General features: G+C 43.5%; 3 protein-coding genes and 1 long non-coding RNA gene across 4 annotated transcripts; 2 read left to right on the top strand and 2 right to left on the bottom strand.

Moving 5' to 3' along the window:
* Positions 1-27,976: 27,976 nt before the first annotated feature.
* Positions 27,977-110,000, bottom strand: LOC144325690 (uncharacterized). The gene is made up of 3 exons (XM_077919719.1): positions 109,857-110,000; positions 29,542-30,083; positions 27,977-28,130 (listed from the first exon to the last, which is right to left on the bottom strand). Exons 1-3 carry the CDS (start codon positions 109,998-110,000, stop codon positions 27,977-27,979), a joined length of 840 nt encoding a protein of 279 aa, XP_077775845.1.
* Positions 110,001-112,380: 2,380 nt separating this feature from the next.
* Positions 112,381-118,547, top strand: SSTR1 (somatostatin receptor 1). Its single transcript, XM_077925796.1, has one exon. It carries the CDS (start codon positions 113,257-113,259, stop codon positions 114,361-114,363), a length of 1,107 nt encoding a protein of 368 aa, XP_077781922.1. The 5' UTR covers positions 112,381-113,256; the 3' UTR covers positions 114,364-118,547.
* Positions 118,548-132,931: 14,384 nt separating this feature from the next.
* Positions 132,932-139,160, bottom strand: CLEC14A (C-type lectin domain containing 14A). The gene has a single exon (XM_028720283.2). It carries the CDS (start codon positions 138,871-138,873, stop codon positions 137,548-137,550), a length of 1,326 nt encoding a protein of 441 aa, XP_028576116.2. The 5' UTR covers positions 138,874-139,160; the 3' UTR covers positions 132,932-137,547.
* Positions 139,161-140,716: 1,556 nt separating this feature from the next.
* On the top strand, positions 140,717-141,467 carry LOC144327461 (uncharacterized). Its single transcript, XR_013392507.1, has 2 exons — positions 140,717-141,033; positions 141,397-141,467. It is a non-coding gene; the product is annotated as an uncharacterized LOC144327461 (long non-coding RNA).
* The last annotated feature ends 2,712 nt before the right edge of the window (positions 141,468-144,179 follow it).

The raw sequence follows: 144,179 nt of genomic DNA, 5'->3' as shown, positions 1-144,179 counted from the left end.
GGCAGCAGTGTGTTCACTGGGATGGGGCAGGGCAAGGCGGTGATGAGTGTAACCCCTTCCAGAGCAGGCCAAATCCCTCTCATCCAGCCTTGGGAAGCACCCACCGATGGTGCTTCAGTCTTGTCTGGATTAAGCTTCAGTTTACTGGCTCTCATCCAGGCCTGACACCAGTCTAGCACATCCATACCTGCTGATGTAAAGGAGGAGTAAGGCTTTGTGTCCTCAACATATTGGTGACTACGTACAGCAAAACCCCTGATGACCCCATTCAGTGGTTTCATGTCGATGTTGAAAAACACGAGAGGTAAAATCGTACCCTGGGGAAGCCCACACGGAAGGACCAAACCATAATATCCACGTGCCACTCTCTGAGAACAGCCATTCATGTAGGACTGGGACCAGCACAAAGTGCTGCCACCCAGCCCCAACTTAAATAGTTACATCAGCAGAATACAGTGGTACCTCGGGTTAAGTACTTAATTCGTTCCGGAGGTCCGTTCTTAACCTGAAACTGTTCTTAACCTGAAACACCACTTTAGCTAACGGGGCCTTCTGCTGCTGCCGCGCCGCTGGAGCACGATTTCTGTTCTCATCCTGAAGCAAGGTTCTTAACCCGAGGTACTATTTCTGGGTTAGCAGAGTCTGTAACCTGAAGCGTATGTAACCTGAATGAAACCTAAAAGATCAAGGAGAATTAACAGAGACACATTAACTTTGTTTCTCTCCCAACCAATGCCATCATTTCATCAGACAGCATGCTGGGGTCTAAGAGACCTTTGCATTAGCTTCACTGTATTCTGAGATCACCTTCCTGGTGTTTAAGGTTGGGTATCTCAATTCAGCAACAATCTGCGACTGGGCTCTTCCCTGTATTATCATTAGCCATCCATCCTTCAGATCACTAAAAGGGGGGAAAGGAGACCTGATATATATAGAGTGCAAGCCATACAAAAAAAGCCATAACCCATCAGAGCTGGTCACATTTAAATGGACTTCTCACATGCACTACTCCATTCCTGTTATAAGGTTAGCACACCCACCTGAGCTATCCACCAGTGACAGCCTAGCTATAACACATTGATAGCTAAGCTGGCACACATAGTGATTGTACACATTGTACTTTCATAATTTTTAAAATCTTTTTTATTCTTATAATGTTTGTTTCTGATCTGTGTGGTTAGCTGCTCTGAATGGCTCAGCTGTAAGAAGAAGAGTGGAATAGAAATAAAATAAAATAAAACCTTTTACATAATTTATTTATTATTTAAGTGTATCAAACACGGCTAGGCATGCATGGGAAAACATGTACGGGCAGGGGCTTTCTTTGTTGCCCATGGCCTGCCAAAAATGAGGGACAAGGGAGAGCAAAAATGAGCTTCCTTTTTATTCACAGCAGTTGTTTGTCTTACAGAAATTGTCACATTCTGAAGCATTTCAAGTTTCTGGCTGCTTTTGCCGACTGAAAAGTACAGCTGGCTAGGCATGTCTCTTGGTGCAATTCCAGATTCGATAAGATCCCCACTCAAGCACTGGTGTGGGCTCAGGGCCTTCAAAACGATGTGGGTGTTACATAGAATTTATATAGAACTACAGTGGTACCTCAGGTTACATGAGCACAGCCTCATATATGTGTTGTTCCACCTTCTCTACCAATATCTATCTGTCTAAAGTATTTCTACCTCACTCTTCTAATGCATATACATCATTCGAGAGAGCTTACAGCAATCACAATATCATAATAAAAACCCACAAGATCAAGACAAATACAATGGAAAATACAATAGGGGCAGGTGGAACAGATCAAAACAAGCTTCTTTATATATTGGTTTCAGAAGATTACAGACTCAGCACCACTGTGATATCATCAATTTCAAGTCATGAAGTTGGACTACATTTAATTTAAATGCTTTGAGGGGAAAATAATGCTTGAGAAGCCCAGATAGCACTTAAATATATGACCATTTTTTTTCTTTTTCCTGCAACGATCAAAAGGTCTCAAGGAGAGGCAGGTCCTTACATCAACCTTAAGCTCGTTCCACTCTGCAAACACTGTGCACTTACTAATAAATATGGGTGTAAAAGAACCACAACAACACATTCTCCTTTTTGTGGGTAGAGTATGCAAAAGGGCAGAGTATGAAAAAGAAAAGCAGCCCACCTTGATCCTCCAGAGTAACAATCTCCTTAAGGAAGAAAGAGCCTCTCCTTTTGTGATTTCGGCCAATAAACATTCCAGAGTAGAATTCCCACTCCAATACTTAGCAACTTTTAGATTTCAAGCATTCATCTCAGCAACTGATAATCTTGTGTAATATAAGATTTCATAACAATCTCTACTTTTGCCAGCTCCAGCAAGAAAAGCACCAAACCTTGGCACCTTCCTTTGGCAAGACCAGAACCCGTCTATTCCCCGCAACCAGAGATGGGTGGGTTTACCTGGCACCCAGATTCTTTCTAAGGGGGGTTGTAGAAAGGCAACTACATACCTCGAGCACTAATTTCTTCCTTAAAATATTAGAACCTGCACAAATCCAACATATAACAAAGCTCCATCCAACAAGCAAATCAGATTTCTTCACAGTGATGCATCAGGATGTCTTAGATGGCCACAATATTTGTCTTCACCATAAGCTGCAGCTTAGGTGTTGTCCTTGTAGAACTAGTGGAAGTGGGGTGAGGATGGGAACAAAACCAGAATTAGTTAGTTCTGCTTGTCATTGTTCTGGCTCCTCCAACTCTTGGTCTGCTTGTCTTCCTCCCCATGAGTTCCAATGGGCTCCAGCCACCATTGCAGAAGATTAGTCTTCTCTGGAAGTTTCTTCTGCTAGCAAATTGCCTTTTTAAAGAATTGTGTCAGATACATAAAATTGCTGTCAGTTTGAGTTCCTTGTTCAGTCCCTTTATAAATATGCACCCACAAGATGGGCCCAGGAGCTAAAACAGAAGTGGGTAACATTATGTATGGATTACGTATGGGTTCCCACCCCCCGAACTCCAGCATGCACAAGGTTTAGAAGCATTTGAATCTATGCAGCTCTATTTAGATGTTCGTAAACTTGCAAGTGTCTTAGTTAAATTCAGGACCAAGAAAAGTCTAAGAGCAGAAGTTGTATAAATAGAAACACTTGAAACCTTATAGTCAGAGACTGAATGCATGGCAGCAGTGTGATATCACCAATTTCAGACCCCGGGAGATTGCTTTCATTTAAAGATTTTCTTCAGCCAGCTGCACTCTGTGAAAGCCATATGTATTTCTCAGATTTTGAAATGAAACCTTTGCAATTCAAATATTGCCCTACTCAAACTGTAATTTTAATTGTGTTTCCACAGGAACTTCCTATCTACAGATTGATCTGGGAGACCTGTGGAGCTTCCTTTGAGCTAATGACAGACACTGCCAAGGCAGATTTTTCGAAGCAATTCCTGGTCACAATGGTGGACTGAGCCTCCAGTGACAATGTCGAATCCAGGAGTACCCAGAGGCACACACTTGCTCCTTCTCGGAAGTCAACCCCATCTAGAACAGACCTGGTTAAATCGGGATGTTTGCCCTCTTGGACTTAAGAACTCAGAACACTTAACATCTCCATCTTGTCTGGATTCAATTTTGATTTGTTGTCCCACATCCAGTCCATCATTACCTCCAGCCATGAATCTGGCAATTACTGAGAGATAGAGCTGGTTGCCACCTAGTGATGACCTCTCCCAACAGCTTCGTATATAAATGTTAAGTTGTATAGGGAACAGGATGGTTATCTCTCACTTGGACTACTGCAATGCACTCTATGTGGGGCTACCTTTGAAGGTGACCTGGAAACTACAACTAATCCAGAATGCGGCAGCTAGATTGGTGACTGGGAGCAGCCACCGAGACCACATAACACCAGTTTTGAAAGACCTACATTGGCTCCCAGTACGTTTCCGAGCACAATTCAAAGTGTTGGTGTTGACATTTAAAGCCCTAAACGGCTTCGGCCCAGTATACCTGAAGGAGCGTCTCCACCCCCATCGTTCAACCCGGACACTGAGGTCCAACTCCAAGGGCCTTCTGGCGGTTCCCTCACTGAGAGAAGCCAAGTTACAGGGAACCAGGCAGAGGGCCTTCTCAGTAGTGGTGCCCTCCCTGTGGAATGCCCTCCTACCAGATGTCAAAGACAACAACAACTACCAGACTTTTAGAAGACATCTGAAGGCAGCCCTGTTTAGGGAAGCTTTTAATGTTTGATGCATTACTGTATTTTAATATTTTGTTGGAAGACGCCCAGAGTGGCTGTGGAAGCCCAGCCAGATGGACGGGGTATTAATAATAATAATAATAATAATAATAATAATAATAATAATAATAATAAATAATAATAATTCCCTGGATAAAGTAACAGGATCATTCTCAGTGTTCTAAATACTATACCCATCCCAATCAAATTGCTCTCTTTGGAAACAAGTCCAGAGGTTGGCTGTAAAATGGTGCCCCTGACCACCACCTCAGAGACTCAGTTCAGGAGGATACTGTGGCTGATAGTACAAAAAGCCACATGGATATAAAGGAGCAGGGCAGGGTTGTATTCCCTGTGTGTTGATACCGTCAAAGGTCAATCAGGATGACCAAGGCATTTTCGATGCCACAACCAGGCCTGAAACCAGATTGATACAGGTCTAGATGATCAATTCCCTCCACAAAACATCCTTTAGGAAAGGCAAATGAGCTATACACTGATTCTCATGAGAAGACAGTCAATTTCCTACTGTAACTCAGCCTTGGGTGAAGTCAGAAATCCTTTAAGATCTTTCCTCCCCCAAAAGCGGCAGCCTATCATGAATACATTTGGAAACAAACAGGAATTTATACTGCCTCGGTGAATGTTGGTGGTGGGTTGTTGTTTTTTTGTAAAGCGAAAGTTCATGAGCTTGTTTTCTAATGCATGGCAGTTGCTGTAGTAACCTAACACGAGGCTTGGGTCTGAAGTCCTGCTGAAGAGCATAATTGCAGCAGGAGACCTAGAAGCTGGAGTTACGCTTGAAAATTGATCAGGCTTGAAAAAAGCATCCTACTAGTTCTTGCTGCAGCAAAGGTTTATAATAACCTCTGTTGGGGCTGAAAGCCACCAGAGCCTGCACACTCTTCTGAGCAACATTGCCTCCATTTTGAAGTTACACAGAAGCGTGACTGAGGGAATCTTCTCACCAAGGACCTTGTAATTCGGTGACTAAGCCCGTGGCATTTAGAAATGTTTATAGTTTCAAGGCTTGAGGTGAATAGTAAAGAGGACGGCGCATGGGAAATGGATGCAAAGCTCCTGCTGACACAAGCTGTTCTCTCACCCTGCTAACCCCGAGTCTGGGGACAAACACTGTAATTCCCAGCCTGCCAAGAGAACTGAGAAAGAAATTACTATGTTCTTTCCTAATCTCGTTCCCCCTGGCTTTCTCTCGCCGTGCAGGAGCAGCAAATGCTGCAATTGAAAGTTTTAGATATAAAATAATAATAATAACAGCGGATTTCCATTCTCTGAAGATTTGTGCCAGGTTTATAACTAAATAAACAGACGTAGAAGTGAAAACAGCAGCTCTGAGATCTCTAGCTGTTGACTACGGGGGGTTATGACTCAAGCAGTCTTTGAGGAAAAGGAGTTTTAAATCTTAAAACATCAGAGATAACAAAAATATATTTTAAAGGAGCCACCACACGGCACGAGCATGTCGCAGGGCTCATTGTTTGTTGTAGTACTTGTAAAAAAGGTAAAGGTAAAGGACCCCTGGTCGGTTAAGTCCAGTCAAAGGCGACTATTGGGTGTGGCATTCATCTCACTTTTAAGGCCGAGGGAGGTGGCGTTTGTCCACAGACAGCTTTCCGGGTCACGTGGCCAGCCTTTGGCGCAACGGAACACCAAGACGGAAGCCAGAGCTCATGGAAATGCCATTTACCTTCCTGCTGCAGCAGTAGTACTTGTAAGCACTCATAACATGAACACCACCCGATAGGTGCCCATCATACTCATTCTACCATATTCCATAAGGCAGTAGGAACTAATAAGGGACAGGGAAGTGAATGCATGACATTTCCTTCTGTCACATCCTTCATTTCCCCACATGGTTCTGCTAATTACCTGAGCTACACATCAAATGCACCTATCTCTGCACTATACAGTTTCCAACATCACCACCAAACCTTCTTTTCCAAGCAGAAGACACAGGGAGGATTAGGAGGTTGTTTCTGTGCACTTTGTCTTTCTCCATTACTTACATTTTTGGGGAAATGTTGTGCACGCCTTGCTGCAATTGCAAAGAAATGCAGAGGAGATTATGAAGCACAAAACGTCCCCATCTTATTTTCAAGGCAGTAGCTGTAGATGTTTTTCATCAAACTTCCCTTCTCATGCAAAAGAATTTTGATTATTTTGGAACACGCTATCCCTCCTGATATTATGGCAAGGTTCTCCAATAGGAAGACCCCTATTCGCCTCCTAGAGCTACAATTCCCAGAGTGGTTTAAGAGGGGTCAATCCCTCTTCCCAGGGAGCTCTGTAGTTTGGGGTGGAGGGCATAGGGGGTCTCCCATCAACTCTCAGCACCCTTAACAAACCATAGCTTCCAGGATCTTGGGTGGGTGGGGGGAGCCATGACTGCTTAAAGTGGTATCAATAGTGCTTACCGTATTTTTCTGTGTATAAGATGCCCCCATGTATAAGACTAAAATTTTGGGGGACTCACATTTTAGAAAATGGGGGGAGATGACCCAGAGTTGTTGAGCTTTTTTGGGGAGGATTGCCATGGGCTGTTCAACTACTTTTTAGGGGGGTAGGGATGACGAACTCACCTGGCTGACAAACGCTGCAAAATGAACACGTCGCAGAAACAAACAAGCATCTGCCCGCTCGCCACCAGAAGCCGCCAGTTGCTCGCCCAACTGCTGCAACCGCAGCTAATCCACAGCAGCCCTTGCCGCAACCACCAATCACCAACCAAATTGTTGAAGAAAGCCAATTAAAACTAGCCCTTGATGCAGCCACCAACCACTAAACCAATTGCCGCAGCCACGAATCACACACACATTCACCTCTGACAAGCTCCTGCTAGCAGCTGCAACCAATCACCTATCCTCCATCTGCACTATCTGTGTATAAGACACCCCTCCTCCCATTTTGAACATTATTTTACAATAAATAAACCTTTGTCTTATACATGGAAAAGTACTGTGAATGTTGACATGAATGGGTCCCTAGAGGGAGTTCTCTGTTCCGAGGGCTGTCCAGTTCAAGTCCAGTTTAAAGATAAATGATCCTAAGAAGAGAGAGCAGGAACCTTGAAGGAGCTGAACAGGAGACTGAGAAGGCACAAGGCTCACCTGTTCCCAGTCTTACCCACTAAGGTGAGATATACTGTTTATTTTTCCTTTATATAACGGTAGTTATTTCTGTTTGCATCTATGAATCTAAATTTGCATGTGCAAACATCATACAAAATTGTGTCCTGTTTTGTCCTTCTTATAAGCTTTTCAATATATTCCCTCCTTTTGGGTGATGTATAAACGGTCTCCCTATGGTCTCCCCACAACCAGCCATAGAAACACCGAGCAAAGCCTAATTTATCATATAAATAGTTATGTACCTCATACAGAGGTTACTGATTCTTGGATATGTATATATCTTGTACACCTGATAGCATTGCCTGAGGCTGAGGTGCTTCAGTTGCTGAGGGATGCAGGCTTTGAGTAGCTATCGTGTGGCAACAGTCATATGAACAGGTAGTGAAATATCCCCCCACTGCAAGTGCTGGTAGGCTAGAAGGAAATATTTATCACCTGGGTTGACGTTGAAATACTATCCCCCCTCTTCTCGATATCTGAAATATGGGATATGGGAAACGTCTTAGAGACTCCGAGGAGACAGTCCCCGTTCCCTTTCCGAGATCAAAGCAAACAAGGGTTGAACCATGTCACTTTAAAGAAGGGAGTAATCTACTGGATTGTTCCTACATGGTAGAAACGCAGAATCGTTTCAACCCACTGATTGATTGCGCGTCTGCACTTAAAGATGAAGAGCGAATAATTCCACAAACAACAAGCATTGTGGCCAACAGTAAGAGTGCAGTCTCTCCACAGAAGGAGGAACTGGTCCTTGGCACGACCAATCATATGACATTTGAACAGTCCCATTTAATAATCAAAACCTTGCACTGTATATTCAAAAGACTAGATGATCTTTCGTCCCAGCTGCACAGCCTCCAACAAAAGCTAGTTACTACTTCCCCAGCGTCAGCCGGTGTTAAGTCCCTTGAAGAGAGGAAGGGGACGAGGAGTTTGTCCTTAAATAACAAACGTACCGACAAATTTAAATACAGCCTTAACCTTCACTTAGGTCATCAATCCTTGATCTTAACACCAAGGAAAGTGAGCCTAACTATACAAAATGGGGACCCTAGATGGAGAACTCTGTGTGGTGCCAAGGATCTCCTAAAGGTGCTTTTAAATATGGAGGCAACACAAATTGACCTCTGTGCAGTCCTCCCCCTTGTCCATCATCATAAATCCCAGAGAGTCCTGCTTGCGTTCCAATCCACAAAAATTCCCACTATCATACTACGAAAGAAAGCATTTTTGTTTCGCTGTGGGATAGTACCAACAAGAGCCTTTATAGACCCTAAGCCTAAACCCCTACTGTTGGAGGCAACAACCAAAGAGGGCTCAAAATCTGCTAAACCCGATCCACCAGTGGACACCGGAGTGGGTGGTCTACCCCAGGAGAAGAGCTATGTGGTCTCCACTCCCCTAGCAAAGAACAATGACCATCCGGAAAGTGGCCTGACACCACCAGAAGAGATCGAACTCATTGCCTCCTTCGCAGATTTACCAGTGGTGGAACAAAAAGAAATTATTAAAAGACTGGAATCGCTTAAATCCCAACTTATTAGGAAGCTCAACACCAGAATACACACGTACAGCGAATATGTCTCTCTAGAAGAACCAGATCATATGGATCTCTCAATATCTAATGCTAAATGCATGTCGGCAATGGAGGATAAGATACAACCCCAAGAAGCAACAACCAGTCCTCCCCTCCAAGCAGAACAATCCTCTGTGCTCTTAATAGATTTGCATGACCGTCCATCGAAAAACATACCTGAAGAAAGCAGCACACAACAGGAAAAATCCCCTTCTACACATTCTTCGATGCCAGACCTGGAACCTTCTTATAGCACTGACCAATCAAGAGAAGAGGTGCCTTTGCCAACCTCCCCAAATAGTCCTCCCACCCAGCCCCATCCCTCCTTGCGGAGTATCATGGATTCAACAGCAAGATCAGTGACGGAACTGATTGAAGACCCAACAGGCCACATAAATCATGTAGCTCAAAAGACCAGTAGCAGGCTACAGAGAGACCAAACTTCTGACGAGATAGCTGGTCCACCCCGGGTGGCCCACCAAACTCTTTTGGAAAAGGGGTCCGCCCCTGTTCAAGGTCCTACTCCTAGTAGATCGAGTGGCCAAGCTCAACAGTCAGATGACCTTGTAAATCCCACTCAGCCTTTACGAGAGGTTTTTCATCAGAGGAAGATAACTGATTTCTTTATTGGCTCCCCTCTTCCCGTATTAAAGTTGAGCCAATTTTCCGAATGACAGTCAATTGGAGGTACGGGGAAACCCCAGCCTTCAATATTAAGTTGGAACATTGCTGGATGGAAAAGTAAAAAATTAGATCCAGAATTCCAAAAATATATTAATTCATTTCTTATTATACTATTACAAGAAACTTGGGTGGAGGAGGAAATTGAGTTAAATGGCTTTGAGTTTATATGTCTGCCTGCTAGCCCGTCAATGAATGGTGGCCGCCCTAAAGGTGGCCTTACAATTGGTATCTCCCTTAAACTTCGGGCTAAACTTTCACTAGTGCATGCATTTCCGCCTTATGCTATTACCGGACTGATCTCTGGTGGTAACTTCTCTTTATTGGTTACAAATGTCTATTTCCCTCCGGGCGGGTTAGCAGCGGATCTTACTTCTAGATGGGAATCCCTAAAGGATTTTTTACTTTCTTGCTATCTTAAATATCCCAATGTCCCCTCCATTACTGGAGGCGATTTTAATGCTCGGATAGCCTCAAATTGGGAGGCTCTTAAAAAGTCTAAGTGGTGGACTGACCCTGGCGCTCAAACTTACGATCTAGCATACACCCCCACTAGAATATCAAAGGATGTAAAAGTCAACAAGGCGGGAGTGATGCTTTATCAGATGACTCTACGCCTCAATTTAATAATATTAAATGGCAGGTGTCCTCCAGACATACCAGGAGAGTTCACCCACCTGGGGTTAAAATCCAACAGTGTTCTCGACTATGTTTTGGTTTCCCGGGATCTATTTTTGAATGTCACCTCCTTTAAAATTGATAATGCCCAATTTAGTGACCATCTTCCCCTGACAACCAAGTTATGTGTTGACTGGCAGTTGCTCAACCGCTTCCACCCAAGCCCGGTGACTGTGGAGTCGTCCACTAAAGTAAAGGGGACTAGATGGTCCCCTGCCCTCGCTCATAGATATATGGATTTTATCAGAGAAAAGTTTTCTGGTGATCAGCCGGTCGTAGGAATAGTCCCACGTGATCCTATTACCTGTTTGAACTCTTTTTCTTGCCTGATAGAAGTTTTAACTCGCTTTTTTACTTCTCCTACCTATGGAGTTAAAAAAGACTATTTTAAATTTGGCGCCCCTTGGTTCAACTCGGCTTGCAAACTAGCCAGACTCCATCTTCACACAATATACAATGACTATAAACTTTCCGGCGCTTCGGCTTTACCTCCATCTTATTCCCTGGCTAAAAAAGCATACAAACAGGCCCAGAAATCGGCCAAACGGGAATGGCATTCAAATCGTTGGCAGACTATAATTTCTGCCTCGAAATCTCATAACTCCCAGAAATTTTGGTCCTTAATAAAGGGAAGAAACACGAAATATCCCTTAACGGTGATCCCGGCCCCAACATGGGAGCAGTTCCTGAGAAAATATTTCTCAGTGGCAGAAGCTCCGGCCACTCATTGGAGACCTTCTAATCCCCTTCCCGTTTGGCCCAATACCGACCCTGCTGAAATCCTAGAATTGATAGCTGAGCTGAAAACTGGTAAGGCCCCTGGGCCAGATTTGGTCCCAGTTGAGGCCATAAAGCTTCATTCTGCATGGTGGGCAGGGATCTTAGCTAAAACGTTTGACGCAATAAATGCCACGGGCTTAATACCAGGAACGTGGAAGGAGGCCATTATAATTCCTATCTACAAAAAAGGCCCTCCCGGTGATCCAGGGAATTATCGGAATATCAGTCTGCTATCGTCCATTGGGAAAATATATGCCCGTTTCTTGCTGACAAGGTTGATGAAGTGGTCAGATGAGGCTGACCTGATTGGACATGAGCAAGCTGGATTTAGATCAAACCGATCCACAACAGACCAGGCAATTATTCTTTATCACTTAGCCCGGAAATACTCGACACCTCGACGGGGCCAACTTTGCGCAGCTTTCATAGATTTGAAAGCTGCGTTTGATAGTATTCCGAGGAAATTGCTATGGGATAAACTTGCCTGTTGGGGAATAGATAGAAGGCTCCTGTGGCTCATCTCCCAACTTCATGCCGGGTCCGTGGCCAGGGTGAGATTATCCCCTGCTGGAGACCTGACTAACCCAGTGCCAGTAAATAAGGGTGTACGCCAGGGTTGTATTTTAGCGCCGCTTCTTTTTAACTTATTTATCAGTGATATGAGGAACCCATTAGCCGCCGCACAAAAATTTATCCACACCCCTCGCATAGCTGATTACCGTTGTCCTTTACTTCTCTACGCAGATGATGCGGTACTACTCTCTTACTCTAGAGTGGGTTTAAGGAGGGCATTAAAGATTTTTGCGACATATTGCCATTCTAATCATCTGTCTATCAACCACACCAAGTCTAAAGTACTGATATTTTCAAGGAGTCGAAAACTTTATTCTTGGAAGCTGGAGGGCACGAAAATCGAACAAGTACATAAATTTAAATACTTAGGAATTTATTTTCAATATAATTTAGGGTGGAAAGCGCACATTGAATATCTTCAAAACAAGACAAAAGCCCTATCACACTCCCTCCTCCGTTTTTTCTACTCTGAGGGGGCCTTATTCATCCCTGCGGCCTTGAAAGTGTATAGCATCAAAGTGATGGCCACAATGGCCTATGCTGCTCCTTTATGGGCTGCCTTTGCAAACCTCTCACCTTTAGAGACACTTCAAAGCCAATTCTTACGCCGACTTTTAAAATTACCAACATGCGTAAGTAATGCGGCCATTTGCTTAGAAATGAAGATCCCCTCAGTGGAGTTAGTCATATGGAGGAGAGTTTTGATCTATTGGATATCCCTATGGCATAAACTCCCGAACCACTATCTAATTCAATGCATGTGGCGGGATGACTTCACAAATTTGTGGTCAGGAAAAATCCATGCCAAATTGCTGTCCTATGAGATCTCGCCCACTGAATTGCTCAAACTGGATCTAAATGTGGCAAAAAGGTGTATAAATCAAAGGCTGGATGATGCGGAGCTATACCAAAATTTCGTAGCTGGTGGTGGAGCCTGCTCGCCGTTAAATTTCGGCATAACCCCTATCTACCGCGCTCCGTCCTACTTAACATCGCTTATGGCTGCGTCTCACCGTTATGCCTTCATTAGAGCTAGGTTCAATGTTTTTCCAACAAACGTGCTGAGACATAGATTCACTAAGGGCCAAGTCCCTTCAATGTGTGCTTGTGAAATGAAAACATCTGAATCTCTACATCATGTTATGTTTATCTGCCCTTTGTACAGTTCAGCCCGTGCTAGTATTCTAAACCCCATAATCCAGCCTATGGCTGACAAACCAGTAGACCTACAGCTTGCCTGGGTACTTCAAGATGTGGATCCTTATATTACCCTACAGGTTGCTAAATTCCTAACAGCCGTCCTCTCGCACAAGAGACGGAACGGAATGTTAGCTGATTATTGATAGTCACAAGAATTTTCTATAATGACATCAGATATTGTTTTTAGTGTAGTGCCAAAAATTTTTTAATCTTAATCTTAACTTTTTTATGAATGGCTAATATCCGTCCTTGTGAGTTGTGAACTGTGTTATACTACTTGTGGTTTGTATGAGTCCGCTGTTTTATTTGATTTGTTTTGTTGTGTTCTGCTTCATGATGGGCGTAATAGCCGAATAAACATTTGTTGTTGTTGTTGTTGTAATTATCCAGTGGGTCAGGAGGAGGCGCTGCTGTTACCTTTCCGCAGAGCTTCACCCCACCCTCATTTTTGATCTGCCAAAACACAATGTGCAGCTCAGTTTCCAAAGTAAAGAAGCCAGGAGAAACGACTGAATTCCCCTCCACAAATTCACAGGTTTCTTGGCTGGACTAAGCTGTAACTCTTCTGAGAGTAATGCAGGTAAATGTGTTCTCTTTTCCCCCACCTCCCCCCAAGCAAAGATTCATTCGGGGGTATTGATTTTTTTAAAAAAACTATTGTGTTTTTATGGGCAGCATCATTGGACTGTAGTCGCACTGTAGCTCTAAATCAATAATTATCAAAGTTGTCTTTGCTCATTTGAGTGCCCTTGTTTCCTGCCTGTGATACAGTAGAACTTTGAGCATAGCTTTCTTCTTAATTACATGCCTGAGCGGTTACTTCTTGATTGGAATATTTGTTTTAGGCAAGGGAGTTTGCTGCTTGGGAGCGAGTTGCTACAAGAAGAATAACAATAGCTCTGATTCAACTGGATTCTGCTCAGGACTTGTGATGACCGTGGAGCAGATTAGAAAGAGCAAAGATACTGGGCCATGCATCATGTCATGATCGCGCCACCACCTTGCCTTGAGCTTGGGGGAAACCATTACAGCAGAAAACCAATTGTAGGATACCATTCTGATGAGTAGCAAAATGGGGCCATAGCCATGAGTGGACCAGGACATTAATTGGATCTAGTCAGAGGCTGATTGCCTTTGATCCATTCTCCGCGACGGTGCTATGGGCTCGTGGCCACCAGATTAGAAACCTTCCTCTGAGTTGGTGGGGGCTCAGTATTCTGGGGGAGGGTGATACTTTTGTGTACTGCTGCCCACCACAAAATGGAAGGCAAGGGCAAATTGAGTATCATTGAATCATTGAGTTGGAAGGGACCCCAAGCGCCATCTAGTCTAAAAGAGGGGAAATGGCTGCTGTATACAATGGAAGAAGTTTGAGTAAAGCAGGGATGGAGGAACACTGAGAGGAAAATGATGGTTTTAAACAATGGCAGGGGTTGGGAAACCACTGCTTTCCTCTTGCGTTCTCCTCCCTACTCATTCCCATGACACAGCCATGGCTGTAGCTCTACTTGCCTTCTCTTTTGTTCTATAATAATAATAATAATAATAATAAAAAATTTTATTTATATCCCGCCCTCCCCAGCCGAAGCCGGGCTCAGGGCGGCTAACAACAATCAAATAATCAAACAGTCAAATAATCACACATTCTAAAAATATTTCATTATAAAAATTAATTAAAATCAAATTGATGGCAACCGATTAGGCAAAATTCTGTGCAGGTTGCCAGAGGAGGGAGTCAGGCTGCGCCCTGACCAAAGGCCTGGTGGAACAACTCTGTCTTGCAGGCCCTGCGGAAAGATGTCAGGTCCCGCAGGGCCCTAGTCTCTTGTGACAGAGCATTCCACCCTGCCCCTGACTTAGTTCTCCTTCATAAAACCTTTCATCCTCCCTTTTCTTTCTTTTTTTCTGGACCTGTTGTGTCCTTATAGTTGCACTTTGTCCTTTTAGGGTTTCTGCATTCTGGCCCTTCGGATTGGGATTGGGCAGATTTGTCATTTTTGGTTTCTTTAAGTTCTCCATTCTTTCCCCATTCTCCACAAAGTTCTCCACATTCCCACCTCAGTTTGCATTAAAAAAATAATAACAATCCCACAAATATTCACCAGCATTTTAGGTGAATTTCTCCTATTATACATAGGCTTGTATGCATGTTTGTCTAATATACACATTTTTGAAAAGCAGTTCCTTCCAATGTGTCTTATCTTTGCTAATATGTGTAAGTGTATCCATTTTCCAACATGTTACTTGGCTGGAGAACTGCTGCAAAGTCTGGAGATGTGCAAATTTCAAAGGACAGTTGTGCTTCAGTTCACATATTGTTTTGGGAAAAAATGAATTAGGTAAGTTTGCCTTTAAATGGAACCTGAATTGAATTTCCCTAGTCGTGACTAGACTTTCCAAGAGGTTCAGGGATAAAGTGAAAGCAGGGTGGGGGAAAGGAAGAGCGAGAATGACAGAGGCTGTTGCAAAATAAATGATGGACATCTACATTTCCCCTGTGTTTTTTCACCCTGCCCTAGTGAGTCCACCTTGCTATGTACAAGTGGGCAGAGCCTTTGTCCTTTCTTCCACCCAAATGACAGCAAGAAGCTTTGTCTGTGTCCAGTCCTGTGGGGTACAGATCTTCAAGGGTAAACTTCAGGACCTACTCCCAAAGTCAAAATCACACACAGACTCACATTGTGCTGCTAAGACCTTTGAGTTCTCATAGATTTGATAGGAGGAGGGGGGGCAGACAGAGGTTTTATCCGCCTGAGACAGGTGTATTTTCAAATTGTCCTTCACTGGAGTGTTCTTTGTTTAACAATGAAAAACCGCCAGCTTCTTATGGATAGCTCAAAGTGAGATGTTCGCAACCCATGGCTGCTGAACTTTATTATAGGGATGGAAAGCTGCCAGCATACTGCCAGTTTGTGCTAGCTGACATTAGTTGCTTGAAGCATTGGAGTCACCTTCACAGAAGGTTGGGTGGAGGAGGCATGTCTTGGGCTCTAAAAACAGACCGTGTTTCTCTCTGATCAAATCTCTGTAAAGACAGAGTCAATTACTTCCAGCAAAGTTAGTGGGTGATCAGTCATTTTTAATGAACCCAGTTTCTTCTCATCCATGGGGATTTATTTAGGGGTAGCAGGGCCATCGAGACATCCAATTAATGAGAACAGTTTCAGAAAACACTTGCAAGAAGTACAGCACAATCCTATGTAGGCTTACCCAGGTGTAAGTCCCATTGTGTTCAATGAGGCTTACACCCTATAATGTGTTTTGGACTGCAGGTTTAGTATCCTATTATCTGTGCATTGGGGAAGTACAGTGGCTGCTGTTACACATCAGCACATGCATCCATGCAGAACTCTCCAGCTATGCTCATCTTTCCTGGCTGTGTGTGCGCATATGCTGTTCACCACTGATGCTTTTCCTTTCTCTTTTCTTGTGAGCCACTGTGTTGTATATACAGTTATGTGCTCATGCCTCAAAACTCATCAAGGCTAGTTAAAATTCTAACTCGCACAACACATCCATTTAAAACTACTCACAAAGAATAATAGAATTATGCAGATGGAAAGGCCTCAAGGTTCATTCTAGTCCAACCCTCTGCAATGCAGGAATCACTCACCCAACATGGGGTTTGAACCTATGGCTCTGAGATTAAGAGTCACATTCTCTACTGGCTAAGCTATCCAGGTAGAACAGAATCTCAGACATTTTATTGCTCTATATGCCAAAGCCATCAGGCTAAAGCTGCTGCTGAATAAGCAAAGAGTAGTCCCTGCTCGAAAAAGGCTGCATCAGAACAGGCCAGATGTATGAAAACGATGTATCAATGGTACTTATCTGCTGTTAAACTTGCAAAAATGTATAGAACTAGTTCCAATAAGTGCTGGAAGTGTAAAGAAAAAGAAGGTATGTTTTATCATATGTGGTGGAAGTGTAAAGAAATCAAAAAAACTTTTGGGAAATGATATATAATGAATTGAAGAAAATGTTTAAAAAAACTTTTGTTAAAAAACCAGAAGCATTTTTGTTAGGAATAATAGGACAGGAATTACCAAAAGAGCAGAAGAAGTTATTTATGTACGCAACAACGGTGGCTAGGATTCTCCTAGCCCCAAAATGGAAAGACGATAAGATACCAATGAAAGAAGAATGGCAAGTCAAACTTATGGAATATGCAGAAATGGCGAAACTTACAGAAAGAATCAGAAACAATGACAATGAAGATTTTAAAAAAGACCGGGAACCTTTTATGTTGCATTTACAGAAATACTGTAAAGAAATGGACTCACTAGCAGGGTTTGATTAAAGATTTACAAGTAAGAAAACAAGTCTAAAGGTCAAAAAACACTAATATGGAATGTAATTGAGTGTAAGATGTAATTATGAAAGAGATATAAGATCATAAAAACCAGATAACAATTAAGCAGACATAGTAAATATTTAAAGATCCAGAAGGGAAAGTTGAGGGAGGTCGGGGGTGGGGTGTCTTTTTTCTTTTATATGATAAATGTTATTTTGTGTTGTTTGATTAAATATTAAATCGTAAGACCCAATATATACGAAAGAACAGGCCAGATGTAGAAATGAAAAATGCAGGTCACATTTGTTAATTGTTTATATATATTATTGCTGATACGTACTTTTATCCTACATTTGGGGAATTGAGAATAAAAGTGAAGGCTTCCTGTTTCTAGTGAGTCAGGAACTGAGTCTCTCACAGTAGTGCAGGAGAGAGACAGACGGAGATAATCAGGTAATAATGGGGGGATTTCATTATCTGCATTCCTCTTTGGTTGGAAGAGGAACCAGGCTCTCGCCTGCAGTGCCTGGTGGTCTGGCACTCACTTCCCCATGGAATGCAAGGGCAGGCAAAGGCACTGGGTGCCCAGAGCACTCCAGCTGCCCCGACCCCCCCCCATCCTGTTCCTGGAAGCACAGGTTATCTTGTTAACTGGACTTTAATTGGAGTAAACTACAGGAGCGTGCCAGAGAAGATGAGATAGGAAACTGCAAAAACAACCCAGCTACAAGGATGTGAAAGGTTTGGATTGAGAGAGGATTTCATTCGGTGTCCAATTCTGGGCACCATGATTTAAGAAGGGTGGGAATGTGTGCAGAGGAGGGCAAGCAAGATGATCAAGGGTCTGGAAACCTTATGAGGAACACTTGAAGGAGCTGGGTATGTTTAGTCTTGAAAAGAGGAGGCTGAGAAGAGCTATGATAGCCATCTTCAAATATTTTAAGGGCTGCCACATAGAAGAGGGAGCATGCTTGTTTTCTCTGCTCTTGAAGGTAGGACTTGAGGCAATGGCTTCAAGTTACAAGGAAGGAGATTCCGACTAAACATTCGAAAAAACTTTCTGACAGTAAGAGCTGTTCAGCAGTGGAACAGACTTCCATGAGAAGTGGTGGACTGTCCTTCCTTGGAGGTTTTTAAGCAGAGGCCGGATGGCCATCTGTCATGGATGCTTTAGCTGAGATTCCTGCATTGCAGGGGATTGGACTAGATTCTATGAATCTATGATCAGACTAGGCATTGGTGCCTGAGCTTGGGTAAAACAAATGTACTATAGTGGGTATAATTCAGATTGTGTCTTGCTGGTGTATCACTAAGGAAACAACTTCAAGTATTTACTTCAAGTAAGATTATTGAATTTTATTATGCTTGGGTTGGAAATAAGAGGTCCAGGACAGATTTGCACAAACTGACTTAACCAGGGTCCAATATGATCTAGAAGCTACGGTTACAGTTTTCCATTCAGAAAACTTTTCTCTCCCACATTCTTAGCATGCATTAGATGTTCTTCCCAACCTTTGGGATTATTTTATCCCCTATTAATAATTTTCATCTGCGTCTTTGCATATCTTATAGGATATGCCTGCTCCCTGCCCTGCTGTTCATTTGTTACGGACTCTGAGACAGAAATAGAATTACATGCTCAGATGTACATTTCATTAGGTGGACATTTCATTTCCCCCACTACAATGCTTGAGAACATAATAGTTAGCAATTTGCTGCCTTTGAAAAATGCAAGACATGAAATTGAGATAAAACTGGTTTCGGCTCCATTTGGCAACAGCAGCGGATAAAGCCTTATTATTCTGCAATTTGGGTGAGCAGCATGCCCTATAAATCAGCATTATTAGGAAAGAGCTAGTTTTTCATCCCCACAGCAACATTTTCAGTATCATGGACAATAAAGAAGGTCTGCATCCACTTACATCGGAGTAGGTAAAGTTACTTCTGTGTAGCATTGGTCTGCACACACACACACACACACACACACACACACACACAGTTTTATTTTTACTGTGTCCAAAGAGATTTTTTAATAATTTGTTTTAAATCCATGATATCATAACATCATACAAAATTTAATTATACAAAGGAACTTTACCAGCACACCACAGTTTGTTGTTTGTTGTTGTTTAGTCATTTAGTCATGTCTGACTCTTCGTGACCCCATGGACCAGAGCACGCCAGGCACTCCTGTCTTCCACTGCCACCCGCAGCTTGGTCAAACTCATGTTGGTAGCTTTGAGAACACTGTCCAACCATCTTGTCCTCTGTCGTCCCCTTCTCCTTGTGCCCTCCATCTTTCCCAACATCAGGGTCTTTTCCAGGGAGTCTTCTCTTCTCATGAGGTGGCCAAAGTATTGGAGCCTCAGCTTCAGGATTTGATCTTCTTGCAGTCCATGGGACTCTCAAGACTCTCCTCCAGCACCATAATTCAAAAGCATCAATTCTTCGTCAATCAGCCTTCTTTATGGTCCAGCTCTCACTTCCATACATCGCTACTGGGAAAACCATGGCTTTAACTATACGGACCTTTGTTGGCAAGGTGATGTCTCTGCTTTTTAAGATGCTGTCTAGGTTTGCCATCGCCTTTCTCCCAAGGAGCAGGTGTCTTTTAATTTCGTGACTGCTGTCACCACAGTTTACTACATGCTAAAAGAGACCACAGTTTACTACATGCTAAAAGAGAAAATTCACAAGCATGCTAAATGTACCCACTTAGCAATGACTATCCGTGAACCACCCTGAGCTCTTTGGATGAAGGACAATATATGAATTCTATTAATAAATTAACAAGTTAATATCAGGGACTGCTCAGCCAGAAAGGAGTCTCAGTAATAAATCTACAGACTGGAGCACAAATGAGGCGTTACCAAAAAGGATGGTCTAGTAGTTCATCATCTCTTTCCTACAACATTCAGTAAAACTCAGTGTGCAACATGACAACATCACACATCGTTTGTTGTCACTGCCTGGGACAAGAAATGCTAAGCAGGCCAATGTTACAATGTCCCATGAAAAAATGCAATCCAGTATACACTTCCAAAATTGTGAAAATATGTAATCCAGTATACACTAAATACATCACTTCTGGTAAATGAGCCACCATAGTTGTTTGAGGGTTGTGAAAATTTGTGTCCCGGGCTTTTGAGACTTGTCTACCCATGTATTTATCTGAAACCAAAGGGGCACATTGGTTGCCAGATGTGAAATATATTGGCATTATTTTCAGTTTTCCTACTCTGTTATATTACTATCTTAACTTCCAAACAGTAGGTAGTACTGTGTTCACAACACATAATTAAATTTGTCTAGCACTCTCAAGCTTCAGGAGGCTGTTTTTCTTTCAGGATGAGTGTGTGTGTGTGTCTGTGTGTGTGTGTGTGTGTGTGTGTGTCGGGAACTTGAAGAAATAAAATATGAACATCACTGGGAAAGCAAAATACAAGGCTATACGGAAGACTTGTCTGATGTTAGTATTACTGAAATACTGTTCTCCCTACAAATGTTTCATGTGATAATTTTCCTTTGCAAAAGTCAAGCTCCTATGCTTCGCAAATTATATTATCTCACCATTAGTGCTAGACGCTAGAATGGCAACACTTTAATCTTGCCAAAGGAAGTGTCATGACAACATCTGCTAAAGCAGTTTTGACAGAATTAAGCCTTAAGTGCTGCTCCAAATGGAATCTGCAACATATGTTAGCAGGCAGGCAGGCGGGTAGGCAGGCAGGCAGTGGTATTCAAAGGACTTCCTTAAAAACACTTTTAAAGGAGATATTTGTAACAAACTGAGGCAGATTTCCAGAGTTCTGGTGGCTGAAAATCAAATGGTTGGTATAAAATTGTGCAACTCAAAACAACCTGTATGTTGGTATAACATAATTTATTGCAGTGGGGTTGTTGCAAAAAAGCAGGTTAAACCTTAAAAATTGATAATATTTTCTAATTGGAGCAGCTGGAAGATGAATGAATTTGCCCGGGGCAGCTGTAGAATCATAAGAGAGTTTATACAAAATCAGATAGCACATCTCATTTAAAAAACGGTCCAGGTTTATAGGTCCCAGATAGCAGGTCTACTCTCATGATAATGTAATCCTCATCATTCAATGCCATCTAGCCTTTACTAAGTAGAAGCTGGCCTGTCCCATTGTCACAATTTCAGCTTTGTTGTTGTTTAGTTGTTTAGTCGTGTCTGACTCTTCGTGACCCCATGGACCAGAGGACGCCAGGCACTCATGTCTTCCACTGCCTCCCGCAGTTTGGTCAAACTCATGCTGGTAGCTTCGAGAACACTATCCAACCATCTCGTCCTCTGTCGTCCCCTTCTCCTTGTGCCCTCCATCTTTCCCAACATCAAGGTCTTTTCCAGGGAGTCTTCTCTTCTCATGAGGTAGCCAAAGTATTGGAGCCTCAGCTTCAGGATCTGTGCTTCTAGTGAGCACTCAGGGCTGGTTTCCTTCAGAATGGAGAGGTTTGATCTTCTTGCAGTCCATGGGACTCTCAAGAGTCTCCTCCAGCACCATAATTCAAAAGCATCAATTCTTCGGCAATCAGCCTTCTTTATGGTCCAGCTTTCACTTCCATACATCACTACTGGGAAAACCATAGCTTTAACTATACGAACATTTCAGCTTTAGAGAACCTCCATTAGGAAACTAGCTTTATCTGAACCGAGAACTGCAGGAATCTCTGGTTCTGCTGGAAATTGTTATGTTTGTCTTTTACATGAGCAATTTGATTTCTTGAATTTCACATTGGTGTTGGGTGCCTGCTGCAGACATCTTTGGTTTTTGCATCTTTATTAGCCATTACTGCATTAGCCCACAATAAAGGGTATTTTCACCTCACCACTTACTCCACATCCATTGTGCTCCCACATTGTTCCTGTATTTTATTTTTTTAAAAAACCTGCTGTTCAATCCATATCGCCCCCCCCCCCTCAAACTGGCTAAATCCAATTAGAAAGCTGGATGCAGAGTTAGCGGTAATGTGAAACACCCTAACAGCTGTCTTGAAGGTGCAGATGAACACACAAGTCTGCATTGGGAGAAAACATCTCCACCCCTTATCTGAAGTGAACAACTCCATTCAAACACTGCTTGAAACACCGTGTGGGGAAATGAGCTCGCTGTGTTTCAAGCCACTAATGTGGACATACCCTAAGAATATGAATACAGTTCAAATTATCCACTCATACCGGAAAGCTGGCAGAACTGTACCTATTAGCTTCTGATGTTTTTGCTGTGCCGAGCTGGAGACTGAGCCAGTAATTATCGGAATGTGTTGTGGCATTGCATTTGTGAATGGAGCATAAATCACCCAGGCAGAAAAGGATATCGCATGTCAAACCCAACCAATTATACTATTTTAATAGATATTGTTGCTGGCTCAACAGACTAGAAATGATACTTAACCTGTTTCATCTGCAGAATTGAACTTTCAGCTGCATCAAATAATGCGATCGCATCAGATTAAATTGTGACTGCTGTTTGTTTGGCTGCAGTATATCTTGCCACCAGGGCCGTCTTGCCCATAGGGGCTAGGGGTGCATTTTGACTCAGCTCCCTCCTCATCAGTATGTGGTGAGCAGAGCACCAGATAATGTGGTTCTACTACCTTCATCTGGGTTCGCCCCTACAGATACACCTTACGACTGCAGCCTGAGATGGTCCAAAGGGACATGATAAGGTTCCTCTGTCAAAACTAAGGGGCTTAAGCATAGAGAAGTGAGATCACTTAGGAACAATGTGCAAAATGCACTGAGTACCTTTAAGGAAGATTGGAATAGAAAACATTAAAAATGAATCATATTAATAATAATAATATAAGATTAGAAGTTTCATATTTGAAGAAGAGGCTCCTAAATATAGCAGCCTGGCAAATCTTCAGGACCACTTCACAGAACTATCTGGTTATGTAGCGGCCATCTGAGAAGTCATTTCAGGAAAAGCAATAAGCCTAGAATGATAGCGAGCCTCTCATGAACAATATCCAGCCCTCAGCATGCATTTGCAAGAGCCAGAACAATTGTAATTTCAAAAGAAGGTAGGTGGCAGCTTTATGCATCTGTTTTGGCATGGACTGGGTGTACCACGTAAGGTTTCCTAAGTGGCCACCACATGTCCAAGTGGCCCTGTGAAGAATATTCTTTTTTTTCTTTGGATTTAGGCATCCTTTTAAAGCTCTGGAATAAACTTGAGCATCAAGCCCTGACACGTACTGACGAGCAAAAGCTATTTGTGGTCAAATGTTTTCAAGGTTCCTCCTTTTTTTATTCAGCCACATTTGTCATTCCAGGCACATGGTCAGTATCCTGTGTCAAGATGGCCCTGATTCCTTTCATTCAGCGGCTGGCTGCTTAGACACAGCAAAAAAGCATGCAATGTAGATTCCCTGGCCTCCCCATTCCACTTCTCTTTGCAACCCTGTTTGTTTTGCAAAAATAATTAACAATTTCTTAGGTATAATTAAAATGCTTTTAAAGCCAGGTCGCTGAAAGAGAGTCGCAATTCAATGTATGCATCACATTGCAAGTGGCACCTCATTCAGATAAATGCAGCAGAAAGTTTGGAAGTGTTGAGCAGAGTTAAAGAAAAATACATGTCTGTCCGTCTTCATCAATTTGGGTATGTGAATCTCTCTCTGAGATTATTCTGCATTTTTTATGTTTGAGCCTGTGAAGGATGCTGGATGGACTCCATTTAGTGACTTCATGTCCTTATTCCAGTCTTTCCTAACCTCATGTTCTCCAGGTGGTTTGGAATACAGCTCCCAGTCAGCACAGCCATGTGGTCTAAAACATTTGAAGTCTACCAGGTTGGGGGAAGCTGTACTACATGGATTTAAGGACTTTGGATCCAGTGTACATTTCTGGTAATGGAAAAGGAGGGGAAGATTTTGTTGTTGCTGCTGCTGCTGATTTACCGTTCCCCCACATCACGTTTCACCTGGTTCAGAGGATGAACAGCATTCTGGAGTTGGTTGGAGGCAGTGGCACTAGAGGCTGGAGTGGGAAAGGAAATAAGCAAAAACCACATCCCTTATTCTTCTATTATTGGATACATCTGTTGGATCAAAAGCCCTTCTGTGAATACAAGGGCACCATCTGGATTCCACCAAAAGTGACCCATTAACTAGACTATAGAGCAGGGTTGGGGGACATGTCTCTCTCCACATGCTGTTGGACTACAACATTGACCATTCTTCATGGGGCTGATGGGAGCTGGAGTCCAGCAGCAACTGGAAGACCACAGATTCCTCAACCCTGATGTAGAGATTGGATTCTAGGATATCAGTTTTGAATCATGAACTGGGTTGACTCTAAAATCCATAAATAAGTAGGACTTCAAAGTTTAGGCCATAAATACCAATCAGAGCACAACAATCCCATGTTGATAGGGTGATTAATCTGTCTGTAGACGAAACATTTGTAAAATGTTTTGACTAGTGCTTAGTTTGTAAGTGTTGGGTACCATACTAGAAGAGGCAGGAGCTCAAAAGCATGCCAGCACAAGTAGATCAATAGGTACTGCTGTGGCAGGAAGGTAAATGGCATTTCTGTGCGCTCTGGCTTACATCATGGTATCCTGTTGCGCCAGTAGCGGTTTAGTCATGCTGGTCACATGACCCAGAAAGCTGTCTGTGGACAAACGTTGGCTCCCTCAGCCTGAAAGCGAGATGAGCACCGCAACCTCATAGCCATCTTTGACTGGACTTAACTGTCCAGGCATCATTACCTTTACCTTACTGAAAGAGGCATTTTCTCTTATGGGAGGTGTCTCTTTCAGGAAGAGGACTGCTTCAACCACCAAAATATGTGAGGATCCTTTGAAATAGTAAAAATGTGTTTTTTAATAACTATTTTTCTCATGTTTAATTAAGTAATTAGATTTAATCAATTACCGTACATAACCAATTAGTCAACTAAAACCATAGAAGGCTTTAAAAATCAAAACCAACACTTTGAACTGGGCTCAGAAACAAACTGGGAATCAATGAAACTGGTGTTGTACCTATGTAGTATCATCAGAATGCCCAATTCCAATTAGTAATCTGGCCACTGCATAATTGTGATTTCTGAACTATCTTCAATGGATGGTAGCCCCATGTAGAGCACATTATACTAGTCTAACCTGGAGGTAGTCAGAGTGTGATAATGCCGTGTATTTCAATAACAACAAGAACAACAATATTATAGTATTACTAATAGAAGAAATTGTAATAGTACTAATAGTAGGAAATTACACCTATTTTGCTGTTAAATACTACATGCGACAAAAATAATAATTATATACCACAAAAAGGAAAGGATTTTTCTGGAGATGGGAATATAATTTTATTTTTTTGTCATTGAATAGAATTTTTGAACCAACTTAGGATTTCTTTTGCTGACTCTATAATATACCGTGTATATACTTTTCTACCATAACATCTAGTTACTATGACAGTCTCTTTATTAGAATTCATGTGGGAGTTGAGAAAGGTCAAGCATGCCTGTTCAATAAAAGCTGAGGGAGTTGGAAATAAAAAAGCAATAAGGGACTGAATTCTTGAGTATTCCATGGTACCTTTCTCAATATACTGCTCATCAGTGAGAAGGGGACACACACACACACACACAGGGCAAGCAATTCATGTTTCTGAAATCTGAATTATTATGAAAATCCACACTAAGGATGCTGAAATGTGAAGCCAGTTAGTACCACTCAGTAATACTAGACTTCCAGTGGGCTCCAATGGATGTTGCAAGAAGACAGAAAGCAACAATCTGCAATTTGATAGAATCTTAGGTGGAATGTACACACAAATAAAAACCGTTCTGAAAATGATTTTTTAAAAAAAGCGTTTTTAAAAATACATTGAATTTTCCATAAGGCTCGCCATCGCCATCTTGTGTCACATTGTATATTGAACTTAAAACATTTTCTTTGCAGCTGTATAGCTGAGTCCTACGTTACAGATCAGTCATCTGAAAGTGTGGAGAGTCCTTGGTGGTTGTGGTGCCACATCAAATGCCCTGCTTGCAGGATGGGTGTTTCCTCTCCTGCCCCATTCCCTTTAGCCTCCCACCCCGTTCCCTTCCGTTTACACCCAAAGGAGAAAAATTAACATGCACACCATACCTTTAAAGAACATTCAAAGCACATTCTTTCCCTTAATGAATTCTAGGCACCCTTAACAAACGACATTTCTTTAATTGGTTTTTCAGTATTGTCATTTCTGGTGTCTGATGTGTCCATATGCTATTTTGTGAAGAGACTGATCTCTCCTGTGTAGAAGGCAGGTGACGGCATATCTCACCATGGAAGATGAGCAGCAGGTAAATGAGCCTCTGAGGTTGTTAGGCACTCGAGAAACTGTGCTGGAAAAGCTGAAGCTGGAGGCTTTAAAACTGTCAGGGAAGAGAAAATCCGAACAGAGTAATGGATGGCAATTATATATAAAATAGCAAAGGCAAGGCAATAGCATAGGCCACACAAATAAAGGAAGTCAAGGCATGGTTAGGGTGGAAGGGAAGAGATTTGCAAGGGAAGGTCACTGTTGAGTCTAGAGAAAGTACTGTTATGCACCCAAATCTCCAAGTAGTGGCATATTTCAGGTTTGCCAACCAGCAGCAGAGATGTTGGAATGGTGCAAACACACCATTTTGGCTTTGCCGCTGCATTTGCACCATGCTGACTTAAAGCAGTTCTAGAGTACATTCTGGCAAAGCACAAGCACTCAAAGGGATTATGAGGGGTGTGTTTGTGGGGAGACTCTTGAGGTCCAGACAGAGATGATGAAGCCCTGTAATGGCAATTTAAAAAAGAGGCAAAAGCAAAGTACCATCATAAATATTGTAACAGAAGGAAAGTCTGTGGAGAACCCTGTGGACATAAGAAAATGCTTCCATAAGTATTATAAACAACTGTATAAGAAGGAGAAAGAGGATCAGACTAAGATTGAGCAGTTTATTAAAACCAATGGTCTGCAGAACATTCCTGAGGATAAAAAGATCCTACTAAAAGGACTAATTACAAGACAGGAAGTGGAAAATGCAATAAACTTGGCAAGGCCCCGGGACCAGATGGTCTATCAGCAAAATATTATAAGACATTGAAAGACTGGCTTATTCAACCTTTGGTAGAAGTATGTAACATGATTCTAGGAGGGGGCAAACCACCTGAAACCTGGAAGAAAGCTTATATCACTCTGATTCCCAAACAAGACCAAGATAGTAGATCTCTTCATATTTAAACCAATTTTAGGGAGGAAAAGGAATAATTATTGGAAGCTTCAGAGCAGAAATGGGAAAATGTTGTTAGACCCTGCCCCCCAGACTTCCACCAACCCCAGCCAGCATAGTGAATAGTCAGGGCTGATGTGACTGATAGTCCCACAACATCTGTTGAGTTGCTCACTGCTGTTTAGGGCTTCCTCATGGTTGCTGGCTGAAATCTCAGAGCTACCCGCAGAAGAAGGCCAGAAGAAACACTAGGCCAGGGGGAGTGCCCTCCAGTTATGGCTGGACCACAACTCCCAATGTCCTTGATGATTGGCCATGCTGGGTGGCCTGATGGGAGGTGAAGTCCAACCACACCTGGCAGGTGCTACAGTCGCAAGCACAGCACTGGGCTGAGAAGAGGGTCGCTTTTCAAGGAAGACCCACCAAGCCACCAATCAGCTTCTGGGGAGCAAACAGGTGAAGCTGGGTGAATTACCTGTCGAGAGATGACTATAAAAGCAGATCAACTGTCTCTTTGCTACATAAAATTAAAGGGAGAGGCTGAGTCTGCAGCAATATCAAAGCTCCAGGCTACATTCCCAAACACGTTCCAGATGGGCTGACCTGTTACTTGGAGAGTAAGAGCATGTAGGCTGCTGAGTTACCATCTGGACATTTGCAGCTGCTCACTTGTAAGGAAGACAGCAGACTCTGGGATGCTTGGAGGAAGAAAACGTGCTGTCCTTTGCTGCCTTCGTGTTGTTTTCTATCGTTAATTACACTGAAGTAAAGATGCGGTTGATATCACTGGGCAACAATTTTTTACTTTTTGGATGTTGTCTAGATTTCTACAAATGATTTAGAGTATTTTTGCACTGCTGAATCAGGAAATGGCATTCATTTCTCTCCATCAGGTCAGGTTTTTGTGCTATGTTGATTTGAAAAAAATCAGATCTTGTGACAAAATCGACTACATTTTTGTGGCATTATCAGCTGATTTTTGTCAACACATATCATCCTAAATATGTTTTTAACAGAAAAAAATGTCTTTCCAACAACATATATTGATTACCTGATAGAAACATCGATTACTGTAAACTGAATGGTGGGCATTGATAAAAATAAGTACACATAAATTGCATGTTGCTTCACCATTTTTCAAACTTCAGGGCTTGAACTTCTGTTTCTTGGAACTCCTGGAATGCTCAGCGGCAGGGAGGTCTCTCTTCAGAGTTCAACAGTAGTCAGCCATCATGACTGTGTCCCAGCGACCCTGATACCTGGTCTCCATCTCTTTCATGTCCTGATGGAATCTCTCCCCCTGCTTGTCACTCATTGAACCCAGGTTCTCAGGAAACCAGTCCAGATGTGAAAATAGGTAGTGCATTTTGATGCTCATGTTGCAGCCAAGGTTTCTGAAAGCAGTCAGCATGTTGTTGACAAGTTCTGCGTAGTTTCTGGCCTTATAGTTGCCAAGAAAGTGCTTCACTACCAGAACCAATGCCTTCCACGCTTCCAGTTCCACTTCGTTCATTGACTTTCCGAACTCTGGATCTCTGATGAGCTGACAGATCTGAGGACCATCAAAGATGCCAGCTTTCAACTTCTCCATGGTCAATCCTGGAAAAGCCTGGCACAAGTAAGTGAAGCAGTCACCATCCTTGTCCAGAGCCTTGGTGAACTGCTTGATTAAGCCGAGCTTGATGTGCAGTGGTGGGAAGAGTATTCTGTCTCTGTCCACCAGAGGGTCATTGATGACGTTCCTTCCTTTGCAAGGCACCAATTCCTCCCGCACAGGCCAGTCCTTCTTCGTGTAATGCTGAGCACGGTCCCTACTATCCCACATGCACAGAAAACATGGGTACTTGGTGAAGCCAGACTGTTGTCCCCCCAAAAAGTTCACTATCTTCAGGTCAACACAAATAAACCACTTATGCTGATCATAACCAATTTTCTCCAGCACATACTTCACCGCTTCATAGTTCTCCTTCAGTGTAGTCGAGTGAGCCAGGGGTATAGAGGCAAACTGGTTGCCGTTGTGTAGCAGAACACATTTCAGTGATCGCTTGCTGCTGTCAATGAACAGTCTCCAATCTTTGGGTTTGTACTGTGGCACTCCAAGCTTGAGCAGAAGCTGTGCAATATCTGCACAGTACACCAAGTCCTTCTCTTCCGAGAAAATATGGAGGTACTCTTGATGCCTGTTGCGGAAGAAGCTGATGCGAGCACTGTCAGAGAGGAGGCTTTTGTCCTTCAATCTGGATGCCAACAGTTCGGCAGAGTCCTTTGACAAGCTGAGGTCGCGCACTAGATCATTCAACTCCTTTTGGGAAAATGGATGTGGAGCATCATCTTCCAGAACCACTTCTTCTTCTTCATGTCCTTCAACACTGGAGGCATCTTCGTCACTAATGTCAGGAAGTTCTCCAAAGATAGGCACTGGAATTTCATCACAATGAGCTACAGGACGATGTGCTGATTGAAGATCAGGATACTTGAGGCTGCTCCGGTTCTTTCTGTTGATCCCAGTCACATCAACAGCGCAGAAGTAGCAGTCAGTGACATGGTTTGTCGGCTCCCTCCAAACCATGGGAATTCCAAAGTTCAGACTCCTCTTGCCATTGTTCCACCCACGTAGAGTCTCGGTGCATGCCTTGCACACCATGTGTGGCACCCAAGCTTTATCCTGGTCACCAAGTTTAATACCAAAATAAGCGTGGTAAGCAACTTTATGCTTTGCCGCATCAATTTATGGAAGATTTTGAGGTTTTATGACTTCAAACTGATCCCTTTTTGACATAATCACCCAGAACTATCGGACCTGAATACTTCTTGTCATTAAAATAATCATTTCCAATCAAAACAATTATTCGACATGGCATTTTACCCCCACCAACTTCTTCTAAAATGCTCCACACAAGCGTACATGTGAACAAAAACGTAAAAAAACCACGTGTGGCCATAGCTCAAAAACTTGACCTGATTGAGCAAAACCAATGTGATTTTTGGATTCAGCGCATCAGATTCGTCCTAAATCAACTGAAAAAACGCAGACAACAAATTTGTTGTTGACCAGTGTATTCTGTGCTCCAGGTGTGGCAAGTCACTAATACGGGGGGACTTTGCAGTCATGTATCAGTTTGCTTCCCCCACCCTGGCAGTGTCTTTGCATAAACTTGGTTCAGTTCAGTCCAAAGCTTGCAAAATGCATGTCAGCTCCTCCTACTCCCACATTTTGCAAAAATGACATGATTGCCCTTGATTCTCCTTGTGCAATGGATTTTGCTCTTACCTTTGCCAAGTGTCCATTTGCATGTCCTCATTTGCATGGCCATTTCTCTGTCTTGCGGTGTCTTTGTTCTTGTCTTCATGCAAGATTAACAGAGCAAGAGTCATGTGCCTTTTAAATCACACCTGCAAATGTTTCCCCCCTTATTTTGGACTTAGCAATAAATGGTAAAGAGGATCAGAGGGCAAAGGTGGCTGCATTTTTCAGTGACACTTGATTACTGGTAGTATAAAATGTGGAATCCTAACCTATCCGAGAGCAAACACCATTGATTTCAATGGGACTTGCTGCTTAGTAGACATGGTTAGGAATGGATTTCTGGCTAACCTGGTAATGTGCATAAATTGAACTATTTTTATTATCAGATATTTGCGAAAGCAGTAGCACTGCCATCTTGTACTGCGTGGCAAACTGAAAATCAGTTTGTGTGTCTGTGTGTATGACTTTTACTAAAAAAGAAAATTGAGCTGCCCAATTAGTACCATTAAGCATTATTACCTCCACCCACCTCTTGCCAATCATGGAAACAGGGTTAGAAACATAATGACGTGAATGTTAGGCATCTCAGTTAAACAGAGTTCAAGGGATTCACACATTTTAGCAGCACAAGAGATCTGACATCAAAATGGGCTAGGCAGTTATAATGGCCTTGTTCCATAAGTTGCTGGTCAGTTGGTTATTTTTTCACAACTGAAATTTGTATTGCATGAAACCAATTGGCTTGCAAATGGCCATGAGAAAGAGAACAGGGCTCAGGTCCAGTGTAAGCTCGATTGTAGCAGAAATCGAGGCCTTCCCTAGTCACCAGTTAAAATGCTTTCTCTGGGTGGAAGCTTGGGCAAGTGAGGGAAAAAACCTCTGGCAATTCATGAAAACACAAAGCATTTGGACTACAATAGTATGTTTTGATTACATAGTTTGTGACATACTGAAACTTCCTTGCTGCCTCTTGTTAATGCAACAACTTTCGAAGGGACCATCTTGATGGACTTCAAGCATGGGTAGGCAACCTAAGTCCTGGGGGCCGGATCCGGCCCAAGCACCTTCTAAATCTGGCCTGCGGATGGTCCGAGAATCAGTGTGTTTTTACATGAGTAGAATGTGTCCTTTTATTTAACATGCATCTCTAGGTTATTGGTGGGGGCCTGTCTGGTATTTTTACATGAGTAGAATGTGTGCTTTTATTTAAAATGCATCTCTGGGCTATTTGTGGGGCATAGGAATTTGTTCATATCCCCCCCCCAAAAAAAATATATAGTCCGGCCCACCACATGGTCTGAGGGACGGTGGACCGGCCCACAGCTGAAAAAGGTTGCTGACCCCTGGCTATGATGAAAGAGGATGCCTGGAAGCAATAATAAATGCTGGAGTGGAGGCCTGCCTCTTGCAGGGATGGAGAACCTGTGGCTCTCCAGCTGTGGTCAAACTATAGCTCCCATCAGCTCTACCCAGCATAGCCAATGGCTGGGGGGGGGGGTAGCCTGGCAACATTTGGAGGGCTACAAGTTAGCCACCCCTACTCTACTGGGCAGAAAATCACAAACAGGTGGAAAAAAACAGGGCTGCTGCTTGTAGCTTTTTCTCTTTGTCATCTTCTGTTGTTGTTGTTGTTGTTGTTTAGTCGTTTAGTCATGTCCGACTCTTTGTGACTCCATGGACCAGAGCACGCCAGTCACTCCTGTCTTCCACTGCCTCCCACAGTTTGGTCAAACTCATGTTGGTAGCTTCGAGAACACTGTTCAACCATTTTGTCCTCTGTCATCCCCTTCTCCTTGTGCCCTCCATCTTTCCCAACATCAGGGTCTTTTCTAGGCAGTCTTCTCTTCTCATGAGGTGGCCAAAGTATTGGAGCCTCAGCTTCAGGATCTGTCCTTTGAGTGAGCACTCAGGGCTGATTTCCTTCAGAATGGATAGGTTTGATCTTCTTGCAGTCCATAGGACTCTCAAGAGTCTCCTCCAACACCATAATTCAAAAGTATCAATTTTTCGGCGATCAGCCTTCTTTATGGTCCAGCTCTCCCTTCCATACATCACTACTGGGAAAACCATAGCTTTAACTATACGGACCTTTGTTGGCAAGGTGATGTCTCTGCTTTTTAAGATGCTGTCTTCTGTAGGTACAGTCATAAAATTAGGGATAGATCAGCCCATTTGTTGTCCATGCCAGTTTTTCATGTTTTCACTTGTCTTTTCCATATCATGTCCTCAATCTATTTTTAAAAACTGCAAGAAACTCACATTATGTTTTCTGTAAATATTATTGATAAAATATGCATTTTGGTACATTTTTGAGCTCAGAATTGTAACACAAAACTTGGAAAAGAGCAGAAGCCAAAGGATAACAGCATTCCAGGAAGCATGAATAAGGGCAGCTTGTTAACAATGCTGACTAAATGAAACTCCAAACAGATAAAACTATAAGCATCTATGAAACACATTCTCTTAACTGCTGGCTTCCAAAAGCTTAAGAGCACATCGTGTAACTCCAAAGCTGTGCCTCATCTGGCACAATTACCTAGCTAGCTTCTAATAACCACAGTATATCAGCTGCATTACTCTGCAGGGAAAAGGAGCCAGTCAAATGCCAAACATTTTAACTGGGCAGGCTAGACATCTGTATCAGCTCATCACAGAACTGCAGGGATGACAGGACACCTTCTGCACTTCAGAAAATCTAGCCTAATATATGAAGAGATTAAACTCCAGAGCCTAATAACACAGAGAAGAGTGCAACTAGCTAAACGCTTCAGGTGGGTGATGCCCAGTTAGGAGGGTGATGCAGCTTGCGGTAAGTTTTGAACAGAAAAGCACCAAGAGTGAATTTGCTTAAGAGACGTTACAGCCTACTTTTCAACAGCTGTTCTCCAAAGTGAAGTAAAAATAAATTGCCAATTAAATTACAGCAGGGGGGGAAATAAAATATTACAGCAGACCCAAACATGGCTTTTAGGCTCCCTTCCCCCACACTAAATTGCCCTTTTCTGAATCAGCTTTTTAAGAAGATGCGGAGAAGCAGCTGAGTGTAATGTTTAGTTAAGGCCTGAAATCAGCTTTGCAGAAATATTTATAGTGTGTCTGTGCCACGTGAGTTTTCTGTAGCTTAGCCGGCTTACTAGTTTCTCGTGATTGGAGGAAAGGAACGAAACATATTTCAGAGTAATTTCTAACAATTTACCTTGCCAAGAGCTAATTACCCATAATGCTAAATATACTCTGGAACAGGCACATACTTTCTCTGCTCATTAATCTGACATAGGAATGGAGAACGGGGTGCATACAAGTGTTCTGTTTTCACGTGGCTTGAGTGCAAATGATGTCTTCTGAGCTGTGAGGCTACTCAAGTTGTAGGTGGCAGCCCAGAAGGAAGAGGACAGAGATCACTTCCTTTATATCAGGAGAGATTTCAGATATGGAATTAGCAGCACAGAGAATAATTTCCAGTATCAAAATGGAAAGGAGTAATGGAAATCCATTCTGTTGGTTTTTAATTCCACAAGGTGGCAGTGTTTATTGACAGGAAACTGACTCACCCACACGCGGGAAAATGTTCCTCATAATGCAATATGGGTACTTACTGAGAGCGGGTGTGGAGACAAAAGGATAAATTATTTTTGCTGGTGTAAAATATTATGAAAATTGAAATTAACTCACCATAGTGATCAACTTACTTAAATCTCCCTCTCAATATTTATTTTTACCTTTTGGATGAAGTGTTTGAGACCTACTAGGACCACCAACTTTAAATTAAAGAATTTTCAGGTGATTGGCTGATTGCCTTTTAAGCAGCAATGTCTTCTCAGAAATAAATCTCATTGTTTTCAATGGAGCTTTCTCCCAGTTTAATATGTTAATTTGTGGCTTGCATTTAAATGCATTTAGTTGCTTGTATTTTGTATTATTCCTTCCCCCCACCCAAATCAATAGACACCCTTTTAAAATATTGATATCTTTTAAAAACACACACACTACCATTTAATGCAATAATGAATTAAACATGGCATATAGTTGTATTCCAGAACCAAATTAAAAGACCAACAAGACTTGTGCCCTCAACTCACATACCCTTCAATTAAAATGTGTCCTCTTTGATTGCAATCGCCAATGAAGTAGCTGAAGTTTTAGCTGACTGATTTACAGTGCAATATTAACCATGTCTGCTCAGAAGTAAGTGCTACTGAATTCCAGGTAAAATGGGACAGGAAAGCAGCTTTGTTGATTACACTGCAAACTTTCAGCTATAATGCCAACAGCGTACTTCTGCAGTAAATGGTCTCCCAAGGAACATGCCTCACCAATGACTGGTTTTCTTGCTGATAGTCATTAGACTTTTAACTGCATCATATGCAGTTGTTCTCTCCATTATAGGCTACTTACAGAGCTCACTCGCTGCATCTTCCCCTCTATTCATTTGCAGAGGTCAATGAAGTGAATTTCCCCCTGGTCTCATTTCAGTTATGCCACATAACATGGAAAGTGCAAAGCAAACTCTCTTTTTTATTTTATAATCCTTGCTATTTACTTGTGCGTGGAGGGACTGCAACATTTTTTTCTAACAAAGGCTTTTAGCCTCCTCTTGTGACATTCCCACTAATGGCAAAATAAATTATTGCACTTTTCTCGGATAAATTGGCCAAAGATGTTAATTCTCAGCAACCCCGTTCATTCACCAGCTAACCAATAATGGATCGATCCTTGTTATATTTTTATGGGCGTATAAGTAAAGATTAGCCCCTGGACCTCATTTCATTCAATAATGAGAACACTTTTGTACATTATAGGGTTAGATTTGGTCCAGCGCCATTTGCTAACTGTTGACAACAAAGGAACCCCAGAAGCTGGCTTTGACCATTGATCCATCTAGCTCCATACTGTCTCCACGGACTGGCAGCAGCTTTGTAGGAATTCAGGCAGGGGCCTCTCCAACACTGCTTCATAAACAGACACATCTGTCTGCACAGGCAGCATGGAGAGTAACTCCTTTGGGAAGGCTTTAATACTTTAACACTCAGATTTACTGGGAGCATTTAGGGGACTAGCCTAGTCCTCCTAGTCCACTGATAGGGACTCTCAGCTGGGAGGGAAAGGCACCCTTCATATGCCAAAAGACAGCGTGTTCTTGCTTATTACTTCATATTTCCAAGAGATGGACCATAGCCGTGGAGATCAGTTCGAAAACTGAGCCTTGGTGAACCATGACTCTAATTAAGCTCTGCTTCCAACTCCTTTTGAAATCAGTGGCAAATGAGGATATTTAGCACCTGAATGGATCATAACCTAAGTAAATTGCTTCTCCTTTCCATAAATGGAATTTCTCTTTGATATGGACAAAGGGACATGCCGCTTTTCAATTACTAGGTGATCAGGCTGGCAGGGAGAAATTAATGTCAGCTGTAATGGTGGCTGCAGTTCACATACTGCCATCCATCTATTTGTGCCGGACAAGATAAAGGGTAAGTAATTCCGCTTCCATTCACACCCATGTAACCTCCATTGACTCCTGTAAAGTTCACTGGTGCTTTGTAGTTCTGATGGAATACTAAGAACTGTGAAATACCAGCATTGCTGTATCGCTGTTGTCTGGAGCAGTTGTGCATTTCTACAAGCTGCAGTGCGCCCCACATCCTTCCTGTAGTTTGGTGTCCGCAGGTTTAATTTTTGACAGATTCAAGGTGGAAGTTCAAGAATATGTGCATAGCAAAAGCCTGACGACTGCTTTTCCTGGAGGGAACAGCTCTTCATCAAGCATCTCCACTCTTAAATGTGGTGTTGGTGTTGTTTTTAAAAAACCGAATAACCAGTGATGGAGGTCAAATCCTGACTGAGGCCCTATCATGGGGGGAGGGGTAAGTTAGAGGTCGTTTACCCCTTCCTACGGGACACGGGTGGCACTGTGGGTAAATCCTCAGCGCCTAGGACTTGCCGATCAGAAGGTCGGCGGTTTGAATCCCCATGACAGGGTAAGCTCCCGTCGTTCGGTCCCAGCTCCTGCCCACCTAGCAGTTCGAAAGCACCCTTAGGTGCAAGTAGATAAATAGGTACCGCTTTATAGCGGGAAGGTAAAGGGCGTTCCGTGCGCTGCGCTGGTGCTGGCTCGCCAGAGCAGCTTTGTCACGCTGGCCACGTGACCCGGAAGTGTCTCCAGACAGCGCTGGCCCCCGGCCTCTTAAGTGAGATGAGCGCACAACCCTAGAGTCTGTCAAGACTGGCCCGTACGGGCAGGGGTACCTTTACCTTTACCTTTTACCCCTTCCTACAAAGGAGGCTTCCCCAGTAGTGATGTATGGAAGTGAGAGCTGGACCATAAAGAAGGCTGATCGTCGAAGAATTGATGCTTTTGAATTATGGTGCTGGAGGAGACTCTTGGGAGTCCCATGGACTGCAAGAAGATCAAACCTATCCATTCTTAAGGGAATCAGCCCTGAGTGCTCACTGGAAGGACAGATCCTGAAGCTGAGGCTCCAATACTTTGGCCACCTCATGAGAAGAGAAGACTCCCTGGAAAAGACTCTGATGTTGGGAAAGATGGAGGGCACAAGGAGAAGGGGACGACAGAGGACGAGATGGTTGGACAGTGTTCTCGAAGCTACCAGCATGAGTTTGACCAAACTGTGGGAGGCAGTGGAAGACAGGAATGCCTGGCGTGCTCTGGTCCATGGGATCATGAAGAGTCGGACACGACTAAACGACTAAACAACAACAACAACAAAGGAGGCCTGATCCACATAAGACCTGTGCCTCCAGTGCCTGCAATTTGCACTGCCAAGAAGTGTGGCAAACGAGTGAGTTGAAAAGTGGCAGTCTGGGCTTTAACCCATTTCCAGCATGCTGCTTCCATTGCAAACTAGCCAGGGTGTTGGAAGACCCACAAAATGTCCATATTTAAGGGAAAGGGTAGCCAACAAGGTGCCAATAATCAGGTATGATGGCAGTTGCAGTGGGAAACACTGGCCTGTGAGCGCTCCAGTTGGAGAACAGCCTCTACCAAAGGTGTCATGGGCTTTGAAGACACTAAGACTTAGGATGCAAGGGAGAAACATGCCAAGAGGAAGGCACACTTGGCAAATCCACACCGTGATCAACTCCTGCCCGGAAACCAATGTCCCCAATGTGGAAGGACTTGTGGGTCCAGAATTGGCCTCCACAGTCACTTACAGACTCACTGATGAAACCGTGTCTATGGAAGGCAATCTTACTCGGCTAAAAGTGATCGCCAAAGAAGAAGACCCTACAAACAGTTGTTTGTCAATATTTATGCAGCTATAGGAAGATTGTCAGATGGTTACCCTTATTTGAAAATCGGTGTTCAGTCAATTTCTTTCATTCTTTTGTGCTCTCTCTCTTTCCTAGGTACGTATCTGCTGTATTTGCATTCTTAGAACAGTGATGGGGAGTCTGTAGCCCTCCAGATATTCTCAGACTACAATTCCCATCATCCCTGACTTCTGGCCATGCTGATTGGGAGTGATGGGAGCCTGGCTCATCTGGAGGGCTACAGGTTCCACATCTCATCTTAGCAGAAATTCTCATTTGCAGAGCCTGTTTTCAGGGGGAAACAAAGCTCTTCCGTCTCACAGAGGAGATGAACCAAGTAGAATGGGGAAAGAATGTCTGTTTGGGGATACTTATGAGATAGCACAGAATGCATAATACAGTCAACAGAAGAAAATTCTGTCCATGAAAACATCCGAAGTGTTCATCTCCTGAACATATTGCACCTTCAATTTAAATGAAGATAGAATATGCATACTGAGCCAATTCCCGACAGATGCTGAACATCTGTGTTCTTTTTCTCATTATTTACTGAATGTTACGTGTGTCTCAGAACACAATGGACACGTACTCAATATTGCTTTATGCAAATTCTTAATATCTTTAATCACCCATTTGTGCACACAAACTGGTGAAAGGGTTTGGAGGGGGTGGGGAAGAGTAATCCGACTCTTTTACTGATGTTGAATGCAGAACCGAGTCTAAACAGAAGTGTCTTGTTCAATATACACGGCCAGTGTATGTTACAACACACCAGAAGCATATATATATGCAGAGGAAATTTAAGAAGGAATAAGAAACAATGGAGAGGATTACTGATCTATTTACAGGAATATTTATCCTATGACATCATCCTTTGAACTCACTTCATCCTAATCATATTCAATGATTAAATGATGCATTAAGAAGAGCTGAGAATCGAGACCCTCAGAAAAAAAAAATATGAGAGGCTTCTGACTCTCTTGAAGTAGCAAGTTTCTCCCTCCAATATGATGAATCCACAAATCCATTGACCTGTGTGATTTATCAGGTGCTAGAGGCTTGAAAGGAGAGGCCTGTGGATCAATCATGGCTTCCCACAACCTACACTAGGAAGGCTACCAGTTGTAGAGGGGAAGACTAAATTTTTTAAAAAAAATCTTCTGGCCAAGGAAGTCAGGTGACACAGGATGGCCAATCCACTGCCACTGGTGAGAATAGAGACCCTCTAGGCTTGTCAACTTCCTCCATCTGGGCAGCTAGTCCATGGTGGAAGCCACCTGGATCTCCTTCTCTGTACCAGATTGTATCAGTGTAGATGGAACTACCAGCCAGACTGTTCTTGGTCCCTCTGCAGTCTATCAACCTGTTGTTTGTCTATATGCTACATCTGTTCCAAGATACAGGTATGTCTGTCCTTGCGCCTGAGTGCTGTGTTTGATTGACACAAGATAATCAGCAAAGGCATGTGGCTAAAGCACCTTGCAGTTCCTGGCTCATGTACATAGAAGTTGTTATTGCAGGGGAACAATGCTGAGATAACCACCCCTGAATCTTGTAAACAACAAGCCCCATGTGGATCGATAGGGATCCATAGATAGCTCAGATAGCAAAGAAGTTCTGGGAGGAAGCAGCTATGTGAACATTATTGATTTCAAACAGGCTTTTCACAGCACTTGACAGAAAAGGACAGGCAATGAGAAAGTGTGTGGTCCCTGAAGAGCTAGCAAGATTGATTGAAAATACTTGTAATGAATGCTATATGGAGAGACAAGGAGTAGGTGAGATGGCTTCAAACCAGAAGTGAAGTGAGGCCCTATTATATTACATCTTCAATAAAGTTTAAGTGTGCAGGATATGGACTAACAATTCTTCAGAAGAACTGCTAGTGAAATTCAGTAAGGCAGAAGTGTTGCCTGCACTTTTTTCCCTGTGAAAAATCTCATGCTTCACTAAGAAGGCACAAGTTTTCCCCCTTTCCTCAGCTATCAGGATAAAATGTTGTGAGGATTGTATAGACACATTTGTGTGAATTCAGTGCTGTTTTTAAGAAACCAGCAACTCCAGGAGGAGGGAGAGCTTATGTATAGGAAACCTTCCTAGGCTTGGCCTTGGTTTCCTGTCAGCTTTCCTGCCATATAATCTGGGGAAAAACCCGCAAGTAACAATGCAGCTGGCATAATATACATCATGATATACATCATAATATACATCATGTTTGAGGACTGGGACATTTGCAGGGAAACAAAAATGTTTCTTTACAAAGCTATTGTACTACCAACCATACTTTTGCTAGTGAAACATGGACCACTTATAAATGGCATCTCCAACTCCTCGAAAGATTCCATCAACGGTGTCTCTGAAAATATGTGCATATCACTTGGGAAGACAGGCGAACTAATGTCATTAGATCACCAGTGTTCAACATCAACTTTGTTAGACAGGTCATGTTGTTCGGATACCTGATTATCGTCTTCCAAAGCAACTACACTATTCCAAACGTGAAAATGGAAAGTGAAATACCAGTAGACAACAAAGAGGTTTAAAGTTGCTCCCAAGGCAAATCTTAAAAAATGTAGTATAAACACTGACAATAGGGAAGCACTGGCCTGTGAGCGCTCCAGTTGGAGAACAGCCTTTACCAAAGGTGTCATGGACTTCGAAGAAGCACGAACTCAGGGCGAAAAGGAAAAACAAGCTAAGAGGAAGGCACATGCGGCAAACCCTCACTGTGATCAACTCCTGCCTGGAAACCTATGTCCCCACTGTGGAAGGACATGTGGGTCCAGAATTGGCCTCCACAGTCACTTATGGACTCACTGTTAAGACCATGTTTATGGAAGATAATCTTACTCGGCTGCGAGTGATCGTAGAAGAAGAAGAAGAAGAAGAAGAAGAAGAAGAAGAAGAAGAAGAAGAAGAAGTGCTTAACTGCTAGAATTCTCTTGCTTAGTTCTGTGGTAAATATAGCCACAAAACTGCTACAACATGTGTACAGTTCTTTCTCCAACCTAAGACAATCTTACTCGGCTACATGTGATCACTAAAGAAGAGGAAGAACATAATGATAGTTCTGGTTCCCAACTTGCCCATGATCTTCTTCAGGTGAATCGCTAACGCACAGGAGGAGGTGACATTGGTATGTTATATTATGTTGGTAGTATGGGAAAGTGGCAGGATATAAACTGGGAAGGTATGTTATGAAACTTGGATGTATGGGCATTGAATATTTTTTATCCACCTGAAATCTTATTCCACATATCTTGCTGCCCTTCTAACAAAACTGTCACTCTTCACTATTCTTCCTAAGCTCTCTTTTTCTTCACCATTTGGATTGTTTTGTTTCAAGTGTGGTCTACAGTTACAGCAAAATGATGTGAAAGAAATCTCAAGGTGATAAAGCATGTGGTATCACTTCAAACTACAGGTGGGGGTACCCCATTTCTGAATACTGCCCCGCAATCTCATGGCAAGTGAACCTCACCAACCTACTACATTGTGGAGAGATGTTTAGCCCAGTCCACTTCCTGTTGACCTAGTACATTTCTATAATTATTATGGAATTCACTCCCACGGGATGTAGCGAGTGTCAGGATCTCCGCTCGGCCAAGCTGATAAAGCTCATCCTCCAACATTAATTAATGACCTGAGCCTTTGATGAGGCCTCAGGCACAGTCCCGTTCAGCAGAGTTTCCAGCACAGGGAAGTGATGGGATTTATGGCTACATGCCTAAAGAGTTTTATTTCTCGCTAGGCAGACAGCAAAGAAAAATACATCCTCTCTCTGTGAAAGCAGAGAGCAACTGAACAACAAAGGAATAAAGGAACAGGAAACCAGTACGTCACATCCGTCTCCTATCTCCCGTGAGACTTCCAACAGCCTGGACTGTCTCTGGAATGTTTGGAATGTAAACAGAGTCTTGTGACTCCAAAGCACTGCTCAATGGCAAACAGAAACTAACATCGAGAACCCAAAACAAGGATGGCTTTAGACAAATTCATGGGTGATAAAGCTATTAGGTAGTAGTAGTCACGACAACAACAATGATGATATATTTATTTATGCCCCACCTTTTCCACTGACGGGACTCAAGGTGGCTTACAGATAAAAATAAGAACCACAATTAACATAGAAACACACACACACACACACACACCCTTCCACTTCCCCTCATTCACCTTCTCTCTCTTACTCCCACTGAGGAAGAGCCTGTGCTGTGTTTTCAGCCCCCCTCCCCATCTACCTCTCTCTCCCCCCAGGCAACATGTTGAGAAACGGTCTGGCCTTCTAATTGCAACTAATTGCAATTGCACAACACCGTCACCTCAATTTGCCACTGCACACCGAACTGCCCTGTTTGCCTCCTGTCAATACACCCCTGCTGTGAACTTTAGGATCACTACCTCAAGCTTCTTACTCACACATAACACTGTCACAATTTTTATGATCATGTCATCCTTAATAGGATAGATCTGAGATAGAAAAAAAGATAATTTGTTATGCTTGGTAGTAAAATGCACTTTGTAAATGGCATCGCCTCTCTGTTTGGATGCATTTTGTCCAGATGCAATTTTGGAGAGCTCTCTCTGCCTCATGGTCTTTGTCAGATATTGGCAAATGCAGCTGATTTAGTGACATGAATAAAGATGGAACCAAGTCATTAGCTCAGGCTCCATCAATAACACCCCCCTTAATAGAAGGTATCACAAAAACTTTAATGTTTAAGGCCGTGCTGGGGGCTACTTCAAGATGAGAGATGGCAGCCTTAATCTGTGTTCTGTCATTTCCCCCTCACCCCCGCTCCCACTGAAGGTATGATAGGCAATGCAAGACCTACCAGAAACATATTTTTCATCATTAAGAAAAGTAAAATGGAATAAAGTGATTAACTGCAATGATATAATAGCTACCAGCCTACCTCTACTGCTCATTAAAGGATATAATTAATTGAGAGCTTCCTGGAAATGCTTAATGGTCCTCCTTCATTTGATTTTTTTTTTTAATGTTCAGGCATGAAAAATATTTTTTACATTTGTGATGGTCTAGGTATTCAGAGGACAAAGAGGCTTGCTCTGAACAGCATATAAAATTCTAGGATTCTGTTGGATCTTTCCTGGCATAGCTGTCAACTTTTCCCTTTTCTTGCAAGGAATCCTATTAGGAATAAGGGAATTTCCCTTAAAAAAAGGGAAACGTTGACAGCTATGTTTCCTGGTTCTGTATACATTCCCAATATACAGTGGTACCTCGGGTTACATACGCTTCAGGTTACAAATTCCACTAACCCAGAAATATTACCTCAGGTTAAGAACTTTGCTTCAGGATGTGAACAGAAATCATGCAGTGGCGGCAGAAGGCCCCATTAGCTAAAGTGGTGTTTCAGGTTAAGAACAGTTTCAGGTTAAGAACAGACCTCCAGAACGAATTAAGTTCTTAACCCGAGGTACCACTGTATGCTCAAGAAAGGCTTCTGATGATAAATTCATGCTGATTCTCTTCAGTTCCTATAGCTTATCTGAAACATATCACAGCTATTCTGAAATTGGGTGGTTTTCTTTCCCACAGAAGTATGCAACTGTGTTAACTGTGCTATGGAAAATGGAATTAACTCACTTTAAAATATGCAACCTGCTATGGCATGTGGTGGCAGGTGTTATCCAAATATACTGTAGGTGAAAACACACTCATCTATTTCAGGAACCATCATGGGCGATTTTATCTTCAGACATGTTCACAACAGTGCAGTTTGGAATGGTTTGGTCCACCCTCCAGATTCAAAACAGCATCCAATGGAATCCAAATGCAGGCCAAAACCTGCTCCTCACTCTGAGAAACCATCATACCAAAATGGGCAATGCAGTTTGGAACAGTTTGGTCACAAAATGGCATCTGACAATATCCAAATGTAGGCCAAAACCTGCTTCTCCATCCCAGGAACCATCACACCAGACTGAGAGACAGTATCTCTGGAGGCATCCAAATCAGTGCAACTGGAATGTTGTGGTTCGCCATCTTGGTTCAAAATGGCACCTGATGGCACCCAAAAGTAAATGAAATCAGCTCCTCACCACAGGCAACTTGGGCGATTATATCTCAAAAGCTATCCAAAAGCATAGAGAACAAACAGACAGGCAGGCAAACCGCTTTTCACACTTTGTTCTCCTTACCTTCCAAGTCTGTAGCTAGTTTCCTTCCCATCTGTGGTATATCACATTTCTTGTTATGGAGCAGGCATTTTAGCAAGTGCACCTGCACAGTACAGTCAGCACACAGCAACTAACCAACACTAAAAAGGGAAAAAAATGTGCCAAGGTTAGGTGGTGATTCTTACGACACACAATATGGCCTGATTTCAGCTGCCTTACAAAGGGAAGAAGACAAATGAAGAAAAAGCAAAGTATTCTGTGTTGCTTTCTTACAAGCCATTTAATACACCAGTATTCTGTACCAGCTCCTATATTTCATTTTTATTACAGAAGATGATGCCTTTAAAGATCCCCCCCCCCCGCCTACCGATATCTGAATTCCTCCCTGGTCAATGTACTGCACACATATTCCATTAAAATATGTACCCTCTATTAGTTTTGCTGACCTTAGACATTAATATTTTACATCTATCTTCATTAAATTACATTTTCTATTTCCACACTAGTCAACTTACAAGATCAAAATTATTCCAAATCGGGCCACCATGTGCGGTCATTCTTATGGTGCATTCAGATAATTGCCGCTAAATTTGATGTATTGCATTCAATAGTCTCATTAAAATGGTTACATGTATTTCTCAAAGAAGATAGGTTCATAAAATTTTATAAAATGCCCTCCCAGAGCCATGAAGATGAATAAAGGAGAACCATTTCCAGTTTTTTTTTTAACTCCCATATTACAAAATCCCCCTCCTCCACACTTTATTTTTATTCTTTTGCAAACTTGTGATACTAGGAAATTAGGTTAATGGAGAGAAATAGAACCACAGCTTTTCAAAAAGCAACAGACAATCTATGCAAAGTTAAGTGCTTTTAAGTCCCTCCTATTTTGGGGGGAAACTAAGCATGCTCTTAAATCAAGGTGAGTTTGGAAGGACAAATCAATAGCAGGAATGTTGAAGGAAGTGGAATCATTTTAGCAAACAATTTGTAGGGCAAGAGAACAGAATTTGGATCGCTTCAGATTTTATCATAGACGAAATTCAAAGGCTGCTTCTCATGAGAAAGATGTTACTATCCATTGCCATTGCTTTCCTTCTTTAGTGCTGCTTATTTTTCCTGGTGGAGTGTCTTTCCCCACCCTGGAGTGATCCCAACTACTCAAGGATCGTATACTCAATGTGATATCACAGTGATATTTAGCGAGTCAGATTTGGTTTCATGATGATGGTACTGAAACAAACAAAGCCAACTGAGAGTAGGGGCAGTACTCTGTGCATCAGTCACATGCATGTTCTCAGCCAATCAAATCATCAGTTGTGTTCACTCTGTATAGGTGAACCTTTTCATCCCCCTTTGAGATGTTGTTGTTGTTTAGTCGTTTAGTCGTGTCTGACTCTTCGTGACCCCATGGACCAGAGCACGCCAGGCACTCCTGTCTTCCACTGCCTCCTGCAGTTTGGTCAAACTCATGTTGGTAGCTTCGAGAACACTGTCTAACCATCTTGTCCTCTGTTGTCCCCTTCTCCTTGTGCCCTCCATCTTTCCCAACATCAGGGTTTTTTTCCAGGGAGTCTTCTCTTCTCATGAGGTGGCCTCAGGTTCACGATCTGTCCTTTCAGTGAGCACTCAGGGCTGATTTCCGTAAGAATGGATAGGTTTGATCTTCTTGCAGTCCACGGGACTCTCAAGAGTCTCCTCCAGCACCATAATTCAAAAGCATCAATTCTTTGGCGATCAGCCTTCTTTATGGTCCAGCTCTCACTGGACCAGCTCTCACTGGGAAAACCATATCTTTAACTATACCGACCTTTGTTGGTAAGGTGATGTCTCTGCTTTTTAAGATGCTGTCTAGGTTTGTCACTGCTTTTTTCCCAAGAAGCAGGCGTCTTTTAATTTTGTGACTGCTGTCACCATCTTCAGTGATCGTGGAACCCAAGAAAGTAAAATCTCTCACTGCCTCCATTTCTTCCCCTTCTATTTGCCAGGAGGTGATGGGACCAGTGGCCATGATTTTCGTTTTTTTGATGTTGAGCTTCAGACCATATTTTGCGCTCTCCTCTTTCACCCTCATTAAAAGGTTCTTTAATTCCTCCTCACTTTCTGCCATCAAGGTTGTGTCATCTGCATATCTGAGGTTGTTGATATTCCCCCCCAAATTGTCAAAACAAAATGCTTTTTGCTGCTGCCAAAAGTGCAGCCAAAAGTGCTGCCAAAAGTCCCCTCCCCTTTTAGCCCTAAATTCATGTTGCTGTTGTTTTTAACCAATGGAGGTCATATACTGGACAAAGTGGCAATATCTGTGCATGCTTTTGTAGTTCAAGTAGGATGAGGGGGGGGGGCGAATCTGGAAGCAAATAAGTAATGAATTATCTAGTTTGTTAATGGGCTTCTTTGCAAGGTCTGTAGGAAAATTAATGGCATACAGCAGGCTTTTCTGGCCAAGTCAGTGAAGGTCTAAAAATGCACTTTGCTAACTGCTCAGTAGAAAAAGAGGTTTCTGCCCATAAGCAGCTTATGGTTGCATTTCAGACTAACCCCAGTAGAATATCCCACTGATGTATTTCCACTGCCAAGCTGAACAATCCTGTCCTAGTCTAGCTCTCATTAAACATTCAGTGCAGATCTAAATCCAAAACACACAGAAAATGTGCCACATTGTAATATAAAGAACATGGAACTGAATGTTGATGTTACAAAGTCCAATGGCTCTGAATAAAGGAAGACCCATAATAGGAACCATGTTATTCTCCAAATCCAAAACAAATTACCAAGAAAATTGCTACTCTTGGGAGGAATAGTTCTATTTCAGATATGGTTTTTATTCTGTAGCTGTCTATTTCCAGAGGTAAGTAAATAAACAAATTAGCAGCTCTGCAACTGTATCAGAAACAAACAAGGCTTTGCAATTCATAGGCACATAGCAAAATATCTTCTACTGAGTTAGACCAGTGTTTCCCAACCTTGGGCCTCCAGCTGTTTTTGAACTACAATTCCCATCATCCCTGACCACTGGTCTTGCTAGCTAGGGATGATGGGAGTTGTAGTCCAAAAACAGCTGGAGGCCCAAGGTTGGGAAACACTGAGTTAGACCATTGGCCTATTTGGCTCAGGACTATCTCTACATCATTGGGTTCAACTGGTGGAGTCAGGACTCAATATCAGGCCATGTTCTGATGTAAGGTGTGTTACAACAGCAGCACTACCACCATACATATAGAAAGCAGAAAGAATAATAAAATCAAAAATTGTAGAGTTGGAAGGGATGGCGAGAGTCATCTAGTCCAATGCCCTGCAATGCAGGAATCAACCTCGAGATTAAGAGCCTCATGCTCTACCGACTGAGCTATCCCAAGAAAGAAGAGAAGGAAGATAATCGTCTCCATCTTGATTCACAGGTTCTCCAGCTCCAGAGCCAGCATCTTCTGTGCCTCCTCAGCTGTACCCCTCTCCTCTCCCTCTTGGTAAGTATCAGTGACTCACTGTGTTGGGAAGCCAGGAGAGCAATGGAGTCCCCCTCCCACCAATCACACCACCTCACCAGCTGCTACCAGTTGTGGGCTTCAGTTAATGGCAGGAGAGGGGAGGAATTGGTTTCAAGCCTAGGTGTTCTGAACCTACAGGGCCTTCAGAATTCTCTTACTATATCCAAAATAAGAAATTGGGTAGTTGCATATTCCAGCTGCCATTCTATATCTGCACTAATGCTAGTCCATTGATTGGTTGTCTGTACCACCACAAACAAATGTTGTTGATGGCATGAGCATGTTGTGCGGATGCCTGATGATTGTCTTCCAAAGCAACTACTCTATTCTGAACTTAAAAATGGAAAGCGTAACACTAGTGGTCAACAAAAGGGGTTTAAAGCCTCTCTCAAGGCAAATCTAAAAAAAATGTTATATAAACACCTACAACTGGGAAAACACTGGTCTGCAAGCACTCCAATTGGAGAACAGCCTTTACCAAAGGTGCCATGGACTCTGAAAACGCTCGAACTCAGGACGAAATGGAGAAATGTGCTAAGAGGAAGGCATGTTTAGCAAACCCTCACGGAGATCAACTCTCACCCGCTATGTCCCCACTGTGGAAGGATGTGTGGATCCAGAATTGGCCTCCACAGTCACTTACGGACTCACTGTTAAGACTGCGTTAATGGAAGGCAATCTTACTTGGCTACGAGTGATTGCCAAAGAAGATGAAGAAGTTTACAGCCCCATGGTTAAAGTCAGTATTTTTAATATATCATTCTCTTCAAACAGGCACATTTTGTCATAGGCTTTTTTATTCAGCCTCTTTGCTCTTTCCTTATGGCAGGGCAGGAAATGTGTTCTACAATATGACACGTATGCTGGTAAGAGTCTAAAATATGAAAGAGAAAGTTCATTGTTGACAGAATTGTTACACAATCTAGAGCTTTACGCCAGAGAGTCTCCATAAAACCATATAACTTTTTTAAAAAACCTTTTCACTGCAATTTATAATTAATATATACTTGATTGCTTAATAAAAATATGTTTTTGGCTATAGATTTGCAGCTCTACCCATTTCTTTACTTCAATAGCCCCACAGTTAGCTGCTAAACTGGATTTGATGGGAGGCTAATTACTCCAGCCATTACTATTGGGACTAAATCATTCAAAAGCAAATTAAAAATCAGTAGCTGCCTGCCACCATCTATTGAATAAGCAATAGGAACTCTTGTTATGGGAATAAGTGGTTTGGTTAAGAAATAGATGAGGAGTACCAAGTGATAACTCTTCCATTTCCAGCTCCTCACAAAAGAGCATCATTGGGTCTCTGCTATCGTGCCTGAAAGGGCCCAGGCATTAACAAGAGTCCTGGAAGATGTGTCTTGCTGGCCTTCAAAGGAGCCCTGCATGAGAACCACTGGATGTATCTGCCTACAATGTGGCAGGCTCAATGCATTCTGGAGGAGCTGCTATGCCTGCAAATTCCATAGGCATCTGTGAACATGAAAGAAGTCTTAACCTTATTTTAGATTGTCAGCAGTGGGGACAGCACTTTTGTTTTCAATAGCTCTAATCTGGTCCTGAATAATGAGCCAAATTGGAAAGACACACAGGGTAGCTCTGAAACAGATCAGACTACTTCACAAAGCTTACAGGTGCAAGACTAATCTTGTGACCAGTGCACATGCCGAATCAATGCCTTCTTTTATGTTTTTTAAACACTAGCCATAGTTATTGCTTTGGCTCTGTAGAGCTTCAGTTCAAGTTACTCCTCCCCATGGGTGAACCAGGATTTTTGTTGGGTGGGTGAGCAAAATGTTGTTGAGCATTTTGGGGGAGAACACCTAGCAGGCTTCTGCTAGGGCAGCAGACTTCTGCCAGCGGGGAGGGCAGAACCTCAGTTAATTGAGTATTTTTAATACTGGTGACAGCAGTCGCGAAATTAAAAGACGCCTGCTTCTTGGGAGAAAAGCAATGACAAACCTAGACAGCATCTTAAAAAGCAGAGACATCACCTTGCCAACAAATGTCCGTATAGTTAAAGCTATGGTTTTCCTAGTAGTGATGTATGGAAGTGAGAGCTGGACCATAAAGAAGGCTGATCGCCGAAGAATTGATGCTTTTGAATTATGGTGCTGGAGAAGACTCTTGAGAGTCCCATGGACTGCAAGAAGATCAAACCGATCTATTCTTAAGGAAATCAGCCCTGAGTGCTCACTGGAAGGACAGACGCTGAAGCTGAGGCTCCAATACTTTGGCTACCTCATGAGAAGAGAAGACTCCCTGGAAAAGACCCTGATGCTGGGAAAGATGGAGTGCACAAGGAGAAGGGGACGACAGAGGACAAGATGGTTGGACAGTGTTCTCGAAGCTACCAACATGAGTTTGACCAAACTGCAGGAGGCAGTGGAAGACAGGAATGCCTGGTGTGCTCTGGTCCATGGGGTCACGAAGAGTCGGACACAACTAAACGACTAAGCAACAACAATACTTTTCAATAATTTTTGAGGATTTAGGGGGGCAGCTGACCCCCACTCCCCCTTGGCTACGCTCATGCTCCTCCCCTTTCTTCATGAGGCTGAGTTGAGATGTGGGTGAGCTGCATCATGGTCTACCTATCTATCTATCTATGATTGATTTAATTCATTCTGCACCTTCTGTCTACATGGTAACTGATAGAGTCACAAAAGGCAGCATAGCTGCTCCCAAGGAGCTTAGAATCTAAAAGAGCTGGTGGCTACACAGAGGGAGGGAGAATAGCAGACCAGGAAGAATGTGGGCAAATGGACCACTACATGCACTGAAAGCCTGGGTAGAATCTACACACAATAAAAACTGTTCTGAAAATGCTTTTAAAAAACCAACTTTTTTACAAAAATGCATTGAATTTTCCATAAGACTCACCACCGCCATCTAGTGTCACATTGTATATTGCACTTAAAACACACTTAAAATGTTTTATTTTCAGCTGTATAGCCGAGTCCTTAGTTAGCACTGGGAATGAGGATCAAGCGGATAAGCCAAAAATCATGCAGGAAAGGTTAGTTCTGAAGAGGGATCTGAAGGAAGGGAGAGAAGTGGCACCACCTACGTACAGTGGTACCTCGAGTTACAGATGCTTCAGGTTACAGAAGCTTCAGGTTACAGACTCTGCTAACCCAGAAATAGTACCTCGGGTTAAAAAATTTGCTTCAGGATGAGAACAGAAATCGTGAGGTGGCGGCGCAGCAGCAGTGGGAGGCCCCATTAGCTAAAGTGGTGCTTCAGGTTAAGAACAGTTTCAAGTTAAGGACGGACCTCCAGAACGAATTAAGTTCTTAACCTGAGGTACCACTTTATTCAAGAATCAAGTTCCATTCATAAGGGCAGCAGCAAGGAACTGACCATTACAGGAAACCTCATTTCAGCTCAGAATAGTAGAGATGGAGTAGCACAGTTTAATTTTCATTTATTTTCAATCCTTTTTTTAAAAAAAGCAAAGATGCCTGAGTCTGAAACATTTTACACTTCTCTTTAATTTGAAATAGACTAAGTGTGTTTATGCTTGGAGTGTAAGCTCCATAATACCTGTTTGCAGAATAGGTGCTGAGATAATCTATATTCCTACGGGGGCTAAATTGTACCATTTACATGTATTAACATATTTATGGCACTTTTCTTATTAACATTTGTATATTATGGTGCGTGAAAATGCTGTAATCATCGCTAGACTGATTAAGGTCACTAAATGCTAATTCCTCATTACCCATCCATCTTTTTAATTTTAGCTTCCCACTGACTGACAGTGACATGATCTGTGACTTTGCAAACCATATAGATGCTCCCAAAACCAAGGAAGCGAGTGCAATTGTGTGTGTGTGACGCTCAAATATTTCTTGGAGGGTCAGGGCAGAAGTAAAATATTCCACAATTTTGCTTTCTGAGTTAAATGGGAATCTGTTTATTTCCTACAGTGGCCCCTTCCCTGATGGGTTTTTTTATTGTAGATGTTTTCTGCAACAATTTCTTGACACGGTAATAGTGCATTAGTGGTGGGCTTGCTCTGCTTAAGTTTGTTCTGTGAATCCTGTTAGGATATATTTCCTTTCCACCTTAAAAGGAACAGGCATGACTGTTGTGTGTCACATGCCTGTTTACTTCCAGCACAGGCTTGCTGGGAACTTCCGTTTGTATATTGCATTTGCTATACGGCTGTTTTGTTGGACATGAAGGGAAGCAGACATGTTCTCCTTTGTTCCTGAACTATGCTGAATAAATGCCTGTAAATAATGCTTACACATGTCTCTGTCTGCCACTTCCGTTGTGAAGATTTATTCACTCTGCTGGCTTGCGTGCTCAAGTTTCTAAAGCTTCTGAAGCTATGAGTCGCTGATTGATGCTGTTCCAAGGGAGGCCGAAGTTCGCCCGGCTGCTGGCCGGTGGCTGGAGCCAGCTGGGGGCCTGCCTGCTGCCCCATCTCCCCGGCAGCATGATTGCTGCCCAGGGGGCTAAAGTGCAACAAAAGTGAAAGCAAGGCACTGGGCTTTGGGGTGTGAGAGCTCTAGGGCCCTGCCAGAGCCACGCACATTTCCAAGGGGGGTGGGGAAGCAACATCTGCTTGGAAAATTCATAGCCCCTAGACCTGAACTGAACTCTGTCCCCAAATTTTGGGGAGGGCAGATTTAGAGAAGCAGGTCTGCAAATTTAATTCATCTCTCTGTACCACACTTGACCTGAGCTAAAATGAAAATACAGCCAGTGCTTTCCCTCTCTGCAAAAGAACCCTTGTTCTCAGAAGCACTTACGTAACAGGAAATACTTGTAGCAAAAAAAAAAGGGGGGCTACACTTGGAGCGATACTAACATTACCTGGAACTGCAAGCACTAAAAATGGAGTCCCCGCTCCTCAAATTAAAACTATTGATGGCAATGGAATGACGTAACAGTGAAAGCGGGTGGTAATAGCTGTTGCTTTTGCCTGCCATAATGAAGAGACACTCAATTATAAAGCAATCCAACTACGACAAATTACATTTGTTTGTGTGCTGGTTAATGATGTAATTAGCAAAGCCACAGACACATGCTATTGAAAAGCTCAGTGCTGTAGATAGGTAAGAGAGAAATCCAACAAACCTCTATAAAGGTAAAGGTAAAGGGACCCCTGACCATTAGGTCCAGTCGTGGCCGACTCTGGAGATGCGGTGCTCATCTCATTTTATTGGCCGAGGGAGCCGGCGTACAGCTTCTGGGTCATGTGGCCAGCATGACTAAGCCACTTCTGGCGAACCAGAGCAGTGCACGGAGACACCGTTTACCTTCCCGCTGGAGCGGTACCTATTTATCTACTTGCACTTTGACGTGCTTTCGAATTGCTAGGTTGGCAGGAGCAGGGACCGAGCAACGGGAGCTCACCCCGTCGTGGGGATTTGAACCACCGGCCTTCTGATCGGCAAGCCCTAGCTTTGTGGTTTAACCCACAGCACCACCCGCATCCCAGCATCAAACCTCTAGGGGGTGCCACAATGGCCATCTCTAGTCCAAGTTCTCCAGTTGTTATTTTTGATGGGGGTGGGGTCAGAGAGGTTATATTCTGTTCCCCCTCAGAGCCTTATGTAGATTAGTATCAATCCCCAGATAATGTTACGCAAATGCTGTCTTGTAGCGGTGTGGGGTTTGAGTGGAACAGTTTAGAAGGAAGGGGTGCGAATTAAAAAAAAGGGGGGTTGAGAAATCCTGGAGTAGAGGCAGATGAAAGTTATAGACTATATGGGACTGGCAGAGATGACTGGCAGAATCCGAGACCAGGGGAAAGAGACTGCAGAAGAAGATTGGAAGAAATTTAAAGACTATCTTAAGAAATATTGTAAAATTGTTGAATGTTAAGATGATGTTGATTCTGAAATTATGGGGTTGCTAGCTGTAATCATTATGTAATATGAAAAGAAAGCTTAAAAAATTAACCAAAATTAAGGGAAGGATTTGTTGAAGAGAATTAATTAGAGAATGGAATGCAGTAAGGAGAGGTATGAGGAGGTCGGGAAAGTAATTTTCACGAACATAAGGGAATGAAGTTATACATGTGGTCTTTGTTTGTTTTCTGATTTTTTGTATGTATTTTTGATTTTCTTTTTTGTGTCTTTTTTGTGTGATTTTTATGTTTTATAAAACTTGTGAAAATGCTAATAAATATCTTATAAAAAAAGAGAGAGAAATCCTGGAGTAGAAATAGCCTGCGTGAGTTCCTTCAGGTGTATAATCTCAAATGTCACAATCCACTCTGAAGTCTGGCAGAGGGGAACTAATCTATTCCTGATGCTGCCAACACGTTTCAGAATGGGATCAGACAGTTCCATTAATTCATTGTAGTGCTGCCATTATAAACAGGCTGCTGTGACCATGCAGTAATGATGCCAGTTGTCTTACGAAAAAGCCTCTTAAGTAACAGATGCCTGATTTGGCAACACTACAAACCATATGTATAATCTTAGCCTATTGTGTAACCTCTACCACCATAGTGCCTAACCCAATGGCTCTCTAGATTTTTTTTTTTTAAAAAAAATTATTAGGCTTTTTAATAATTTAATACATATAAAACATAACCTTTTCAAGCATTCAAATACAAGGTTTAAACCTCCTTTCCTCCCTCCATGGATTCCAGATTTAAATTTAAGTTTGCTGCATCTTTTACCATTATTTACCTATTAATTAATTAATTAGGGATGTGGGTGGCGCTGTGGGTTAAACCTAGGGCTTGCTGATCAGAAGGTCGGTGGTTCCAATCCCTGCGACGGGGTGAGCTCCCATTGCTCGGTCCCTGCTCCTGCCAACCTAGCAGTTCAAAAGCACCTCAAACTGCAAGTAGATAAATAGGTACCGCTCCGGCGGGAAGGTTAACGGCGTTTCCGTGCGCTGCTCTGGTTCGCCAGAAGTGGCTTAGTCATGCTGGCCACATGACCCGGAAGCTGTACGCCGGCTCCCTTGGCCAATAAATTGAGATGAGCGCCACAACCCCAGAGTCGGCCACAACTGGACCTAATGGTCAGGGTTCCCTTTACCTTTTTACCTATTAATTAACCATAATTATCATAAATAATTCCACATTAGAAGTGCCCTTACATCCCTGCCAAAGATTTTAACTGTTTACAGTGGTCTTTTAAGTAAATTACAAATTTACTCCAATCTTTAGTAAATACTTGATCTTCCTGGTTTCGGATCCTCCCCGTGAGTTTCGTCATCTCCGCATATTCCACCAGTTTCATCTGCCATTATTCTTCTGCTGGTACTTCTCCTTCCTTCCACCTCTGGGTGGCTCTCTAGATTTCTTGTACAATTCCATTATCCCTAATATTGGCTATGCTGGAATTTGACAAAATTCATAGAGGATGAGGCTGTCAGTGGCTGTTGAGCCTGGGGAGGAGGATGAGCCAGGGCTTGTCCTGAACAACGGCAGTGGCGGCAGTGGCAGCTGCCAGGAAGCATCCCGTTGGCTCTCCATAGCCTCTCCATGGCTGCTGCTGCTGACCTCCCCCCCCCCTTGACCAGCTCATAGCGGATTCTGGAGAGCAGGCAAGGAAGAGGAGAGGCAGCAGCCTCTGAGACCTAGCCCCATGTGATGTGTCGGCTCTGAGGGGCAGGCAGAGGGCAGGGCCACCCTGGGCAGGAAGCAAGAGGGGGCAGAACGGAGCGCAAGGAGTCTTGATTTTCATTTAAATGCTTTTTGTGTCTAAATCTAATCTTGCTCCTTTCTGAGATTTACCAAAGAGTAAAATGAAATGAAATGAAATAATGAAATGAAATGAAGAGGACGCAGGTGGCGCTATGGGTTAAACCACAGAGCCTAGGACTTGCCGATCAGAAGGTAGGCGGTTCGAATCCCCGCGATGGGGTGAGCTTCCGTTGCTCGGTCCCTGCTCCTGCCAACCTAGCAGTTCGAAAGCACGTCAAAGTGAAAGTAGATAAATAGGTACCGCTCCGGCGGGAAGGTAAATGGCATTTCCGTGCGCTGCTCTGCTTCGCCAGAAGCGGCTTAGTCATGCTGGCCACATGAGCCGGAAGCTGTACGCCGGCTCCCTTGGCCAATAAAGTGAGATGAGTGCCACAACCCCAGAGTCGGTCACGACTGGACCTAATGGTCAGGGGTCCCTTTACCTTTAAAATGAAATAAGGATTAAGGGGTTTTCTCAACACGGTGGAGGATGTGTGTGCTGTGTCTCATTGGTGTAGTGGTGGTGGCACTTGTCCTTCTTCTGATAGGAAATGCTTTGCTGGGGGGGGATGGGGGTTGAGGAGGGTCAGTTGTAGGGGAGTGAGAAATGTCCCTATTTTCATCTGAGGAATGTTGGAGGATATGCTGAAATTATGATTTCAGCACACGGGTTTAGACGTGCCACATGGCTACATCTCATTCAAGTTAACTTTGTTGTGGTTCTGTTCCTCACACAATGTGGCCAAAGTAGGTTATTCAAAAGTTCTGCTGCCATAGCTTCAAACTATCATATGAATAAACCCATGGCCTTGCCTTCAATGTATAGGGCAGCTGAGACAATATGAAAGGACGTGGTGTGCCCAATACATTTGGCTACCAAATGAAAGCCCTAGGAGAAACATTTCTGCAGGCAGAGCTTGTCTGAGGCCCTGGGTAGCTGAGAGGCACGGGGCATTCTTGGCATGACAACATAAGTCTGGCTGGTGAGGCCGGCTTACCCCTCTGAGGCCCAGGGCAAATGTACCCAGATGCCCGCCCCCCACTGTAATCACCCAAGGTCTCCTCAGGTTGGTGGTGTCATCATGATGACTGATGACTGATTGGGAGCGGCCGCCGAGACCATATAACACCAGTCCTGAAAGACCTACACTGGCTCCCAGTACGTTTCCAAGCACAATTCAAAGTGTTGGTGCTGACCTTTAAAGCCCTAAACAGCCTCGGTCCAGTATACCTGAAGGAGCGTCTCCACCCCCATCGTTCTGCCTCGACACTGAGGTCCAGTGCCAAGGGCCTTCTGGCGGTTCCCTCGCTACGAGAAGCCAAGTTACAGGGAACCAGGCAGAGGGCCTTCTCGGTAGTGGCACCCGCCCTGAGGAACGCCCTCCCATCAGATGTCAAAGAGAAAAATAACTACCAAACTTTTAGATGACATCTGAAGGCAGCCCTGTTTAGGGAAGCTTTTAATGTTTAATAGGTTATTATATTTTAGTGTTTTGTTGGAAGCCGCCCAGAGTGGCTGGGGAAACCCAGCCAGATGGGTGGGGTATAAATAATAAATTATTATTATTATTATTATTATTATTATTATTATGAAGGTTCATGGCCTAACCTTTCCTACAGCAATACTAAGCACTGAGGTCTGGAATTGTTTCAGCTTCAGCTTTCACAAACACATTTTTTGTGTCTAGTTGCATTAGCTGTGGGAAGTGGAGGGATCAATAGCAAAGTCCTTACAGGGCTGCCATTTTGAGAGGGCAGGAGAACACAGGAACCCTGATGGATCAGATCAAAGACCCTTTTAGTTCAGCATTCTGTTCTCACCGTGGTTAATGATATGCCTCTAGGAATCCTACAGGCAGGTCATGGGAACAACAGCACTTATGATCCTCAGCGACTAGGTATTCAGATACATAAGGCCTTGGAAATATAATTATCATGATTAGTAGCCATTATCCCCCATGAATTCATCTAGTCCCATTTTAAACCCATGCAGAATCATAGAATCATAGAGTTGGAATAGACCACAAGGGCCATCGAGTCCAACCCCCTGCCAAGCAGGAAACACCATCAAAGCACTCCTGACATATGGTTGTCAAGCCTCTGCTTAAAGACCTCCAAAGAAGGAGACTCCACCACACTCCTTGGCAGCAAATTCCACTGTCGAACAGCTCTTACTGTCAGGAAGTTCTTCCTAATGTTTAGGTGGAATCTTCTTTCTTGTAGTTTGGATCCATTGCTCCGTGTCCGCTTCTCTGGAGCAGCAGAAAACAACCTTTCTCCCTCCTCTATGTGACATCCTTTTATATATTTGAACATGGCTATCATATCACCCCTTAACCTCCTCTTCTCCAGGCTAAACATGCCCAGCTCCCTTAGCCGTTCCTCATAAGGCATCGTTTCCAGGCCTTTGACCATTTTGGTTGCCCTCCTCTGGACACGTTCCAGTTTGTCAGTGTCCTTCTTGAACTGTGGTGCCCAGAACTGGACACAGTACTCCAGGTGAGGTCTGACCAGAGCAGAATACAGTGGCACTATTACTTCCCTTGATCTAGATGCTATACTCCTATTGATGCAGCCCAGAATTGCATTGGCTTTTTTAGCTGCCGCGTCACACTGTTGGCTCATGTCAAGTTTGTGGTCAACCAAGACTCCTAGATCCTTTTCACATGTACTGCTCTCAAGCCAGGTGTCACCCATCTTGTATTTGTGCCTCTCATTTTTTTTTATTTTTTTTTGCCCAAGTGCAATACTTTACATTTCTCCCTGTTAAAGTTCATCTTGTTTGTTTTGGCCCAGTTCTCTAATCTGTCAAGGTCGTTTTGAAGTGTGATCCTGTCCTCTGGGGTGTTAGCCACCCCTCCCAGTTTGGTGTCATCTGCAAATTTGATCAGGATGCCCTTGAGTCCATCATCCAAGTCGTTGATGTCTATCCTGTGATAGCAAATCCCATCATTTAACTGTGCACTGTGTAATGATTCCCTTGTGTACTGTGTTTCATATTACAAGTTGTTTTCATTTCTTAGGAGCACCTATGCCTTTGATTAAGATGGTTCAATAAATGTCCTTAAAATTCACTGGGTTTTTGCTATTTAATCTGGAAGATAATAGCAGACATTTGAACCTTACTGTGAATCTTGCCTCCTCCACTCAGCCTGAAATAATACCTCTGCATCACATCACCCAAAGGAAAACAAACTTCTAAAATAATTGTCAAATCCTTGACAGAAGAAATGATGTAATCCCATCTAGACAATCAAGAAAAAGTAGAATAGGCCTTCTGAAAGGTGTACTCTCTGGAAAATCAAACACCATTTCAGAATTGTGGTTCCTGACGATTTCACTTTCTGCGTTATTTGAACATTGTGATCCTGTTTAATTTTACACTGTGGGGATGGTTTATAGTTCTTGACACAATGCTCTGAAATGTATGTTTGACTATTTTTTTAAAAAGCTCTTCAAATTCTGAACAACGAAATGAGGGGCAAACAAAAATCTCAGTGCTCGTGGAATAGCTTGAAAACAGCTCCCCAGAATTCTTACGAGAATTAAGTAGGGCACAGCAAATCATTTGCATTTCTAGCTAGCAGACCTTAACAAAGTCAGTGCAAAGCAGGATGTGATGCTGAAAAAACATTGTGCAGTTAAAAATATTTTGGAAGCCTTCCGGGATGATTTTAATGAACTTTACAAATGTAACGTCCCCAGTTCAGCTATCTATTCAAATTGACTTCCTCATGCAGCATTATTCGGGTTGTTGATGTTTTACGCAGGCATAATCTCTGCCTTAAAGGGAAACATATGCATGTAGTATCAGTGATTCCAAATATTTGTTGTGGTCCAAGTAAATGAATTAGCAATAATTCCAACTCTCAAGATCTTGACTTGAACTGCACTGATATATTTCTAGAGATCCCACATGCATAACATTCCCCATTGACTTCAATATCAGCAACAACTCGGAGTGCATGCACAAATGCAAATGACTCAATAATTAAGAACACAAGGGTACTGAGGATCAGGCGAAAGCACCCTGTTTTCACAGTGGCCAACCAGAGGTCTATGGGAAGCCTGAAATCACGGCATGAACACAAAAACACTCTCCCCATTTGTATTTCCCAGCAGTTGATACCTAGATACATACTGAAGGCAGTACATATCTATCATTGACTAGTAGCCTTATTCTCTATGAATTTGTCCAACTGAAGTGATTTATGACATACCGTACTTCCTACATGTGGGAATGCTAGGCGACATTTTAGCTTGGGTAGGGGCATTTTTGCTGGAAAGAGAATGTTCAGCATCTTCCCTTGGAAGCTGGAAGCTGGTATGGATTGCTTCTCCATCCTCCAGGTGAATTTTGGTATTAGCTCAATGTATAACTTCAAAATACCAGTCAGCACAATAGACCACCAAGCAGTCCAAACAAACCTAGTCTTGAGGTTCAGACCCCAAACCCAAAGCAATTTGATTCATGTCGCCGCATCTTCTCTGAAGTTGTATAGACAAACCCAGTTATCTAAATGCTGGATTTCACAAGGTCAAATGCAATTCTGACCTAGAGCTACTTTATGTGTTAGGCAACAAGGGGAACATATATGAGCTCCCTAGCACACGCCCTCTATGTCATGGTTATTCTCATGATTAGGGTGGCTCCAGAAACTCCTGCTGAAATCACATAATTGCTGTATAGTGAATGCATGCCCCAGCAATGCATGTCACTTTTGCTTTACACATGACTGTGATCATGTGAAAGAACAGGCCCTTTTTTTGCTATGCAAATGAGCAGTTCTTCTTAGCATTTATTGCAACTCATGCAGTATATGCACTCATACAGGCGACTCTCAACATACCTGGGGGTTACATTCTGGGGATAGCATGTAGAGCCAAAATCATGGGTTCAATGATGGGTGGAATAGCCAAAGTCTTTTCTCCCAGAGGCTCACTCCCTTCCTGCCCCCTTTTATTTTATTTTTTTAAATTTTTTTACCAAGCACATAAAGCCGAATGAGCAGAAGTTAAATACATGCAAGTTGCAAATTACCTGTACATACATACACACAGCCATTTGATTTCTTTAGTTCATTTGAGACACAGCATGTTCGTTTCACTCCTCCTCTCCAGCTTGCTCCATCACTGATTTTATCTCTTATTTTGTTTGCTGACTTGATATCTTTCCCATTGGTTCCTGCTCTTGTTTTGAGGGATTTCATGCTGAAGCTTCTCCCAACCCTGCTCTCCATCGATTCCTAGCCACCACTTCCAAGCTCAGCCTCCATTTGTTACCCAGATTTCCGACTTGCAATGGTTATATCCTTGATCTTTTGTATTTTTGTCTCAGTTGCTCTCCCTTTCTTCTCCTCATCCCGTTTGAAATTCTCTCAGTCTGCCGTAATGTCCTATATAAACAACTATTCTCAGCCATTTAAGGTTTTTTTGAGGAATTGGAAGATTCTATTAAGAGATGCTCTGCAGTTTTATTTTATATCACTATTACAGTGAAATGTATGAGGCTGCCTGACAGCTCCCTGTTTATACAGTGCTGCTTTTTGAGACACATTTGGTGCATTTTTCTGACTTTCTGCAATTGATCTGTAATTGCATCTCAACAAAGAATATATTTCCAAGGGCACTGTGAATACCTGAGAAGCATTTCATTAGATTGTTTGCTCAGATAAAGGGTGCAGCTTATCTATAATTTAGGGTTGCTTCACACATTACAACCTCCGCACACGAGGTTATCTCTGTGTAGGGTAGCTGTACTAAGAGGCTCTGAGGGCTTACCCACACTTAAGTTTTCCTTCGTACTGTCCAGGCATGGTCTGTGCTTAAAAGCGCTGTGTCTCAGCACTCTTTTTCTCTTTCTGGAGCTTTCCCTGTGAAAACCCGCTCTTTGCCATGGAATCAGAACAAATGGCCATCTGCGGAAAATCTGAATTGCCCTCTGTTGCGATTCAGAGTGGGTTTTCATGGGGATGGCTCAATTGCGAAGAAAAATGGAGCCTTAAAGTGCATACCTGTGCCTGGAAAGCAGTGGCATAGCGTGGGTTGCTAGTGTCCGGGCAGGGCAAGTGTTGTGCTCCCCTGGTGGACTGGGCTGGTGGGATGGGGGCATGTGCCAGAGGGTGCACATGGAGCCTGTGTGGAAGGCGAATGGAGTCCTCTCCAACAGGCTTCTTGCCTGCTGCCTCCATCTACCTGCCCATTAGACCTACCCACCTGCTGCTGCACCTCAGCTGCAAAGGCTCTGTGCCTGTTGTGGGTGTGTCTGACTGTGCCCCCTCAAATGTGTACCCGGGGCCATGGGCCCTTTGGGTCCCCCACATTTTGCTGGAAAGGGTGGGGTGAAAGGTAGGTGAACATAAGCCCTTACTCTCTTGCCATACTTAATTCTATCTGCATATGAAAATAACAGGAAAAACAGCTTCAGCTTATTCGGATATGATTTAGCTACTATTAAGAAAAAACACAGGGATCTGGAGCATATTAATTAATAAACTGGATTATCTGTTACTATTTTTAGCTTTGAATTATAATGCTAAAGGTTTGGCAGCAGGTCTGGGGTTTTTTGGCTCTCATTTTATGTTCCACAATCAGTTGTTTGGTAGAGGATTTGAATGCCTCATCTCATACCACAATCTGGTTCTTGTCCTATTTATTTATTGCATTTTTCATCTCTCTCTCTCTTCTTCTTTCCCCCTATTTCTAAAAGATTGAGGAGGTGAGGTTGTTTTGGACCTGGCTATTATATTCCACTTCTACAGATGTACAATACATTTTATATCGTCAAATACCTATACAATCAGTTCCACAGCCTCTTCTGTTTGGGTAGGCTTCTGCAGTTTTGCAGTGTTGTGGTTGATTTTATATTCTGTAGTTTTATCTATGTTTATATGCCTGTTGTTTTGTTGAGAGTCCCATGGACAGCAAGAAGATCAAACCTATCCATTCTGAAGGAAATCAGCCCTGAGTGCTCACTGGAAGGACAGATCCTGAAGCTGAGGCTCCAATACTTTGGCCACCTCATGAGAAGAGAAAACTCCCTGGAAAAGACCCTGATGCTGGGAAAGATTGAGGACACAAGGAGAAGGAGATAATGGAGGACAAGATGGTTGGATAGTGTTCTCGAAGCTACTAACATGAGTTTGACGAAACTGCGGGAGGCAGTGGAAGACAGGAGTGCCTGGCATGCTCTGGTCCATGGGGTTATGAAGAGTCGGACATGACGAAATGACTAAACAACAATATTTGTTTATATTTTTACATAAATAAAAACATTCTATTCTATGCCACCATCCCTGTTTTACATCTACTGTTTTTTACAGCCAGGAAGTGTATCGCCGCATTGCATCATTTAGAGAACAGAGTCTGTGTTGTGTGAGTTAATTTGTGGGTTTTGGATGTGTGGACTATGGAGAATGATATCCTGGGAAAGGGGGGCTTGCTGGCCTTCTAGACCTATGATTCCATGGCTCAGTGCGTAAGCAAGCATCATAACCCCTTTCTCTGCTCTCTGCTTGGGGCACTGACATTTGGAAAGGTCAGCTAGAAAGAATCGTTAGCTAATAATTAGAAGCCGGAAGAGCTGAAACAATAAAATCAGATTAGAAGGATGCTGCGCATTTTAACAAGATTCTTCAAAGGAATTTAGCATCCCTAGAAATTGGAAAGGGATGCTTCACAAAATATGTTTTACAAAAGACTTCATAATCTTATAACTATTTTTCCACAGTGAGGTTTTCAAAGTCTTTCTAATTTTTGAAAAGCAACAGCAGGCTGTTATTGTTACTTTTGGGAATAACATATTTTAAAGACATACTGTAATCCAAAGACACATATGCAAAGAATGAACAAACCTAAAATTCAGTCAAACAAGATGGCACTGTTAATGGCGGCAACCTGATATGGGAACTTGTGGCTCTCTTGTACTGAATGGAGTCATATCCCCCTGAAGGTTCAAGTACAAAGCTGGAGATGTGTCTGGACCTGATAATGTCAATAGGCAGGGAGTTCCAAAGTATACAGTAGGTGCTGCCACACTAAAAGAAATCACACTAAAAGACTGATTTCTTACAAAGGCAGAACAGGTATTATTTGGCATCTGTAAGACTTTCACTGTGGGAGGCAGTGGAAGACAGAAGTGCCAGGCGTGCTCTGGTCCATGGGGTCACGAAGAGTCGGACACAACTAAATGACTAAACAACAAGACTTTCTAAGAATATTTATATTGAAGTGGGGCATGGAAAATGTGGGGGGGGGGGGGAATAATGAATGCATTTCTGGAGATGTGATCTGACTGGGGAGGAAGGGAGAAGTCGCTTTTAATACCAACACAATCAAACAGTGGTCTACGCCAGTCTTTAAAGTTCTGGAAGCTTATTTTAATCATTCTCAACTCTACTTCAGAGGGGTAATTCCATCTGCAATCGGATTCAGTCGTGAATATTCCAAATCACCATGTCTCTTTGCTAATATAATTGTGACTTGGAGTGATTTGAGCAAAACATGTTTTGAGCATCATGGGTGAAAACTCCCTGTCTTTTGCTGCATTGGCTTTGAATGGCACTGGAAATACAGAGATGCCAGACTAGGAAAAAAGAACATAGCAAGTCCCTGGTTGTTATATTCCCCAAGGGATTTGAGCCAAGAGTGACATAAATCTCCAGCAGCAGGTTTAGGCATTACAGAAGACATGCTGCTCAAAACTGCTTCCTTGTATATGTCTGCTTGTTTCCTGGTTCCCTGCTCCCCTACCATCTAGCGTAACTAACTGGATGATAGTGTTGCACACCACCCTAATCTCTGAGCGGTGCGAGATTCCTTTGGTCCAAGCGTGTGACCCAAGATCTGTGATTCCTTTTGGAAATGAGGCACAGTGGAGACTGTGGTGTCTTTATGATAACATAGCTTATTTACACATATCTACAACCTGGGCCTATGATGAAGACGGTTTTGCTTCTCCCAAAGCTGCAGCTGTGGATTCAAACAGACATCAGCCATGGCTCCGGCCGTTTCCCCAGCTTGCTGCTAATACTAAGCTGCAACTTTTTCCCTTTTGGGCACATGCAAACTGTGGGTGCTGAACCTCTTTTTTCTTGCAAAGGATTGCAGTTTTAGATACATAAGCAACATCACAGCCATGAAACATCTATTTTAGGTTCCAGGCAAAAACATTCCTCTTCTCCCATCCTTTGGCAAATTAAACATCTATGGCCCTTTAAACTGTGGCTGGTGGGGGGTTTACTGTTTTTGTTTGTTACTATGTTATGTATTTTTGTCTTTTTATATTGTAAACTACCTGTGATCCTCAGAGGAAGGGCAGTATAGAACTATGATAAAAATTATTTATTTTTGCTAAGTATTCATGTAATTATAATGTGCAATTATAATTAATAATTTTTGCTAGTATAGAAAGTTTGTTTCATGTATTTTAAAGAGTGGCTTGCTCAGTAAAAGTGCAATTATTATTTTTCTGTTTGTGATTCCCAAGCTGTTTTATTACAATGAATTATTTCAGCTGATTGGTAAAGGGCTCAATTTGCCATAGGCCCAAGCTGAAATAGATGGGAATGGTCTCAGTAGCTGTGGAGCCATGTCTGTAAGCCCTGTTCTCAGTCTACCCTTCCAGATTTCACAGCACTTGACCCAATGTCTATGCTACTGTGTTTTGACCTTTGCCATGCCCCATCCAAGGAATTCATTTAAAAGACACAGAGGCGCATGTATGCCTGTCAGGCACCCTAATATGCTAATATAAATAATATCCCCACCTGAACTGGAATCAGCAGCTTTGTGCTACAGATGGTTGTATGTCAACTTAGCAGCGCAATGAAATTGTGTCATAAAGTTAAACCAATCTATAAAGCAATTTGGGAAGAGATTTGTAAAGGCACTTTTTGGGTTATATTGCTTTCTCTGCCTTTTTCTTCCAAAATAGGCTGATTAAAATTAAAACGTTATGAATTTTAAAAAGGCAAAAGCAGATGTTTTCTTTGGCTCTGAAGTGTCTCATCAGTTACTGAAAATGAACTAGAAAGCAAAGTGTATAAATGGTGCAGAGAGGGCTTCTTTCATAGTAATAAACACAGTTGTGTATTCAACTCTGCTTGTCATACTCATACATACAAATGCATACACACACACACACACACACACACACACACACACACACACACATAAATAAATAAATACATACAGAGAATGAGAGAGATGGAGAAAGTACATAATTTTATCTTAGGTCGGAGAAAGAACTGTACACATGTTGTAGCAGTTTTGCGGCTATATTTACCACAGAACTAAGCAAGATAATTCTAGCAGTTAAGCACTTCTTCTTCTTCTTTGGCGATCACTTGCAGCCGAGTAAGATGGTCTTCCATAAACACGGTTTTAACAGTGAGTCCGTAAGTGACTGTGGAAGCCAATTCTGGATCCACACATACTTCCACAGATGCTTCAGGTTCCAGAGTCTGCTAACCCAGAAATAGTACCTCGGGTTAAGAACTTTGCTTCAGGATGAGAACAGAAATTGTGCGGTGGCAACAGGAGGCCCCATTAGCTAAAGTGGTACCTCAAGTTAAGAACAGTGTCAGGTTAAGAACGGACCTCCAGAGTGAATTAAGTTCTTAACGTGAGGTACCACTGTACTGAATGAAGGCAACTACTATCTCTATTATATCTAGCTTGGTTTTTTGTGAGCTTGTCAGTGAATTTCTAAATTGAAAAGTTTGAGCTCGATGCCTGTCAGTATCTGACTCCACATCCTTCCCCAAACCTGGAATATATTGCCAGAAGTAACAGAGGCTGATTATGATTAGTCTGGTGTGATGTACTTTGCACTTGAGCAGAGATTATTACTTCACATTTTCAGGATTGAGCCATGCATTGCAAATATGTTCTGCTGTGCTCTGATGTGCCCTGGCTCAAATGAAATAATCATATTTTGTCTGTTGGTTGGAATCTTTTGTTCTTTTAATTTAGAGAAAAATATGTTTCCCCTCTACAGAAGGAATCATGACAAATATCATTAAAGGTAAATATAATTGAAGAATGAATCCATGATAGTTTATTAGCATTTCAAATGTGATTTTCTCCCAATATAAACATTTTTATATAGAGTTTTGATTGATATACACATATTTTTTTTTGCAAGCCATTCCCCCTAATATAATTAAATTTTGGATGTTATTTTTTACTAATGTGTGCATTTTCCTGCAGGTTTCCGCTTAGTATATGCATTTTATATGCATTGCTTGGTTGTAGAACTGCATCACAAAATGTGGAGAACTGTGAATTTTGAAGGATAATTGTGTTTTGTTTGAGAAGTGTGAATAAGGCAGTTACTCCTTAAAATAAATAAATAATAATAATAATAATAATAATAATAATAATAATAATTTATTTATACCCCACCCTTCCCAGTTTCAAAACTGGGCTCAGGGCGGCTAACAGCAAATATAAAACACTGATGAAAATGTGACTTAAAAACAGCATAAAATACAACATAAAATGCAGCATCAATATCAATAAAATTCAAAAATTCAGGGGTCATTTTTTGGGGGGTGGGAACACCCAGTCAGTAGACATCAAATGATCACCAGGGCTAACTGGCCAAGTTGGTCCTACTAGGGCCAGTAATGAGACCAGGGAAGAATTTAAATGTGGGGTCCCAGAAAGGGTTTCTTCATAGAAGAGGAAAGGGAAAAGGGAATAGAGGATCCGGCTAATTCAAATTGAAGGTCAGGTGGAATAGCTCTGTCTTACAGGCCCTGCAGAAGGAAATCAAGTCCTGCAGGGCCCTAGTCTTGTGGGACAGAGCATTCCAGCAGGTCGGAGCCATCACTGAAAAGGCCCTGGCCCTGGTGGAGGATAGTCTGGCTTCCTTAGGGCCCGGTACCTTTAAGTGATTATTATTCATGGACCTTAGGGTCCTCTGCGGGACATACCAAATGCAAAGAAAATCAAACCCCTTCCTAGCTGCAATGTAGATTTAATATATTGCACATGGGATTGGAAATGCTACAGACACATTTCTGTGGCCCTGATCCACAGATTCTGGAGTTCTGCAGCTGGCTACTCACTCATGACTGTATTTGCATTTGTACAATGCAGTTTAGACTAAAGAGCACAATCTTCTAACAGCCCCAAACAGCTGTTGTGTTTTTGTAAAGAAACAATGGATATACATAGGCATGTATAGTGGGAAATACGCTTGGCATGTTTTATAAAATGGTTTTGTACATTAACTACAATTTGTTTATCATGTTTTCTAATTTTTTTGGCAGAACAAGTGATTGAAATAAATAGAACGTCTTTCTCAAGAACCGTAGAGAGGAACTCTCCCTTCAATCAAGTTTCCATCCCATAAATTATGTGAGCAAATGTCCTTTCCAGAGCAATTTAAATTATGGTAATATCATTATTTCTAATCATGAATTGTAATTATTCTATAACCAGTTGTTCAGTCATGACTAATTTGCTACACGGATGACTCATTTGTCTTGTGATTAAATAAAGATTTGTGTACATTTTGATCTTTAAGCATAAGTACGCTGTAAATTATGTCAAACTGGTATTATTTTGCGTGGATCGTGCTATTTGCTTGTTTAGCCACGTTTAACTAAAGAAAAGGGTTATTACGTTGTAATTGACTTGGGATTTTTAAACTTCTTTTATTGCCTGTGGGTTTTGTTTTGTTTTGCCCTTAAAAGAAAATTAACTCTTGTCTCTTAGATAAAACTCTTGTCTCTTATCTCAGCTGATAAAATGTTTGCTGGTATATATTAATACCAAAAAAATGGGAGTTTTGGTATTCTAGCTTTACCATCTATTTCTTGGTTTAGAAGTTGTGGTGAAATATCAGAAATGCAGATGCAGAAAAAAGAGTGGGCCTCAAAACTGTATCATGTCCACTTCAATAAATATTATATGCTACCAGATGGAATATAATATAGATACATTGTAATCTGATTTGTAAAAAGTACAATAGTGAATCAGCATTCAATGACAATCGTAACAGAGTGAAACATTAAGGCAAGCTATTCAACTTTACCCAGTCAACACCACAGGTCTAGGGTTCTCCATTTCTTCAGTACAGGCCAGATATTCTAGGGCAGGGGTCAGCAAACTTTTTCAGCAGGGGGCCGGTCCACTGTCCCTCAGACCTTGTGGGGGGGCCAGACTATATTTTGAAAAGAAAAGAAAAAAGAACGAATTCCTATGCCCCACAAATAACCCAGAGATGCATTTTAAATAAAAGCATACATTCTACTCATGTAAAAACACGCTGATTCCCGGACCGTCTGCAGGCTGGATTGAGAAGGCGATTGGGCCAGATCCGGCCCCTGGGCCTTAGTTTGCCTACCCATGTTCTAGGGCAACAGAATCTGAATTGAAGCTGTTATGTTTGTTTTCTGTGAACAGTCATAGCTACCTCAGTGAAAAGGTTATGGCTGTCTGGCCAAAAACCTGACATTGGCTTATCAGTCAAATGCAATGCTATAATCCCTATCCAGCCTTCTGCTTCTATTCAATCAATTTACTTGAGCTACGAGACAAAAACAACTTAGTTTTTCAGCTGGAGGAGGAGGGCTGAATGGGAATACAGCAGTGTACACAGACCTCCGGTTCACTATATACTCCATTGAACTGTCTGCATGTGTTCCAGCAGGAAGGGAAAGCCAGGTATTATCAAACACAATGAACACAACCTAATTGTCCACATTTTACCATATTTTACCTCTCCCTCTCATTTTACCACATTTTACCTCTCCCTCTCCAAAATAGACTGGCCAGTGTTTCAGTGGAAAAGCAAAAGATATGCAGTAAATAACTTTGATGGAAAGTTAATCTCACTGTAAACAAGTGATACAGTGACAATAAAGTATTTCTATTCTCTTCTATTTCTATAACGGTGCCATATCTTCTTCCAAGAGGCAGAACCTAACGAGAAAAGTAACTCTGCAGGGTTTTCTAAACATCTTGAGCAGATTATGAGGGTGGGAGGGATGCAACCGAGTGAGGAGGAATTGTCAAAAATTGCTCCCCTGCCCCTACTGCTGATGAAAGCCTTACTACCAGCTGAGTGGCCCCATAGGATACAATCTGTCATGTATTCAAAGCCTAGTGGTGTCTGTCACTCAGTTTGTCAGAGGCACCAATTTGCCTTGTGATAGCTCTGGGATTTTTTATTCCTCCTTGGCTATTCCCTTCATAAAGGGGAAACCAAAACAAAGAGACGTGCCCCAAAAGTGCATTCTAGTAGAAAACCATCAGCTATCACAGTATGTTTCTTTTGTCAAACAGCAGGTCCCTTTAATCCCTCTAGAGATTTAAGTGCGTACAAAGCGATAGACCTTCTTTTGCTCGGGCTGTGAAACCAGGGACCTATAGTGTATTGTCCAAATGATGGCTCGCTTCTGCAGCCTTTTAATATGCAAGAATGAACATCAGGAACTCAGAAGCCTTTGAGGAGCCTTATGTTGACGAGGATGCTGATGAAAGCATTGGAACATTTCCACTGCTCTCTGCCTAGCCTAATGTTCTGCACTAACAAATTACAGAATTGTTTCTTCCCAATGTGAATGCAATCATCTCCTCTCCAGATCAAGGTTTAGATGCTCATCATCTGTTCAGCCAATGGGCTGTTTTCCTTATTGCGAGCTGTCCTATTATACAAAGTGGTTTTCTCTAAGTCTGGCATAGCTCGACCATTAAAAATGGGTAATGATGAGTAACTATACTGCTCTTTATCTAAGGTCCCTGCAGCACATTCATTAGCCAGGTTGAATTTGAGACCATTTCTCTCTCTCTCTCTCTCTCTCTCTCTGTTTGTGCGCATATATTTCTGAACTCACTGCTTCAGATTGTAGTGGTTGATAATTCAGTGGTGAATACCAGTGAAGTTCAGACTAATGGAGATGAGAACATAAGGGGTTTTGTCACATCACATGCCAAGCAGCCATTTTATTAGCTTCAAAGATTGTAGAAGCCATTTTTCATATTATTTCTGGCCATTATGAGAATCTTAAGAAGTAGCCAGAACAAATTTTCGTAAAATGGACTGCTCTTGCAGTTTAACCTTCCATGGTATCTAACAGTAGGACTCCTCTCTTCTGAAATACTTTTGATCCACTAAACCCCCCTCCCCCCCAAAAAACCCTGGCAGATGGTTGAAAGCACAGGAGCTATACAGCTTCTATAAGAGAATTTTTTTGCTTCTTTCTAGCCAAACTAACAAGACTAACTTCTTATTTATACAGTGGTACCTCAGGTTAAGAACTTAATTCGTTCTGGAGGTCCATTCTTAACCTGAAACTGTTCTTAACCTGAGGTACCACTTTAGCTAATGGGGCGTCCCGCTGCCGCCGTGTGATTTCTGTTCTCATCGTGAAGCAAAGTTCTTAACCCAGGGTACTATTTCTGGGTTAGCGGAGTCTGTAACCTGAAGCGCCTGTAACCCGAGGTACCACTGTACTTAACAAGGATTTCACTTCCTCAAGATAATGTTACTGTTGAAGAACAACCTTTCTTCATCTGGAAATGGGATTATAGGATGCTATAGTACAAACTATTTATAATGTACAATTATAGCCTGTCTTTCTTCCATCATGGAACTCAAGGGCAGTCTATATCCAGGTGCCCACAAAGCCCAGACCTGTTTAGCTTCAGCAAAGTGGCTGCACCATGAGCCCTTGGACTATGTCCTGAAGCCATTATATCTCAAAGCCATTTTCTGTCTTGTTTCATGCAGTTATTTAGGTAGGGAATGTTGCTTCTCTGGTAGCAAAGCAACAATGAACATTTTTACCAGTGTTGAATGCAGATTTATTTATTTTTTATTCATAACATAAACTGGTAGAGGTCAACCAATACTGCCCCAACATATTCATTTTAATTCTGAATGAATATCTACTTGATTTTATTTCATTCCTATATTTTTGTTTGTTCTGCATTCCATTTAGAATTTTGCTTTCATCTTCGCAGTTGCCTGTCACATTTTGTAAGCTTACCATTAAAAAAAAAGTAATTTGAAGAGGGACCTGGAGTTTTCCTCTTCCTGCTTTCACCCAAATTTTAACTAAAATTCGAAAGCACTAGATCAGTTCCTGCAACAGCTTTTCGGCAAATAGGTTATTGTCCATTTATTCTTCCACAGTTGGGCTATAAAAAAGGTACCACATGAAAATTCTTTCATTATCAAAAGTTAATTGGAAGGCATCCCTCTATGCTAAACTGACCTTGCAAATCTAGTTCAAGGAATTCAAATTGCCTTAAACTGAAGTGAATCTTTGTAGTTTTACCCTGTACAGTACAGCAATCATTGTGGAATTGAGCAATGATTCACAGCAGAATAACAATTTTTGCTTTGTATGCTGCACCTTGTTAGAAAAGAACCTGTTAAGTCTGAATGCTGCCAACAGGCCTTCTCAACAGGCAGAAGGTATCAATAGTTTTGCATAATGCAAGCCCTTCGAAATGATCAGTGATTCAAAATACCTTTCTTTCTTTTTTCCTTGAAAAGAAAACATTTCAGACATTTGCAGATACAGTGGAACCTCGGTTCCTGAACACCTCCATTGTCGTACTTTTCAGTTCTCAAACGCTGAAAACCCGGAAGTAAATGCTTCCGTTTTCAAACATTTTTCAAAACCCGAACATGTGACACGGCTTCCACTGAGTGCAAGAAGCTCTTGCAACCAATGGGAAGCCATGCCTCGGTTTTCAAATATTTTGGAAGCAGGTACCACTGTAGAGGGACGCGGGTGGCGCTGTGGGTAAAAGCCTCAGCGCCTAGGGCTTGCCGATCGAAAGGTCGGCGGTTCGAATCCCCGCGGCGGGGTGCGCTCCCGTTGCTCGGTCCCAGCGCCTGCCAACCTAGCAATTTGAAAGCACCTCCAAGTGCAAGTAGATAAACAGGGACCGCTTACTAGCGGGAAGGTAAACGGCGTTTCCGTGTGCGGCTCTGGCTCGCCAGAGCAGCGATGTCACGCTGGCCACGTGACCCGGAAGTGTCTCCGGACAGCGCTGGCCCCCGGCCTCTTGAGTGAGATGGGCGCACAACCCCAGAGTCTGTCAAGACTGGCCCATACGGGCAGGGGTACCTTTACCTTTACCTTTACCACTGTAGAAGAAAGACCACAATACAACTTCCTGAGTCTGGTGTTGAAATGCCGAATGTTCTGCTTTAGAATAAATTTATCCCCTTAAACAGTTTGAGTGTTATGGGCTAAAATACATAAGCAACCAAATAGAAAAGAAGGGGGAAAGTTGAGTGCACTGTTGAAAACCAGTTAATATGTGCTCAAAATGTGTGGATGGATGTCACAGGTTGCTATTCAAGGGGAAGGCCCCTCCCTGGATCAAGGAACCTATATTTCCTCCTAAGGCAGAGGACCACGGGGGCTGGTTTGCCCTGTTGTCTCTGATCAGAACAGAAAAGGCAATTCAGCACCTATGAGCTGTTAAGCATGGCAGTAAAAGAAAGGAGGGAACACAGGATCAGTGGTGCCATCAGGAGGGGTCCAGAGGTTAAGGATCACAGTAGAATGAAACTGGGCTGGGTTACCAAGTAAGACACATTGCCATGTAAAGATGCTACGTACCCACAGACCATTACACCCAGAGTCTGAAGTTCCTGCTCTGGTGACCTCTGGTAAATGATTCTAAAGCTCTCAGTGTAAAGGTAAGGTAAAGGACCCCTGGACTGTTAAGTCCAGTCAAATTCGACTATGGGGTCCGGCGCTTATCTCTGCTTTTAGGCCAAAGGAGCCGGCTTTTGACTGCAAGACAGCTTTTCCAAGTCATGTGGACTAAACCATTTCTGGTGCACAGAACACTATGACGAATGCCAGAGCGCACAGAAACACCATTTACCTTCCCGCCGCAGCGGTACCTATTTATCTATTCGCACTGGTACGCTTTCGAACTGCTAGGTTGGCAGGAGCTGGGACGAAGTAACAGGAGCTCACCCCGTCACACAGATTTGAACTGCCGACCTTCCAATCGGCAAGCCCATGAGACTCGGTGGTTTGGACCACAGCACCGCCCGCGTCCCTAGTCTCTCAGTGTACAGTGGCCCTTGAGGATGACTCAGAAAGCACAGCTACCGCAGAATGCAGTGGGTTGCGTTTGAAGTGGCGCTCCTGCCCAGAGCCACAATACACCTGTGCTTACAGACCTGCATGGGCTACCAGTACATTTCTAGACTGAACTCAATACTTTACAGATGACTTATAAAGTGGTGAATGGTTTTGGGACCTGCATACATGAAGAAGGAGGAGGAGGAGGAGTTTGGATTTGATATCCCGCTTTATCACTACCCTAAGGAGTCTCAAAGCGGCTAACAATCTCCTTTCCCTTACTCCTCCACAACAAACACTCTGTGAGGTGAGTGAGGCTGAGAGACTTCAGAGAAGTGTGACTAGCCCAAGGTCACCCAGCAGCTGCATGTGGAGGAGCAGGGAAGCGAACCCAGTTCACCAGATTACGAGTCCACTGCTCTTAACCACTACACCACACTGGCTCTAAACATGAAGTTTAGATCTGCCAGGGAGGCCCTGCTGAGTATCCCACCTGCAGTACATTATGCAGTGGTGTCATTTGTTTTGTGCTGTAGGAAGATGTCATGGGTTTATGTCCCCATGAGATTGCATTCGCTCCCTCCATGTGTGTGGCTGGTCTGTGGGTCTTGGAACCAGCACAGCCATTGATTGGTGGACATTGGTTGTGTTTTCATTGATGCTGGGAGCGTGGCTGCTGTTTTTGCACTGTTGGGGAGTTTTATGAGTTGTGCATTTCCCCCTTCTCTCCTGCGCTAAGTGGGCTTAGGATATAGCAGATTCCTCCCCCCAGTCCTTCACAGTGGAGCTGGAGAACAGGACTGTTTTCTCTGCCATATGTTTACAACAGAGAAGAATGCAAAACTGTGACATTCCCAGGTCCCAAATAATGACAATTTTATGGTGTTTGAGTCAGCGTGAAAAGAGAGGTGTGCTTGTGATTTTCTCTCTCTGCTGGAAACGCTATTAGGACCATTTATTCCCTGGTGCCGGAGCTTACAGTAATGCAACTCACAGGAAGAGAAACAGTTGGGAAAAAATAATTTGCATTTCCGCCCCATTTCTCTTTCATTACTTTAGATGAGCTTGGAAATATTCCTTGCTTTTAAAGATCCTGCAATGCCTAGAGCCAACAAGATTTTTCTTTTATTCTTTTTGGTCTCAGTCAGAGTAGCTGCCACACTCTTAGCAAGCTCTTTGAAGCTGCTCATTTCAGAAGGGGATGAGGACACACAAGACAAGTCTGTTTTCAAATAACAGGCGTTTTGCTCCCTTGAGTGAAAGCTATAGCATTGCAGACACTGAAATGAAACGTGGGCTCCTGTGGCTTTAAGGTTTAGAATGATGAAAAAAGTAGTGAAAACTGAAATATAACAAGAGACACAGGAGTGAGAGGAGAAGGGTAGCGGCTTCATGGGCATTTTTATTTTTATTTTAAACACAGAAACTGGCATCATTTCTTCAAGAGACATTCCTCTCCAGAACTGCTTTCTTATTCAGGGCGATAATGAGTCACCACATATAACACACAAACCTCCACCAAGGAACCAAGCAAAGCTGTATCAATCAATAATCAGGCCAGTCTCTCAAGTTTTGGGACCCTCAAAATGCTTGAGGGCAGATGTAGGTCTTTTGAAGGGGGAGAAAAAAGCTCAGTTCAAACCAACGAATTTAAGAATTAAGATGTTTATAACAACCAAACAAGGGACACGGGTGGCGCTGTGGGTTAAACCACAGAGCCTAGGACTTGCTGATCAGAAGGCTGGCGGTTCGAATCCCCGCAACGGGGTGAGCTCCCGTTGCTCGGTCCCAGCTCCTGCCAACCTAGCTGTTCGAAAGCACGTCAAAGTGCAAGTAGATAAATAGGTACCGCTCTGGCAGGAAGGTAAACGGCATTTCCGTGCGCTGCTCTGGTTCGCGAGAAGCGGCTTAGTCATGCTGGCCACATGACCCGGAAGCTGTACGCCGGCTCCCTAGGCCAATAAGGCGAGATGAATGCCGCAACCCCAGAGTCGGCCACAACTGGATCTAATGGTCAGGGGTCCCTTTACCTTTTACAACCAAAGCAATACAGTAGTGAAGGAAAAGTCTGTGCTGGAAAATGGATTTGTCACTCTTTTGATCAAAGACCTCTTTTAACTTCTAAACATATGTGCTGGTCCATCCTGCCCTGAGCTGAGGTATGCCTCCAATGAATGTATTTCCATGTTCTGCCCATCCTGATGTCGGAACAATGGCCAATCTGATCCTGTCTTCCTTAAGCAAGAGCTAGACAACCCAACAGGATTGGGACAAAGTCCCCCAGTAAGAGGAGGGGGAAGTTGCTCAAAGCCCCTCTCACTCTGCTATGGGAAAGATTCTCACAAGCTTATTCCTTGGTTGCTCACTTGCTCCAGTATGGCGGGCAGGGAGCTGAAGCCCCTTCCAACTTGAAACATTGGTGCTGACTGCTGAATGAATTGTTCATCACTTGTAAAACCAGTGCATTGCTTTATCCCTGCTCCCCACAAACAGTAGTGCGAAATCAGAAATTCACTGAGGAAAGGAAGTTCTACACAAATAACTATGTGTACCAAGAAAAAATTCTAAAAACTAGGCAGTGTCTTTTCCCCATAAGTATCTACACTTACTTCGTCTACATTTATCCAAATCCAGCTTTGCTCGTTGATTCAGCTTTCTATCATCCAAATTTTACCTTTAAGAATTCTATAATTAATCAGATAGATACCCTATATTTTAAAACATTTTAAAACATGATTTTTTTTAAAAAAAACTAGACAATCATGCTATACTTTATCATACTCCTAATAATGCAAAAGGTGTTTGCTGTTAAATCCTAGAGTTCCATTATAAAAATGGATAGTTTCTCACTAACGTGATTTTTCTTTTGCCTTCCTTTTCTCACCTTAATGATTTAGGCTAGTTAAATCATACAATGCCATATCCCATGATTATAAATAGCTATTCTTTTACAGAGGATGTATCCCTTTCATGACTTATAGCCATTCTGCCAACCATCAAGAGCTCAATGAGCACATTCTGCCTCTAAAAACTTTCATCTGACTAACGTAATATCACCAACAGGTCTACTAGTAAGTCATACCCTGTCCTATTTCTGATGTTCTCAAGAATATATCTTTCTTCTTCATTTGAAAATATAGGCTATTTCTTTTCCTGAGTGTTATCTTAAGGCACATGTAATTGTCATCCCAGTCAGGGGTGTAGCTGAAGAGAACTGCCCATCCATCACTACATTTTTCTCCCTCCTAAAAGCAGAAAACTTTTTGGGAAGGGAACACATTTCTGCTGCCCAGGCCAACATTGCCTATCTTGCTATTCTGCATTACAACGAAACTGCTACAGTACAACTTGGCAATAACAAGGATGTCCCTGTTACTGGGGCAAAACAACAACAACAAACCTGTGGTTACGTAAAACATACTCAATAAACACACAAGACGTAACCGGCTGTACTTTAGAATAAATAAGGTATACTGTTCATTGCAACCACTACTATGCTATAAGATCCTGTAATATTACATATGAGCCTGTTCTACTGATGAAGCCTAGGATGGCGAAACAAGGCTAATATTCTGGAAATCCTTGTCTTAGACTCTGCGAAAGGATTCTGTGGAACTGTAACGACCCTTCATGTGGCTTATTGGACTCTATGAACAGACAGGTGGAATACTTATACATGTATAGACCTTATGCATGCACTGACTAGAGAATGAACTTTATCTACTGGGTCTTCTGCTTTTTTCGTTGAAGGTTATGAAACTTCCGTTGAAATCTACAATTTGATATAATGAAGAGTATACCTTATTTATTCAAAAGTATAGCCGGTTACGTCTTGTGTGTTTATTGAGCCTGTTACTGGGGCAGCAAGGCTGCATCTAAGACTCACTTAGTGATGTCATCACATAACCAAGCTTGATGGGCTACATTGCACTATGATGTCATTACATTCTCTTCATTTGTTGTTGGGATAAGAAAACTTGGGCAACAATACAGGAGACGGCAATATCATGCTTGCTCGATGGGGCATGTGTTTTCATACTGTCGTGCATGCCCCAATCTCAGAGCAGCAAGAAAATTCAGGGTTTCCTGCATTTTGCCAAAGGCTTGGTTTCCTTGGAATGAAGGTCACTGGAGACTACAGTGTCTATATGTTATAAAATTTAATTTTCATATATATACAATCTGAGCATAAGATCGAAGGACTCACAGCATTAGGACTACAACAGATCTTGCTTCCCTGTTAGGTTTCTAGTGGGGAGTCCCCAAAGCCATAGCTTTGGGTTCAGCACAGAAAATAAGTCCATTCTCTGTCTCTTTCCAGCCCTCAGCTTCAGACCAGATTAAACAAACACTAGCTCCTGGCCTCCTGCATATAAGATTACAGGGCTTCAAACAGGGAAGGGGGGAGGGGGATTGCCCCCTCCTGAAAGAGTATCACCAGCCTGCTGTCTCTATGGCAACACATCTATTATTGGCCAACTCTTTGGACATGTAAATGGATGCCTAACAGACTTGTCCAGGCCTATTACCTTAACAAAGAGACTAGCTTGACCAGTTAGCAGTTCTTTCTACTACAAACTCCCCTCCGACAAATACAAAACTGTAGGCTTGGTTGGGAACCACGGGCATCATCCAAACCAACCCCACAATCTTATAACAATACACGTGTATTGATTACTTCTTATTTTGGGAATCAGCACTTCCAGAAGCGGAATAGCTAGGTGTGTGTGTGTTGTTGTTGTTGTTGTTGTTGTTGTTGTTGTTGTTAGATTTCTATACTGCACTCCATCTCTTGGCGCAATGTGTCCATTAGGGAAGCTTTAGGGCGCAATGTGTCCTGTTTAGGGAAGCTTTTAATGTTTGGTATATTATAGTATTTTAATATTTTTTTGGAAGCTGCCCAGAGTGGCTGGGGAAGCCCAGCCAGATGGGCGGGGTATAAATAATAAATTATTATTATTATTATTATTATTATTATTATTATTATTATTAAGCAGAAGGTTGGTGGTTCAAGCCCACCTGGCAATGGCTATGGGCAAGATTCACACATTGCAGGGGGTTGGAGTAGATGACCCTTGGGGTCCCTTCCAATTCTATGATTCATCCGAGGATCACAGGGCAGTTGACAACATAAAAACACAAAATAAATAACACAGTAACAGACAAAAACAATAACTTCTCCCCCACAGGCCATGGGTTGTTTAATTTGCCAAAGGCCTGTGGAATTTTTTTGCCTGGCACCTATAGATATGTAATGAAGGCATCAGGTGAGTCTCCCTGGGGAGAGCATAATTAGTTTTAATATGCTGGGGAAACCATATTTGCTATTGAGACCCTGAGGATGGAAGGCATGCTACTGTCTGGCTGGTAGAGTTGCCCCAGAAACTAGAATACTTTCCCCTGAAAAAATGCCCTTCCTCCCGCTTTGAAAACGTTGAAGGATAAAAATTCAAAGCAGCTCATATTTCAGTGAATGAATCAGCTCTTTGGGACAGCAAGCTGATGACACTTCAAGGACATTTTCCTCCCCCAAATGACATTGATGTCAGATGGCTAGGCTGTGTGCTAGATTGATATTTAGCTTAGCACCATACATTGGCCAGCTTTTCCTTATCTACCAGAAAGGGTACATACCTTGCAATCACCCACATTCTGTACCTACTGTGGCAGCTGCACATTTTGCCTGCCACGAAGAGTGTACAATCATCTCAGCTGTTGCATTAATCCTCTGCTGACCCCAAGCCTGCCTTCGGCCTTTTTTTGAGAAGAGGATGGAAGAGAAGCAGGGCATGGTGGGTAGAATGGGCAGTTGTTTACTAACGAGCAAGCATTCTCTTTCACCTCCTTACAAGAAATCAGAATTTCCAGAATCTGTCCGCTTACCTGCATTGGCCCTGCCACTAAGCTTCAGGGAGCAAAATGTCCTGGACCAGAACAGTTGATTTCCCAAGTCACTTGGCCATGAACACAACAGAAAGACACACAGATAGGTAGGAGCTCTGTATGCCTTGTTCACAAGCAAGAAAATACATATTTTTTTATTTTAAATAAGGTAAGTGAGGATAAATCTGAATCAGTATTATTACTGTGTACTATCTTATGCCCTTTCTCCACTCCCGGTTGTCCTTCCTTGGTTGTCCCTTGGTTAATTATGTTTCTACGGCAACTCTGTCAAGGAAGCAAACACAATTATATTGTGTGCTACAACAGAAAGAGTGGAGAGTCACGGATAAGCTACTCTGCACTTTTGAATTGAGTTCTATTTCTGCAACATAGAAGGGAATGTGTGCCTTGCACTCCTCCCAGCCTACTTCATGATATAATATGGGGAATTTATGAAGAACGGCTACCTTGCTTAATGGAAGAATCCAGCTTTGCAACTGGTTTACCTGTGCAAAAGTAAGGAAAGCCACCATACAGATGGGCCCTTCTGTGATCACAGCGCCTGGGCAGCTTTACACGAGGATGTTCTCCGTTCTCTGACCTCATGTTTTCTGTCCTAAATTTGCTCCAGTGTGGTGAGAGCCAGTGTGGTGTAGTGGTTAAGAGTGGTAGACTCGTAATCTGGTGAACCAGGTTCGCTTCCCCGCTCCTCCACATGCAGCTGCTGGGTGACCTTGGGCTAGTCACACTTCTCTGAAGTCTCTCAGCCCCACTCACCTCACAGAGTGTTTGTTGTGGGGGAGGAAGGGAAAGGAGAATGTTAGCCGCTTTGAGACTCCTTCGAGTAATGATAAAGCAGGATATCAAATCCAAACTCTTCTTCTTCTCCAGAGGGTTGGAGGGGGGTGACCCAAAACAGATTTAGGGGGAGGAGAAGGGGAAAGTTCCATTGGACAAGGTTTCCTTATACTAATGGAACAATACTTAGTATTACTTTGGATACAAACCTCAGCATACACAGGCAGACAACACTCCCCTCCTCAGCTGGTCTCTACAAAATTTGGGATTTCATAGCTGGTTACACAAAACAAGGGCCAAGACAAAGTTTTGATGATGGCAATACTTCTTAGTTTTAGTTACCGAAAGCTTCCCTTTCTCTCTTCTCTTTAAAACAGATTATTGCATGTCACCTATGCTTTCTATACAGTGACGAAAAGGCCAAACTTTTTACTTGTACTTAATTCGTTTTTCTAATATGCTCCGAACTTTAAGCAAATACAATTACTATGTGACAGGATGATATTAGGGGGGATGGAATCAGCTTGAGGTCTTCTTGGAGTATTATTAGCGTTGATTGTTAAGAGTGGCTTTCAATCTCTGTTTCCTACTGGCTGCTGGATTTCCATAGCAACAATGGCCATATATTACCTTCTGTGGCGGACTTCATGTGATTTATCGTTTCTTTTAATATATTGCAGCAAATATGACTGTCCATTGCTAGCTTCATCCTTTATAATATTGAAGGTTTACTGCGGCCTGCAGCAGCTGATTTGATTTCTGTTGGCGTACCCCAGGCAGAGGCGCACTGAGGGTCCATTGCTCCCTTGGCAAGGACCCGATCCCTTCCTCAGATTTAACAGCAAAACAAGGAACCAACAGCAACAAAACTTGCATGTTTTCAACTTTGCTTGGAGCGCAGCCTCCAACCTTCCCCTCTCCATGTTTTCTGACTGTTCACTCCCTCTCCCTGCCACCCCGTGCAAATGAGACAGGACCTTTCTTTAGAAGAGAGAAGCAGCAGTAACTGTCAATGGCCGCCTGCACGGCAATAACTTTAACTCTCTCTGGGATCAATGACCACTCACAGCCACTGAAATATACTCGGAGTCAAGAGTGGATTTCATGTTCTTTATTCAGCTCATAGTAGTGAAGAGGAATGGAAGTTCCCCCAGAATGTCTGCTTTATATACATTACTTATGCAATGGGCCCCACGTGATTGGCTAATTCCGGAATTCTCCTGTAGGCCAATCAGGTTGCAGATTCACTTCCACCTGGAGCTGGATTGGGTGGCTCTGTGGACCAATCAGACTGCTGCATTCTGGATCCTATTGTTCTAGGACCAATCAGACTGCTGCATTCTGAATTCTATTGTTATTTGCCCATCTCCTGCAAGGTCAAGGAGAGACAAAAAGAAAGAGAAGACTGGAGGCAGATTTCTGGGGTGATTTTTGCACCTCACCCCAGTCCTGCACCCGGGGGGGGGGGGCAGTTTTCCTAACCTGTTGGTACGCCCCTGACACCAGGAACGAATTCCCAACATATAAAGTGCTCATTCAGACCTAGAAACTGTAAGCATTTTTCTGAATGTTCTTCCCAGATCCCTGGGATGTAGGGCAGGTTAGCACAGTGGTAAAAAGTACTCCATGTCTTCCTTGCTCCCCCTTATACCTGAGGTCCCACCATCCCTAACTGTTGCTACCTCCATTTCCATCTTACTTCCCTCAAATCCCTTCTCAAAACTCACTCAAATGAGGGTTGCCAACTTTTCTGGTTGAACGTTTCAACCATAGCCTAACATGCAGGCCTAAGCCGATGGTAATGCCTGTCTCCATATGTGATGTATAAACCAGCAGGAGAATGTTTTTATATCAGTCTGCTACAGAGGGCGTTAGAATGTTCCAATATAGTATTTTCTGGTAAGTTGACAACTCTACATTTAACCCCAGAAAACTGCCTTAGATTGAATGTGGAAAACGGTACACAGATATATATTTTTTATTTATTTTTTTGCTGACAAGCATGGCTAATGAACGGCTTTGGGATTCGTCATGGGCTGTGTCAGCGGCACAATGGGAGTTCTGAAAAGTTCAGTACAAATCGCTGATGGGTGAGATGGAAGCTTCATAAATCTGGAAGAAACTCAAAAGAAGCAAGCAAATAACCACAACGAAAAAGAGGATTAAAACCAGCTGTAAACTACCACAGAGGCCCACCCAGAAAAGATGGCTGCACAGATTGGTTCCCTGTTTGAGGTTATTGCCAACACCACTTTTTATTGAGCAGTTTTCATGAAAAGAGCAATCTAAACACTTTCCCTTGATACATTCTCAAAGCATGCTTGAAATTTATTTATCGGTCCTTGAAGCTGTCCCCTAAGAGATACAAAGGCAATTAAACCAATTTCCCTAAGCCAGGATCTTTTAAATATTAAAGCCCTATTCGGCTGCTTGAAATGCATTCAGCGATGCATGTGTGTGGATGGAGGGATGGAATCTGCTGATCAGATGCTGCCCCCGGGGCCAGCCCATCCATTAGGTGGAGTACATCAACTGCCTCAGGTGGTAGTTCCACTTGCTGGCAGCAGATCCACCACCCACCACCACCATCCATCTCCTTTTACTTCCTGGACCACCTCATGCAGCCTGTGTGCATGCATGAGGAAGCATGTGGATGAGTAGGTGGCCATGCACAGGGTAGCATTTTTTGTTTTGCCCAGGATGGTAAAACATCCTGGGTCAGCCCTGGCTGCCCCTCCCCATAATCATTGACTACACTTTGAACTACTAAATAGGGCATTGCCAGTTTTGAGCAGCAGCCAGGATTGCAGTGGAAGGAGCTGGTCAAGTCTGCCTTGCCTGCATCCCCAGCAGAGAAGCAAGTGGAATTGGCGGCCTGGAACCTGAAACCCCAGAAGAAGACACCTTTACCCTTTACTCCCCTTTATCACATACACAGCCCAACAAGACAATGACAATAATCCACCAACAGCATACAAATCAATATGGCTAAGCTGATCCAAAACACCCACCCACCCCACTCACACACAAAAACAAAGACCATCACAGCCAATCACAAACAAACAACCACACCCTAGGCCAACCCCAACCTCTCTCACCACCAAAGGAACACAAGTGAACAGCACAAGCAACGCTGACACCAAACCCTACATACATTAAGCATAACAGAAACATCGCCACCCGACCCCACCCCCACCCCTCTTCCCTCCCTCCACCCCTTCTTTTTTCTCTTCTCCCCCTAATATCTCAATAAATGAAACGGGTTTGTAAAAATGTTACATGGAAAAAATATGAGAGACATTACATTTACTTCTGTAAAACAAGAAAATCTTTAATAATAATAATAATAATAAAAAACTGGGGCCTGAGATACAGCTCCTCCTAAACCCAGCCTCCTGTCCTGAGAATTCAAGGTCCATCATGCAAGTCACTTCCCTAAGATCTGCTTATCAGTGCAGAAAACACACTATGGAGAAAGAGGACATAATGAAGGGACCACCATCCCTGAAAATGGCTGGGGCTGTTAGGGGTTGGAGTCAGTTCAACAACAGATTCCACATCTCTGAAGTAAAGGAAAGGTGCCAAAGCAACAGCTGTCAGACCCAAAAATTATCCCTTTAAGATTTTTACTCCAGCCTGCTCTGAGGAGCTGGAGCCTGGGCTGCGAAGGGTAAAAGACAGGGTTAGCCAACTTGGTGCCCATCCGATGTTGTTGAATGTTAAGTCCCATCATCCTGCCCAATGGCCATGCTGACTGGGGCTGATGAGAGTTGTAGTCCAACAACATCAGGAGGTTGCCACATTGGCTAGCCCTGGTGTAGCACAACCTTCTGAGCAAGTTCCTAGCACCCAGTGATCTGCCTATACTTCTGAAGTTCTGCAAGCATTGTAACTGACCATTTTGCTTCTCCTGAACTCCATATCTGTATTGGCTGCCTCCATATCATCCCCAGTTATTCATGGGCTTGTTGACTCAGAACAAAGCAGCTTTACTTTGCACAGGGTTGCCTTTCATTTTTCTCATGAAGAGGATTATAAGTTGTTGCAGAGACCACTTTCCTGTTCCACAAAGGGAATGGCTTTATTTCTTTCTGATAGATCTGAAGCTTCATTTCCCTTCCCTTAACAGGAATCAGAGCCAACATCTACCCAGCAGCATGGGGAGGGGGAGAGAGTGTAGTTATTTTCTTGGTCCCCCCTCCTTTTAAACTTCTCCAGTCGCCACCATTTAGGATGTGACAAAATATACAGACCACATGATCAAACTGGACAGAGTTCACCACTTTCACAAACATGTATCCAGTGAATGTATTCGGGTGACAGAAAAATAAATATGTGTGTGTGTGTGTGTGTGTGTGTGTGTGTGTGTGTTGAACACAGATTTCTCAAGTCATTAACAACAAAAATGAGGCTCTGACTGCCACACAGGGAACACAAGAGCCAAAGAATTTGAGATGAGATTTGTTTACATGTGTAATGTCTTTGGAGTTGCTTAAGTATGATGCCAGGGGTCTTGTAAAAATCTAGCTTACATCTGGATTTTTTTAAACAAACCCTTAAATTAGTACCAAAGGAATATACTGTGGTGGGCTTGTGCTAAATCTTGTTGTAAAACACACACCTGGGGACTATTTGCTGCAACAGATAAATGAGTATTACAAGGCTAGGCAGAAAGGTAATTATAGTACCGGCATTGTTTTAAATGTGCATAACACAATCAGCACCTGCATACAACGCTTAAAAGGTGAAAATTCAGCCTTCAACAGTCACTCTATCAATACTCTCATGAAACAGCTAGGTAACAAAAGTGAATAGTTGCATTCCATGGCTTTAAACAGTGCTTTTCCTTCATTTAATCCATAATCTATCTATCTATCTATCTATCTATCTATCTATCTATCTATCTATCTATGTAAACACTTCTACATTTGTGGGCTTTTCCACTCCTGCCTGCTCCATTGCATCTTAAGCAGCTGTCTGTTTAATAAACACTAGCTTATACTTCATTGAAACAGCGCCCTCTATAACAATAACAAAACAGAACTTCCTAAATAACGGAATTTCTGGTTTGGAATAATTAAAACTACACTCATATGGCCCCTGCAATCAGTGGCGTAGGAAGGGGGGTGCAGTGGGTGCGGGCTACCTTGGGTGTCATCACTGAGGGGGGGGTGACAAAATGGCAAAAATATGTGTTTGTTTTTTGTAAAAAAGGGGGGCTCACGACACTTTTTTTGGAGAAAATAACTCCTGCACCCCCCGCACCCCCTTGCTACGCCACTGGGCGCCACACCACAGGGCCTGCAGTGGGGCACTGGGCGCCACACCACAGGGCCTGCAGTGTGCCTAAGCCACACGTCTCTCCTGAGGGGAAGGTGATGGGCAGACTGCCTACAAGCTCCGCACTGCTTTTTTGAGCAGCTTGGGGCTTGCGTCTGCCCACCGCCTCAGCTACCCTACAGCTGAGGGGGAGGCTGTGGAGAGGCTCCACACAGCGCACCCTGCCTTGGCTCGCCACGCCCCATGGGCGGCTCGCTCTGTCCTCAGCTGCAGGCCGCGCTCACTGCATCGGGCACTCAAGCAGCTACCTACACCACTGCCTGCAATGCCCTCCTGCCTGCAAGATACAACAGATTTCTGTCTCCCACATTGCAGAAGGAGATCCATTTTGGACTGCCACTACTGCCATTGGAACAGCCATGGTCCTGTCTATACTTATCCCAGATCCCTTAAGTCAAAGAGCACACAGAAGACCTATTTCCCCGATTTAGAACCATTTTTCTCCTCCCTCCTCTTCAATGGCTCTCTGAGAAATGAGCCTTGATGTTTTCCTCTCTTTTGAGTAAAAGCAGGGATGAGGTGGATGGGGGCAGCTGCCTCAGGCATGGAAGCCCAAGAGGCAGGGCTCCCACAGGTGACCCACCACCCTCACTGCTGGTGGAGAAGCAGCGCCGGTTCCAGCAAGTTCCCTTGAGATCTCGCTGAAATCTCACAAGATCTTGTGCACTCCGTGAGATCCTGCTGGAACCCACCATTGTTGCTGCTGCTTTGTGGGTGCTGCCGTGCAACACAGATAAGAGAGGCCTCTGTGAGGACAGTGCAGTAGCAGGGGAGAGCAGAACCTTCTTGCTTTGCCTCGGGTGTTGAAGTAGGATGTACCTGCCATGGAGTTGGGAAGCTATGGTATGAGCTCTAGATACCGTTGGGCTCCAATGTCCTTCAGCTCCAGTCAGTCTGGCCATTAGTCTGGTATGATGAGAGTCCAGGGCAACTTGGAGGACCACAGGTTTCCCATTCCTGAGGTAAAGCGGAAGAGTCCTTTCCTTCTCGTTCTAAAAAAACCCCTCTAATTGAGCACCTGATTGTTGAACCACTCCCTTCAATTACTGGAGAGGGGAGCAGGTTGAAGATAACAGAGATTAGAATACAGTGGTACCTCAGGTTAAGTACTTAATTCGTTTCGGAGGTCCGTACTTAACCTGAAACTGTTCTTAACCTGAAGCACCACTTTAGCTAATGGGGCCTCCTGCTGCCACTGCGCGATTTCTGTTCTCATCCTGAAGCAAAGTTCTTAACCCGAGGTAGTATTTCTGGGTTAGCGGAGTCTGTAACCTGAAGTGTATGTAACCAGGGACGCTGACTTATAAAAAATATTGGGGGGGCCCGGGAAAGCTCATGAATAATAAATAAGCTCATGAATATGCAAATAAAGTGGCGCCGCCTCCTCGTGAGCGAATAGGGGAGAGCGTGCTGCGCCTATTAATCAGCTCCAAAGGAAATTGGGTGGAGCTTTTGCTCGGGAGGGAGGGCAGGAGGCATGCAGCCCGCCCCTCCCTGTGCATTTTGGGCTGGGGGAGGGGCGGCGATGGCGCTCTGCTGGAGGGGCGCCGGAGATTATTGGGGGGGCGGAGCCCCCCCAAACGAATTTTTGAGGGGGCTCGGGCCCCCTCAAGCCCCATGGAGTCGGCGCCTATGTATGTAACCCGAGGTACCACTGTATAAGAAGAGGGTGCTGGATCAGGCCAATGACCTATCTAGTCCAGCCTCCTGTTTTCACAGTGGTTGATCAAATGCCCGAGGAAAACCAGCAAGCACAACCTGAGCGCAAGAACACTCTTCCCCTCCTGTGGTTTCCAGAAACTGGTTTTCAGAAGCTTTACTGCTTTGGGCTAGTAACCATTGAAAGCTTTATTTTCCATGGATTTGTTTAATACAAGTTGGTGGCCGTGACTGTGAGTTCCATAGTTTAACTATGCAAAAGTACTTTGTTTTATCTGTCCTGATGTATATTAGGTTTATGTTTGCTTATTGCATAATGAAAACAAATATATTTCCCAGCGAATTTTCAGTTTTCGTTTTACTCCCTGAATAATTTCGTAGGGTGGAATTCAATGTTGTTCTCTCTGCACAAGCATTTCAGCTTGTCAGGTGGAAAAATCTCTTTCTCTTCCCTCGCAGGTTATGGGGTTTTTCCCAACCACCCCATAGCCAATTTCAAGGGTACCTTGAGGGGAATAGGATGGGGGAGAAGGCCACATTGCACAAGTGGAAGTCCTTACTCAGGGCTTCCACTGATGGGCCTCATTAGTTTATTCCTACCCATAGCTTTTCTATATTGATTCAATAATTGATTGGATAACTGGGCATTAGATTCTTGTTTGTTTTTAAAATAACGCTGCTTAATTTTGTATATGTGCAGAATGGATTTTCACTAAATATAGATCTCACAAGAGCAAACTTGAATTAGCTAAAATATGTGGGGGGGGGGAGTCCATCAGTGGAACAATAGTTGAACAAGAAATGAATGCTCCTCATTAGGGAAAAGCTCTCACACCAAATTAAAGAGGCAATGTGCCAAGGAAATTCAAAAGATTTTCATTGCACATGGATGTCATCTCTGGTATATAGGAAGGGGAAGGCATTCGCTGGCAAATCCCAACACTACTTCTCCATATTCATGTGTTAAAGTACCTATAAAAAGTTTCTATCTCCCCCTCAAAAGCAATTCCAGTTGTTAAATAGGGTCAGTCATAAGAACCACATTAATCAAATTTAAGATTAGACAGAGAAGCTATTGAATGTAAATTTTGTTCTAGTGTTTATTCTCTATTTTTGTTCTAGGATCTTTATATTAATAGTACTGTTGTAAGAGCTCTGAGTCATTTTTAAAGTTCTGTATTTTCAGCCTTGTATGAGAACTGAATCAGTAAAAGCTAAAACATTGGACATGATCCAGCCCAATGATCCAGCCAAAGTCACAAGCACATTGGAAGGAAGGATGAGATCCAAGCCAAACTTATTTATTTAGCTATCTGTTGCCTGTTAGATGTGTATCCTACCTTTCTACCAAATGCTGCTTCAACATTTGTCTAACAATATGATGCAAACGAAATCAAAAATCTTGTGGTGGCTGTCAAATTTATAGGAAGTGTGCATTTGAAGTGAAGGGATTTCTGGCTTGTCAGAGGTGAAATGGAATTGAAGTGAAGACCCCTGAAATGATTTGCGCCACCTCAATGACCCAGACACTAGCTGAAAGTGGAAGTGACATAATGATATAATACCAGGGTTGAGTGATGGAGGGAGAGCAAACGCCAGGGGAATGGGCAGATGGAGAGCCCCATTGTGACTGACAGGTCAAACTTGTTTTCAGAGAAAACAACTTTACCTGGAAATTGTATCTATTTTAGTTCTTCTCACTTGAAAATTAACTTAAAAGATGCTTGAATGTATTTATCTGCACTCTGGCAGATTTCTTACCCAGAAACATTTATCTCATGTCTGCAGTTTTTGGATCATTTACCCACGAAACACTGAGGAAGATTAAGCGATTCCTTCTTTTTAACCCATCCTAAAACTGTAATGGCTGCCCTCACAGGAAAACCACCACAGTTATCCTGCAGTTACTGAAGGGGTTTGTGCATCTGAGGTGTTGATGAGAGCTATTGTGGATTGCCTCCTGCAGCTCAATGCTCAGTGGAAGGTCATGAGAGATTTGCTAGCCAGACCTCCTTGGCAAGTAGTGCAGAAACAGCCACTAAGAAGATCCTTCCTCAAGTTCCTACTAAAAGTACTTTTGATGTTGAGGAGAAATAGAAGAATGATGTTTTCCAATCACCCCATTTCCTCTGCAGCCTATCAGGGGATCCTTGGAAGAATATGATTCAGGGAGCTGCAGATGGAGGGAGAATTGGGGGAAACTGCTTCCTCAAGTGAAGATATTTTGGATCCAAACCTCTGTAAACCAGTGAGCTTTAAATCAACGGGACCTAAAAGTGCTTAGTTTTGACTGGGTCTAGGCCAAAAGCTTTACACAAAATCATAAAAGCTCTCAAATTATATTTGCTGACTCTCTTGAACAGAAACCTTGCTGTTGTGTCGGGACTAATGTAAGAAGCTGACAGTCTCGCAAGCCTTTTATTACTGAGATGAAGTAATTGACATAGGTGTAATAAAGTCCACAGCACCTAAGGGAGCCACTGAGCAGTTTTGTACAGATGGGGAAAGACAGATGTGAAATCATACTATGCAAAACGCTAAGCAGCCCAAAGCACATCAAAAAACAACTGGTGCCTTTCTCACGATTGAGCACCTTCTCACAAGTTAAAGGTATCTGTCCATTTACTTAATAAATACAACGCAGCCCCCTGCCTCAGCTCAGGGTCTGCATGTGTGCTCTGATATGCACAAAAGATACTTCACATGAAGATAAAAGGGATGTGTGCATTCAATGTAGTACACAGATAGGGAACTTGCGGCTCTCCACTTGTGACTGAACATCCCATGTGTCCCAGCCAGGATGGCCACTGATCAAGGAACCAAGTCAACTTTATAAACCATGGGTAGGCAAACTAAGGCCCAGGGGCCGGATCTGGCCCAATCGCCTTCTAAATCCAGCCCGCGGACAGTCTGGGAATCAGCGTGTTTTTACATGAGTAGAATGTGTCCTTTTATTTAAAATTCATCTCTGGGTTATTTGTGGGGCCTGCCTGGTGTTTTTACATGAGTAGAATGCGTGCTTTTATTTAAAATGCATCTCTGGGTTATTTTGGGGGCATACAAATTCATTCATTTCCCCCCAAAATATAGTCCGCCCCCCCCCACAAGGTCTGAGGGACAGTGGACCAGCCCCCTGCTGAAAAAGTTTGCTGACCCCTGTAAACCTTGGCTTGAAGCTGGCTTGCTTCAGTAAGCCATCATTATGACTGGCCACATTTTGTGAGGCTTCGGACACAACATTAATCTGTGGTTAGTAAGAAGGGGGAAACTTCTGAAATTCTCGTTAGACACCCGGAAGAGGAAAGGGGGAGCAGACAGTCCCAAGTTTCATTCTCATGCCAATTAACCACGGTGGATCATTTAACTTTACGACAACTTCCAGCAGATAATGATATCCAGTATCCTCACAATTTCAACCAACGCTAATCTGCATTTGTATTAATAGCAATGGAATTATTTTCTTGATTTCTTTTTATAGGGAAGTGTTCACAAAAAAAGTAATAAGTATTTGATGAGAGCTAGAAACGAGAAATTTGGAATTTTGTGTAACTGAGTTTAAGTGAGCTTAAATTAATGCATGCAAATGTCAAACCTAATTATATTAACAGAATGGCATATTCTGTTCAGAGTTTGTCACTGCGGGTTTTTTAAGTATGAAATTTCATGTCCTTATTTTAGCTTGTGGAAACCGATCTTTTTCAATTAGAAGATCCATATGAAGTGGCTGTTGATCTTTTGGTTTTCTACTAAATGTAGTTGAGCCTGTTCCAGAAAATTAAGGTAAAGGTAAAGGTACCCCTGCCCGTACGGGCCAGTCTTGACAGACTCTAGGGTTGTGCGCCCATCTCACTTAAGAGGCCGGGGGCCAGCGCTGTCCGGAGACACTTCCGGGTCACGTGGCCAGCGTGACATTGCTGCTCTGGGGAGCCAGAGCCGCACACGGAACGCCGTTTACCTTCCCGCTAGTAAGCGGTCCCTATTTATCTACTTGCACTCGGGGGTGCTTTCGAACTGCTAGGTTGGCAGGCGCTGGGACCGAACGACAGGAGCGAACCCCGCCGCGGGGATTCAAACCGCCGACCTTTCGATCGGCAAGTCCTAGGCGCTGAGGTTTTACCCACAGCGCCACCCGCGTCCCATAATCTGTTATTCCAGAAAATTAGTTAGACTCAATTATCCCCTAGAAAAACATTTCAGTTGTCTCTGGCACAATTTCACCACCACCACATGTCATTCCCTTCCACATCTTATCAGGAAAATATATATATTAAAGATATTTTTGAGGAGATGTAATCTTGAATTTCTCAGAAGTCAAGAAATAGTGAGGGCACCAGCGCAGCAGCTTGCTTCTATAACTACCACAGTGGAATACATGCTTATTTTTGCTGAGCAACTTAAGAATTTATTCTTGCCTTTGCAATAGATGAAAATCAGTGGTCCCAATAACAACCAATACAGTGGTACCTCGGGTTAAGTACTTAATTCATTCCAGAGGTCCGTTCTTAACCTGAAACTGTTCTTAACCTGAAGCACCACTTTAGCTAATGGGGCCTCCTGCTGCTGTCGCGCCGCCGGAGCACAATTTCTGTTCTCATCCTGAAGCAAAGTTCTTAACCCGAGGTAATATTTCTGGGTTAGCGGAGTCTGTAACCTGAAGCATATGTAACCTGAAGCGTATGTAACCTGAGGTTCCACTGTACTCTTTATCTATAAAATATTCAAAACAGATTTAATGAAGTTTCATAATTATTTTTCTTGATTTATTTTTTAAAGGAAAAGCACCCATGGAAATGGGGAGTGGTATATTGACAGGAGAAGCAGTAAGTGATGAGAAATGGCTCGTCTCCCATGCTGCATACAAGAAACAAGAAAAATCCCTGCTGTTGTTTGTTATTGTCTCCATTGGATGAAGAAGAGTTGAATGAAGAGTGAATGGTTTTTTCTATAGGTTTTTTTATTCTCTTTCAGTTATTTCAACTCCCAGTTCTCCCCTTCAGTGGTTAGATAAATTGAAAAGTGAAGTGAGTTCAGGAGTCACAGGACAATATAAGACAGTATGTATAACATCTGGACAATACCCTTCTGTATGTTTGTAATAGTAGCAATTCTTTGGAAGTATGAATTTGAAAGAGGATGAATTAGTGTGAAAGAGCAACATGTCAAGCCTAGAGTGCCACTCCTACACACTAAAGAAAAATTCTGGAACCCTCTTTAAAGCTTCCAGGAACTGTTATCTGTTTCTTAAAGAACGTTTTCCTAACACTAAGAGCATAAGAAAAGCCAGTATCCTCTATTCTTGCAGTCACCAAACAGATGCCTTATGGAAGCAACTGGTACTCAAAACCATACTCCCTCTAGCACATTTTATTTATGGGATACATTTTAGCGATCACTTCAGTCAAGTGTCAGTGACCTACACAAAGTCTAATTGTCAAGTTTGGTGGGAGGCAACTACTTTACTCTCGTAGACAGAGAGCGTTTGGTGGTTCATCTCAAGTGGCAAAATGTCTCGGGCTATCCCTGTGGCAGAGTCACTTGAATAATGCAGACAGGGTTCTGAGAGAAAAAGAGACTGATAATACTTTACTAGGTAAGCTGAACAAAAGCAATATAAGGAGAAATAAACAGAAAGGTTTTGTGTTTCAAGAAATGAACAGAAAGGTAGTGGTTCAGGCTTACCAGGCCTTAGTGTTTCTTAGTGGAACCAGGCAGAGGGCCTTCTTGGTAGTGGCGCCCTCCCTGCGAAACGCCCTCCTTTCAGATGTCAAGGAGATAAAGAATTATACAACTTTTAGAAGACATCTGAAGACAGTCATGTATTGGAAGGTTTTTAATGCTTGATGGTTTTAGATATGCTGTAAGCCACCCAGAGTGGCTGGGGAAACCTAGCCAGATGGGTGGGGTATAAATAAACATTATTATTATTATTATTATTATTATTATTATTATTATTATTATATTACCACATAGCAGGAAGACATTCAGTGCCACAAACAGAAGAAAACTCCCTTAAAGCTATGCAACCAAAGAGGGCATGTGCTACCACAGTGAACATCATGCCATTCTGCCTAGTGTTGCAAAGGAACATCTCCACCCATTCCCTCTTTAACACTAACAGAGGTAACTCTTACATTTCGAACAGAATAATCCTTGATATTGTGCTTCAAATATTTAAAAGAACTGGAGTATCTGTAACCATCTTTGCTTCCCACAATGACAATCTAGCTGTAATGAACACTGCTTTGACACATACTACAAAATCAGTTTTGGGAAGTCTTGGACTGTGAGCATATTCATATTATTCTTTTGAGCCCCTGCCAGAATTGTAGCTTTAATTTTTCTGGCTTTAATTTTTCCTGATGCCAGCATTCGTGTGACCCAGCATAAGGCACAGACACTGAAAGTCAAGTGTGACTGGCAAACAGTGGTTTCTATGGACTAAGACCCGGTTTCATGACAGCTGAAAGTAGTTTGAATTGATGCATGGCTGAAGGGAATTGATCACCATAATGGTTTTTAAATCACATCTCACACTTAACAGGCCTGTTTGTCAAGCAACATGGTTGCCCTATCAAAATGCAATGTTCCCTGCTTTCGCAGAAAAAAAAAGGGGGGGGAGATACTTTCTATCTCATTTAAAGCTATCCTTTCCCTCATCTGACCATCTTTGCCTTCAAATGGTACATTTAGCACAGTGGTTATCCTCCTTTATTGAGTGAAGAAGGGATGCTAAGATAACAAGCTGGACTTCAGCCAGCCTTGCAAAGACAAACCAGGAAACATATTGCATGAATCATTTGGAACTAGCCTGTGCGGAGGGAGATGAAAATGCTGAAGGCAAAAGCTTTAGCAGAAAGCATGCGCTACAAGACTTTGAAGTGTTTTGCCCTCCTTAACGAATATTACCTTGGGAGGCACCTCCCGGGATGCAGACAAGGCCAGCTTTAAATGTTACCTCACAAGAGATGCTGGAACGAATTCTAACATTGCCCATCTGCTCTGGTTAGATTATTTTTTTCCCCTTAGAAGATTATGAAGGTGAAATAAGCACAGCTGAAAAATGGCTGCATCACTTTGTAGGCTGAATACACTTTTAATGCTTTCAAATGTCAAGAGTGTTAAATGGAATCAAATGAACAATCTGAATTCCCTTTCCTTTAAAGAAATGGTGTTGCCTGACACTCTTTTTTATGGTCTCTACAGAAACAGTCGCAGTAGTAGCCATGGAAGCTGTTCATGAGGAAGGTGGGGTGGGCACAGGGAAGGGAAAGCAAGGAGGGGAACTAGCAATGTGTCCTGACGCATCTGGCAGAAATCTAGCAGTGTGCTGGACTTCTGAGTGTCTTGGACAGTTTGGCAGGCAAAAGTCTGAAAAGGAGAGACGGAACAAATTGGTCTCTTGGAGACAAATGCTATGTTATCTAAGAGAATCAGAGATGAAAGGGGCAACTGGGATCAGGCCTATGCTGAGGGAAGATGGGAATTTCCAAATACAAAAAGTGACTAGTTGCAGGCTGACCAGAGACAAAAGATGATTAGACTTGGGCAAAAGGCATTCTGCTGAGTCACTGGATGTGTAACCCTGTAAGCTTCCAAATATTGATTTGGTAGACCTAAGGAGCAGTGGGTAGGGAGGGCCAATACACAAGTATCTCAGGTGCACACCTCATGTAGGAAAGCCTCATGTAGGGAAATGGATGTAACATTAAGTGATTCATAAAATCATAGAATTGTAGAGTTGGAAGGGACCACGAGGGTCATCTAGGCCAACCCCCTGCAATGCAGGAATCTGTTGTCCAACCTGGGGCTCAAACCCATGACGCTGATATTAAGAGTCTCATGCTCTACCAACTGAGCTATCCCAATAGCTCTTGAATTGTTTATTGATGGGGTAGTGCACCAATCAAGAGGAGACTTTTGTTCTCAGCAGGGCTAATGAGACCAAACCGAGCCACGTGCTTCCGTTAGCAGCTGGCAAACAGTACAAGAGTAGAATTAGTTATTACCATACAAATGAAGGTTGCCCTAAGCTCAGTCCCATGTGTATCTGCTGTTAAAGAGGGTAGCTAGCTTAAGGCAACATTTGGTTCCTCTGTTGTGTTGTATTTGCAAAGTTGTTCCATGTAGTTCCAGGGCATGTACAAAGTGACAGCTGAACTGATCAACTTGGTTAGATACTGATCCATGCCTTCCCCACATCACCAATCCTGTATCTCCTTGGCAATGTGTAGTAAAAACCAAAACGAATTTGATACAATATCATCACCCTTTTATGTTCAATACAGTGGTACCTCGGGTTAAGTACTTAATTCGTTCCGGAGGTCCGTTCTTAACATGAAACTGTTCTTAACCTGAAGCACCACTTTAGCTAATGGGGCCTCCTGCTGCCGCCGCGCCACTCCCTCCCGATTTCTGTTCTCATCCTGAAGCAAAGTTCTTAACCTGAAGCACTATTTCTAGGTTAGCAGAGTCTGTAACCTGAAGCATATGTAACTTGAAGCGTATGTAAGCCGAGGTACCACTGTAGTTTAATTTATTATTACTGTACAAAGGAGAGGCACTTATGGGATTTTCTACCCCAGCTTTTAAAATAATTTGGTCAGCTTTGTGTATTTTTTTTTAGTATAACTTGGCCATAATTTTTAAGTTGGCTAAACAAATCATGGTTGTCTGAGCAACCAGGTGGTTAAGCTTAAAATCTTAGATACAGTATATACAAGAAGTGTGTGTGTCTCTGTGTGTGTACGCGCGCGCACACACACACACACACACACACACACACACACACAATACCTACATCTGATCTAAAGCTGTGGGGAGTTCAAAGGCCTGCAGAACATTTCCTGGAAGCTGCAGTTCAATCATATCTTAATTTTTCTTCTGTCTCACCTCTGTCACCTGAGGATAACTGACTTGTAAACCATTCTACAATTAGTATTTCAGAATGGTACAGTGGGGCTCATGAAATTCCCAGGAAGCAATGAAGTAGAAAGAATATAGGCCTAGTTATTAAGATACTGAGATTTATTACATGTGTGGTTTTTTTTTAAAAAAAACAAAACCACCTGAAATGAGGTTGTTAACTTGGGATAATAATTTCTGGCTCATTTTATGTACTGCAGGGATACTTTATTTAGTCAGTTGATTGGCCAGATCAATCAATTGATCTTTCACCAATTAGAAATATGCCATTGACTAAGGCAGCAGATTTCTTTTTTAATTGATGCAAGCGCTTATAAAAACTAGTGTCAGTTTATTTTATTTTATTTTTCCATTTCCATTTTTTCACCCAATAGTGGAAGTAGTGGCTACAAATACAATTTTATTTATTTATTTATTTATTATAAGTTTTTATTGTTAAAGTAGTTCATCATTAACACACATATACAAGCATACAAACATACATTTCATACAATCCTTAAAAGTGTTCAAACATACTTACATTCAATCCCACAAATAATTGCTTTCCCCATCACCATCCACCACCCCTCACCCCACCTTTGTGTTTGACTTCCAATCTACTCAATTACAATTTCTTTCCACTTCTATTACTTTCTTTCACACATTTTTTTTTATTTTTTAGTAATAATCCAAAAAGAACAAATCCATTAAAAATACAATTAAAATGGCAAAGTAAAACCAGTTTCAACATATTTAGAAGTCATATTATGGGCCCAAGTTCTGGCTAAATAAATATGGCTTTGCCCACCGGCTAAGGAACTAACTGGGATCAGCTGCCAAGGAAGCCATTTCTTAAGTTTCCATCTTAGAAGAGGCATGCCTCTTTTCCTCACACATATAAGAGACAGATGCTTCTGAACTACAATTTCTGTCACACTGAACAATGGCCGTGCTGGTTGAGGCCAATGGGAGTTGGAGGGCCACAGTTTCCCCAACCTAAAACTATGCTTGCTGCAACATGCATATATATCCATGAAAAACAAAGAATTGTTTTCCTTCAGAACGGTTGTTTTATGCACATGCAAATAAATGAACATTTAATACATTGCAACTCATTGGACTGATTGACTACAATTTATTTAACTAGGTGACAGACCTCATGTACTATGCTCATCAAAGCACTCTGCTAGCACAAGCCTGAACCATTTCAACTGCTAATTTATGCTAATTCCTCATTCTGAGTATTAAGAACTCGTGCTTCCAGTTTAGTCTGGCTTTGAAACTTTACTGTAAACGTCTGCAAAGGAAATCTGTGCAGTCATGCTAATCTGGAAGAATCATTGTGCCTACTGACTTATCATTGCAGTTCAGTAGTTCCCAAAATATGAGAGGGACATAGATTTCTAAAGTGAAGTGAGGGAGCTGTCGTTTCATATTTCCCAGAATGCATCTACTACGCTGAATTGTGATTTGGGTCTAACCCAGGCCTGCGAATCACTGCAATGCAAAATAGGAGACAGATCATTGACCTGACTTTGTATCAATTGTCAGAGGCCACCCACCAACAAAACACTCCTGTGGCGTTTGCCTCCTAGGATGGGTCATAAGGAAAGGGTTAAAATAGGTGTGATGTGATTGGCCAGTGAGAATGCAAGGGGAGAATGCAAGTGGGAGGTTTTGAAAGTCAGTTGAGGTTTGGGAGTTGAAGAAGGAAGAGGGAGGTTTAGGTGTGGGTTGGTAGAGTTGTATTGTGAGAGAGTGAGAGGAATTGTTAGGTGGAGTCAGAGAGATAGTTCGAATAATCAGTTTGGAGTTGTTAGGAACTAAGAATAAGAAACTGACAAGAGAAAAATTAACTGAAACCATAAGCTTGTTCCTGCATTTAAAAATAAACTTGATTATTTATGTTAACAACTGCCTGGACTCCGTGTGTCCCCGTGAGATACGGGGTGGTGGCAGCGGAAAAAGCAATCGCAGTGGTGGCACAGGGTCAATAGACCGTCAAACGTCCGGGAGCCCTGTGTGTGATCGCCACAACTCCTACGTACGTAAACTCAGAAGTACATCCACTGTGTTCAGAGGAGCTCAGTCCAAGGTGTGCATAGGACTGCAGCCTAAATCTCCAGCATGTGGTCACTAGCGAAGGAACAGGGGTGCAGGGGGAGATCACTACCCTGGCGGCACGATCCCGGTGGGGTGCTATCGCGGCTCCCCCCCTGCTGGGTGCCATGCCCCCACAGGCAGCGTGCCATGCCCCCAGGATGCACGCCATGCCCCTGCAGGCAGTGTGCCATGCCCCTAGGGCGCACAACACGCCCCCCGGGATGTGCGCCAGCCACACCCCCACCTGCTCTCCACCCCCCCAACAGAGCTTGAAGCTCCGCCACTGCATGTGGTTTATCTGCCTTCCCCACGCCCACACATACAACAGGTGTCTTGTCCCAGATTCATGTATTTATCATTTGTATTTATAACCCATCCTTCACCAAATGGCCCCAGGATAGGTTACAAAAATATAAGTATGAAAATAGGTATTGTGTGCCATTAAAGTCATAAAAGAAAAACCACAAAACAACCAATTATCAGAATAACAACAACAGGTTGAACTGTTGCTAACTGCTGATTGGTTTTTTTCAAGTGCCAGAGTTGTCATCAGTATTAGATGAGTTTCACCTAAAGCAAAATATGAAACCAATTTAAAGTTTCATACCCAGGTGACACATCTGAAGGATTTTGAGGGGGGCGGGGAGGAAATGCAATGAGATTTCAGCTTTTCTAGGGGTAACCATGTTATGCTCCGGAGTCTTGGAGCATCTTACCAACACATTTATTATGGCATAAGGCAGGCACAGGCAAACTCGGCCCTCCAGATGTTTTGGCACTACAACTCCCATCACCCCTAGCTAACAGGACCAGTGGTCAGGGATCATAGGAATTGTTATGTACTGAGTTGAATAGGATCCAAACTGCAGCAGTCTGATTGGTCCTAGAACAATAGGATTCAGAATGCAGCAGTCTGATTGGTCCTAGAACAATGCAGCAGTATGATTGGTTGGCAGGAACCACCCAATCATGCTCCAGATAGAAGTGAATCCACAACCTGATTGGCTTACAGTAGAATTCTGGAATTAGCCAATCATGTGCAGCCCATTGTGTAAATAATGTATATAAAGCAGATACTCTGAGGGGACATTCATTCATTCCTCCTCACCACTATGAGCTGAATAAAGAGCATGAAATCACTTTGCGACTCTGAGTATATTTCAGGAATTGTAGTCCCAAAACATCTGGAGGGCCGAGTTTGCCTATGCCTGGCATAAGGTTATTTATGTTACTAGAGTCCACTTCACCAGAGGAAGCATGAATCTCAGTTGGCAGATACATAGATGTAGAAGAAAGGGAGATGTCTACACTGGGTAGCTCAGCTGGTTAGACTGAGCATGGTGCTGATAACGCCAAGGTTGCACATTTGATCCCCTTATGGGACAGCTGGGTGCGTGGCTGGAGCTATGTGCCTCCCTGCACCTAGAAATGGGGCTGCCCGACCTAACAAGGAAAGCTGGTTACAGAGATGTCTCCAGGGCCTCAGGCAGGAGTCTTTCTCAACCCAACCTACAGATGCCAGCTTCACCCATGCACTTACGGTGCATTCAAAGCATTTGCATTCAAAGCTAAGCAGTTGGCTCCTTACCTCTCTCGCCCTGACCTGGCCACAGTGATCCATGCGACGGTCACCTCCAGACTTGATTATTGTAACTCACTCTACGTGGGGCTGCTCTTGAGACTGACCCAGAAACTCCAGCAGGTGCAGAATGCCGCGGCAAGACTCCTTACGGGGTCCTCGCCACGGGATCACATTCACCCGGTGCTATACCAGCTGCACTGGCTCCCGGTGGAATACAGGATCAGGCTTAAGGTGCTGGTTTTAACCTTTAAAGCCCTATACGGCCTAGGACCCTCTTACCTACGGGACCGCCTCTCCTGGTATGTCCCACGGAGGACCTTACGGTCTTCAAACAAAAACATCCTGGAGGTCCCGGGCCACAGGGAGGTTAGGCTGGCCTCAACCAGAGCCAGGGCTTTTTCGGCTGTGGCCTGATCTGGTGAAACGCTGTGTCACAAGAGACTAGGGCCCTGCGGGACTTGACATCTTTCCGCAGGGCCTGCAAGACAGAGCTGTTCCACCAGGCCTTTGGCCAAGGAACAGTCTGACCCCCTCCTTTGGTAATCCTCATAGAACTCTAGCCCAATGGTTGCCATTAATTTGATTCTGAATTGATTTTAGAATGAATTGATTTTAGAATGCTGTGTTACTTTCACTGTTGTTAGCTGCTCTGAGCCCGGCTTCAGCTGGGGAAGGTGGGATATAAGTAAATTCTTCTTCTTCTTCTTCTTCTTCTTCTTCTTCTTCTTCTTCTTCTTCTTCTTCTTCCACTGAGCATTCTTCTTCAACCTACAGTCCAGTTGTTAGATCTCAGGTTCACATTTCAAGATGGACGTGCAAAAGGACAACACAGAGCCACTGATATCTTAACTGTTTATTGGAGACAGGCGAAATGTAAAAAAAAAAAAAAAAAAAAAAAAAAGGCAGATGATTCTAGTTGGAAGGTGATGCTTTCCAAACTGCCATTATCAGAATGAATCACTTTCAAGGGGATATTTTTATTCTGTTGTCGGCTGAAGTGGTGGAAAGGTCAGGCACTGTGCTAAAATTAAGCTGATAAACAGTGCTTTCAAACCCACTGGTTTTTCTTTTTTTATCATGCAGAAACTCCAAATAGGGCATGATCCACCTATTTAAGCAATTTCCTCCAAAATTAGGAAAGGCTTATAATAGTTCCTAAGTAACACGAAGGAGTATTTCTCCACTCCTTTTTCTTTTTGTCAGATATCATTTGTAAGTTTATTGGTTCTACCATGAAAAAAACTAAAACAAAGAAGAAAGTCACCAGTTTTGCACATGGGTATAGCCAGGATTTGGGGGGGGGGGCAGGCTTTTGTTAGGAGGGCAGACTTTTGATGGGGGGGGCAGAATCTCAGATTTGTATTGGTTTTTATTGACTTAGATTGACAGGAGGCAGCTGTCCCCTGCCCCCCCCCCAGCTACACCCATGGTCCCACAAGTAAAGTAAAGGTAAAGGTAAAGGGACCCCTGACCATTAGGTCCAGTCGTGACCGACTCTGGGGTTGCGGCGCTCATCTCGCTTTATTGGCCCAGGGAGCCGGCGTACAGCTTCAGGGTCATGTGGCCAGCATCACTAAGCCGCTTCTGGCAAACCAGAACAGCACACGGAAACGCCGTTTACCTTCCCGCCGGAGTGGTACCTATTTATCTACTTGCACTTTGACGTGCTTTCGAACTGCTAGATTGGCAGGAGCTGGGACCGAGCAACGGGAGCTCACCCCGTTGCGGGGATTCGAACCACCGACCTTCTGATTAGCAAGTCCTAGGCTCTGTGGTTTAACCCACAGCGCCACCCGCATCCCTTCATGGTTCCACAAAACCCACCCCAAACCAGAAATGCAAATTTTCAAAATCAAAGATGTTGAAAAAATCCCAAAGAGTAATATCGAAGGGTGGTAGAGGGGCATTATGGGAGAGAGGGGGATGTGTGTTGGTGTGGAAGCAGCAATTGTGGTAATGTGATGCACGAGAATCTTTCCCATTCCACTTACTGTGTTCTCACAGTGGCCAATCAGATCCCTGTAGGAAACCGGTGAACAGAACATGAGCGAAAAGCAGTCTCTCCTCCAGTGGTTTCAAAAAATAAATAAATCCCAGTTCTTGTCTGTGCTCCTCCAACATCACATCTGAGCCCACCTTCAGCAGGTGAGTCAGAGAAACTGGTGGGTGGCATGGTAGACTAGCAGCAACCCTAGTTTGCTATAACTGGCATCACTCTTCAAATATGGATTTTCATCTGAATCTTTCTGATACTTCAGGGAGAGTGAACAACACACACACACTCTACCTTTCGTTCAGTGCACTGATACCTGCCCTCTAGCATTTAAGAACATCTTAAACTCTTCCTGGACTTTAGCCTGAGAAAACCAGCCCCTTTATGGATGAGCACAGATGATAATAAAGGCATTGGTTTAGGCTTCATGTGGTGGTAGGTTTGTGACTCACCATCTAAATAACAAAATCTGTGCAGTAAGATGAAGTCACCCAAAGATAAGGCGATGAGAACCAAGGGCATCGCTCTGTGGGGTGTCGTCAGAAAAAAGAAAGGAAGCGCCATCAAAAACAAGATGCAGAAATAACTGTTGGGGGGGTAGGTTATAATGGTATCTCTCCATACTGTGCACATCACTTAAATTACTGCTTACAGGAGTTATGAAAATGTGCTGGGTGACAAATTAATTTGTTATCTGTTTGCAAAATGTATTAAAGCATTCATCAGAGTTAGACGCTGCCATTAAATACAGGGGGAGAGAATGCCTGTGATGGAGCTTTGACATTGTGAATTGAGTAACCTGGGCAGAACAAAGTTCTTGAGTGAAATGCTAATTAAAATGCACTGACAGCAATGACTTCTTATATAATAATGAAAGTTGATGAAAAACAGTGCCCAAGCAAGGTCATCTTTAAACAACACCCACATGCTCAATCATTCCCAAATCTTCAAATAGCTGGTGGGTAGAGTAAACCAATACAGACTCCTCTGGTTATTTGGAGGATGAGACATTTCCTGTTTCAACAGAATGCAGAAGGTTCTTCACTGAACTTTGTCCCTATACTGCATTAAAGAAAGGGGGTGAAAAATGCCTTGTAGCAGCAGAATGCAGAACCTCTCCCCAAAAGGTCATAATTTACTGTCCACTTTTGGAACTTCTGGTGCTTTTGACACCTCTGTCACTAATATGTTAGTGGACGAAGGATGGGTTCAAGTTGTGGTGCCATCAGGGCTGGGCTTGGGGGCAGAAGCCAAGAGATGTTGTTTGCTAGGACCTCCTGCTTGGTTTACCTACTCCCAGTAGTGGCTCACTAATGGTTCCTCATCACCCTGGAAACAAGTGACAAGTGGGGTGCCATAGGGTTCTGTCCTGGGACTGTTGTTATTCAACATTTTTATAAATGACTTGGATGAAGATACTGAAGGGATGCTCATCCAATTTGTAGATGGCAACCAACTGTGAGGGGTAACCAGTGTTGCAGAATATTCAAGATGACCTTAACAGATTGGAGAACTGGGCCCAAACTAGCAAAATGAATTTCAACAAGGACAAATGTAAGGTTCTACATTTTGGCAAGAAGAAGCAGCTGCACAAATATAAGATGTGGGACACCTGGCTTGCCAGTACTACATGTGGAAAGGATCATGGGGCATTAGTAGACCACAAGCTTAACATGAGTAAACAATGTAATGAAGCAGCAAAAAATATATAATGCTATTCTAGGCTGTATCAACAGAAGTTTAGTGCCCAGATCAAGGGAAGTATTAGTACTGACTGCTTTATTCTGCCTTGGTCAAATTCCCATCTGGAGTATCGTGTCCAGTTCTAGGCATTACAATTTAAGAAGGATGTTGACAAGCTGGAATGTGTGTAGAGAAGGGTGACCAAGAAGATAAAGGGCCTGGAAACAGTTGGGGGAGTTGGATATGTTTAGCCTGAAGAAGAGGAAATGGAGCTATGATAATAATATCTAAAGGACTGTCATATCATTCATTCTCTATACCACCCTTCATCCAAAGATCACTTTACAATATAAAAGCACATGGTAGATGGAGCAAGCTTGTTTTCTCCTGCTCTAGAGGAGCAAACCAATGAATTTAAGTTACAGGAAATAAGATTCCAACTAAACATCAGGAAGAACTAATGATATATCCTATCCTACCTTCCAAATCCATCCCAATACTTTGTCATCATAACCACCTGGGGAAATGATTCAGACAGGCAGAATGATACTGACTATATTGTCATTTAAACCCTTATATTTAGAATCTTAAGTTGACTTACTGCATTTCTGCCTCTCAGGAGCTCTTCCACCTGACCCATTGCAGAATGGGATTAAAGGAGGGCCAGTAACAAGTTTGCACTCCACATTTCTCTATAGTCTTTGCAATACTATCCTGACTTGGCCTTAGCGGAAGGTGTTTTGAAAAATTCAGAGTGACAACCTATACTGCTCAAAACATGCAACAAATTGCAGATGATCTGCCTTTTTCATTCAAAATATATTTTATCTTTTCTGCTTTGTATACAATTGGCCATGATCTTCACCTTCATTCTAAAAAAAAGATACCCCACAACAACCCTAACACAATACAGCAATTGGTATTATGATAATTAATTTCAGTGGAGAGAAGCATTATTTCCATAATATTCGTAAGAACAGCTGATTCTTTAAAAAGTTGATTAACTACTACAAATAATCAAATGATCATTCCTCATAATCAAGCTTTACTTCTTTCTTAAGATATGGACCACAAACAGATTTAGACATTTAGACAAACTAAATGTCTATAGCTGAACTCAGAAAGTACTAATTAAATGTATAAAGGACTGTTTTAAATCACTGTCAGAGGCAAACATCTGATCACCCAAAGGCTAATTGTTGTGCTACTTTGTTATGAAAAATAAATGCCTTTCTCTAACAATATGCAAATGCCCTGTCAGTTTCTAGAGCACAGGGACATTGTTTATTTATTTATTTGTTATAAATAAATATTATTATGTTTTGAAGCTGCTTACAAAACAACAGATTGCATCATATTAAAAGATAATCAATTTTTTAAATGTCACAATAAAACTATTTTTAAAACCCACAGCAGAAAAAAGGCAGCATTGTGGACAGAATGGGTTACAAATAAAATTCTAAATTGTGAATTAAAAGTACACCTTAAAACCTTGGTGAAATAGATACCTTTCGATGGATAAAGGAGGCTAGCAGACCACAAGGCAATAATAATAATAATAATAATAATAATAATAATAATAATAATAATAATAATAATAATTTATTTGTACCCCGCCCATCTGGCTGGGTTTCCCCAGCCACTCTGGGCAGCTTCCAACAAAGATGAAAGATACACTATGAACCATTCCAGATTCTAGGTCTCCTCCCTCATGTCCTGCTCCAGCTGAATATCCATAAGAAGATAAAAAGAGCCCTGCTAGGTCAGACCAAAAGCCCATCTAGTCCAGCATCCTCATCTCACAGCAGAGGCTGGCAGGTGGGACCTTAGTGTAACACTCTCTCAAACTGTGGTACCCGGCTTCTGGCATTCAAAGGCATACTGTCTCCAACAGCGGAGGTGGAACATAGCCATCATGGCTTGTAGTCCTTTATGGCCTTACCTTCCACAAATTTGTCTAATTCTGTTTTAAAGCCATCTGTGTTGGGGGCTATCACTATAACTTGTAGGAGTTAACTATGTGCTGTGTTGTTGTTGTTTTAAAAGATGCTTTTTTGTCTGTCCTAAAACTTCCAACATTTAACTTCATTGGATGACCCCATGTTCTAGTACTATGAGAGAGGCGGGGGGAAACTTCTCCTTATCCAAGCCCCAGGTGATCTTACAACCCCGGCCTAGGTCCCTCGTACCTACGGGACCGCCTCTCCTGGTATGTCCCACAGAGGAACTTACGGTCTTCAAACAAAAACATCTTGAAGGTCCCAGGCCACAGAGAGGTTAGGCTGGCCTCAACCAGAGCCAGGGCTTTTTCGGCTGTGGTTCCGATCTGGTGGAATGCTCTGTCACAAGAGACTAGGGCCCTGCGGGACTTGACATCTTCCCGCAGGGCCTGCAAGACAGAGCTGTTCCACCAGGCCTTTGGCCAGGGCACAGCCTGGCTCTATCCTTTGGCAATCTTCACAGAACTCTAGCCCAATGGTTGCCATCAATTTGATTTGAATTAATTTTATAATGAAATGATTTTAGAATGTTGTATTATTTTATTGTTGTTAGCTGCCCTGAGCCTGGCTTCAGCTGGGGAGGGCGGGATATAAATAAAATTTACTATTATTATTTTGGTTGCCCTTTTCCAACCCAGCAATGGTTGTGTGTGTGTGTGTGTGTGTGTGTGTGTGTGTGTGTGTGTGTGGTTCCCAGCATTCAGAAAAGCAGCAGTCAGGATCCCGATGGGCCTTAGCTGTCTAGTATTCCGAGGCATGTCCTATACTTTAAATATTTTCCAGCACAAATCCTATATTAAAAAACTGAAAGTAATGTTGACTTTGCTTGAAAGAAGATAAAATGCAGTGTTATTTTACTATTACTATTGCTCTTGCTCAGTGTTTTTCCTCAAGGTACGTATTGGCTTAAATTAGAAAAATAATGTTCTCTATCTATTTGAAACTTTTACAACAAGAGTTTTTATGAGAATTGTGTGATGGTTCATGAAATCCGTATGATTTATAGCTAGCTTTATGATCAATATATGTTAAAGGAGCTCTGTCACAGGGCTCATGGGCGCAAACCTTCTCATATGCCAACAAAAACTATTTCCTCAACATGTAACAGTAGAATGTATGTATGAAAAATGTGGCCCCCGAAAGCAATCCTAAACTACAAAAGTCAGTTAAGGAAACCCTTCAAATTGTCCTAGGCGGAGTCAAACACATGGCTGCCTGACCCTGGTCTGATTTCTTAAAACATGTGGGCCATTGTAACTAGTTTTGCTTTCGGATATGAACAATTCATGTTTCCACATTTTGGTATTTTGAGCTAAGTGTGCTGTTGTCACAGAGAGTGTCCTGAAAGCATGTCTTGAGACTAAGGGCTGTATTAGATAATCAAGACCACCAGGCCTGCCCCATAAGTGGGTGATGGCAAGGTCTGATTTTAGTGAAAAGTGGGTGGGTGGGTGAAAGTAGCTGGACTTAGCCTGGTCTACCAGCTTACTTAACTGCAGCCTCTTCCTCAAAAACATTTTCTCCCAACCAAGCTTAATTCCTGTATCACAGCACAACTGAAGAGGTAAGTGCCTGGGGGCCACTTCAGGGAAGGAAGCAGAGGTGGAGCTAGCTGCCCATGGGGGCACGGTGAGTGCCGAGTGTCCCAGGGGGTGGCACGGTGATGTCACCCCCCCTCCCAGGGATGACACCCGGGGAGGACCGCACCTACCGCACCCCCTTTCTCCGTCAGTGGAAGGAAGATACTGTAGGGGGAGAGATTAGCAACCCCACCAGCATGCCTCTCTTCCTTTATATTTTAGAAAGGCACACACATCTTTTATACATTATTGAGCAGACCTAGATTTAAACAAATAGGTATTCTGCTGTAATGTCCAGTTTGGCCTGCAGCTGAGGCAAAACCTCAATTGCAAGGAAGGCCTAGTAACTATTGGAGCACTGATAGCATTAGAACCTTGTTATTGATGTGGTTTTGGAACATAAGGTGCTACTGCGGGGTTTGCAGCCAAAATCACAAATGCATGCTTTGCTAGACAAGCACAGGGCTAGTACACATAAAGTTATTGAACTTCCTAGATAGAACTCTGTGTGTAGTCACTTCCTTTGTCTCCTCTGGGTGAGAACTCTGTGACAAAGGAGACAATCGTTTATATTTCCTTCTGCCTGTGAGACTTCCTTTTCTACCATGCCTTCAAGCTGAGCAGACCTGTATGGCTGAGGATCCATGTTAACTAAGACTACCAACTTTTGTTTTACTGTAACTTAGACATACTGCTTTTGCTGTATGTGCTGCCTGCATTTAAATGTAAGTAAAACCTTTTTCTGTTTATTTTACTAAAAATGTGTGGATCATTCTCTGCATCAGAGGTGAAGAGGGGGAGGTCTGCAGACCACTAGTTTGAAGGGGATAAAAAGGTGTCATTGCCTAATTTTTTATTTCTCCCACACATGGGATAGGAGGCTTATATCTAAATCTAAATTTAACCCTCAATCCATCTCCCACAGTTACAACTAGGGTTTGCCGTAGGAGGAGTAAAGTAAAATCTTCTGCCTTCTTCTTGTATGCATCACAGGAAAACAAAGCCTGTCTTCTACATCATCTATCTTCAGAAAAAGTGACGTTTTTTCCAGTCCACCCAGCAGATATTACTCAGTAATAATTTAATTCAAAAAGCTGTTGTTAAGCGTAGCACTCATTCTACTAAATAAATTCTGTTTGATCCCACTAGAAGGAATATTGTATAAGTCATTAAATTTCATAGCATAGTTCTAATTAATTAAATAACATTAAGTCACTAAAGAAAACATGAGAGAGGGACCATGGATTTTTTTTATATATAGCTCACACACTTTATTTTAGGGTCTTTATTAATTACTTGCATCGGCAAACTGAAATTCAAGACTTTTTTTAAAAAAACCAACCAGTGTCAATTCTTGAACAGTTCTTTTACATCTCAAAAGAAGAAACCTGGAATACCCGACTGGCTTAAACAATCATTTTTACCATATGGGCTCTGGTGTGGTGATTCATCAACTGCAGAAGGAAATAATGATCATGGAAGCATAATTTGAAATGAAAAGTTTCCAAGAAAGGAAGCATCAGGGTATCTCTAGATGTCAGGAGGTGTGAAGAGAATGGGTGGGAGGATAAAAAATTGAAATGATAGCTTTACAGTACAGTCTGCTTGGTTAGCATGAACTGCAGAGCAAGTCGTGTTTTCTTTTTTTCATGCAGCACTGCCTAGTAAATTGAATGTTTATGCTTGGGTAATTGTGCAATACATTATTTAAGAAGGCTTCCTATAATAGTTTAAAAGAAAGGGGGAAAGTCTGTGTAAATATCACATAAGCAAATTGTCTAATAAGAAATGGGCTTTCTCGTGGTCTTCTGCATTTCAACCAGAGGAAGGGGGTGAGTTTAAAGCATAATATCCTAATATTCTTTCCATACATAACAGCTGGAAAAGATACCCTTGCAGAGTTTCTGTAGAGGAGTGATCTTGCAACTTTATACTCCTTTAAAATGACATCAACAGTAGCAACTTTACATATCCCAGTGCACTATTACCTAGCATCAGAGTGTTGGAGAGAAGGGAACAAACCTTGGATTAGTTAAGAAAAATCACTTTGGATCTTCAGGTTTTTATTTTTTTAAAGGACAGAAGAACTTGTGAGATTTCTGAGTAATTTCAGGAAATCCTGGAAGAGCTCATTCATCTCTGCTGAAGTTCTTAAAAGGTTTGGAATACCAAGAAAGCAATTACCTGGCCCAGTTTGTAATGGTTCTGCTGTATTCTGAACTAAGTACCAGAGAACCAGTGAGATCTTCTCCAGCTAGGAATGTACAATGAGGTTCTGAGCATGGTCAGCTTGCAACACCCAAAGCCAGCCAGCTACCTTGTAGCTAGCTACATGTACAAAATGCTAACTGATTACTGTGGATACATGGCTAGCCACTGAGCCAATGAACCTTTTGTTTGTTGAGTATCTTCTCTCAATGGTTCCTTGCAAATGTATATGTTAGTATTGTCACTCATGCTGTCATAAAATCTTCCTTTCCCCATTTTCCTCCCTATTGGGAGGGGTTGGTTGAATTTCCAGGCGGCTCTCCACCATACAGTGGTACCTCGGGTTAAGAACTTAATTTGTTCCGGAGGTCCGTTCTTAACCTGAAACTGTTCTTAACCTGAGGTACCACTTTAGCTAATAGGGCCTCCCACTGCTGCCACCGAGCGATTTCTGTTCTCATCCTGAAGCAAAGTTCTTTACCTGAAGCACTATTTCTGGGTTAGCGGAGTCTGTAACCTGAAGCATCTGTAACCTGAAGCGTATGTAACCCGAGGTACCACTGTAATTTGTTCTGGGAAGGGCAACTCCCAGGAGACAGTATGATAAATCACATGTACACAGCACTATTAAGATCACATATGCCAATATTATGAGCCACGAGAGAACTCTCAAAAAGCGGATATATTCCTGTCTGCCACCCACCAAACACTTGCATGGAAAAAGCTTATAATTTCCAAGCTCATATTAGATCAACTTAAGGGAGGTTTGCCTGCCTCTAAAGATCACCCGATAAATAACATGAGTGGTTTTTGAACCTATTTCATCAGTCTGAGTCCAGCACTCTGCTTTTCTATTCCAATTTACCGTGGTGAAAAACTTCACTAAGAATGTTAATAGCGTAAACCAGCCATTTAACCAACCTAATTTTTTTCTCTTTTCAATGTGCCACACAGCTTCTTCTAGCCCATAATCGCAGTATTTGTCTGTAACTGGCAGGGTAACTCTCATCACCCCATTGAAACAGCCTGTGTGTAGCTTGGTGAATGCTGCTTTGCTCTTTGAGACACTAGTGTAGCTCCTGAATGCTGCTTTGCTCTTTGAGACACTAGTGGCTGCAGTAGGTACAGATGCTTTTAAACAATTATCAATTTTATATAGAACATAATTATATCAATTATATACTAGCTCTGCTGTTTCCTAGAGTAACAGGTCCTGTCTATGGAAACCACTGTCACCGCCAGCGTCTTCTTTTTCCGGGACACATCCACTTTTTCATGGATAGAGTTGTCATAGCGATCCAATAGAAGTCGGCAAATGTGTCCTCTTTTTTGCTCTTCAAAATAAGGCAGCCCTACGGGCTCTGATCTTTCATTTTATAAAGTAAGACTCTAGTCAACCTAGAAGGAATGTTATACAGCAAATGTGCAGGTACCCTTCTAATCATTTTTTGTGTGAAATGAGCCTAAATCCTAAATAGCTACTGTTCCGCTATGTCCTTTAGTGCACCTTTCTTGCTTCTGTTTTATTTTCTCTGCTGTATACTTACTAAATAAATAAATAAATAAATAAAGGTATACATGTCTACTTAGAAGTAAGTCTCTTTGTGTTTAATGGGGCTTACTCCTCGATAAGTGGGAACAGGATGGCAGCCAAGGCATTGGTATAGGATTGGCAGTTGGGGGGGGACACAGAATTTTGGTGTCTTTAACAGTAGTGTGGCAGGCAGAAATTCAACATGTTTGCCTTTTCTGGTATGGAAATACCATTATGAAACGATGCACAGGATCCACCCATTTGCTGCTCTGTTTTCTTTGTTTTGCTGCAGCAGGGGCGGACTTTGGTAATATGGTGCCCTAAGCAAGGACAAAATTTGGCAATCCCCACCCTTAAATATTTCTTATTTTCATGTCCTCCTCCATCTCGCCTTCTATTCTGCATGCCCTTGGCATGGAATAGGTAGTGAGAAGCTACTTGAGTGGCTTTTTAAAAAGGTGTGTGTTGGGCTATAACCATTTTGAAGTTATAGAGTGTCTTAAAGAAATCATGTTTAATTACCTAAGACATCCCTGCCAAAGATAGAAAACAGTTTTGTAAAACTTGCTTGTTACTACACATTTAAAAAAAATGATGATTCAGTCTTTGTGTAGTCGCAAAGGGAAAATATTTCTCGAGTGACGTGGATATCTATATGCCTGATGATGCTAATATGCATAAGCAGGGGTTTACAAACCTTTTATGCCAGAGGATTCAGCTATTACGCTTGTTGCCAGAGCATGAATAGGCTCTCTTAACGGGCATTGATGTGATATTTATAGCAGTAGTAGGGAAGGAAGGCTATGTATGTGTATTCCCAGTGTGACATGTTGTAATTTCATGAGTGTGTTTGCCTATCCCTATAGATGTCCACAGAGGTTGCGTATATGGAGACACGACTTGGTGCCATAGTGTGTGCAGCAACTGGAAGCTATAGGTGCAAGTTAACATAAGGATCACTGGGTGCGAAGATGGGTTAAGGTGCTTCTGCAGTTGCCGTTTTTTATGGTGACGATACAAGCGGCAAACAAGCTGCAACTGTACAGCAGGCAGATTGTGAAGCACCACATCCCCACCGAGCCCGACTGCTGCGCTGCCCATAAAGTAAGCATGGAAGCAGCTGCTACCACTTCCCCTCAATTGCTCAAGGCTTTCTCTCAGTAGCCGCTGCTACCCGGAGGGAGAGGGCTAACAGGTAAGCAGGGGATGCCAGTGACTCCATGCTCTTGCCTGTTCTCTCCCCCTGGGGGAAGGTAGCCAGGCAAAGGAAACATCATTTCTGCTCATCTCTCACCTGCTCTCTTGCAAGCAGCTCCAGCCAGTGCGACTTTGCCGTTTACACTGCCTCAGACAAGTGTGCTGCAGCAATGCTACAAGGAGCAGCCGTTGTTTGCTCACCTGTGCATATACACTCTCTGTGTGTGTTTGGATCCAGCAATTGGGATTGTGCCACAGTTTGGACTGACTGCAAGCAGTGGCGTAGCGTGGGTTGTCAGCACCCGGGGCAAGGCAAGTAATTTGTGCCCCCTAACCCGTGGATTTGCCCTAATCCCAGATGTTGCGCCCGGTCCGGCCAGCCCCCCCTGCACCCCCCACGCTACGCCACTGACTGCAAGGGGATGGAGGTGGGTCAGGTCCCACCAAGCATGTTGCTGGGGCCCCACAAAATCCGGAGCCAACCAAATTAGACAGGAGGATGGGGCACATTTGGGGCTGAAGGATGAAGCATGTGGTGGAAGGCAGAGAACTGAAATGGTCTACGTTACAATGAGGTCATCGCTTGTAGGGAAAGGTCTGGAAGTGAGAGGGGCAGCTCCGAATTTAGGGCGGTGCTAGAGGTTCCCCAGCTGCGGGGGTGCAAAATTGAGAAGATCCATCAGCGAGCAGATCCATTTGGGGGCGCCAGATTTTGGCATCGCACGGGGCGCCATGTTAGGAAGATCACCAAAATCCTCCCCTATTCGGGGAGGGGGGTGTCGGAGGTCCGAATACAAATCGGCACAAAACATCTGGATCGGCCAAGGCTGCGCTAGGATGTCCGCTCTGAGGGAGGTGGCGCTGAGAAGATAAGGAGAGGACGAAACAAATGGGGGGGGGGCATGGTTGGCTCGAAGGTGAGCGCGCCTGTGCCCTCCTGGGCTTCCAACTTGTGGCTTTTCCCGGCGAGGGAGAAGAGGAGGCTGAAGCGGCACCACAAGAACCCGGGTCGGGTTACCACTTACCAGAGGAATCCCGCTCGCCCTCCTTGACTCCTCCGACTAGTGACTGACTGAGGAGAGCGGGAGAGCGCCTGGCCCTCTGGAGCAGCTTGGCGGGAACTGGAGGCGAGAGAGCGAGAGCAAGGAGAGAGGCGCGCCGGCGCCGCCTCCCGCTCGCGTTCCCCGCCTCAGCCTCCTCCCGCCTCCCCTTCCCTCCCTTTCGTCGGCTCTGACGCGCCTCCTGCCGCCTATTAATCATCCCTCCGAGCCGGCAGGCTGCAATTAATGCCAATCGGACTCACGGCGGCGCCCGGCTCCCTCTTCTCCTCGGTCTTCTGGACGGCTCTTTCCCGCGCCGCTCCTCAGATGCTGCCAAGCTGCGCGAGGAGGAGGAGAAGCAGCGCAGCGGCAGCCGGAGAATGCTGACGCCCTCCTGCCGCCGGCTGGCCCGGGCGCGGGCGGCGCTGTGAGCCCGGGCCGACGGGGCGGAGGATGGCCCCTGCGCCCGGCTGGTCGCGGGCGCTGCTGGAGGCATGGACTCGGCGGCGAGCGCCAGGAACTCCTCGGGCGCCGCCAACGGCACGGTGAGCGGAGGCGGCGGCGGCGGCGGGAGCGAGTCTCAAGGCAGCAGCGCCATCCTGATCTCCTTCATCTACTCGGTGGTGTGCCTGGTGGGTCTGTGCGGCAACTCCATGGTGATCTACGTGATCCTGCGCTACGCCAAGATGAAGACGGCCACCAACATCTACATCCTCAACTTGGCCATCGCCGACGAGCTGCTGATGCTGAGCGTGCCCTTCCTGGTCACGTCGACGCTGCTGCACCACTGGCCCTTCGGCTCGCTGCTGTGCCGCCTGGTGCTCAGCGTGGACGCCGTCAACATGTTCACCAGCATCTACTGCCTGACGGTGCTCAGCGTCGACCGCTACATCGCCGTGGTGCACCCCATCAAGGCGTCGCGCTACCGCCGGCCCACCGTGGCCAAGATGGTCAACCTGGCCGTGTGGGGCCTGGCCATCGTCATCATCCTGCCCATCATCATCTTCTCCAAGACCGAAGCCAACACGGACGGCACGGTGGCCTGCAACATGATGATGCCCGAGCCCAAGCAGAAGTGGCTGGTGGTCTTCGTGGTGTACACCTTCCTCATGGGCTTCCTCTTGCCCGTGGTGGCCATCAGCCTGTGCTACATCCTCATCATCGCTAAGATGCGCATGGTGGCGCTCAAGGCCGGCTGGCAGCAGCGCAAGCGCTCCGAGAGGAAGATCACGCTGATGGTCATGATGGTCGTCATGGTCTTCGTCATCTGCTGGATGCCTTTCTACGTCGTGCAGCTGGTCAACCTGTTCGTGGAGCCCGACGACGCCACCATCAGCCAGCTGTCGGTCATCCTGGGCTACGCCAACAGCTGCGCCAACCCCATCCTCTACGGCTTCCTCTCGGACAACTTCAAGCGCTCCTTCCAGAGGCTGCTGTGCCTCAGCTGGATGGACAACGCCGCCGAGGAGCCCGTCGACTACTACGCCACCGCCCTCAAGAGCAGGGCGTACAGCGTCGAGGACTTCCCCCAGGACAACTTCGGGGAGTCCGGAGGCATGTACAGGAACGGGACCTGCACCTCCAGGATTACAACCCTCTGAGGACAGGCCTCGCCGCTCTCCCCCACCAGGAGAGGAAGGCCGGATCCGGGGAGGGAACGGGGGTCGAGAAGAGGGGGCGCCAATGGGTCAGTGCAACCCCCAGGAGGTTGGTGGCTCGGGCCCACCCAGGGACGACAGGAGTCCTGCGTTGCAGGGGTTGGACTAGATGAGCCCGGGGGTCCCGTCCAACTCTGCATATGATGTAGCTAGAGAGAGCAGCACTGCACTAGTTGCCCATCAAATGGGGGGGAATATGTGTGCGCGCGCGTCCTTTCTGCTCAGTTGAACCCGGGCACCCCTTCCCTCTTACCTGCAGTTGCTTTGGACACCCTCGTCGATCAATCCACAGCTCGCCCAGCAAGACTTTGATTCCCACCACCACCACCTCCCCAGCGCTGCGCTTTGGGTACCGGGCCATTGAGTGTGGGTCGCTTGTTATATCTTTCTTTCTTTCTTTCTTTCTTTCTTTCTTTCTTTCTTTCTTTCTTTCTTTCTTTCTTTCTTTCTTTCTTTCTTTCTTTCTGCCCCCACCCCGCTCCTTTTGTCTGCGTCACTTCTCTACTTGCTTGTGGCAGATCACAAGCTGAGGTCCGTTGCGTTCAAGCCCCCCTGGGAAGAAGAGACGTGGCTTTTGGTCAACCAAATCGAGACCTAGCTTGTCTTTATTTGTTTAAGCGGCGTTTGCTTACTAAGAGAGAGGGATGGAGGGGGAGAGGTGCTGGGACTCCAAGTTAGCCCTCTAATTTAGAGGACCCAACCAATAAACACAGGTGTGGGTGTAATTTCTCACTTCTGAGGCTGGAAAGCGCTCTTAACATGCTCAGAGGGCGCTCACATAGACTGACCAGAGGGGCATTAAACGAGCCTTGCTTCGAATTAAGCCCTGGTTGCCTCAAACCCCTCCACGTCTTAGAAATCGTGTTTGGCAAAGCGAGCGCACAACTGCCTCTCCCGAGATGCAGAGGTAGCCAAGAGCTTCGCAGACGCAGGAGGCAACCGACCCCTTTGCAAGAAATCAGGCAAACAGTCCTTGGGGCAGCATAGATCTTCGATCTGTCTGGAGGCAGCTCCGGGGAAGGGCGAAGCTAAATACGGCGTCGCTTCCCCACACCCCGCCCCTGGACACGAAATCTGTGTTTGGCATTCAGCGGCGCTCAAGGGGAAATGGCAATCCGTTTGGAAAGGGAAAGGAAACCGGCCTGCTGGAAAGCCAGGCGATTATGTCGTTATCTCGCGGCAACAGCAGGCTGCTGATAAGAGCGAGATAAATAGCTTTCCCTGCACCCACCCGCACCTTCCTCCGTGACAGTCGAGAGCCCGGGCGCTGGGCGCTCCCAGCGATGTTTGATCTGGGAAGCGTAGCGCTGTGTGGGTACATATCATAAAGGTGTGTAAACAAAGCAGGTTAAAGAGCTGCCAGGACTGTGTGATAGGCGGCGTCAGCGGTACGAGGGCGGGAAATTAAGGGGGCTCCTTCTGTTTGGAGAAAAGAATTGGTGAGTCAGACTTAAGAGACAGTTTATCTTAAAGACTTTCTTTTTTTTAAGGGTGCCGAATTATTTCAGCTACAATGCACAAAGTACTCCCTACTGGGTAGTAAATCTGATGGACTTCTGGGGAACTGGCCATTATTTGGTAGTTTGGGGAAACTATTCAATGGTAACGGTAAAGGGACCCCTGACCATTAGGTCCAGTCGTGACCAACTCTGGGGTTGCGGCGCTCATCTCGCTTTATTGGCCGAGGGAGCCGGCGTACAGCTTCCGGGTCATGTGGCCAGCATGACTAAGCCGCTTCTGGCGAACCAGAGCAGCGCACGGAAATGTCGTTTACCTTCCCGTCCGAGCGGTACCTATTTATCTACTTGCACTTTGACGTGCTTTCGAACTGTTAGGTTGGCAGGAGCAGGAACCGAGCAACGGGAGCTCACCCCGTCGCGGGGATTCGAACCGCCGACATTCTGACCGGCAAGCCCTAGGCTCTGTGGTTTAACCCACAGCGCCACCCGCGTCCCATTCAATGGTAGCTTAAGATAAACCAATAACATTTAAGACAAATCAAATTGGCCTTGCCAAAAGAATCCTAAGGCTCACTTCTAGATGGCCCAGAGACGCTCACAGGAAGGGTCTGATGTAATAAGCTATAGCTACACCCTCTTGTTTGGCTCCAGCCTTTTCACAAGTGACACACCATCTATACTTTTGGGACACCTCCAAGTATATATACATGGGCTGCCAGGTGTTTCCCCCTTGCTTCCCACTGCAGGTGTAATGGGCATTGCTGCCCCTGGAGGCCTTGCCACGGGCGGTATTCTTAGTAGAATCAGGAGGGATATTTCCAATATCACTAGGGACTTAAAGAGGAATCTGAGACCAAGAGAACTGCCAAACTGGGTCAAGTCAAGTGGACCCATTTGACCAAATGTCCTTTCTTTGAAGCAACCCAGGAGGAGATCCTACAATAAAAACAAACTGTACAGAAACAAGGTGCTGGGGTAGGGAAGGATCCAGCCCATTGCTACCCCACTCCATTTCCAAGCTGCAGGAATTTGTTGAAGCCCCTTCCCACTTTTGCCTTCGTTAATTTGTAATACACCGTCTAAGTGCTCTGCTGTCTGTTCCATTTCTGGGACTCCTGTTTTTAAATGTGAGGCCAATCAGGTTTTTATGTTACTCAATATACTTGTGTTTCTGCTCTGTGGAAATTATTCTCTTTAAAACTGTTTTCTTTTGGAACAGCTTTTGATGTGCAGCAGCTTTTGGTAATTATTCAAAAGCTGAATTAATAACAATTCACAGGTTGGAATTGTTCAAGAAACTTTCTGGGGGGTGGGGACTGTAACCATGGGGGAAATTCCTTTTTGTTCCTTACATTTCTGTGTCCTGTCTTTTGTTTCTATTACTGTTGTTCATGTACATGTCTGGAAAACCAACCATGTTTTGTTTTATATATATGACCTTAGCTAAAGTGCAATCCCTCATACTCCTTCCTGTTTTAAAATAATCACAGGTATACAGTCTGATAAAATATACCATTTTGCCTTTTATTTTTACACCATTGCATAAAATTAATGTGAAATGGAAGACACTGTACTCCGGTGATGTACTTCAACTCTTTCCCACTAAATGTACTTTTCCGATGATCGGGAACACTGAAAATTGCTTAAAATTATGTACCCATAATGTTAACAACAACTTGTAATAAGTAGCCTGAATATTACAGCTATAGTTGTCTGGTACCCTTAATGAAAGGACCACATTTTCTCTCTGACTGCCGTGCTGTTAAATTATATATTTCAGGTGTAAAGCAAAAAAAGTAGGAGATGTGGTTTAACATTGTGGCTTGCTCACTTTTTTCTGAGATCCCTGCTCCAAATAGCCTCGGTTTGGCTGGACAATGCCCTTAAGTCCCACTGACTTTTAATGAATTAAAATTGCAACTCCCACTTTCTACAAAGTTGCTGACTGTCATAGGATTGCATCTATCCCACTGAAATCTTCAAGATTTAAAATTATTTAAATTTGGCTGGATTGTGTGCCTTGAATTTGGTCCGTGACAGTAAAAGAAAGAGGGAAAACAAAAGAACAGAGGGGATAGGGAAGGGGTTAATGTGTGCAAATGAAGCAGCATGTACTTTTGCCTAGTTTCACTTGGTGGTGTCAAAAGGCAGGCTGAATGTAATTTGGACAAGCCCCCAATGCCCCCATTTTATACAGCGATCCTATCAAATGATGCACAGAAACTGGTAATGATGTTGATTCATGGAACTAAAAGGGGGGGGGGGGGAATAAGTTCAATTATTGGGGTTAGAGACAACTAGATTATTTCAATCACCAACACAGAAATTATTGATTCATGCTTAAATATTTGAGTCTGAATTTCAGTTCCCTCATTTTTCTGTAGATTATTAATCTGAAACCATTTTTATATGTTTGCTAATTGTACCTTGCCTCCCTGAAGAGCTTATTTAGAGAAGAAAGGGGGGGGGGATCAGCAAATTGTTCACAACTGACAGAACCTCCATTGTGCCAATTTTTAATTAACCTATTTATTTTTATATTTTTGAATGACTTTTCAAATCTGGGTCACTGTTTCTTTAAGAGGGTTTCAATCTCTTACGCTGTCATTTTCCCCTAGCAATACTGTAATTCAGTGTTAGCTTAATAAAGAGATGTATTAAACAATACTCTGCAATCCATTTTCTACTGCTTCTATACAATTGCTCAACTGGCTTGATCCTGAACAGCTACTGAGAAAGCAAATTTCATTCAGTGTATACACTGAAGATAAGAAGATAAGACATTAAATAACACCACACTTGTTTATTTTTCGCCATCATGCAAACACACTTTGACAAGTGGGTGTTCTGCACTAGGCAGACTAAACCAACACAGATACAGGAGTTTAGCCGAATTGTCCAGCCTTTGTGTGGGAGGCCATAGACATATAACAAAGATACTGAACTGCTAACATAAGACACCGTTGGTCATGATTGCCTATGGACAAAGAGAGCTATTACATTATTCCTGCTTTTTCTTCCTTTATGTTTGGCAATTTGAATGGGAACAAATATTATTTGATACTGGAAGCACTTACAAAGGGGCTGCAATGGGGCTGTTTCTCCTATGGAGAGACTTTACAGCAGGAAAACATTAAAGTTCATAGAAGCACATGTTAAATTTCACAGAAGATGGCATTCTTCCCTTGAGAGAAAGCAGCTTTTAATGTTTGTTTACCATACCAAAGCCTCCGCAGCTGTTTTTCATTGTGCTTTGTTTTAAGTTTGGGCACAGAAATAAAGTGCTAACCCAACTCTCTAAACTACCCTGAACCATCATCGATGGCTGCTAGCTGATGGCTATGCTCTGTCTCTACGTTCAGTATGTTTCTGAATACCAGTTGCTAAAAACAGCAGAAGGAGAGAGTGCTCTTACACTCGTCACGTTTGTGACTTTCCCAAAGGCATTTGGTTGGCCAATGTGAGAACAGGATGCTGGACAAGATGGGCCAATGGTCTGATCCAGCAGGTTATTCTTACATTCTTATCCATGTGATTTTAAACAAATGCAATACTGATTATCCAAAAATGGAAAGATAAAATGATTTAGGAGGAGGGACTTAAGAAAAAAAGAATCTAAACAAGGGTGGATAATCATGTCACTGTTTGGAGATGAAAGCAATAACCAAGGTTATCACCATGTATGTTTGAATTATGGCACTGGAGGAGACTCTTGAGAGTCCCATGGACTGCAAGAAGATCAAACACATCCATTCTTAAGGAAATATTAAGGAAATTCTTAAGGAGTGCTCACTGGAAGGACAGATCCTGAAGCTGAGGCTCCAATACTTTGGCCACCTCATGAGAAGAGAAGACTCCCTGGAAAAGACCCTGATGTTGGGAAAGATGGAGGGCACAAGGAGCAGGGGACGACAGAGGACGAGATGGTTGGACAGTGTTCTCGAAGCTACAAACATGAGTCTGACCAAACTGCGGGAGGCAGTGGAAGACAGGAGTGCCTGGCGTGCTCTGGTCCATGGGGTCACGAAGAGTCGGACACGACTAAACGACTAAACAACAACAACATGTATGATTTATTAGAAACCCTAAGATAAAACTCGCCAGACAGAACAATTTCCCTGCCCCTGGCATGCTGTTCTGGGGGGGCTGTGCTGACATCCCCCCCACCAGCCAATTTCTTGGGGGGGGGGAGGGGAGAAGCCCCACTGTGTAAGCAAAAGCCCTTAACATGGTTCATTAGGTGAATCCTGCTCTTTGTATTCATGTGAAAAATAGACATTTATTAATATATTTTAAGAAAGCATGGACTGCGTAATATAAAATATGTAAGCAGTAGAAAAAATATATACAAATATAAAAGTTAAACTAAAAAAACCAAATTACACACCATATGAAATTGTTCGTTGTATTCTTGTAAAAGTTCCATAATGTTGCTGATAAATACATGCTGAATGCATGGCTCTGCCCGCAAGGCCTTGTCATCTCAGCACAGGGATAGCAAGGCAGTCTCTAAGATAACTTGGTGCTGAGTTGTTTAAGTTTTTATAAACTAAAACAAAGATCTTAAACACGGCCCAGTAGACATCTCTCAAATGGTATCAGGTTTTAGTGATAGGCACAGACCTGTTAAATTAGTTACAATCCTTAAATAAGATGTGCTGTGCCAGCAAAATAATTGCTCAGCTTATAGCTTACCAGCTGCTACACCAGCACAATATCACAAAACATTCCATTGGCGCTGCATGCCAAAGCACCAGGATTAAACCATTAGTTTGGGATTCAGGGTGGCGGCTCCTCGGTTAAACTGTACTGCAGCATTTCCCCAGCATAAACAATTTGCCTTCCTTTTTGAAACCAAAGCATCCTTAATTACAGAAGGTAAGATACTGATATAACTGAAGATCAGTAAGTTCTGTTGGAATACAGTGGACTCTTGGGTTGTGAACATGATCCATGACGGAAGCACGTTCGCAACCTGCAGTGCCACGTCTGTGCATGCGCAGGTCGCAATTTGGCGCTTCTGCACATGCGCAAAGCGTGATTTAGCGCTTCTGCGCATGCGCAAGCACCAAAACCTGGAAGTAACCAATTCCGGTACTTCTAGGTTTGGCGCGGTGCGCAACCCAAAATTGCGCAACCCGAAGCGTCTGTAACCCGAGGTATGACTGTAGAATGGAATACATTCGTGCATGAGCAGGGTCGTCTTTAGCAGATGTGGCACCGGGTGCAAATATCCACCCAGCGTTCCCAAATTACCACAGGTAGTGGGGGGGAAGCTGTGCACTGCCAGCCATGGGGGGGGGGGCAACTGTCCCACATGCCGCTGTGGGAGAGCAACCCCCACAGTGGCTTGGGAGGCAAGCTGCACGCCTGCCAGCCATATGGTTAACGGGGCGCAGCTGGCAGGTGTGCAGGGAAAGGGGAGGGTGTTGGCAAAGCCGCACAGCTCCCCCACTCGCTGTGCGTCCCTGAGAGGCTGGCACCCTGGCGCAACGAACCACTAAGCCCTATGGGAAAGACGGCTCTGTGCATGAGTAAGGTCTGATTCATGCGTTCTGCTGCTGGCATGGTTTTTCCTTCAGAACAAGATCCATATGGCAAACTGGGTATATGAAGTGAAGAGCAGGGTCCCCAGCAGAAAGGGAAGTTTTTAATGTTTGATGTATTATTGCATTTTTATATTTTGCTGGAAGCAGCTCAGAGTGGCCGGGATGGTGGTATTATTATTATTATTATTATTATTATTATTATTATTATTATCATTATCATTATCATCATCATCATCATCATCATCATCATCATCATCATCTCTTTCAGAAGTGATGCTGAATGCATGTGGGATGAGGCCACTGAGTTTGAGTAGATGCAATCAAACTCCACCATCTATAATCATGCGTGTGATTATAACATTTGTAGGGTCCTAACTGGAACAACAGGCAGTGATTGAGTTCCATCAGATGCAGATATACAGAATTTTGATTTTCCTAAGTAGCCGTTTTTCGAGGGTGGGGGAGCTTTTACATATTAGGGTTCAAAAAGATCTCAAACTGATGGATTCCTTTAAGAAATTTCTCATATATTGTCATTTTTCAGTATCCCAGCTCAGGATTGCATAGTTTTTAAAGCACCCCTTGTCACCTCAAAATATTTAATGCAAATGTATTATGAGCTGCCCTTAATTTCAATATTCATTGAAAACAAATATTTCAAAATATGCACATTTTGATTCAGAACCTAGTCACCATGAAGACAGCACACTGAAAAATGCAAGCAGGAGTTGATGGTTTCATTTCATTTGCCTGAAATGGCAGGGTTCGAAATAAATATTCCCATTATGATACCCAAACACCAAAATCATATCCAAGAAACAAAGAAATAATAAATGCATAGAATAAACTTCATTCCTGAGAAAGAATTGATTTATGTTTGGCCTCTGCTATTTCTAGGCTCTAGAACTTTATCAGTCTCCAGGGATTAGCCATTGAGAAAATGAATCACAAATCTATGGAGGCAAATAAAATATTTTCTTCTCATTATGCATTCAACACTGCAGATTTCTCTTGTGCAGAATCCCACTGGACTAATAGCTAGAGACCTAAGTTTATAAAAAGAAAAATGCATGTTCAGCCATTAACTCTCTTGCAAAGAAAATAGGAGTGTACTGCAGACGAAGAGTAGTCAAAAGCCAAGGCACAAGGAATAAGAGACTGAAGTTGCTCGGCTAGATCAGCCAGTGCCTGCCAGATGCTGGTGGACTACACATCCCATCGGCCTTAGCCCACATCACCAATGGTCAAGGATGATGATGGGAAATGTAGTCCAACAACTTCTGGAGTACTTCATATTGACTACCCCTGGACTAGAATATTGAGTACAGTGGTACCTCAAGTTAAGAACTTAATTCGTTCTGGAGGTCCGTTCTTAACCTGAAACTGTTCTTAACCTGAGGTACCACTTTAGCTAATGGGGCCTCCCTCTGCTGCTGTGCCGCCGTCGTGCAATTTCTGTTCTCATCCTGAAGCAAAGTTCTTAACCGAGGTACTATTTCCGGGTTAGCGGAGTCTGTAACCCTAAGCGTCTGTAACCTGAAGTGTCTGTAACCCGAGGTACAACTGTATTAGAGGTTTAAGTTTTCTTCTGAGAAATTCTTTGCCTGGACAATGCACACACGGGGGGTGGGGGGGAGTAGTCCAAGTCTACTGCTTGTCTTTATTATCAGACCTATCACCCTACCCTCTGCTTCACCCCAAATACTGTTAATTCTTGCAATAGAGGGCCTGCAACATAAATTGAGATCCTATGGGTACTTGAATCTCTCATCTTTGCTTGGGAGTGATGAGGTTGATGGCGGGTAGGGATTTTGATGTGGATGATAAGAGTTGGATTGGCAGAGTCCATATGGGATTGCAAAACAGGGATTATTAAAATGTCTCATGGCTAATTTAAGCCCACTGATTTCTGTGGATCTGCTCTGCCTATGATTTTCTGGGCCATCCTACACACAGGAAGATGGCATACTTTATGCCAGCATAAATTTAGATGGCATAAAGGGTGCCAGATCCTTTGCTAGTTCAGGGTGCTCAGGGAGGGGAAAACACTGGTCAAGCTGGCCCTAGCCCAGTGGGGTGGAAAGAAGCCACTGAAATGGGAACTGGGCCCAACTGCTGACACACAGAGGAGAGATCCCAGGTGTCATTATCGGGTCTGGATGAACTGTGAGGTCACACATAAATTGTTGATGAGGAGCAGTGCACAACTGACAGCAGAGAAACTTGCCAACACGCAGTCCACACAGAGCTAGAAGGGTGTTCCTTGGTTATCCATCTACATTCACATTAAGGACAAGGAGGAGAGACATACAAGTTGATATGGTTGAGATGCTTTGTTTAGTTGTTTAGTCGTGTCCGACTCTTCGTGAGCCCATGGACCAGAGCACGCCAGGCACTCCTGTCTTCCACTGCCTCCCGCAGTTTGGTCAAACTCATGCTGGTAGCTTCGAGAACACTGTCCAACCATTTCGTCCTCTGTCGTCCCCTTCTCCTTGTGCCCTCCATCTTTCCCAACATCAGGCTCTTTTCCAGGGAGTCTTCTCTTCTCATGAGGTGGCCAAAGTATTGGAGCCTCAGCTTCAGGATCTGTCCTTCCAGTGAGCACTCAGGGCTGATTTCCTTTAGAATGGATACGTTTGATCTTCTTGCAGTCCATGGGATGCTAGAAACTTATTGAGATGCTAGAAACTTATTATTTTGACCACATGGCTTAGCTCTGACCAAGTTTTTCAAAGCATGCGAGATACATATAATTAAGCTGCTTAAGTTTAGCTCCTAGTTAACATTCACAGCAGGTAAACAGAAACATAACATTTTGGTTTTGCCTTTGGAGGAAAGTGCATTGGAAGTTTTAAGTGTTCCATTTGATATTTGCTTTCTATTATTAGCTCTATCTACAATTTCGAGTTTGCTTTGAAAAAATTAAACTAATGAATGCAGCACACTGTATTGTTGCATCTTTAAAAATATAATTAGCAAATTAAAAGCAAACAAGCATAGATTAAAATCTATTACTCTTTTTCCATTCACACAGCATGATGGCAATTGCAATTTAGTTTTCCCTAGCTCAAAGGAGGTATTAAAAAAACAAAACACTTTATTGAAGTTTCCAACAGAAAGATAACTGAACAGTAACAGTAAAGTAAGGAATGCAAACTGTAATATATAGAATTGGGTAGAACTGATTAACAAAATAGTCATCAAAGTTTAGACTACAGAAAGTGATTTGGCAAACACAGAGTGAGAAAACACAAAGGAAAAATATTACAATCAGTCTTAAGACAACTTCTGTTCAGTTCTTCCCAATCGCTACAAGAAACGCCCTTTATAGTGCTGGGAAGCATCTATGCCTTCCTAGATGGGGAACTACGGTAGTATATAGGCAAGTACCAGTTTGTGTGGGGGTTGCGTTCCTGTCCCCACACACATTGGCAGAGCACAATCCCCCCCCCCCCCCCGTTACACCCCGCTCCATTATGCCTTGTTGTGTCCCATTTTCCGGCCACTTTCGGGTCTGCAATGATGAGCATGTGTGTGGTCACGTGTCCTGTTTATATACAGGTCACTGCCTGTATATAAACGACAAGAATTGCATCTCTTGAAAAGAAGGGCGATTCCTCCACATTTCAGCTTTGCAAACCTAGCAAGTCACCTTATGCATTATCATGGCATTCTACACTTTAGTTTTAGACTAAAGTCTAAATGGGAAACTGGTGGCTCTCCAGAGGTTGCTGGGCTCCAACTCCCATCAGCCTCAACCAGCATGGTCAGTGGTCAAGGATGATGGGAGTTGTAGGCCAACAACCTCGGGAGGGCTGCGGGTTCCCCATCCCTAAGTTATAGGAAGATGGGTAATTTTTGGAGGAAGTACACTTGAATTAGATTAGACTTTAGTCTATGTTGTAATTACATGTGTTTTATCACTTTTGCAAGCAAGTCTTCCACCAACAGAGAAACCCATTTTATCCCCACAACACCCTTATTTCTACACACAGGCATCCCTGCACTGTATCTAAGATTCTAACTGCAATACCACACTGGCTTTTGAATATGATTCTATGACAGCTTCATTTTTAAATTGCCAATTAACTGTTTTCTCTCAATTACATTTTGGTTGTTATTGGGAAAAGGAGACTGGGTAGATGCAAATATATGCTTTCCAGAGACACTAAAAACTCGTAATTCCAACTAAGTCAACAGAAGCTCCAAAGATTTGACTCCAAGAACTTAATAGAACATCATTTGCCACTTTTTTCAAGCTGGAGATAGAATTTGCCCAAGGCTGAAGCTCCTTATTTTGAGAGACAGAATTCTTGGGACACCTGCTGAGTACACTGTACTTCTACCTCCGTATCTTGAAGATAGGCACAGTCTAATAACATATTGTTACCAGCCATCTCAATCTCCACTGAACGGTGCAAGATTCCAGAGGTCTTGGCATTCAACCGGTTTTTGTGTTTCTTTTGGGGGAAATGAGGCACAGTGGAGGCTGTATTGTCTTTATGAAATATGGTTTATCTTCAGATATTTACACTTGAGTCTGGATGGAAGGAATATTCTGAGCATTACATCTCATGAGCAATACATCTCACAGCAGTGCAGCATGTGATTCAAAAGCAGCCAAAACACCATCTCTGTGTCTCCTCCACACAATTTGTCTGTCCCTCAGCCTGCATGCCCTCTGGCCTGACTCTTCTCCCCCCCCCCCCAAACCCTTGCTAAAAATGTGATGCAAGCTTTGTGTAAAAAGGACATTTTTTCCTGTGGTGACATCACGCCCCCTGTAACCCTGGCAACTTCCCCTTCCCAACTTTGCTATTTATTGTCTTTTGCTAACTAACGCACATCTGGGGGAGGGACTCCAACCCCCACTTCTTACCTGAGACTGAATGTCCCACCTTTTGTCAGGGTATTGACGCAGATTTGCTTGCTTTTGTGCTTTGATAGCACCTCTCTCAGGCAATCTCATGAGGAAGCTGGCTTGGCTTATTTTTTTTTAGGCCTGATCCATCGATCAGACCCCACATTTACTAATTGCAGAAAGTATGAGGAGAACTTAGCACCCAGGAATTTTAGGGGATCCTTGTCCCCCGCAAACCCATAACAATATTTTACCAGTTAGGGACATAGGAAGCTGTCTCATATTGAGTCAAACCACTGGTGCATCTATTCCAGTTAGGGGTGCCAGCTTGAATGAAATATTGTGGGGGCCCAGGTAAGCTCTGCCCTTCATAATCAATCACATGACACGATGCACACCACCATTTGAATGGCAATGCCTGCAAATATTTTATTGCGGGGGCCAAAGCCCTCATGGCCCCTAAGAGTTAGCTCCTATGGTTGCTAGTCAGTTTCTCTAGAGACATATAGCTAGAGCCATGAAGCTCCACAGGACACAGGAAAAAAAGTTTGTGTGGTGGGGGTATGTTTCTTTCCCCAATAACTAAGGAAAAATTACAATTAGGGATAAAAGAAAGAAGGGGAGAGACAACGGCCAAAAAATGTTTTATCTTGTAATAACACATGAATGCTTTCTAATCTAAGCCTTCAAAACAGTGTTTTACTGCACTTTAATTATGTTACAGCGTTATTAGAAAGCATTCTGAGGAATTAGTGTTCCATAATTACAATTCCTGAATACTGTAGACACATCCAACTCTCAAATCATCTGACCTGTTCCAGATTCTCAATCTTCTGCAAGAATTTCTATAATAATATAAATTAATGCCTTTTATTAAAGGAACAGTATTTCAAACCCTCCAAGTGTCCCTATTTTCCAGGGACGGTCCCGGATTTACAGAAGCCGCCCTGGTTTTTTATTTGATCCCTTAATGTCCCGCTTTCCTTAGGGTGTTCCTATTTTCTTCAGAGAAATGTTGGAGGGTATGGAGTTATCCAACTCCCCACCTCCATCCTGCCATCTGAAGGCAGTCCTGTATAGGGAAGTTTTAAATGTTTTATTATGTTTATATATACGTTGGAAGCCACCCAGAGTGGCTGGGGTAACCCAGCCAGGGATATACCGTATTTTTCGTCCCATAGGACACACCGTCCCATAGGACGCACCTAGTTTTCTTGGGGGGGAAATAAAGGAAAAAAATTTTCCCTTTATTTCCCCCCCAAAAGTAGGTCGGGGAAACCGAACCAGGTCGAGGAACAGCGGGATGGCGGCGCTGCACCTCCCTGCTGTCCCCTGAGCTTGTGGGGCTGGCCGATGTCTGCCCGGCGCGAGGGGCGCTCTGCTTCAGGGCGCCCCGCCCGCTGGGCGGCAGGCTGCTATCCGCAGCGTGGGGAGCCCTGCGGGGAACTCCTGCAGGGCTCCCCACGCTGCGGATGTCTGTCTGGCGCGCGGGGCGCTCTGCTTCAGGGCGCCCCGCCCGCCAGGCTTATTCACAGCGTGGGGAGCCCTGCGGGGAACTCCGGCAGGGCTGCCTAGGCTGCGAAGGTGTTCCCGATGCGCTGGGCGCTCCGCTTTCAGGGCGCCCGGCGCTCCAGGAAGCAGGCTGCTATCCGCAGCCTAGACAGCCCTGCGGGACCTCCGCAGGGCTGCCTAGGCTGCGGATGTTTCCCCGAAGCGCCGGAGCTCTGCTTTCAGCACGCCCAGCGCTCCGGGAAGCAGGCTGCGGATGTCTTCCTGAAGCCTGGAGAGCGAGAGGGGTCGTTGTGCCGACCCCTCTCGCTCTCCAAGCTTCAGTGAAAGCCTGCATTCGCCCCATAGGACGCACCCAGATTTCCCCTTCATTTTTGGAGGGGAAAAAGTGCGTCCTATGGGGCGAAAAATACGGTAAATAGTGAACTTATCATCATCATTATTATTATTATGGAATAGGATGTCTCTATTTTCATCAGAGAAATGTTGAAGTGTATGATATTTTGAGTTCCTTGTGTTAGATGACAATCTAACATTCACCTCATCAGTAAAACAGGAATAACAGGCAGTTACTAATTTAAATTCTTTTCCTCCAGGAAAGAGCAACATGACCCAATTTCAATATTCGTTTCTGATATGGAAAATCATCTTGAGATTATTTTAGTTTTTTCTATTTCATGTATAAAATACTCCCCATTAAATGCACACCCACATGGTGACAGCAAATATTGTATTCCATTCAAAGCAAGTGACTTGTGGATTCTCATGCCATTTAGTTTAACACTTTCAAAGATACGAACTGTGTTATGTATTGATGGGCTGGAATATGTTTAATGAAATGGAAAATGCATCATTTTCATCAGGGAGCCAATTAAGGCTCAGTGGGAGCTACACGGACACATTTTGGTAGTAGAACTGTTGGCAACGTAAAGGTCCTATGTAGGTTGCTCCAGATGGTTATGTAAAAAAACCCCTAGATTGCACGTACAAAAGACAAAAAAAATTCAGAACACGTTGATCTCTGCAGCTCAGAAAATCAATGGTACAGTTAAAACCTTTCTTCTTCCTATCTTCCTGGCAGGTTTATTTTGCATATGATTTGACAGAAACCGCTAGAAGAGCTGAAACACCAAGTTCTAAATATTGTTCAATAGGAAAGGGTTCTTAGGAAGTTTTTGGGAAGACTGGAAAAACATTTTGTTTAAACCTTTTAATTTTAATTGTATATATACACATGCACACCCTTATATTGTCCCTTCAGGGTAAATAGCTGGCTCGGGTGGGTGCGATTTAAATCTATTTGCAAAGCATGTGCTCTGTCCATTGATCTGTGGCCCATGATACCAATCCAAGGTATCATTGTGAACAATTTCATGGTTATGTCAGGGATATGATATGTTTTTCATGAAGAACATCTTCCTTTCTGAGCAACCTTCCAGGGACCACACGGCAGAAGTGGATGGGGTTAAAGGCAAAAGTGAGCACAACAATAAATGGAAATTTTACCTTTGTAGTTGGCTTATTTCTTCACACTCACTTACCCCATCAGAGCACCATCAGGACCCAAGAGCGCATTCCAGCCAGGCATAAATATTCAGGAAGGGTGCAAAGCAGGCTTGGAGGAGGGGGAAGGTGTGGGCCTGGGGAGCACTCCAAGGGCCAGATAGAGGCCCCAATGTGTACTGTACGTTTAAAGCAGTATCATACAAATTTAAACAGACTGTTTCCCCCCAAAGAATCCTGAGAATTGCAGTTTGTTTGTGGGGTGTGAAACACAGATAGCAGTCAAATACAACATTCCTAGACTGAACATGAAAGGGGATGTTTGCACCAGCCAGTAGAAAACTTCCTGTTTCCTCCTGGGCTGGGACAAATTTCCTCTACATGTGACTAGAGGTGGGCATGACCTTACCTGCCCAGGTGACAAAAGCACCTGGGACACAGCCCTCTCTCTCTGACTTCATTCATCGTAGAAGCAACAGCTCTTCAGCTAGAGATGCCCTGTTGGCTTCCAGCCAACAGAGCACAAAGGGACTATCTCCTTATGGGATAGATTCCAGTGTATATATTTTGTAACCTAAGTCTGCTTTCAGGGATCAACTGTGAACTGATGATACTGTGAGTAAACTTCTTTTATTGACTTTAAATAAGATTATCCTGTCTATTCTTTTTAAGGGGGAGATAAGGGGACTTACCAGGAATCCTATTTTTAGAAGCTTAAACGAGCTTGCAACAAGCTAACCGCTGTGCGTTTAAAAAGGGGAATGTTAAAACTCTGCTAAGTTATAGAACTTGCTAGCGCAAGTTACGAAGGATATTATTAAACAATATATCCTCTCCTGCCTCCCTGAACATTCCCACATTGTTAATGGCGCTATTCCGAGCACAATTCAAAGTGTTGGTGTTGACCTTTAAAGCCCTAAACGGCCTTGGTCCAGTATATCTGAAGGAGCGTCTCCACCCCCATCGTTCTAATGGCGTTTCCGAGCACAATTCAAAGTGTTGGTGTTGACCTTTAAAGCCCTAAATGGCCTTGGTCCAGTATATCTGAAGGAGCATCTCCACCCCCATCGTTCAGCCTGGACACTGAGGTCCAGCGCCGAGGGCCTTCTGGCGGTTCCCTCACTGCGAGAAGCCAAGTTACAGGGAACCAGGCAGAGGGCCTTCTCGGTAGTGGCACCTTCCCTGTGGAACACCCTCCCACCAGATGTCAAAGAGAACAACAACTACCAGGCTTTTAGAAGACATCTGAAGGCAGCCCTGTTTCGGGAAGCTTTTAATGTTTGATGTATTCTAGTATTTTAATATTCTTTTGGAAGCTGCCCAGAGTGGCTGGGGAAGCCCAGCCAGATGGGCGGGGTATAAATAATAAATTATTATTATTATTATTATTATTATTATTATTATTATTATTATTATTATTCCCTTCACAGAGCTGCACTTTACATAGTTCCCCTGGAACATCACAACAATATCTTCGCTCTCCTGGGAATTGCAGCTCTTAGATGTGGGAACCTGAAGTGCTATCATACTGTTTTGAATGTATAGTGCAGATGGAGCCAGAGAAGCCAGGAAGGGTGCATCTGAGGCCTAGGCATGATCTCAGGCCTGGTTTATACAGCACACGCCTGCCATCCTTCTTCTAATAATAAAAAGGTAAAGGTAAAGGTATCCCTGCCCGTACGGGCCAGTCTTGACAGACTCTGGGGTTGTGCGCCCACCTCACTCAAGAGGCTGGGGGCCAGCGCTGTCCGCAGACACTTCCGGGTCATGTGGCCAGCGTGACATCGCTGCTCTGGCGAGCCAGAGCCGCACACGGAAACGCCGTTTACCTTCCCGCTAGTAAGCGGTCCCTATCTATCTACTTGCACCCGGGGGTGCTTTCGAATTGCTAGGTTGGCAGGCGCTGGGACCGAGCAACAGGAACGCACCCCGCCGCGGGGATTCAAACCGCCGACCTTTCGATCGGCAAGCCCTAGGCGCTGAGGCTTTTACCCACAGTGCCACCTGCGTCCCTCTTCTAATAATAAGTAGTAACAAAGATTCTGACTGCACTTCATTTGGCTTGAAGAGGATTATTTGAGTTTCATCTCAAGGCCATCCATGCCTCACCTCTAATGGGAACCAAAAACGCTTCAGAAAGAAAAAGAGCAGACTCCCAGTGCTACAGATGCACTCATGAGGAAACTCACATTTATCTAATTAATAAGGTATCTACGCTGACTAGATGAATGGCTGGACTAAACTACATCAGAGTGGACCAAGTCCTCTGGACAATGACTGCCTGACTTCTTTGTCTGATCTATCGCCAGCACCATTGCTACACTGCAAGCATTAAATAAGCATCAGTCATTACAGCAGTATATTTATCTCCTTATGAGGATTACATGGTGCAATAATACTAATTTAGAACTGGCAGAATTCTAATCCTCCTCCCAAATAATTATCGCTTTCTGCCTGGAAGACTACCTGTGATCTCAATCAAATCTACTCATATATATGTAGTAAACAAAAAAAGATGGCTATCTATATTTTATTGGTTCAAATTAAACAATACTGAGCTTTTGAATAAAACAGGGATGGGGGGGTCTATGGTCCTCTAGGTGCAATCCTTTATATCATGCCAATGGTCAGAGATGAGGGCAGTTGTAGTCCAACATGTGGATGGCCAGTTTTTTGACATGTTCCTATGGTTACATTAAAAACAGAACAGAACAAAACAAAGCTGTTCCATTTCCTGTTTGCGGGCTCATTCATAAGCACAGGAATGGGAGGTTCACCTCACACCTTAATTACATAGCTTTAGGTGCCAGCTGAGAACATTCCTCTTCTCCCAGGCCTTTGGCTAATCAAACAATCTATGGCTATTTAAACTATAGATTGGGTTATTGTTTTGTTTGCTATTATGGCCTGGATAGCTCAGTTGGTTAGTGTGTGGTGCTGATAATGCTAAGGTTGCAGGTTCGAACTCAGTATGAAACAGCTGCATATTCCTGAATTGCAGGGGAATGAACTAGATTCCATGTTTGTGTTATGCATTTCTGTTTTTATACTGTAAACTGCCTTGTGATTCTTGGAAGAAGGGCAGTATATAAATTTAATTAACTCATTGAACTCAATGGGACTTATGAATAGGCATGGATTGTATATCCTGTAAGACTGCACTTCATGTGCACTGAACATGGGTATACTGCACTTCAATTGTTCTGTCAATATTTAATAAAAGTTTTCCAATTATATAAGCAAAATTTCCAGCTGTTTCCCTTTCTTCACTGCCATGTAATTTGTAAGCTGTGACATGAAGGCATATTCAAAGCATTCATTTTCTCATTCCACTTTAAAGGGGTGGATAGGGATTCTGCAATGTTTTGCATAATTTCAATCATACATAAAACGAGTTCATAACAGTTTGAAGATCTCTTTTGTATCCATAGAAATAGAATTACATGGTTCAAAGAATGCTCTATCATTCTTTTACATGCTCCATTTCTGTTGTCCTTTTTAATTGCTACCTTGATCTTTTTCTAAAACTTCCTCGCAACAAGGCAGATCCACCAAAAAGGCATGCTTTTCACAACAAAAAACCTATATCCCAACTTGTCATGAGCGTAGTTATCTCTTAAATTAACATATAAAGAGGAATTATTGCGATTTTATTTTCACAATTCCAGATATAAACTCGCATATAGATCACCTAAGACCTTGTCTACAGCATATATGATGCCACGCCACAGTATAAATCAAAAAGAAATGATAAATAGGTAGGTAGGTAGATGAGTGGTTAGCAGGAGCTGGGACTGAGCAACGGGAGACTTAACTGTCAGGGGTCCTTTACCTTTAGGTAGATGAGAGAGGTTTCATCAGATTTGCGCTCATTTGATTTGCCGGTACAATTTAATATTTTAATTTTGACACGTCTGTCTTTTATCAGGGAAAGAACAAACATTGGCAGTAGATGTGTGATTACTGGCTTACATTTTTTCCAGCAATCAAACTACAGTATTTTGTCACTGGAAAACATTACAGCCAAATCTATCCATCATCAGAAACACATCTGTTGCAATAACAAGTACTGCCCAGCAGAAGGTGGTCATTATAAGAAGTGTTTATTGGATAATGCCTGTGTTCTAAAACAACACTTGGAACAACAACCCAATCTTCTAACTCCTTTGTGATCTTTTAAAATTATTTAAGTTTTATACCAGAGTGGAAAACTCCAAAAGGACTGGCTTCTGTGTAGAAATATATCGGATTGCACTGTACTTCCATTTTATTTTATTTGGTCATCTTGAAAGGCCCCCAGACAGCAAACAATAAACCCATTCTGGCATTGTCTGTAGTAAACACATAAGTCATCTATACTGATTTTGTGCTATAGAGAAAAAATACTCGTCTCTTGATACACAAGCTACAGCTGCTTAATTGGCACTTTGTCAACAGTTCTTTTGAGCTTTTCTGAGCAATGAAGAAATGCTGCCTGCAATCCTGTTAAAAACAGCCTGCTACTTCAGTGGTGCTTGGAACCTGCTCCAGGATACATTTTATTCCATGTTTCATGATCAGCACCATTGATTTAACCCCTAAGATGGAACCCAGTGATACCCACTTACCTGGAAGTTACCAAGGGCCTTATTTCTGGGTAGGTATGTATAAGACCATGCTGTTGAGACTTACAAACAACAACAAAAAAATCAATTTATGGGACAGAACCAGTAGCAGACAGCATGGTGGAGCAGAGATACTTAGCTCACCTCCTGGCAGGTGGGTCACTGCTGCTTACCAGGAGGAGGGTGGCACAGTGCAAACATAGCAGCGGGAGCATCGGACTGGTTCAGCTGCTGTGTTTGCACTTCATCAACCTTTCTGCTCCCCCTTCTGGTAAGTAGCAGTGACTCACCTGACAGGTCAGGTAAGCAACTCCACCTCACCATGCCAACCACTACTGGGCAGAACGAAACATTATAAGAAATTTTTGGTTGCTACTTAAAATAGCAGCCCCATGCCAAATTGCCTTGTTCCACCTTTGTACAACATTTCTCATGCCCTAACCCTAGTACAATGCATTTCCCTGTTACTATTCAACAGTATTGTCTGCTCCTGGTAGGGACATGCACTGTGTAATGATGTCAGGACCTCTAGGCATGTTGTACTAGCTATCATGGAGAGGAAGGGAAGCGCTTGACGTGGAACTACAGTGTTTGCCCATAATTCTGAGTGTCGTGCTTAGAATTGTAGCCTGAAACTCCCAACCTCAAGTTCCATCAAAATCAGTAGGACTTATTTTCGTTCCATGTAATAGTTACAGTTGATGGCTTCGTGCTGAAAACAGCTACCCTATTCCACAAACATATGATCCAAGGAACCAGAGTGCCTATGCTTCTATAGCATGGACTGCATTGGTGCACTTTTCACACACTCTTCACAACATAACAGAAGGCTGTACTATCACATCTCATTGAATTACAGCTATTACATTGTATTGCAATGGATCACCCAAATCTAATGAGTTCATTAGTAGTTCTGAGGTGTATACACACAGGGCTTTCATGGTCGTTTCCCTGTTCCCTCCAAAGCAATATGGATAACTTGGTACCCCATTGAGCATAGAGAGCTATGCACATCAAGGTATTTGTAGCAGAGCCAACAGACTGAATGCAGCCCTAATAGCACATGACTACATGTGGTTTGTGGTCCAAGACCAGCATGACCACCCCCCCATTTACATTGCTTGCATCTATCAAGTTCAGCAGAGGGCAGATGAACACTGCAGTATACAGTCACATCATAAGCAGCACATGCAGATCTCATTTGCTGGGTGGATGTGAATATATCCTGGATAGTGGTTTTAGGAGATGAAGCTGTTTTTAGATGAAAAGAATTTTCACCAAATGATAGGGAAATGCCCAATTAATCAGTTTTAAAAAATCTTCATTAGACTGTAGTACTTTGCGGGTGGGTGTTTAAAAATGGCCCTTTGAAGTCTTTTAATTTTGCCCCTGGCCACCTTTCAATTTCACTGTAATCCCATGGCACATTTAATCAAGCCCTCTGTAGTTTAAAATATTATTAAACGTCTCTTTTTGAGGATTTGAATTTTACTCCCGATTATGTGATGAAGATCAATCATCAAATATTCATCATATATTCATAATCATAGCTTACATTCCCCCTCTGCTTCAAGATGCATATAATCATTTTGAAGTGTCTTAGAAGGAATTAATGGTCTAGAAATAAGATTTAAAGAGTGACAAGAGGATACACTGTCCTACTGTACTAGATGGAATGGGCAATCCCTGCCTTTGCAATGTTAATGGGTTTTCTATGCTTTTAACCGATGAACATTAGGAGCCTTAGAAGCACTCAATGCTATAACATATACTACAAACATTACATACATATTTGTTGAAAATATGGTTTGTGTTGGAAATTAATGGCCTCTTCAAATGATCTGGGGCTGGTGTGTGGGTGTGTACCAATATTTACGTTTTTTGAATACTGACTTAAAATATTCCTTAGCTGAAATGCACACATACAGGCAGGACTGTCCCTATTCAAGTAATGCTAAAAGAGAGAAATGCAAAGAACGCAGCTGTGGAGTCGGAGACAACAGAGAAAACTTTACAAAGAAATCCTCTACCCCTTTCCTTTATTGAAGAGAGAAATGTTGCTTAAAGTTTTCACTGAGTTCCATTTCCCCACATTCCCACCCCATTTGCTTCTCCTTCCAAACTGCCCCCTCCACAGTGCTCTGCAGTGAGAAAATGGCAGAGCAAACCAAACCCTGGCAAGGCATGATAAGAGTGCTGGAGCCACTGCCACATCTGTAGCCCCATTGCTGATGCCAGCTAGGGTGGAAGGTGGAGGAGCCAGAAAAAGCCTGTTGCAGACTAAACTAGCCTGGAGCTGGCATAGTGATTGGGCCTGGATCACACCCAATTTTAATCAAATAATGGCAGTAGGACTGACTCAGAATCCAGAATGTATATTTCAGGGCTTTCCTCGTGCTACTGGCATGCATTTGTGTGTACCAATTAATTTTCATTTTTTAAATCTTCATTTTATGCATTAATACATTTTCTAACGCTGCCTGTAAAACAGAATATTCCAAGGTGGCTTACACCAAATCTGTAGAGAAAACAATCAGCCATATAAAAAAACAGAAACATATACCGGTAACAAAATTAAAAGTTTCAAATAAAGGCAGCCTCAGATCAGTCAATTTTGGAACCAAATATTTGGGGAAATTAAAAGGTCTTTGCATGGTTCTGAAAAGGCTACAGCATGAGTGCCAGGTGACCCCTTCCCCCCCCCAAAATAGTCTGTACCACCTGGACACCACCACCAAGAAGACTCTCTCCCCAGTCAAAACCTACCACACCTCAGTTGGCCAATGACTTCCAAAGGCGACCTCAACGAATTGGAAGGTGGGAAAATGAGTTGGACCCTCAGTGAAATCTTGACAGATTTCTACCCCACAATGTTATTCAGAGCAATGAGCCAGTATAAGCTAGACATATCTTGCAGGTTTTTGGAATTCCCACTTAAGGAAACTGGAACAGATAATGCTTTTGTGCGACAAAATTTAGCATGCACTGGCCAACACTTCTCTTATGAGTTCTCATACATCCAATCCATGAGTCAGTCGAGACACAGTACTAAGATTTCAGGCTGTTTTCTAAGTCTCACAAATAGATCACACACATGCACAATTGTACTGGCACCCTAGAAGACTAGTAAGGATGGAGGACAACACCAGATTCAAAATAATGTTGGAAAGCTATTTAAATCATAAAAATCTTCTTTTACAGGGATAGGGAAACTGTGGCTATCTAGGTGTTGCTGGATTATAACTCCCAATATCCCTTTGCCCATTGGCTAGGGGTGATGGGAGCTGGGGAGCAGCAATTGGAGTCCCACAGGGCCCTCACCGTTACCATTAGACACCATACGCTGCCATATTGCACGCACACCTGGGAGAAAATTCTACTGAAGTTGATGTAACTTACTCCCAAGTAAGTGTGTATAGGATTACACTGTTCTGCAAGCAGCTCGGGGGGTCTTAATGAGACTTGTCTCTTGCAGCACTTTGTGGAGTTACTTAGCACTTTAACTGAGAAAGAATGGCCAACGGATAAGGATGATAGGAGTTGCAGTCCAACAACCTTTGGAGGGCCACAAGCTCCCCATTCCTGTCCTAATAAAAGCGCCTTCTCTGAATGCACGTCCATTGCCTCCTTCAAATACAGCCTCAGTCCCCTCGTGGCTGTTCCTGCTCCACCTGCCCCGCCACAGGCTTGGGTTCATCCTGAGAAACCTCGGCGGACTCTGCCTTGCTGGGCCCCAGGGAATGATCCGAATCCTCGGGGTCGCCATCTGCGGTCGTGGCCGTCGTAGCCGGAGCTCCGTCCTTCTTGGTCTGAGACCCCTTGGAGCAGCAAAGCCTGAAGCAGGCCTGGAAGATCTGCAGCGCGGCCATGACCAGGATCACCAGCGTCACCACAGCCACCGTGATCAGGATGAAGAGGTAGTTGGAAGACACGGCTCCGGGGGCGCTGCTGCTGTTGCCCACCTCGGAGGGCAAGGTGGCCGCCAGGGAGTCGTTCCGGCCAGGCAGGCCGTCCGAAGAGCCGTTCGGGGAGGGAGACAGTGCAGGCGACGGCGGCGTTTCAGTTCCCGCCGGCGGCACGCAGGCTTTTTCGTCGGCCGCCAAGCGAGCGCCCCAGGCGCACAGGCACAGGAAGGCGCCCCGGGCGCCGAAGCAGTCGGCCAGCTCGACGCACGCTCCCTCGCTCGGGCTCCAGTAGCCGCTGGGGCAGGAGCAGAGGCCGCGCTCGGTGCCTTCCCAGCGGTAGCCGTCGGGCGAGAGGCGGCAGGTGAAGCGCGCCTCCCGCCCGGGGCACCTCAGGGTGAGCACCGTGCCAGGCGGGCCGAACTCCACGGCGGCGCTTTGGAGGCGGAAAGGGAGCGCGTAGTGCAGGTGGCTGCCCGCGCCAGGCGCGCGACACGCGCCCGCGTAGCTGTACTTGCACACGTACCCCGCGTTGGCCTTGGCGCAGGCGTGCTCGGCGAGGCCCCACGACTCGGCGGCGCGAGGCTCGCCCCAAGTCACCTGCAGGCCGGCGCACTTCTGCGTGGTGCACGACTTGCTGGGCTCCTTCACCCACGAGAGGCTCCCCTCCGCCGCGCTCTCGTTCCTCGCCTCCGCGACAAGTCCTCCGGCCGCGGCCCAGGAGAAACCCCGCAGCGGCAGCTCCTCCATGGTGCACTGCTGAGCCTTCCTCACCAGGCCCAGCCAGAACAAGGAGGCGCCCGACCCGCCGCGGGCCACCCCTCTCAGCAGAGACACGATGGCCTGCACTTCCACCCGGCCGCTCGCCGTGCTCAGGCGCCCGCCGTGCGCCGCGCAGGCCTCCTGGGCGCGGGGGAAGCTCAGGCTGCCCACGTGGACGCTGTAGCAGGACCCCGAAGGGTGGCACCAGGCGTGGTCGCTCTGGGGGCGCAGGGCGGCAGTGGGGCCCCCTGGCACGGGGAGAGGTTGCAGGAGGACGAGAGAGGCAAGCACCAGGCCCCGCATCTTGCCTCGCCTCCCCGCAGTGGCATTCGCGAGCACCAGCCAAGTCTGGATGGCGGGGATGTGGCGTCGAGGCGACTCCTTTTCTTCACAGCTCACATCACAACAATATCTTCGCTCCCGCAGACCTTCCCTTTCAGTGGCTGAAAGGAAATGTGTCAGGGGTTAGGCTTGACCTTAACATCCTTGATTTGTTGAAGTCCCCGCGCCAAAAGTTCCCTTCCAGAATTGGAAACATCTGATAAATAAAACCCAGACGGCAGCGAAACTTTTCTTTGCTTGCACTTTATAGGGAGAAACGCCCGCATAAACTAGGCGCAAGAAGGCAGACGAGTTCTTTGGGCTGAATTGTTCACCTCCGTGTTAGTAAACACAGGCCGGATGTTTAATAAATTATTTGAACTCCGTGCCTTTTATTGACTTGAAAGCTTAGCACCGATTGCAGCGGATCTTAAAACTATCAGAAAAATAATTGCTTGATGAAATGCAGTGGAGGGCAATGGCGTTAAGGCCCTAGTTAACCCCCTCCCATGCAAGCACACACACACACACCCTCCCAACCTACCAGTGTGCAGCTGCAGTGTAAAAGGCACATTCCATGCTAGGAATCATTCGGAAAGGAACTGAAAATAAAGCTGTCAATTTCATAATTCCATTATACAACTCTAGGGTGAGATTGCATTTGGAATACTGTGCTGTGTAGAGTTCTCACATCAAAAAGGATATTGCAGAGTTGGGAAAGGTTAAGAAAAGGGCAACCAAAAAAGGAACAAGGCAGACAAAGTGACTCTTCTATGAAGAAAAGCTGCAGTGTTTGGGACTTAGTTTAGAAAAATGGTGAGTAAGAAGTGAAATGATAGAAGCTTATGAGATGGCTAGTCCCCATAGTGGAGGCAGTAATATTTCTGAGTACCAGTTGCTGGAAGCCACAGGAACAGAGAGCGCTCTTGTGCTCAGGTCTTGCTTGTGGGTTTCCCACAGACATCTGGCTGGCCTCTCTGAGAACAAGATGCTGGAGTAGATGAGCCATTGTCCTGAAACTCTTCTTACGTTCTTATGCAGGAAATACGAAACCATGTGGGTAAGCTGGTAAAAAACACTGGTAAGTAGTTAAAGAATCAGATGAAGAGAGTAGAAATAAATGGACAATTCTCACAATGGAGGGGTAGAAGAAGTGGGGGTTCCCCAAGGATCTGTACTGGGGCTGGTGTTTTTTTTAAAATGTTCTTAAATAATTAGGAGTTAGGGCTAAACAGTGAGGTGGCCAAGCTTTTGATGAAATCCAGCTATTCAAGGTGGTTTACGAAAATGGGATTGTGAGTAGCTCCTGAGGAATAGGTATTAAAATTTCAAATTTGGTTCAGTATAAGCAAGTGTAAAGTGATGTGCATGGTGGTGGTGGTGGAATCCTAAATTCACATATACAGTGGTACCTCGGGTTACATACACTTCAGGTTACAGACTCCGCTAACCCAGAAATAGTACCTCGGGTTAAGAACTTTGCTTCAGGATGAGAACAGAAATTGTGCTCCGGTGGCGCGGCAGCAGCGGGAGGCCCCGTTAGCTAAAGTGGTGCTTCAGGTTAAGAACAGTTTCAGGTTAAGAACGGACCTCCGGAACGAATTAAGTACTTAACCTGAGGTACCACTGTACAGAGATGAGGTCTGAGGTGGCGGGTACCTGATCAGGAAAGAGATTGTGGTGGACAGCTTGATGAAAACAATGGCTATGTACACACCAACCCCTTCATTGCACAAAAATACAGTTTTTTCTCAACCCTGTATCATTCATGCTCATCCTTAGCATGCTGCTGTCAATTAGATTGCATCCAGATCCTGCCATCCACAAGGGCTGGCGTTAGTTACTTGATATGTGTTTGAAAACACTTGTATGGATTAGGTTATCAATGCCTTTTCCTCCCTGAACATGCTCCAGGTGAATGAAGACGGAAGTCGTGTTTGTGATCTTGGTATACACCAACCCACAATGCCATTCATTGGACAGGTGTGGCTACACCCCACTGCCAAGACCACCTACATCTGTTTTCAAATGGGCACACTTTGCCAGTGAGGGAAAGCAAAACCAATCTGCAGGGAGCAGATGGAAGGAGAAAGTGGGAAGCAGCACCTCTCTTCCAATTTCCTCCTTCTGTGTACTTTCCAGGTGAGAAAAAGGTAACCGCCCTCACCCCTTCCTTTGTTACCAAGTGAACAGTGGAGAGGGGTTGTCATGTTCACCACTCCAACTTAATCATATCATGACATTTCAGTTTTTAAACGAAAATCCAGAAATGCTCCATAATAAAGGTGATAGTAAAAAGTATCTCATCAACTATGGACTCTGTGGACAATGCAATCGTTTATTTTAATGATTAATTAAAAGTAAATGACGACTAGGGAGTTAATTCCCAATGATTTATGAACCTATTTCCCCTGTTTGGCATTTGTCCTGAACAGGAGGGGGGGAACCTGTTTGCAGGGGTTGTATTTGTCTCTTACATTCCTTCTCCCCCTTAACCTCCTACAGCTATGCTGCTTAGCCAGGATTTATGCATCTCTCATTGCTCAGCTCACGCCAAAAATAAAGCAGTATCAACACAGGCTCTGAGTAAGTTAATGTCACCATAATTCATCATCATCATCATGACTTCTTTGAAATTAGTTGGGAAAATTCATCATGACTTCTTTGAAATTTGTGGCAAATTTTCCATTGATCTTAGTACAGAGCCAGGATTTCATAAAGTGGCTGAAATCTCTCTTCCCCCCTCCCCTGGAAAAATAAAGAAATAAAGAAGAAAGAGCCAAGCCAAAGTAAGGGTCTGAGAACAGTGACTAACATCTTCCAAATTTTGGCTTTGTTATACGCGCCAGTGGTGTGCAATAAGATCAGTGCAAGGGGGTATTGTTAAGTTATTTATGTATTTATTTTTTATATCTGTATTCTGCCTTTCCTCCAGGGAGCTCAAGGTGGCATACATGCTTCTCTTCCTCTCCATTTTATCATCACAACAAACCTGCAAGGTAGTTTAGACTGAAATATGTGCCTGGTGCACATCCTATTCTAATAATCTGCTACTTGAAGCAAACAGTTGTGCTTTCAATCTCACGCTTACCAAACCTGTCCTGGTGTTTCCCATTCAGTATTCCAGATTTGCACAAGAGAACTTTTTAAAAAGTGAGTTGCTCTAAGCCAGGCAAGGATTTGGAGTTGCTCCCCCCCCCCCCAAATGTTGGCCCTTCCTTTTCTCCTGTTTGTCTTTTCTGCTTCCCCTACCTGCAAGGGCAGTTTTTATTTCTCCTTTTTTGGTGAAAATCTGAGCAAGTGACTAAAACATAATCATTCAATACAGCACTCGCAAATGGAGGGAGACTGCATATAGTAAGCACAAACACTGCTAGAAAAGAACCTTCTTTTTTTTTTAGGAGGGGTCTGGAAAGGGGAGTAGCTAAAGTGGAGGGTTGAGCCACTCAAAGTTAAAAAGAAACCCAAAGCAAAACATCCACTACCCCAAGTGCACCAGGCTGAGGTCAGTTTTTAAAATTACTTCTCTGATTGGGAAACCCAACTTCAGAGGGGGAATGTGTGAGTTCACAGTTATTTGCTGCAGATGTCATGTGGGTGATGCTAAATTAATGAGAACAGCAATTTCTGATTCGCATTATACTCTGGTGTGGGCAAGCCCTTATTTTCGTTACTTTTCTTATTCCTTTCTGAGAGGCTGAATCTTTTCCTGCTATACTAAAATGCAGGAGCATTCATAAAATCCTGTAAAAAGAAACAGAAACATAGCAATCAGCAGAATGCCTGGGTATTTCAGAGAGCCTTAAAAATCAATGCAATGATCGGTGCTCCCTTTCAGCAGCTGCTGTGTTCAGAAGTCCAGTAGACTATTCATCTACACAACACACACATACAGTGACCCCGTAGTAAGTCTAAACTTTGCCATCTGTTATTTGTGGACAGTGTGTTATGCTACCGTTGCTTCATTGGTTGAGACTATAGCATTGCAGAGAAAGCCTAGGTTTTCATAGCATCTGTGCAAGCTACATTTCATATACTGTGCAGTATCCATGAGACAACTATACTCCTTTGGGGAATGGTAGCAGAGTGAAGTATTTGTGCTTTCAAATGGCAGCCCATATGAGAGTAAATCAAAACTGGAGAATTCAAGTCATTTGCAACGAGGCAGAGTTTCCTAGGGAAACCTGCTAGAATAGCAGGAAGCCTTAAGCCTTGCCATAAATAGCAGACTTCAATCCCTGGCATTGTGCCTAGGCTGACCCTTCAACGTCTATGAAGTTTATACACTGCTGGTTTTAACTGTAGTGTTGTTTTGAATTATGTAATTTCATTCTTATCTTGAGCTACCCTGGGAACCCATTGGGGAGGAAGGGTGGGTTATAAATTTGAAATAATGGCTCAATAACTGAGCATCTTAGTGGGGAAGGCAGGAGGGGTTTGCTAAAAGAGCTACTGAAAACAAGAGGAAGGGAAAATTGTTGTTGTCGTTTAGTCGTGTCCGACTCTTCATGACCCCATGGACCAGAGCACGCCAGGCACTCCTGTCTTCCACTGCCTCCCGCAGTTTGGTCAAACTTATGCTGGTAGCTTCGAGAACACTATCCAACCATCTCGTCCTCTGTCGTCCCCTTCTCCTTGTGCCCTCCATCTTTCCCAGCATCAGGGTCTTTTCCAGGGAGTCTTCTCTTCTCATGAGGTGGCCAAAGTATTGGAGCCTCAGCTTCAGGATCTGTCCTTCCAATGAGCACTCAGGGTTGATTTCCTTAAGAATGGATACGTTTGATCTTCTTGCAGTCCATGGGACTCTCAAGAGTCTCCTTAGACTTCAGCAAAATTATTGTTGAATTCAAAGACAAGGAATCGCTCTGAAGTCCAGTGCTGAAGTCTCCTTGGTGTAAGCCTGACAAAATCAGAATGAAATGGTTTTGCACCACAGTCTCTTCTGTGTTAATCTCTTAACCCAAACCTCACGCCACCATTCCATGGAAGTGTCTCTGGTCCCCATTTGCAGGTACACACAGCTCCTTTACTCAGTTCCTCTGCCTGTTCCAGAAGGGCTGGCATTTACTTTATCATTAGCCCCAAATCTCTGCTAAGACTGACAAGGTCAGGGGAAAGCCTTGCCAATATCACCAGTGCCTCATTCATTTAGTCTTTTTAATTAAAGTAATACTATGCGCTCTGCCACCTCCTGCATGTGTGTAGCTTTTGAAAGGAAACCATGCAGTTGAAATTGATTACCTTTTCCCTTGACACTGTCCATTTCATTGCAGGGCAGAGCCTTTGCT

This window comes from Podarcis muralis, chromosome 1, assembly GCF_964188315.1.
Source record: "Podarcis muralis chromosome 1, rPodMur119.hap1.1, whole genome shotgun sequence".
Lineage (NCBI taxonomy): Eukaryota > Metazoa > Chordata > Lepidosauria > Squamata > Lacertidae > Podarcis > Podarcis muralis.
Note: the sequence above shows the minus strand (reverse complement) of the source record. Positions and strands in the feature narration are given on the sequence as shown.

Excerpts from the sequence above, each read along its gene's own strand:
- LOC144325690 (XM_077919719.1), bottom strand. The coding sequence starts at position 110,000 with ATGAGAGTTACCCTGCCAGTTACAGACAAATACTGCGATTATGGGCTA. Across the intron at positions 30,084-109,856 it reads TAGTGAAGTTTTTCACCACG|CATAAAGTTGCTTACCACGC; the intron begins GTAAATTGGAAT and ends GATGCGGCAAAG. Across the intron at positions 28,131-29,541 it reads TTCCGCAACAGGCATCAAGA|TGTAATTAACGATAGAAAAC; the intron begins GTACCTCCATAT and ends TCTTTACTTCAG.
- SSTR1 (XM_077925796.1), top strand. The coding sequence starts at position 113,257 with ATGGACTCGGCGGCGAGCGCCAGGAACTCCTCGGGCGCCGCCAACGGC.
- CLEC14A (XM_028720283.2), bottom strand. The coding sequence starts at position 138,873 with ATGCGGGGCCTGGTGCTTGCCTCTCTCGTCCTCCTGCAACCTCTCCCC.